Raw genomic sequence first — 141270 nt, 5'->3', positions numbered from 1 at the left:
GGAGAAAATAACGATGGTATCGGTGAAACCGGCGTGAGAGGCAGACACAGCCCCCCGCCTTCCCCCGCGAGTGTTCACAGCCCGGAGGAGCTGGGGCTGCTCGGCTTAAGCTGCAGGGCTGGACCGACTGCCTGGGACACCCCTGGGGCCCGGGGGGAGGGTGTTTGGAGAAGCCCCCGGCCCTCTCCCGGTCACCAGTTAGGAGGATGCCAGCACCAGCTGCGGGGTGACTCTGCAATGGCTCAGCACTGACTCCGCAGGCGGGATATGCCTGCAGAAGGGGAGGGGGAACACACGGAGAGGAGTGGCTGAATTCACGCCCAGAGGCAGCTTTCCTCTCTGTTCCCGAGGTGAGTCGGGCTCGCCAACTCCGTCCTGCCTCTGGGTAGCTCTCCTTCCAGCTCTGCGCTTGGGTGCCTCTTTCTGGAGCTCTGCCCATCTGCTCATCACTGCTCATCAGTGCTTCTCACCACACCTGTTGTCCTGCAGGGCCCAGCCCAGCCTACAGAACCCCTTTTCAGTTCCCACCACAGTAAGGGGCTCCCTGCCATGCCAAGACCGTGTCCCACCTGCACTTAGGGCAGGCCTCAACATGGGTCTCACAAGTCTGGAGCAAAGCAGGGGCTTTAGTAAGCCCCAGGTGGTGACCTGCATCATAGGCTGGGTAAAACAGCTTGGTGCAAGGGCTCTCCTGTCCCTGCCTGGGCTCAGAGCTCATCTCAGGTCTGCTCTGTCTTGCTCTCTTGCCTCTTCGTGACCCTGCTCTCCAACGGGAGATGGAAAACCCTCTTGGTAAACAACTGGTGAAGGTCAGGGGAAGGAAAGCCTGACACTACTTAATGAAAGACAGTTACAGACAATCTTTTGCTCAGTTGTCCGTGTCTGGGAGGCGTGGGGATCTCTGTGTTCAAGCTTTTTAATTTCCATTCTAATTTGCAAGTCATAAAGAGAGACAGTATGCCGTCCATGGTCTCGCATTTAATTTCTTGTCACCCTAATCATGCCAGTTTAACCCTCACTTGCTTGCCTACGTGTTTGTTATGCTCAGCCCCATCTCCTCTGTGCAACAGCCGCCCCAGGCACATTAGTAATGTCCTGCTTGCATGGTAGATTTGGGGTTCTAATACTATTCCAATGACTGCTGCCCAGATGCCACAGCCCATAGGAAGAGTGGAAAACAAAGAAAAAAAAAACCCAAAACAAAAAATCGCAAAGCCCAGAACTGCCTCCTTTTCAATGTTTGGTTGGGTGGTTTTTAAAGGGGTGAGGATTACTTTTGCCGTGCTCTGCCTGCCACTTTAGAGCCGCCTTTTCCCCTGGTGCGGGACACGCTCAAGGGGAGTTCCCGGCACGGCCGTGCAGTACAGGGGTGTGACACAAAGGCTGCTCCCCTTCCCGTGCTGCCGGCAGGGACGGGAAGCCCGCAGCGTCTCCCGGGGCTGGAGCGGGGTTCAGCACCCTGGAGAGCGGCCCCGCTCCGGCCCTGCGCGGCGGCCGCTCCCCCTGCGGGGGAGCAGAGGAGATGCGAGCACCCCTCCGCCTCAGCGAGGGACAGATGTCAAAGAGAAAAGAGGTTTTGACAGCAGCTGGGCGCTGTGGCTCAGTGTCCTGGCGGCTTTGGCAGAGGGATCGCGGGGGCTGCGAGGGCTTGGTGGTGAGGGAAGGTCCCGCAGAAGTGGAGCTCAGAGGATTGTTCTGCTCCGCCCCGGGACAGGTTTGTGTTACCTGCACCAACAGCGAGAGAAGCAAGGAAAATCACCTGTTCCTTCAACAAGGGAGCAGCCCCGCGCTGCCCAGCTCCAGGTGCACGGGCTAACTCGGCTTTGCTGCAGGGGTGTGAACTGGCATTGACCAAGTGTCCTCCTCTTCCTCCTCCTCACATTAGCAGAGTGACTCCGGATGGCCGGGAGACTCTCCCGTGGGGCTTTGAGAATCCTGGGGAGCAAATTGGAACTAGGGAAGGCTTCATGCAGCGGGGAGGGCAAAGAAAAAGAGAACAAACCAGCACTGACTTCTGGCCTTAATCAAAGAGCTCCCCATCTCCCCAGTAGGGTGCACAGAGGCATTCCCAGGGACAGTTTGCTTTGTGCCAAAGACTCTCTTTAAAAGCAAGCATCTACACAACCATATTTCCATCAAAGGTAAAATAGCATCACAACAAACATGAGAATATCCAAGGAGCTGCAGCAGAAGGATTCAGATTTGCTGGCCATGCATAGTCTGGAAGTGAAGCTTCCTCTTCTCCCTTATCCTCTCCTACACAATGAAGATTATATCCCAAGCAACAAAGTCAAAAAATGTGCTACAGAGAGCTCGGTCTGGCCTCACCTTGTATCTCTTCTCAGGTCACATTAGTGGAGCTTACTTACTGGAGAGATTGCTGATTTTATTTCCTACACCACATCAAGTCTTGAGTGCATTTTTCTAACAGCCCCAACCAAAGCCAAGCACCTTATTAATCCTTTAACCAAGCAGAGAGACTCAATTTCCCAAATAGAATTTTAAAATATATTTATTTGAAAAGAGAAAATTGTGTCTCTCAGCCGAAAAGAGGCTGGTTTGCCAGTGAGAGGCACAGAACAGGGCAGGTGATTTCATCAACCGAGTGGCTCCTCAGAGCAGATACCACTTGCTGCAACAGACAGGACCTTTTTGATTGAAAGACAGCCATTATTATGATATTATTTGAAAAATCTCTTCGCCAGGATTTTTCTCCTGGAAAGATGAGAAGCTTCAGCTTCTCCTTGTTTTGTTATTTTGGAATGTGATTTGGAAAATTGTTTATTTAGTATGAGAATTGTTTTTCATTAATAGCCAATCACAGCCAGCTGTGTCAGACTCTCTGAGTCAGTCACAGATTTTTATTATTTATTTTTGTCTAACTTTCTGATGTATTTTTTCTTTCTTTAGTATAATTTTAGTATATAATTTCATAATAAAATATAAAATATATCATATATAATGTATCATATGAAATCAGCCTTCTGAGAACATGAAGTCAAATTCTCATCTCCCACCTCGTCCTGAGGACCCAACAACACCACAGACAGTGGCAATCTTGAGAACTACACCGGAAGCATTGGATTCCCAAACCCAGGGAAAGATACATACCGGCGAGTATCCATCCGTCCATCCCTCTGTCCGTCCGTCCGTCCGTCCCCCCGCGGCCGCTGCGGGGCGCTCCCGGCAGGTGGCGCTGCCCCGCCAGGAACCGGCCGGGCTGCGCTGAGCGGGGCGCGGGCGCTCGGGGCTCCGGGACACGGCACGAGGGACACCGGGAATGCCGGCATGGCACTGCGGGAACGCAGCCGTCAGCTCTGAGCGTTACAAAAGGTCCTCACAAAAAGCTCATTTCACAGAATCACAGAACGGTTTGGGTTGGAAGCGGCCACCAGAGGCCATCTGGTCCAACCTCCCTGATCAGGCAGGGTTCCTCGGAGCAAGTTCGTCCACATTGTGTCCAGACAGCTTTTGAGTATTTCCAGTGAGGGGGATTCCACAACCTTTCTCAGAAGCCTGTTCCAATGCTCAGTCACTTGCACAGTAAGGAAGTTATTCCTCAAGTTCAGGTGGCAGTTCCTGCATTCCAGTTTCTGCCCACTGCACCTCATCCTATGGCTCAGCAGTACCAAGAAGAGCCTGGCTACATCCTCTTGGTACCCTCCCATTCAGATACTTACATACATCATTCCTTCTTGAAGCTAAACAAGCCCAGCTCCCTCAGCCTTTTCTCATAAGACAGATGCTCCAGTCCTTTTTATGTTGTCATTGCCCTCCACTGGATTCTCTCCAGGAACTCCATGGCTCCCCCGTACTGAGGAACCCAGAACTGGACACAGCAACATATTCTGTGCCACTGATCACAATCCTCTGAGACCTGCCATTTAGCCAGTTCTCAATCCACAATAAATAAACAGCAGATCATCAATAGTTCTTTCCCTCACCACCCCCCATCCTGCGTGAAGGTGCTTTGCAAAGGAAGTTTAAAAATCAAGTGGCTAGATTAATTAATTAATCAATTAATTGATTTATCTTCAGAAAAAAACCTTCTTTTTCTAGTTATTAATCTTTGGCACTGAATTTTTGGTCTTTTCTCTGTCCTAGGATAGAAAGGGTGAAGACCTGAATCACTGTCAGGGTGCCGACAGCCTGAGAAAGAAAAGGAGAATCGATGCAGTTTTCTGTGAAACAAGGCAGAAAGGGGTGTGAGAGAATCAGTCTTGCACATGGAAAACATTGCTGGAGAGCCTATGACACAAAAAGTGATGACAGGTTCTTGCAAAATATGACAGTTAAACTACAAATGGTTCCCTAAACTGGAAAAGCACTCCCTCTGTACCATTCTGACCCAGACATTTTCAGGCTACAAATACTCTACTGGCACATGAGGCTCCTATGGCCTTACCAATGTATCTCTGGGCCATCTGAGCCAGGAGTCAGCATAGTTGGGGGAAATGAAGAGCAGGACCAGCTACAGCCACTGGCAAAGCAAGAAGTTGTCTAGAGCAGCAGGCAACCAGACATGGCCAAATGACCATGAGCTCCAGTGCCTCTATTCCCTTTGCCAACGCTCCAGCAAACCAGGCCAGAAGGTAAGGACCCTGCTGTGGAAAAAGAGAAGACCTCTTTGGTCCTCATACAGGCACATTTCCACCACAACTGTAGGGACACCAAGCCAGAATGGCCTCCCCAGTATTTTTCTTTCCTATTGCAGAAGACACCTGGTCAATATCCTTATTTATAGGACAACGTGTCAAATTTTCGTTCTTTTTTCCTGCATAGCTGAGAAGCTTTCAGCCAGCTCTGCTAAACACATCAAGACAAAACAGTCCATCACATAACAGATGCAAATTGATCATTCAAACAAAGGAAAAGTTTGTTTCCAGTGGGGAAGGACAGAATTCAGACACATCTCCAAAAGACTAAAACAATAACTGGGAGAGGCCATCTCCCTGGTTCACTGATTCTGCTAACTAAACTATAACTGGGTCTAACCTGGAAAATCGAGTAAGAGATTTGAGCAACAAAGGTTACCTTCTCCTCTGATGATCCTTCTGGCAGGTGGGAGTGGAAGAAGAGGTTAGAGTGGAATGGGATTTGGGGAATGCAGTCAGAGGAGGAAGAGGCATGAAGATGAAAGGAGACAAGAAGGAAAAGAGAAAGAAACAGAAAGCAAGCAAAGATGAAGTGCAAAAAGTTAGCATTGCCACACAGAGGAAGATGCCTTACTGGGGGAGAGAGATAAATCTTTGTTGGAAAAGACCCCAAAATAAATGAATACCTAAGACACTTTCTTTTCTACCCCTTTGCTAACAGATTCATCCTAAATCCTATACCATGGCATCCATCCCCTTCTTGCCTTTCTTTCACCTCTCTTATCAAGCACAAGCTGAATGCAGCACAATAAACACATTGCCTGACTGTTTCCTAGGCCAGCACCTCCCCACACTAATCCTGCAGTGAGATGCCCATCCACCCACTGCCAGGCCACCATTTATCTGCTCCACAAACAGCAAGAGCTTTCAGCTGCTCTGGCAACACAGCAGCTCTCCTGGCCCCACAATAACCTATTATTTTCAGCTCTCTAATAGATCTTGCTCAATTTCCAGTACACAGTCAGGAACAACCCCAGTTTACACAAGGGTGCACATACTCTCCCAGACTGCCAACCATTCAGGAGTCATTCACACCTATCAGGATGGTCACAACAGTGAAGTCTTTAGTTATACTGCTTATTTACCTTGGCAAAGATGATGATAGTTTCCATTTTATCAACACCAGGGACCCAAAAGTCACGATTGAAAGCACTCAAATGAAAGATCTCAGGAATCCAGATTAGAGCCTACAGCACTGGGACTTCAATGGTTCCATCTTCTCTCCAGCTTATACAAATAGGGTGACACAACACGTGCTACCACCAAATGGCCCTTTGCTACTTCCTTTTTTTAACTAACAACCCACATATGAGTAGGAGAGGCACAGGAGTGGATGGTTTGCCATTACAATTAATTAGGTCAGCTCATAATCTGGGTTTTTTTTTCCTTAACTGCCTCAGTTATATGGCTGCTGGCACAGCTGAATGTGGCAAAGCAGCTACAGGGACACAGGGCTCACAGGTGTCTCCTCCTGTCTCTGAGTGAACTTCTGTCCCAGGACAGAGCAGCTGCTACCAGCAGCAAAGGGTATCTCTTGCACAATGCTCAGCCACGCTGAAAATCAGCTCTTAAAGGAAGATGGGCAGCAACTTATTATTATTATCATTACATTTAGAAAGTTTCTCAAGAGACATTATATAAAAAGCTGACTATAATATTTTTGCTCTTTCTGGAACTTGTGGTACATGGAAGATTATCTCAGTAGAAAGCCACCTGAAGCCAGATTAGTTCTCTCTTTCTGGCAAAAAAAATACACTTTTATGCAAACACTTTCTGGATTGTTCTATTGATCAATAAACAATAAGTAATGATACTAAATAACTTCATGGAGCCATGTCCCCAGACTGTGTGATAGAAACCCTGTTCACTGATCACTATTGCATCACTAAATAGCATCTAAAGTCACAGTTGTATGGCTCAGACTGACTCCAGCCCAGATGTGATCAGTATTGGACAGCCCATGAATACTGGAAATGCCTGTGCTCCTGGATGCTGACATCAGCTCCTGGAGGCTGAAAGATGCAGTATCTTCCATGTTGACTTTCTAGACCACTTAAAATTAAGTCTAAATACTAATTTGGGAGCTTAGTTTAGTCTTTGGGTCTGGAAAGGCAGAGGCTGGCCTCTCCTGGAATATTAGGTCCTTAATACACAGTCTGCACGAACATTAAAATCCAGTGCTTGTCTTCAAAGTAGTGTGGTCACTCTGTTTTTTTCTTTAAACCCTCATTACCAAATGGAATGCATAAGAAGAGCCAGGAAAAATATGTTTGTATTTACTAGGGAAAGAAAAATAGAGGGAAGACGTGAACAACATTATTATATGTGATGAATCTCCTGTTTATTTTAGAGAGTCTGGAAATTGCCTCATTTTTTCAATTGGACCACATGTCCTTGTTGAAGATGTGTTCCACCCTAAACCATAAATATTCCAAGGGCATCCTATTAGTAGTGTTATGAAAGAGAAGGAACTAGATTGTCCCAATGGAAAGCATTCACACTGCCTCCTGACATGCATTTGATGTAAGCAGGTCTTCGACACTCTGTCCATAGCAAAGGAGATTCTGTCCAGGACCCTTCCTACAAGCCCTGTGTCCTCCCTTTGGAGATGTCTGGGAAGATAAGCCTCTCACACATGCCATCTAAAACTGGTGTCATGTGACTATCCTCTTCTGGCCTTACAAACTTCGAGTCTATGAAAAAAATAAAACACTATTCTTTAATTTGACATGAGCACAAAACAGCCTTTTATGACTGTGCATCTGAATCTGGTTAGAGGGAGCCTGGGGTGCTTTGACCTTTAGTCTTGGCACTGTGCTACTCAGGTACAAAGCCAAAAGTGATCCCAAAGAAACCTGCACAGCTCTGCTGAGTCCACACCAAGCTGTGTGAATGTGGCACAGCAGAGTATGGCCTGATGAGGCAAGATTACATACAGGCTGCAGTGAGAGGGGAAGGATCAAACCTGTCTGACCTCCTCTCAATTCTAAATCACCTTTTGGATCTTATCCTTCTGTTGGGGAGATTAAAGGGAACATGATTCACAAAAGTCATCATACTCCTGAGGAAGCTGATCTTCAGGGAAGAAAATCCAGAAGGAAGCTCTAGAGATTGGAAAGAGAAAAGCTGTGGTGCACAGAGTCACTTATTCCTGCTACAAACCCACCTTTGCCTGGAGCTAGGTACTTATGAATTCTGTCCCCAGGCAACAGAGTCATCAAAGGAACCCCTTTTCCTATCTCTTGCTGCCAAAATTTACACTGCCCTTCTCAACAGCTCACCAAAAGTAATTTTTCCATGTGTCAATTGAGCTTCACAAGCCTTCTGACCTGGTAATAGATCAGCAAAACACAGACTGGGCAAGACAGAATTTGGGATTGGGAACCCCTGCTTTCACCTGAAATGACAAATCCACAGATGACTGTAGCAGTTTTAGCATCTTCTGTCTGTTTATTCTGTTCCATCAGTGTACACAAATAACTGGTGTTTTTCTGGGTTTAAGCCCATGTGAAAGAGAAAAGATTTGGCTTTCTGTTTGGATGTCATAATATTAATAGAGAACATCTTTAGAGCCTTATTACAATGCAATATTGCCGATTCCAAGTGTTAGGAAAATGAAAGAAAAAAAGAGAACATAATGAATCATTCATCCCCACCCTTCAACAAAAATCACGAGAGTAAAAATGGCTTTAATTCCATTTGTTTACCAGTTTCTGAGCATTTCTATGTCGTCAGATTACTATTTCAGACTCTTCTGCCACAATGGGAGCTAGGAACTGTCTTAAATAAAGATTCTCATTGTCTTTAAATCACACAAATCTTGAAGCTGCAGTCTTGGGGGAAAAACATCTAACAAAAATAAGCTAAGAAGGTAATAGGGATGAAAATATTGGAGCAATTAATGAACCATCAACACTGAGCAGGTTCATAAGGTTGGCTGTGCTGCAAAACCCAGAAAAGATGACATCTGCAAGAACAGATTTAAAATGCCTGAAGTGAAAAAAGGGCCAACATACTACATTTTGGGTATTAACCCAGATCAACTATGGACAATGTTCCTAGGGGAAAAAAAATTATCAGACAAAACCCACTCCCAAAAAAACCAGTTGGGGCTTTGTTTTTATGCCAGCTCTCCCAGTTCAGGTATCTTATGGAGTTAGGAAAAAAGCTATGGGCAGGAATAGGTCTGTGTAAGGCTCTCAAAATGTGGTAACTAAACATTATTATTAATTTATTTCATCTTGACACCAGAGCCAGCTCTACAGCTGTTTTATGATACTGTGAAGGTTAAACTACTATGGAACAAGTACTCCTGCATGTGGCTACTCTAAAAGTGTCACTGAATTATTTCTAATTTTAGTGCCTGTTGTTCTAAAAATTGCTTCCTGCTGCACTCCAAGAAGCAAGAAAAAAGGTGATTCACATAAACCCAGGCAGCTGAGGATACTAGATGGACATAACTGATGTTATGTTAGCAGAATAGCTACAGGGTTCATACTGGCCTAAGGCTGAGGAGGGACTCTCAGGGGGTTTAAGCTGTCATGGTTCCCAGTGTGTAAATAATCTCGTTACTGATTTAGTGATGCTGCCCCACTCTCTGGCAAACTAAGAGAGACAGGTACTTTTAGTGCAGAATGGGACTCCCTTAGTTCAGTCACCCAGTTTAAGATGATGAGTTGAATCACACCTGAGAATAGCCATTTGTCTGCACCAACCATGTAATTCGTTTGGGCAACTAGAAATTTTATTTACTTTTTTTTTTCAGGTATTATTCAAGTGTCCAATAATGGGTAAATTGGCAGAACACTACTCCAGATACAAATACAGCTACACCTCCACCTCAGGGGACTCAAGTATGTCACCAAAAAAGGAGGGGAAGAAAACAAGCTCAAACAGCTGATATTATACCTTGCCAATATGCTTGGCAGAAATTAGTGCTCTCAAAAGCCATTTCCTTTACTGGTATTCCCAAATACCATTAAAAAAAACCAAACCCGCAACTCCAAAAACCATTGTCTGTGAGCTGGATCTAAGACATAAAATGACACAAAGCCATGGAAGCTAAAGGGAGATGTCAATCACTGGTGTCTGTCAGTGAGATGATCACCAGCACTCACAACATCACAGAATTGTTTAGAATGGAAAAGACTTTGAGGCCATTAAGTCCAACTGTTAACCGAGCACCACCTCTCTCATCCTGGACTCCCACAAACACTGTAGCAACTGAAAAATTTTATTCTCAGAAATTGCTGGATACCATGAATAGCCTTTAAATGGGCATCATGTGAATTCTAAATCACAGGTTTTCAGTTTTTAGTTAAAGAAAAGAACCAAAACCAAACCAGTTAGCAAAGAATTCATGCCTTCATTGTTACAAAGCAGAGACTTTGTCACCCCATTTATCTTATGGGGATGCTATTACTGTTGATATGGGCAATTAACTGTATTTGGAAAATACATTTTTCAAAAATTATCTGCATTTTCCATCATCAGTTTTGAGCAAAATTACTCACAGGGAGAAATAATTTCAAGACCTGCACCTGAGTTGGGGTAAGCTGTTACAGCTAAACAGAAATAGAAGATCCTACACCAATTTGTACAAGCTGAAAGAATGGTCATTAATTCATGCCTAGAGGATTGGAAGCTTCCAGCAGTGAGTGAGTCTTTTGTGTCCCCCAGGTCAATAAAGCAAATGGTGAGATAAGGCCTAATAATTTTAGATACTTAAAAGTAGTAGATGTGTGGTCTCTCAGCATGAAAGTTATTGTGTGAACAACACTGCAAATACAATCCCAGAAGTTAAGCATAAAGCCCCCTACCCCCTGTGAATGCTTCCTACTGATATCTATATACACTCTTTATTTGGTATTAGTTTTTCATAGAACTTTTACTGTTATTTTTAAAGAGTTCTAGAAATGCAACTACCTTGTTCAGAGATGCAACTCTTCTTGTTCAAGAATGTAAGAACGATGCCCAAGTGTGGTGCCTAGGATGCCCTGATTACTGCATTACTCAATAGCTAGTAGCACCAGTATCTAGATTGCTTCTGTGCAGAAGGGCATTATTCAGTAGATTACCAAGGAAGGTGTGTTCCAGGTTGCTCTTTCTTAATTCAAATGCGCATTTGATTTGAATGTGTACTTTACTCGGTGTTGCTACCTGAATCTCTGACCAATCAGCATCCCACCCAATGTATTTGTGTGTGCACTGAAACTCCTGGATGCTGCCAAAGCATTAAGCAGCCTACAGAAAAGGGTGGGGAGGGAGGAATGTGCTTCTACTTCCTCTTCTTGGGTAGAGCAGACAGAAAGAAAGACATCCTTAGTCCAGAGGTTAGTCCAAAACCAGGTTTAATCCACCTAGCCTTCCAGTCTGGTCATACTACCTTTGCTAGTCATTTTAAAAGGGAGCAAAAAAATTAAATGTTATTATCCAAAGGCCAAGATTTCAGTGATAAGCAACTGAAATTTTGTCTGGGACTTTAATAGTAAGAGCTAAGAGCATGCTCTGCAACTGCGGGGCAACATTTTACTAAGTTTGGCAGAAAAGTCTCCTCCCTTCATTCCCTCAGGCTCCTGCTTAGCTTAGACAATATCACAAGGAAGGGCTGTTTGCCCAGAGGTTTTCATTGCGAATTTGTTGGGGATTTTTGTTTGTTTGTTTGTTCATCCACATGGCTTACTGCCAGCTTAAGAAAACTACAAGCCTGTCATCAGGAGTTCACCCAGTCTCAGAGAGGAAAAACAATGGTTAGAAGTCAACCTGATACCATACCTTTAAAATGTGACAGAATAAAACACACGTGGAAGAGACATTTCAGTAACGTTGTGACACTCCCCTGTTTCAGCAATGGACTACAGTGAAACATCAGTTTGTGTAAGCAGTCAGGAGAGGTTTGACATGGACAACCCAGTACAAGACATTAAAGATCTTGTCTTTGTGTAAGCACAACCTCCCCCACAGGTTTGCATGATTAACAATATCCTTTAAAAAACAAAACTCTTTCCTTATCAAACAGGTTTCTTCCAAACTTTTCCAGGGCACATTGCACTCAGACACAGGAAGAAAAAAACTTGAATCATGTTGAGCTGTACTAAGAAAAGCAAAGAGGATTCCCTCAAAAGAGGAAATTCTACTTTGTACAGCTAGTATTCCTGCTGAAGCCAGTGGACAACTTGGATAGAGCCAGCTGAGAGGATCAGACTTACAACTGCAGATAGGCAGGAAAGAAAAACCACTGGGTCAAATCCCAGCTAGGGTAAATCAGTGTAACTCCACGGAAGTTAGGAGGGCTGTGCCGATTTAAGCCAGCTGTGGATCTAACTCACAGTGTGTTTTGCAAGTCCATTTTCAACTCTTCAGGGCTCAGCTCTGTTTAAACATCCACAACACCCATTGAAATTAATGAGAACTGTGTGTGCAGAACACTAGTATTACTTTTTAACTATTTGGGAGGTGCTCAGACACTGTGATAATGAGCATCATATATTAGAACCCAGACAGAATGGTATTGAATCATCAGACCCTTAAGTGGGACAGGTCATTAATCTTTTCCTTGGGAGAGCATTTCAATTTTTGCCTTGGCAAATAAGGATTCATCATTAATAGATGTGGGGGTTCTACGTTTGCCAAGTCCCAGACAAAATGTGTTTTTCCATTTGCCTTGGGCTTGTGTAAGCTTGCCTAAGGAGGCCAGCCTTGCAGTTTGAGAAACACTGCTAGCAGCCACCATACCCTCATTCCCAGCTAAATTAAACCCTATTATGCTGTAATTAACCTTGCCTAACTTGTTCTGAGTTACAGCAGCAGGTAAAAATCATGCTTTTACTAGGCTGTACCCAAGAAGCATTTTTACGTATCAGACTTGCCTACTCTTCAAGTATTTCCAGCTACTCTTGGAAGTTCTTCTCCTGAAGATCACAGTCCAACTGCAGACATCAAAACTCTTCTTGACTTCAGAGAGGGCAGAATCCCCTGCAAATTTACTCGTGCACCTCATGTCCATGCCAGATGGCATGTTTTTGGAGGACATGGGAATTCCACAGAGGTGATGGCGAGAATATGTGTATACGAATCTTTAGGTTTAAAGGTTTAAAACATACACATAGGCAGGCCACTAAGTTTTCTTGGTCAAATTTAAAGCAGTAAAATTCCATTTTATGAATTAGTCTATTGCCCTTTTTATTTAACTGCAAGTTAAGAAAAATAAAAAGAAACATACTATTACATTGCTACTTTCAGTTTGATACTCGGGATACGGGTGAGAAGAATGAGCACGGGTAAGAAGAACCTCTCATTTACCAAGCTAAAGCGGCTGGCTGCTACACTTCTATAAGAAAAATCAATTGTTGGAAGAATTGCAGTTTTCAGACTTGTTTCCATCCTCTTTTAAAAAAATCAAAATTCTTCAGCTGTATTTTGAAAGATCCAGGATTTTCTCTGAGGTTGATTTGATTAAGTCCATAGACCTTCAAGCCAGGCCATCATTGCCACAGTTCTAAGAGCAGATACCCTCTGAAGTAATTCAACCAAGTTAGGACAGAAAGTCAAGTTAGGACAGAAAGTCCAGATGTCCTTTAGCTGCCTGCAGTAAGTGCACATACAGAAAATACAGTATAAAAGAGCACAAGAGAAAGGCTATGCTGCCCTAAGTAAAAAGGCACTCAAAGACAAAGAAGTGCTATCACTGAATACATCTTGCATATTATTACCAGTGGAAAGGTGGGAAGCCTCCGGAGAATGCAGCCTAGAGAGTCAATCTGATTATTTTTTTTAATCTGTGCATCTGAGTGTATGGTGCAGATAAAGGAGAGAACAGATGGTTATGCAGAAAGTGTATCAGCCTGCCTCTAGCACAGCCAGATGACAGCAGCTGCAGCAGCAGTATTTATCCTACCTGCTCCTTTTAAGTTATTAAACTCCTCAGTTCCCACAGGACACGCAATAATCTTTTTTTTTAAGCACTTGCCCTGTCTTTGCTCACTCCGCCATCCCCGGAGCGGGACCCGCGGCCGGCGGTGGGTGCTGGCTCCGGCCCTCCCTCTCCTCGCCGCCCGTCCCAGGGGCTGCGGGGCCGGGCCGGGCCGGGCCATTCCCGCCGGCTCCCGGCTCTGGCTCCGGCTCTGGCTCCGGCTCCTCCTCCCGGGGCCGGCCCGGCGGCTCCCCCGCTCCGGCTCGCTCCGCCGCGGGCGCTGCAGGTCTCCGCCGCTGCCGGCCGATGCCCGGGCCTCGCTGGTCAAGTGGTCCTAAACATTTCACAATTATGCTAGAGAACTGTTGAACTGTTAAGAACCACTGCACCAAGGAGGCTGAGGGTCCGCGGGGAGCGCAGCGGGGCGGGGGCGCGCTCCCCGCCCGCTCCTGCCCCGGGCTTGGCTCTTCCTTTCGCCGCGGCGGACCTGGGGACGAGACAGAACACACGGGACTGGCGGGCGGGCGGCGACAGCGCCCGGGGACAGCGCCCGGCCCGGCCCGGCCCCGCACGCCCGCCCCGCACTCCTCACTCAGCGCCGCCACTTACTGATGGCCACCGTCCCGCGAGCATCCCCGGCCTTGCGCTGGGGCTGGGAGAGCTTGACGGCAACACGCTCTCTTTACAGCGTGGAAAGAAAAAAAAAAAAAACAAACAAAAAAAAAAAAAAAAAAAAAAAAAAAAACAAACCAAACCAAACCAAAAAAAAAACCAAAAAACCAAAAAACAAAACAACCAACCAACCAAGAAACAAAAAAAGAAAAAAAAGTTTAAAAAGAACAAGCGAAACAAAACCAGCCGTTCTCCTGAGCGGCCGCAGCTCGGCGGCAGCCCGGGCCGGGCGCCCGCGGCCGCTCCCCGCCACCCATGTGCCGCGGCCGCCCCTCTGCCGCGCCTGGCCGTGCGGGGCCCTTTTATACCCGCGCGGTACCTCGCGGTGATGAGCCGTCCCCTGCGCGGCAGCCAGGAATGCTGCCCTCGCCCCTCACACGACCAGTTTTTCCAGGCTGCCTTCGCACTGACGGGGCGGTTTTGTTTCCAGCCATCATCTGGGGCGGCCGAACGTCAGCAGGTAGAGAAGGACAAACCTGTTCCGAGGCGGCGCGTTTCCTCCCTCCCTCTCTCCTCCCGCCGCCCTCCTGCCCTCCGCCCTGCCACCGGGGGAAACTGCTCGACAGGTTTCGCCGAAGCTGGAGGTGGCTCCGGGGGTGAGTAAGAGACTCCACCCTGCGCCCTCCCGACAGGCGCTGCCGCTGACGGGCCGCCTGCCCTCGCACCCTTGTCGGCCCCCCTCGCCTGGCTGGCAGCCCTGAAAAACAAAACAACAAAACAAAACAAAAAAGCCTTAAACCGGCACGTCACGTTCTCCGGGGGATTTCACCGCCGCAGTGTGAACGCCCGGCCTGGCCCGGGATCCGTGCTTGTGGCGTCGCGCCTGGCGAGCGTGGCTGCTTCCCGCCCGGCCGGCTCCCCACAGGCCTGAGCTCTGCTCTCCTGCCTGCCCTCCGCGGCATTCTGAGCCGGGATTCTCCTCTTTTCCCCCTGGCCAGTATTCTTGGAGATGGGAAGGAATTCTATAAAAGCCTTCAGACATCCCTGGGTGAGCTGGCAGCGTTGCCATCTGCTGCCCAGCTCTCCTGACGGGTAGCACAGGTACCCATTTCTAATCTGGAATGTTCATTGTCAGATTGACTGTCTTGAGTGTAGTTTGAGGGAGTTTTTAGTAAATGACGTGAGAAAACACCTGCTGGACATGAGTGACTGGGTTTGCCCTGTTTTCCCCCAGTATCCCCACAGCACTGCTGCTGTTTCTTCAGGTGCCTTGAGGAGCCACCACTGGGAAACACCAGACCTTTCCGGAGGTCACTTTCTGCTCCTGAATGTTCCTGACCTTGGTTTCAGAAAGGAAGGACTAAGAAGCCAGAACTGAAAAATACGGAAAAGGTTCTGATGTTCAGAGGTGCTGGACAGCCAACAGGGAAGGAGGACACCCTGAACTTTGACAGGCCAGCAGTGAAATCCAATTCACGAAGGTTTCGAGCCATGTTGTTGGGGTGAGCTGCAAGGCCCTCACGCCCTGTAACCTTAGGGTGGGGATTATGCTAACCCCACAGCTGGCTTCCCCATGGTGGCAGTGGGGATGCTGGTTGCTGGTGGTGCCAGGCTGCCTGCACTGCCTGACCACATGCTGCTCTCTCCAGCCAGCCCAGGAGACACCATTTCAAAAAGATGTGGATGGTAAACCTTGCTCTGCCAGTGACTCAGCCTCCGGCCTCAGCCAAGTTGCTTTACCACACCTTGAGAGGGAGATAATGCTTACCTACCTCATCTTATGAGGCTTCACTAATGTTTATATAGTGCTTTGAATGTTTAAAGAACTGAGCGCTGTTTATGCATTTTGGTGCTCCAGATCCTATGATCTTTGGCCCTTTAAAAATACATAGGAGACTCAAGTGGTCCCAGAGGAAATGCCCATACAGGAGGCATCCCAGAGCAGCAGAGCAGGGAGAAGGCCTTTGGCTGTGCACAGCTCATGTGAACGTTGTCCTGCACCAGAAGCTGGAGTGCTGGAACCAGAACAGGTTGCTCTAGAGCCTATGCAAACCTCATGCTGAGGAAGCTCCCTGGATCTAGGCTGGAGGCGTTTTAGTCTGCTTTGGTAAAGCCAGCTCCTGCTCTCCTGCTCTGTCCTCTCACACTCAAACCCAGAGCTTAATTTTGTGCCTTCTTCCAGATGGCCCAAGCCATAGGGGCTTTCTGGACCTTCTCTTTCTCCCAAAAGGATATTTGCTTGCCTTGGATAGAGAAGAGGGCACTATTTGTGTGTTCACTCAAAGGACACCTCTGTCCTTGGCATCCATGGACATCTGTGGAAGCAAGACTGCTCTTTACACCCTGTAAGAAGAGGCCTTTGTGCTATGACACAGTGTTCTAGGTCATCCACTCCTGCCAGTGATGTGTACAGCATGTGCAGCATGACTGCATGGGCTGTATTTTATATATAATCCTTCATGGACTGCACTGGCAACTCTCATCTCCCTCTGACAAACACAAGCTCACACCCACACCCACAGCTCCACAATACCACCCAACTAAATAATAACCTTACTGTCCATACTGGCTTGGTTCAAGAGTCCTTTCCAGCCAAACCAGTCAGAACCTGCTCCTGCACTGGTGAGATATATAATCCCCAGGGATCTCATTGCTGTTCTGGTCCTGGGTCACACACACATGGCAGATGGTCCCTAAAGGACTCTGAGCAATAAGGGGGGACCTGTCTGAGGCAGCCAGGCTTCTCTGAGATACCAGAACCTGTATGGTCTTCAGGCAGGATGAACCGTCTCCTGCTTTCAACTTCTTTTGAGTAAGTGTCAGTGGTTTTACAGCGAATGGGTAAATATACCTTTCATTTAATTATATAAGCATTTAGTAGGTTCTGTTTCTCACCCATATACCCTCAATTATGGAAGTAAGAAAGTTAACAGCCTGCTTCCTCCCTTCACTAGGTAGAGTCTCAGAGAACAGGCTGAAGGCTTTGGAAGGTAGAAGAGTAGAGGTGCCCAAAAGTGGAAATGGACAGGCAGCACTAGCCAAGGCATGAGCAATGTTGTGTTCTTCCTCTGTGAAAGGTGATTGAAGCATTAAAATAACGGAATCTGTTCTGAAATTAGATAGGGAGGAAATGAGGAGTATTAGAAGGAATAGTAATTAGTCCATTGTTTTTACTGATGGTTAAACTAAATATTGTTTATATCAGTGGGACCCAAATGAAAAGGACTGTGGTACCCCCCAGCATGGCCTCCCACACTGGGTGCTGAGAGCTCTCTGACTGCACCAACACTCCTGAAACCTGGAGGAGCAGCACACTGTAACGTGGAACATGATGGCTTGAGCCCCTTGGACAGAATTTTCTTGGATGGGGGAAGCAAATACCAGTCACCTTATGGTGTCAAAGAGAGAGGGCAGCACAAAAGGAGACATAATGCCAGGGGTGGTTGCAGGAGACAAAGAGCTGGTCTGGGAGGAAGTGAAGATGAAGGGCAAGCTTGTGGGAGGACATAAAAGGCTGTGATGTTTGCATCGCAGAATATGGAAGATCATGAATGCTTGGTAATGAGGGGAGGATTATATTTCAGGGAGGTTCTGCTTTGAAAAAATGGACTTATGAAAAATGACTGGAAGATGCTATTACATTATTACCAGTCAATATCCCCACACTTCTTTGGCAAAAGCTCCCAATACTTTCCTGCTAGTTCCTTATTCCACAGATAACATGATGGAAGGGCATAGGACAACCCAAAGTACTATTCCTTGTATGACATGCTTTATCTGACAAATCTGGACTTAAATCCTTCATTAAAACTAAGCATGGACATGGAGCTTGTCTCTGCTTATTGTTTCTACATTCCTTATTATTTCCCCACCAATTTCCTACTCTTACTCATTAATGCTTACCTAAAATTAGCCTGGAAGTTTCTTAAAGAAAGACCTGGAATCTGACATGTCCTGGAAAGTACTTTTAATATTTTTGGGTCTGGTACACAGGAAAAAAAAAAAAATCTCTGCAAGTAGATTTTATCCACCCTGGGAAATCAGCATTCCATATGTTCATAGCAAACAGTGATGGGGCAACTTCATGTTTACTTTAGTTGGTTTAAACTCATTTGTCAATACAGCAGCCCACTATGTGTCACATGTGAGCATAATAATAGCTTGATACTAACTTGATTTGCAGTAATAAACACCCTGAGAGATAGCCTAATGCTTCCTCATATAAATAGGAAGCCTTTTGAGATTACTGCCTAAATAACATCAAGTCATTTATAGATAAATGGATGAGGTGGGATATTTTTCCAACCAAGAACTTTTAGAAAGATTGTGGGTTTGCAATTCAGTGGGTAGATTAATAAAGAAGTTTTAGAAATTAAAGTATGGCTAGCAGCTTCTTCTCCAAGAATTCACATTTTATTGGAAATACCACTATTGTGTCCACAAAATTTTGATTAAATCCAAAGTTACCAATTGAGCAGGAGAGAGATTTGTATCTCAAATGCGTTACCTAAGCATGCATTTCAGTGTCCCTGTGCACTACAGAGGCTACATACCAATTTAATGTGTAATACTGCTTTTCACCATTTTCCTTGTTCTGACTTAACATTTTGTTAATTCCAGAAGCTAACTGTGTAAATTACATTATACAAATAAATGTAGTTTTTCCCTTTTTGGGAAAATTTTTCAAGTAGCACAATGGCAAGCAGCAGATTACAAATTTTCTGGTTTCTATTTCAAATTTTCAGTTTAACTGTTAAACACATCAGTTTTTTTAGTAATAAGTCTAGAATAAGGAGACCTTTGCACACTTCCAGGCTGGTTCTGTGGGTACGATTGCCTGTGCTTCAGCAGCTGCAAAAAGAAAAATCTGAGAAGAGCAGTGGCTGTGCTGCAGAGATGGTGTGTGAGCTATCAAGCAGATGTGTCCTGGGAGATCCATCCATCCCTGCATTGAGACCCTGATAGGAAGGAGAAGCTTCAACTCTGGCCCTAAAAAACATCAGGAAAAGCACATTGCAAACAACAAGGAGGTACTTCTGCAGCCCTGGTGTAGATTATACTTTGCCATGACTTTCCACTGTAAGTTCAGGAGTCCCAGCAGTGTGTTGAGATGAGAGCTGGAGATCACATAATCACAGAATAGTTAGGGTTGGAAGGGACATCTGGAGATCATCCAGTCCAACCCGCTGCCAAGGCAGGGTCACCTGGAGCAGGTGACAGAGGAACATATCCAGGTGGGTTTTGAATGTCTCCAGACAGGGAGACCTCTCCAGGCAGCTGTTCCAGTGCTCTGCCACCCTCAACATAAAGAAGTTCTTCCTCCCCATGTTGAGGTGAAACTTTTTGTGTTGTATTTTATGGCTTTTGCTCCTGTTGCTGGGTACCACAAAAGAGAGTCTGGCACCATCCTCTGACACTCACCTTTGAGACATTGGTATGGATTAATGAGATCCTTCTCTGAGTTTTCTCTAAACTAAACAGGCCCAGCTTCCTCAGTCTCCTCATGAAAGAGATGCTCCAGTCTTCTGCTGGGGCCTCTGATGGACCCTCTGCAGTAGCTCCTTGTCTGTCTTCTTCTGTGGAGTCCAGAACTGGACACAGAGATGTGCATGAGAAAGGAGTCCGCTGAGCCCTCTTTTGCAATCAGCTCTCCCTGCAGTATTTCAAACTTCAGGAAAGCATGGTCTCATGGTTACTTTTTTATCTCCTCACAATCAATTCTCCTTTCTCTCTCTCTCTCTCTCTCTCTCTTTCTCTCTCTCTCCCTCTTTTTAGCTGACTTTCATTAAATGCCAGGCACCTTTTACTCTACCATGAAGTTTCTGGCTAAACCCTGGAAGCTAACACTTGAAATCACTCACTTTTTCTGAATATTTCAGCCAAGCAATTCCTATTTAAGATTAGCTGCTATGCATTAGGTCTGCTTCAATAACTTCATAATTGATTGCAATGCTTAATTGTGATAGCCGTCAGAAACCTTGTAGCAACTTGATTTTTCATGTTCACCAACCAGCTGTTTTTTCAGAGTTGGCAGGATTACGTGTCCTGTCCCATAAAACCATGAGAAAGGAAGTAATTACTAATTATTTGACCCTCTATCAAGATTTCCTAGGCTTTTGCTGGTTCAGGCTATTGAACATGCAGAGTCAGAGTGTGACTTTGCACTGACGTAGCATGGTAATTTTTAGCAACATCTCATATTTCCGGTTTTCTGTCCTTGGAATATAGAACTTTCCAAACAACAGTGGTGAATGGTGACATAGTTGTGGGCAGAGAGCTTGGTCAAAGTGGTCCAAGTAAATAAACTGACTTATTTCACATCACACTCTTGTCAGACAGAGAGATAACAGGCCAATTGTCTGTGCCCTGAAGCCCTGGAGCTCTACAGGATTCAACAAAGATCTTTGCTGGGTGCCTCAAGGGTGCTGGAGTCCTGTCATCCCAATCTGACCCTTCAGTGGGAATAAGAAATTCACATGTGCCGCAGAAAGAATTGAATGCGTTGAAATCCCAGCTTTACTGGGCCCTGGTCACAAAGATCCATTCCAAAACATACCCAGGAAGGAAGCCACACCCTCTGGAAGATGCAAGTGTAATTATTCATGCACAGACAATCCTCATCAGAGAATGTCCCCAGCACAGCAGCTTCTTGCATGACAAGATTAATTGACAACTGTCTGTTCTAATTGTGATAACTTCATATCTCTCAGCAAATGATTGCCATTAAGATTCCTTTTTTCTCACCCTGAAATTCTTTTCTTTCTACTGAATTGCCAGGATTGTCATTTCCCTTCTATGCTAATAATTAATCATTTCATGTAGAAATAATCAGCTGGCATAAACAAACATAATTGTCATTCTCTTGCCCCTTTCTTAGCACCTTTTACTGCATGGAGTCCCATCTAATTTCACTTTTAAGCCCTTAAAACCAGGATTTGGGACTGTTGAACACCAAGCACAAGAGCCTAATGGGATCTGCAACAGTGGCACTAGAGGAGAAGCACATTAATTATGCACATAAACATGTAATAATGAGGCTTATCTGTGCTCAGAAGTGCCACTGAGGATACTTAGCAGGCAGCTTTGGCCAGGCAATGCCTCCCCTGGCCACCATTCTTCTGATCCCATGTGGAAGCTGAGGAGATGTGAAGGAATACTGTGGCTTGAGAGAGTGGTTATTTATTGCTGTGGTATTTACTGCTGCTGCAAGACAGGAATGATATCTCAGCCTTTTCCTGCCTCGTTGTGCAACGTGCCACGCATCAGGTCGCGCAACGCCGAGGCCTGGCAGGGCCTGCCTACGGAGGAGGCTGCGGAGCAGGGCTGCAGGATGTTGTTGGTTGGCACCTTCCCATGGCTTCCCTGTGATGTGCAGCATCCTGGAGTGGGAGGGAGGTGCTGGTGTGAAGCTCACAACGCCAGTGGGAGTGCGCAAGATATGCACGGGCTGAGCATGTCCTGACAGGAGAGCCCTGGCAGGGCAGGCTGAGGGGGAAAGGGGCACAGCCTCTGCCCTACCAGCCTGTGAGGAGCTGGCCCCCACTTGTTACAACCTCCTGGTGTATCAGTGGCAGATTTGGACATCAAGGACCAAATCTTTTGCCCCTGAGATTTAATCAACTCTTCCCAAGTGGAGCCACGTTAAGTAGTGCTGTTTAGTGTGGTTCACACTAGACATTTTGCTGCCATGGTTCAGGATTCTTGTCTCAGCTACACTTTCGAGACACAGGCTTCTGCCTCTTCCCATTCAGCTGATCACAGGTAAACAAATGTATGTATAATGAAGTCTCTAAAGTAATTTCCAGATAGACACTTTGCAAAATAATAAATCTGGTAGTACGAGATTTTATTCTGACTCATGGACTATCTAAGATGGCAACATTTGAGTCCCACAGATTCATTTGTATGGGACTTTACATATCTTATAAGCGTTCTACATTAGTAGCTTTTCCAAAAGAGCCACTTAAATTAAAGTGCTGCTAGAAACATGCAATCAAACACCACTGTGTCATAAAACATTGTTAAAGAATCATGGAAGACTAGTCTTACTAGTCTAGAAGATGATTATACTGCTGATAGAGTCCACTTGGAAGACACAAACATATCAGCTGTGTTTCTGATAATATATGCTGCACACATTTGATCAGTTCTTTATAAATTTCTTGTTTTCACTCACCATGCAATTACTTCAGGTTTATCTCAGTGATCTAACAAATTGCATTGCTGGGAACTAAAAGGATTTTTTTCTTAACTGCTGTAATAGGTCCTGTGGAGGGATGAGCATTGGTGCCTGGAGAAGGTGATTACCCCTGTGGATGCATTTGATCACTCTTTGGGTCCCTTAGTGCTTTGTGTAAGTGGAACTGGGCTCACTTTGTCTTCTATGCACCAGGGATGCATTTACCTCCCTACTTATCTCACTACTTGAACAAGCCTTAAAAATGGAGGAATCTTCCAGCTAGATCACAATCCTTTTGGAAGAATTCCAGTTGATCACACTGTTCAGAAGACTGCAAATAAAGGTCCTCTGATGCAAGGAGGGGTTTAATTTCAGATGAGGGACTTCATGATCACTCACTGCTGAACAGCAAAATCCTTGTATGAGGCAACTGAGACATGCTACAGTATAGTAATTCTAAGTTAAGATGTGCAAAACTGGAGATATTTAGCTTTTTAAGTAGAAGGAACAGATACTGAAGCCTTGTTGGACATGATTAATTCAGCGAGTACTGATCAGACACAGTCAGTCTGTCCAGGGGTCAGGCAGCCTTGTCAGATGTCAACAGTTTATTATGTCAACATTCAGTAGGAGAGCAAGCACACGCTGATTTTTCAAATAATTAACAGTGCCCTTCCGTGACAAAAGTTTTATAAGAGACTCTCCAAACAGAAACTTCATATTTTCAGCCATCAGTAGAAAAGAAAGTGATTGCATTCAGGAAAGAAAAGCTGTAGCTCAAATCAGACAGGAACTTGGACATGTTAGTTGTGCAAATCTCTGCTTTCTGCAGTGTTAAGAGAAGTGCTGACATAGGCCAAGTAGTCCCTATCCCTTGGCAGTATTAGCTGGATCATTAGGAAAAAGAAACAAAGTGGAAGCTGGGTGTTGTCTTTCAAGTGAGGAAAGCTGTAGAATTGATGTAATGTTTGACTTTTAGAGGAGGCATTCAGTGTCTTCTCCGTGGAGAGGAGCAGAGCTTCCAGCACCAGCATTCATTCCCAGAACATCACTGCAACTTAAAACATTTAACACTGGAAATAAATCCAACATTTGTGCAGCAGTTACAAGTGTCACCTTATTGATTGTGCCTTTATGCTGTTCTATGGTCCCTGCTGGAACTTTGTACAACAGGATGGTCCAGACCCTCAGGATCCTCTCTGACACTCACACAGGTGCAGGCTGGGAGCTTGTGCACTTTTCTGCTGTGGCATTTGACCCAGTGGTGATTCTGCAGGGCAAGGAAAACTACAGCCTGAACCCTTGCATTATTACACTGAGGCTGGAAAAGAATGGGAGCTACTGCCATTTCCTAGCAGAAACTAAAATGCCACTTTATATTCCATATCACAAGCTTTTCTGCACAAAAAACCCAAACAAACAAAAACCCACCAAAAAACAAAAAGAAAAATAAAAAGCCCAAACCAAAACCCAGAAGTAACTTTATCCAGCTTCCACCATGCCATTTCAATGTGCACTGTGTATAAAATACCAAGCACAGATCTGCAGCTGATCCTCACAGGCCAGATCTCCCAAACTGCAGCTGGATGTAGCTGTGGAAGGGTACATGCACATCATGGATGTCTGGAGCTGCTTGAGGAGTTATGAGATGTACCCACAGTTAGTGCTGGCAATGGAATGAGTGTGTTTGCAATACCCATAGCCCTGTATGGCTGCTTAATCTGCAACCCTTTACTGAGCAGAAGATTGCTGGATAAAAAGAAGAGTGCATGGGATCTTTTCAGGAATGATCTGAAGGAGAAAAATTAGGATGTTTAAAAAGACTAAGCTGCCTCTGGGATATCTAGCATACTTCAACTGATGAAAGACACTGTCAGCTGCTCATAGTAACTGAAACAAATAGGTCGAAACAAATAGGATCAATTTTATTCCTTACTAATATTTAGATTTTACTTTTGAGCAATAACTATGCAAAACTTAAGAGTTACTACACACAAATAGATTCATCATAAGACTGGGAGTTATCACAGAGAGTATAATTATGATTATTAAATCCAGCATGAAGCAAAGGGTGTAGTAGACGAACAAGACAACACAGGATCTCCAAAGTGTTACTGAAGTTCATCTCCAACATTGAGTCAAGAGCTGAAGTTTCTGGCCTTGGTTGGGTGATTCTTGCCACAGCACCCTGTACATTTAAGTTATGTCAAGTTTCTCTTAACACTTAGAGACTGTTAACAGTTCCTAATGAAATTCTGATATATATAAAAGAGATACAGTTCTTTCTCACATAAACATTAAATTTGCATTCATATGTCTGCCATTAAAACACACTGGTTTATTTATAAGGCAAATCACAAATTTTCTAGAAAGTTGCAGGAACACTCTTAGGTAAGATGATATATTAACAGGATATATATATTTCTGTAAAGATTTGTCAGAAAGTAGCTAATACTGCTTTATTCTTAATTTAAACATGACCCAAAAATTTCATTTTAGCTTTATGAGCTTCTAACTAAAAGTCTTCTTACTGGATCACATCTCAAAATGTTGTACTTAGTGTCTTTAACTGGCTTATATGCAGGACCAAAATGGTTGGCTATTTTCTTCCCTCTCCTTCAGTTTTACTGTTGAGACCTATTATTTCAGTAGTTCAGATCAGAATATAATTTTTTGTTCAAAAGAAAAAGTATTTTTTGTACTACAGATGGATATTTTAGAAATATGTTTTTATTTAGAACTTTTTCTGTAGATCAAATCAGCCTTTATTGAAAAGTATGAAGAAAATATTGATGCTTCTGTCCGTGCTGCAGTCAGTCATTTTGGTACAGAAATAAAGAATGGGTGCTGTTGTGAACAAATGATGGCATCTGAGAATAATTAAAAAATAGAAAATATTCTAATGCCAGGAAAGTCAGTTGTGGAGAAGTTTATCAGGGGATTTCCTGGTTCGGTGCATCAACACTTAGACTATTGAAGAGGCAAGATAATAGTTCTGAACACCATAGGAAGAAGACTCTGTGCATGATTTTACTCTGGATTGTAAAAATTTTCACAAACAATACTTTGCTACATACATCATCAACTTTATGTATTTACAAATAAGATAGCAAAAATATTACAAATTTGATGCCTGATTTTTGATGTTAGATCTCATTTATTTAATTCTGTATTCATTTTATTCAATCTAAAGCATGTTCATTGCTATGTAATATCAGTTATTTAATAATGAGGCAGCTTAGTTGTGATTTTTGTGACCACAGTGAAGATGTGCACTACTCTTCACATTAATCAAGTATTTTTACCATTTTGTTTTTAACTGGAGTGTATACAGCATTTTCTCAGACTGCATGCACAGCTCCCTTGTTTTGGTGTGATCTGACATGCTGTATACCTTGGGAATCTTTTAATGCCAGCAGGCTCAGCAAGTAGTCATTTCTCCATTATAAGAATAGCTGTGGGAAGGTTGAGTAGTATAAAAAGGAAAAAGAAAAAACTATCTGCACTTCAAAGATTCCCTTCAGATGCAGCAGATAGAAAATCCACACAGATTACTGCAGAAGCTGTAGGTGAAATTAAAAGTTGCCATCTCCAATATATGCATTTGCCTGAAGTATTCCCTGTTTACATATTCTAGGGCAGACACAGCTGTAAACATACATATCGCCTTCTTTATTTAGTCTGCAAGAGCTGGGACTTTAAATTTGGGGTCTGTTAACAGTGAGATCCCATTTACAGTCCAAAGAATTATGTGTCCAGCATGTAGCAATCTTGATTATATTCCGGTCAGGATGTGGGAAAGATGCTATTAGAAACAAAACAATCAATTCACTCAGGCAGTCCCACAAACATGCTTTATGGCATCTGCCTCCTACTCATTTCAAGTGAGGGTTTACAGTGACACATTGGTGAAGATTAGTACACAACTGCAGGCAGATGCCCATGACTGATTCAATTGTTTGCACTGACACTCACAATTGCTGTAATTGCAGCTGGAGTGATAAAAGTCATTGCAAAAAAACAGACAAAGTGAAATCAACATTGTTCCTCAGAGATTTTATTAGCTGAAACCCAGAAATGCACAATCCACTGTTTTTGCCTGGTATGAATTCACCACAGCATTTCCATTTGCTATGCCTGCAATACTGTCCTCAGTGGTTTAATGTAAGAACATTCAAAAGGCCTCTTTAAAATCCGAACTTGTAGCAGGAACAGCCACGCATTCCAGCCTCACTCACTTAAAAGAATTTATTTCCAGAAAAGTGATTAAAAAATAAAGGCAGCAAATGATTTTCAGACAATCAGTGCGTTCCTAAATAAAGAATCTTTAAAGCTGAGCTGTAGCTGTCCTGTATGCCCCAAGCAGCACCACCATTGTTTCTTTCCTCTCTTCCTCCCATAATGGCTTAACATCATTAATGCTTCAAGCTGGTATTCCTGATGAGGAGTGACCATCTTCTACAGCCCTGGAGAAAGAGGGAATGGATGTTTAGACCCAGGCAGTATCCAAAGCCTTCCTGAGAACAGATGCCCCTTGTAGCCTGCCAAGCCAGTTCTCATGCAGTGCTGAAGACTTCCTTCAGACCGCCTACACTGCTGGTGGTTCAGTCCAAAGGAATTATGAGATGATCCATGAGGAGTTGAGGATTTAACACATTCAATCCTCACTTGCAAAAGAAAAGTGATTTTTGCAGACCTATTTCAATGAAAATGGAAATCCCTTTGTAGCATAACTCACATTCTAAAGATATTTTAGCATTGCCATCCTGACTGCTGGAAAACTTCCATTTAAATGCTCAAGATTGTGATTGTATCTAATCCTCCTATATCAGGTAAAACCAAAGAAAATCCCAAAACTTTAATGGCAAAGCAAAAAGAAATCTGCCTGATTATGTCCTTCAATAATTTATACCAGTATAGAGAAAATAAAAAATTCCAGTTGCAGTCCCTTCTAACATCTCTCAAATGGGACACACAAGTGGTCAGATAACCACTGATGCAGCAAAACCTTTAACTACATTTTGTGCTAATTTTAATAAATAAAGGAGATCATCTCCTCCCAGTATTTAAATTTGGATTAGACTTGCCAATATATTGGAGATATCTAAATCAACAATGTATTGCATCAGAAAGCAGCTCTGAGAAATGAAAGGCGAGTGTTTTAAATGTTTCCAGTAACAGCACAGCACTGGAGAAGGTCAAATGCCCCAACAAGTTCCCTTTAGAGGGACTTGCCAGATCTGATGCTCTGAACACGAGGCACACGCACCCAGGGCCAGGGACACATGCTGTGGATGATGGCAGCACAGAAGGGATTCATGCCAGGCACCACCAGGCAGCTGCCCCCTGGCCTGAGGAAGAGGGAGGCTGTGGCACTGCCCTGTGCTGGGCCCAGAGCAGGAGCAGCCCTGGGCCCAGCTCTCTGTGACAGAGCTGTCTGCAGCCTCCTGTGGAGTACAGCTAACTCTGCTCTGTGACAAAGGTGAATTTCCCATATGGTTGATGATGTCACACCAGGAGATTGTCCAGTTTAGGGTGCTCCACTGAAAGCCAGGAGGAGAGGGCAGGTGGAGGTACTGCAGGTGGCACAGTGGCCCCTCCTGAATGCCTGTGGTGGCTGTGCAGCTGTCCTGGGGAAGGGAACACTCCTGTGCTGGGACACAGCACCCTGAGAGCCAGGCCTGGCCAACGTGCCCGATAAAAGGCATTTCCTCTCCAAAGCAGACAAGACAGAGGAGCTTTTTATTGCAACAGGCTGATGAAACATCACATTGTTGCTTTCAGTGGTTTTATTTTAGTAGCTTTTACATTCCCAGCCAAGTTCAGAACTACACTGTGGAATGCACAAAAAAGCATTTCCAGGTTCAGGCAGAAAGAATAATAAACATTAGCCCCACTCTACAAAGAAGGATTTAAGTAGTCAGAGTCACATCAGGAACCAAGACAGAGACAGCAGATGAACCCAGATGTCCCAGGGTGTACTAGGGCTTAAATACAAGATCCCTCTTCATGTTTGTGCTGATGATACATTTCAGTACTCCAGCACCTGAGAACAAAATCTTACCTTTGTTATTGCTTTTGTCTAAGGAAGTCAAGAACCTCCTTCTGTCCTGTAGCCTCTGCCTGTAAGTAGAAACATGAATAAATCCTGTCATCCTGTGCACCAGGACATGAAAATACTCACTTGTGGGAATTAAGACTACATTACCACCAAATCATTAAAATCCAATTTAAATTTTAATTCCTCCAACATAGATGAGAAAATTCTTGCTCCAACTATTTCCTACTTCACAATAGCGCCAGATTTGAGTTTGTAACAAATTCTAATCTGATTTATAGTCCAACATATATTTTTCCCAAATAAATATTATCCAAGAGCATGTGTTATTACTCAGCAAGCACACCAAGGGAGCACAGTTGTATGGACACTTACTACTTGTAGGGGATTCCTGCCATCATAACCAGTTTGCTCCAGGTCTGCACCAGCCAGGTACCAGGCATACAGCCCATCCAAATCACCTTTAGCTGTAAGGCTGGAAAAAGAATAATTAATAGTGGTTCTAAATCTTTCAGTTAATTTCAGTGAGCTCCTGGGTCCTGTCAATGAGCTCAGCAGGTGAAGGCTGAACCAGGCTCAACATAGTTGCCAGGGTAGAGAGGTAAGGAACAATATTACAACAGCTTTGAATAGCTGAGCAAGCAACACAGCTTGATGAATCAGTTCCTTAAATTATTAGGGCTGTGCTATAAGTACTTACAACAGGCTAGTTTCACATTGTGGGTGTGACTATGACCAAAGGGGAAAAAAAAGTCACGCAGTTTCATATTTCACAACACAATATTTATCTCATGAAATGAGTTGGGGAGAGGGCAATGGCTAAATCAAGATGCAGCTGAGTGAGAGCACAAGCAGATGTGCCAGCAATCCACAGGACTTATTTAAAACCCCTGAGAAACCCCCTTCACGAGTTTGCATAACTGTGCTTGCTATTGGTAGTTAGACATTAAGTTCATTTATGTGATATTATTTGGACAATAGCACAGCTATATTTGAGTTTCACAAAACAATTTGTAGAATTTAAACGGGCAGCAAATAGAAAAAAGAAAAAAAATATTTTCAAAGATTACCTCTGCGTGCCACATGTAACAAGCAATAGAAAGGATCAGAATGAAACCTATACAAATAAATTAGTTAAAGTTTTCAGAGGAATGCACACCAAGTTATTTCTTTGCACACCTGCTGGCAGTCGCATCCACAATACTTAAAGTTGATTTTTAACTCTCATTTTGGTAAAAGGGTTAAGAGCATATGCAAAATCATGTCAGTCTGTACCAAGCTTGAAGACAGGCTGAACTGAGGGGAAGGCTGGGAGTATGACCTTCAGTCTTTTCAGGATATCAGCATCTCGGAGGCTTCAGACCTAAGCTTGCCCATGAGCTTGCAGATTGTTTCAGCAGAACCCTGCTGATAATCATCAAGTGTGGTTGAATCTCATTAAAAGAGGGGAAGCCTCCCCAACATTATTAAGTTCAGAGTTTTCTGCCTTAACCAGAGCTTGCTGTGGTGACAAGCACTGTGCTGGCAGCAGGGATGGAGATGGTGATGAACTCCTGGGGGTGATGGCCAAGCCAGGCAGACCTGGTGAGGGATGGAGAAGGTTCAAGATGCAAGGGGCAGTCATGGAAGAAACCATGAAAGCAGGGCTGCAACCTTCACTTCCCTGCTAGGTTGAAATCCCTTCTGTTGTTGATTAAATCACTTAAGTACCTGAAAATATGTTTTCAGGGGAGTGGACACCTCTAATTGCAGCAGTCCCAGAGGCTGGGCATGAAAAGGGAAAGCAAATGGTCTCTGTGTTCCTCCATGCAAGCCCCAGATGACCCACAGCTGAGGCCTTTGGGGGACAGGGAAGTGGTAGTGGGGTACTAAGAGGTTTAACAGTGCTTCAGTCTGGCATCATGAAGGAAAGGATCAATAAATCATTAATGAAAACTGCCATCACAAAAGAAAAGGCCCCTCAGAAGCAATAAGGAAACAGAGGAAAGCAAAGGAGGTCCAACAGGAAGCTCAGTGGGAGGTTGGTAAGGAAACTGCAGGAAAGAGGTAGGCATTAGTAAAGAAAAAGTGTAAGCATTAGTAAAGCAAAGAAATTGCTTAGCAGCCACTTGTGGAACACATGAATTATCTTTATTTACAAAGCCTAGTCTCTTGCTGTTAACAGTGTAAGGTCACAGGTTAAAGGAAGAAACAAAAAGCCTACCTAGAGAGTTATGAGCATCACCAACACTGGACAGGACAGCACACTGTATTTGCCAAACAGAATCACATCATTCAGCCATGTGTGAAGTGGAAACCACTTTGGTCAAAGACTTTCAGAATTATTACCAACCCCCACACCCAGGGCACCTCAGCTACATCTCTGTAAGCAACAAACAAGGACAGCTGTGCTAACTCGAAAATTAACTGCCTATTAACAGCACCATTCAGAAAGAGCAATTTAACCCTCCCTGCAGAGGGCAAAACTGTGGTCTCCTTTTGTGACATTAGAGCAATCCAAACACACAGAAGTATCTTCAATTTTGCAGCAGCCATTTACTGATCAAGTGAGAACCTTATTCTATGGGGACTCTGACCAGAGAACAAAAGGTGATGTAGCTTGTGAGAAAATGTAGATACCAGTCTAATCACAAGATACCTACTATTTAGTAGATTGATCAGCATCATGAGCACCACAAAACATTTTTTCCAAATCTAGATTTCCATAGTCAAGCCATAGACATCTGGATTTCCTTTATAGACAGTAAGTGTTAAAATATATACAGAGGACTTCTCAATTTACACTACATGAACCCTGATTCTGTATTTATCTCACAGATATTTATGCCAGCAATTCCAACTACAAGTGCAACCTCCAAGCAGCAAGTCCATCACTGTTATATAATGAAATGGAACAAAGATATCTTCAATATACACTTCCCATGATGTTTAAAACCTGCTTTGTTGATAAAGAACTATCTACCACAGTTTACTAAACTCTGATACCTTTGACAGCTGATAATCCCAGGCATCCTGCCTATCAGTACTCTTGCATTCAGAAAAATGATTATGTATCCAGTTCACAGTTTCAGCAGGGCTTATGTAGCCATGATGATGACAGAGCTAAGATCAAGAACAGTGACAGTGCTGTCTGTGCCTACAATCACACCAACATCAAGCTGCAATTTAAGGGGTGCTCTGTTACTGCCAGGAGACCAGGAGCAAAGCTTGTCAGGGCTCAGAGGGTTTATAAGGACAAGGGCCAACACAGTTGTAGATTTGGGAATTAAAAAGTACAGTGAAATGACACCTTGGGGTTCCTTCCTGCCTCTTCATGAGCTAGGATTTCATCTTTTCCTGGGACACAAAGCTGTGCTTTATCAGCAATTTTCATTTATCCATGACTATATAAAGTAATCAGGACAGGCTTTCTTTTTTTCAGGTGTGTCAATACCCTGAGAGAAGAGAAAAAAAATTTTTCTTCTTCTTATTTTTTAAGATGAAGATCCAAAGGAAAAAAAAAACAAAGTCCAGCACAAGGCATGGATTGCTCTGTCCTGAACAGATTTGGGAGTGCTGTTCTTAGCTTGTGTCTCCACATCTCAGCTCAGACAGACTTCTTTGAAAGACAACAAGCAGTAGAAGCTTGGTCCTTATTCCTGCAGAGGGATATTTACCCTTCCTTCCCCAGCCTTACCCCCTCTTTATGTTCAATTGAAGAGGCATCTTATTCTGAAAGGTGGTGATTTTGAAAGGCTGTGTCTTTGTATATATCATAATATAACATATCATTTTATGAAATCTAAGAATATGAGAAAGCTGGTTTGGCTTTGTGCCCCTGTTTAATTTTGTGAAGTACAGACTTGAAGTACCTTAATTCTACACAAGCTTTTTTCCCTTTAAAAAATAAACACACATCAACTGTTTACCAACTCCAGAAGTCCAGAAGCTTTCAGAATAAGAGTGTCCCAATTTATCTCATCATGGTTTGGTTTTTCAGACAGATGACAATACTACTGCAATATGAGAAGATATTCTGACATTTTTAACAGATTACTAACACTGAGATTTCATTTCCAAACAAAGCCTTGAACCAGATACCAAACATCAACAAAGTGATTTTAAAATCAGACTAACACCTCTCACTTTAAAAAAGACACCAGCAAATGAAAGCATGAAAGATTAAATAACTATGTGCATCTCCACTTCCTACACAAGAGTTCCCACTGATACTCTCAACCCTCAGTTTTGGCTGGTACTCCTTTCCCTCTCAAACATCACCAGTGCCAAAGGAACACATTTATTTTCATTTTATCTCCATAACCTTTCAAGTGAACTATTCTATTCTATTCTATTCTATTCTATTCTATTCTATTCTATTCTATTCTATTCTATTCTAAAATCATGAGTCTAAACAGAAGGAGGCTGAGGAGACTATTCATGGTCTTTCACAACAGTCTGTTTGAGGATTGGTAGGAGCAGAGGGAAAACATGCTTATAGTTTAATTTAGAGAGAACTGCATGGGGGAAAAAGCTTAGTTATCTAAGTGCAAAAACACTGAGCTTATCAGAAAGCAAGCAGCTTTATCCTTCTAAACCCCAAGAACTTGACATATTGCCTTGGTGACCAACTCAGACTTGTAGAAATTGCAGCTTAAGGCACATTACAAGGTAGAAGAAACATGGGAAAATAGTTCAAATTAGACAGAAGGGAGATGTTATAAACAGCTGGTTCTATAAACAGCTGGCCATGTGGCCATGTTCAAGCTGTGCCATGAAGGTGCCAGTGCCTGCAAAGAGGGGCTTAAACAAGAGAGAGGACAGAGAAGTGAGCCAGAGCATGCTGGAAAAATGAGCCTATCACTAAGGTCATCTGAGGACACTGGAAATATCAGAGACAAACACCAGCACCTCAGATTTAGTAACTTACAGGCAGCTGAGTAACACTGTGGAAAAAGTCCATGTTAGAAATGAGTATGCCAGACCCTCTAAACAGCAGAGCAAATGAAGAGCTTCAGCTCTGCAGGAGCAGGGCATGAGCAGCCACTCTGCAGCACTGTCTGACCACTGCCTGGTTCTGCTACTGGTACAGGCCATACACATCCAGGTGCACAATGATCCCTAAAAAGCTGTAACAAACTGCATGAGAACCCCATTTTGTTATTTTGTGTGAAGAACTCTTTTCCTCTTCTTGGTTTGTATTTTTTTGTTTGTTTTGGACATATTACTGCCAGGTCAGCTAGCCAAACTGGTTCTGCACGTGCCACCAGAAAGAGGCCAGTTTATTTGCAGAGGAATGTCACTCCCTAAACCTTTTGGCAGAGGCAAACTGCCCAAACCAAGGGTTTAATTCTGTCCTGTTACTTGCAGTGCCCTGTGAATTGCATATTTTGACTCTATGGTAAAAGTCTTATTAGCCAGTCTCCTCTGAGCATGTTATGACAATGGAAACACTCCAGACAGTGTTCCTTAATTCCACAATTACTCCAAGGACAGAGTCCAGTCTCCACACAGAACACACATAAGCTTCACCTTGACCTTGTTTGGTGGACATTATTACAGCACTGACTGGTCCCTGCAAGTATCATGATTTCCTGCCAAGTCCTCATATAGAGGCCAGTGCTCAGGGGTTTTTTTTTTGTTTTTCAAAAGAAGAGAGAAGAGGAAATTAAGTAAAAATTACAAGTAATTTTTGAAAATACATGGAACCTTCTCACAATTTTCAGAGTAATTTGTAATTCAGGACCAGTACTTGAAAAAATGGAATCTAACAGCTATTTCTTTTTATAACACACACCCACATTGCTATATATTGAAAGTAACTGTATGGAAAGCCAGCTCTAAGAGAATTTTATCCTCTTAAAATTAATTATAGAGATGGTGAGCAGCAGTTCACAAGTTTTGGGGTTAAACCTATTTGTCTCTTTGATTTGGTTATTTTTAAGAACAATACTACCTACTAATTAGAATAGAAGCCATTCCAAAGTAAGTGAAAAGTGGACTTTAAGACAATAAAAATGGTGATAAAAATGATTTGTGCAGCTTTATTTTTAAAGAGAGGTGTTAGAAAATCCCACCTTGAACAGCTTTTTTCACCTTTCCTCCATAAGAGACTTTGGGGGGAAATGGGGTATTTATTTGCTTCCAGCTCACTCATCCCCACCATCCTCTCTCCTTTGGAACTCTCTTGAGTTATTGGTGCTTTGAAACAGAGTTGATTCTTAATTTCATCACTTCACTTGCTGCCTTATTATTCATCTATCACAGAAAGAACTCCCTCATGTGCCAGGGACCCAACTGTTTATTGAAAGTGCTCCATTTTTGAGTCTCCTCTGAAACGCCATCCCTCTCCACACTCATTTTAGGGCCACCTCAATTACCAGATCACATTTACCTGCAGAGTATTGTTCCAATGTCCTCCAAGTCATGGCTTGAAAGGTGTGCTCCTGTTTCTCGTAACAAGTTAATCACTGGTATGTGCCTTTATGAGGAATAGAAAAAAATGAGAAACTGAGTGACTTAACCTTGAAAGTGACATTTCCTCCCTGAATCCAACATTGTCATATACACACACAGTCAGGGCAAGTTCTCACATTCTCTATTCCACAATCACAGAATCAATGAATCTTTTCCAAGGTGACAGATGTAGTAGACAGAGCTTCCCCCCCTCTCAAAAACTCATTCACACACTAAGCTCAAGGAAGTGTTAAGTTCAGCTCTGAAAAGGAAAGGGATGCATACCCTTCTCTTCCAAGAGTTCTTAGTGTCTTAACCTTAGTGCTAGTTTAATTTAACAGTAGAAATATTAGTAATTGAAATACATGCAAATAGGCAGAATATTTATTACATAGCATCATTCCTGTATTTTAAAGAATACAGTGCCCATATATATCAGTCTTAAATAAAACATTGTGTCTTGCAGACAAGCAATGAATCTTTATGTTAATGGAGAAGCAAATCAGATTTTTAGGGCTTCAGAATGATGGTAAGTATTCTTATGAACCTCTGTAAAAAGCAGATCTTTTCCTAACTTCCTCCTCCCAATACCTTTATTATTGATTGCTACCTGGAGATTTTAGGAGGTCTTCCTTGTCCTTTCCTTTGAGATAAAGGGACAAATGGCACTGCCAGCCAACACCTACACCTTAGTCAGATGCTTAAGAAACTCTGTGGAAAGGCTCCTCTCTAAAGGTACTATTGTGGATCAAAAATAACATGACAAGTAAAATATCTGCAAAATACATTTTTCATAACTAACCTAGTGGAAGGTTTAGAACTAGGTTTGAAAAGGAGATGACAGAATGCTCCTGTGTTAAACAACTGATCTAGTTTACAAATCAAAACACAGTTTTTTTTCCTCCAGAAAGAGCATGATGACCCAGTAGATCAGGAATAGTTTCACAGTTCCTATTTTAAGTAAATTGCTATAATATAATACTTCAAAATAAAGAGGTAGGTTTATCATTTAATAGGAAATATATGAGTTTTTCCAACCAATAACCTGAAATATCATCTGTAGTAATTAAAAATTACAAAATGAGCTCACATGCACTTTCTGCTTAAGCACTTGGTGGCAGCCATGCGTCTTTCCATTTTTGAATTGGACTACTTTCTAATCCCTCTGCCTGTTTTTAGGAAACTCCATCTTCAATCAGAAGTTACTTTACAGTCATCCATATGAAGCCTATGTAAGCTTATATGTTCCATATAAGAGCTTTAGCTTCCAAACTAACCAAAGAACTGTACATGTGCTATAGGAATCATCTCACCTTTCCAAACACAGCTTATTGACCCTAGGAGACAGATTTTATTTTTTTGTAATTGTACTTTGTTCCAATTGATAGCCAAAAAAAAAATTCTTCCTTTGCTTCATAGCAAAGCATTGCTGGGACAGCACACACCTCAAGTTTGTTCAGTTATCTAAAATATTTTCTCAGGTGGGTCCCTGACGACATAGCTCGTCATCCACAAGCATCTCCTTGAGCCAGCAAACAATGGCATCCTCTCCTACTCCTCCATCCATGGTAAGGCGTGAATTCTACATGGATGAATATTTTAGTTTTTAGTCTTAATCCAAGCAGTAATTAGCTGAAATGAAATTTGACCTGAAATAGATTAAAGCAGAACATGTCTGTTCACTCAGGCTCTCATTGGGTACTGAACAGAACATGGGGAGTGTCTGTTTACTCTCCAAGGACTGCCCTGGAGTGTTCTTCATTTCCCACCTTATACAGGAAATCTCAGCATGAAATGAGCATTTTTTAAAACAAAAGCTTTGCTATGGGACAGCACTAAAAGATAAAAGGCTGCAAAGCATGTAATGTGTGGTATGTTCCCTCAATGTGCTCCACCTATGAGGTCTGTATCTCTAGATACCAGCAAAAAGACAGATTTTCTCTTCCTGTTGTAACTATTTACTCCTTACTGGTAGAAAGAATCTCTCCAGAAAGCCCTTACACACCCACAGCCATTCCTGCTCTGAGTGGGACTCTGTAAATACCTGGTACAGACAGATTTGGGATCATTTACCCCACTCATTTAATTTAAACAGTAGATTTAAACAAGGAAAAAATAAAAGTAGTTTGAAATAAATTAAGTTTGTAAGCATTGTAACTGATAGTGTTTACAATAAATGTTTAAATAAGTGTTTACCATAACGCATTTCTAAACAGAAGTACAATGTCCTGATGAATCATTCAAAGTCACATTTCTTGGAAAAACGGGAAGAAGTGCTGTGCACTACTGCTTGTTAAAGACAGGGCAAGGGAGAGGAGGACTAGGGACAAATAGTAATGCAAAGTTTAAAAGTGTCAGATTTAGAAGTGTGGCTGTGAAGTCCAAGAAAGCAAACAGACCACCTGTGACATTCCCACCACTCAGCATGGAAACTATGTGGGAGGCAAGGCCCTGCAGCGTGTTCCTGCCTGCACCCGAGCGCCATCGACATTCTGAACAAACCTCAGCCTCTCCTGAGCACCACTTCTGCTGCCTTGTACCCACCACTAGGGCACTGCTCATATCTCAAGAGGCTGGCTGTGAATTTTCTGACACTGTTATGTCTTAGGCACAGGAGAGGTATTTGTCTTTAGAAATTGTTTCCTTAAGTGCTGCTCTCCTGTGGCTTTACAAAAGCCTCACAAGGGTCACAGTTGAGCTGATCTGAAGTTCAGGTGATGTCATGAGCCATGAACTTCTTGGGAACAGATCAAATGCAATTCCTGTTCTGAGATGACAGCACAAAACCAAGAACAGAACTGCTGGACAGTCAAAGCTCAAGGTGCAGAGGGATGGCAACCTCCCCATGTCAGCCCTGGCTTGCACAGCTCCGTGCTCATTTTAGCCCCACCTGATAATGCTTAACAAAAACCAAATGCTTAACATTGTCACCTGTGAGCTGTTCGTGACCCTCCCTTTTCTTACTGTGTTCTGTCACCAAACCATGGCTCTTGGTCAGACACAGGCTGTAGGAACAACATTATTCTGCATATGTTACTTGAGACAGCTCTTTAGTAGTATCAGTTATACCTCCCTGTCTGAAGGAAAAAACAAAAAGGCAAAAGGTGTTTCTAGTGTCTCCTACCTGCTAGGTTCCATTGTTGATGACACTGGACATTAAAACTCAAGTGTATACTACTATGTTTAATATATTTGTAGCAGACCATCTGATTTCGTGCAGTCTTCAACATTCAGCACTATGAGCAAAGTTTGAGTTCCAGGTAAAGACATCCACACTCTTACCAGTTCTTGAGGGCTCTGGATTCACAGGAATCCAGGTTCTGTACAGTACCTGTCATCCCAGGCCCTCACCTGGCAGACACTTATTAAAAGTGAATTGACTTCAAAAGGGATGAATCATACATGTGAAATTAACACACATGTAAGAGTTTGCAGGACTGGGGCCTTAGGCTGCACACCTTCCACCAACTCTCGTTAAAGAAATGCAGGTGTAATGTATATCCAAACTTGACTGGCTTCATTCTTTTTCATGCTTGCTCCCCTAGCAACCAGAATGGTTATGGCAGGATCAGCTTAGTTTCACTTATTTGGTTTTCTGCACGGTATCAGTGGGAATTTTGTGCTCAAACACAGTAAGGACAGGCTGCAGTGTGCTTCTTGGAGTCAATGGTAGGTAGATTTTCTCTCTGCCTTAGATTTCCTGAATTAATGTAAATGTAACCTTTCAAAATATCAAGTATTTAAATTCATATTTACGTGGGAGGTAATTTTACTACCTCTAATCTGATGTTCTCACAGCACTATATGAGCAACTCCCCATTTTCAACCTTTTACCACTGCTCTACAAGTAAATGGAAGCACTTTTACTACTTAAAATATACACAATTTTTATTCAAGACATTTTCCTGCTGAGAGAGTTTCTGTTATTAAAAAAATATTATTCTATTGTTTTGAAAATTAATTATCCCTCGAGGGTGCTGTAAGAAATTAAAGGAATGCTACTTATTTTGATATGTCAAGCAACTGGCCTAGATTAACAGTGGTCTGTTTAGCCTCATGCATAAAGTGAGTGAGACTACAGGCAAATTGCAGAGTTACAAGTGGAAAAGCGGAAATGCAGTAGTTTATTTCTTATTTAGAAAGAAACAAAGAAAGAGTCACTTAAAGTCAAAAAATGTAAGAGACTATCATTGACATATATCAAGTCACTGGTCTATCAGCTGACAGTGCTATGTTAAGAAGCTTTTAAGAAGAGACATAACTCCTGGTCATCTTTACAAATTAATAAATGGAAGAGAGAAATCAGTCATCATTATACAGGTTTGCATGCTGGTTAAAAGGCAAGCCACTGAGAAATGTTACATAAAAGACTGGAAGAAAGCTATTTTTAAGATGAGTGGATACTGTATTGCAGTTAAATGCCAATTAAACACATATAAATTCTCAGAAAATGGGATTAAGCTGATGCAATGTTCAGTAAAATTGAGAAAGTTACAATATTAAACAGTTTAAAGCAGTGACTACTCATTATCATCAGTTTCCCCCCCCCTTCCCTCTCTGCCACTTTCTATCAGGATAATCTCTTCCCTTTCAGCTTGCAAGTGTTTAATAAATAGAATTTAAATACTTCTGTAGCAGAAATCTTTTTAGTGGGTATCTAATTACACACATATACAGCTGTCTGCTCTTTAGCATTCTCCTTTATATGCTTACCAGTGTGAAATGCAGTGTGAGCACACAGCAGATCATAAATACACATTTATGAGATTAGTTCTAAGTCAACTCTTCCTCTCATTCCAACAGTAGAAACAAAAAGAGAAACTGAAAACAGTTATGGTGCAGTTTCCTTTTACAATTCCCTGCATCAAAATGGGTGTGCAGTTTTAAAGAGCTTAAGAGTCATAGTAGGAGTCTAATATAGGAGTGGCAATTCTAAGGAATCCAAACAACAAGCTCATGTGAAATTCCTCAGGCGGTAGATGGGTGCGGTAAAAAAAGTAGGTGCCTGATTTGCAGGAACATCTAATAGTATCTAATGCTTTAGCATTTTCTCACATTGGACCAGAGCCACCTCTATTCAACTCCAAGGTTATTTGTTTGATTTGCTGTTGGGCTTGTTTTTGCTTTAAGACTGCAGAGCTTATATATTCATGAGGAAAAGCAGCAGGCACAAAGCAGTTTGGGACCATGCAGGAGGAATGGCAATAGCACAGCGCGGCCACGCCGCACTCCAGCTCACAGCCAGAGAGCTGCTGAGCTTCTGCAGCTGCTCTTGGAAACAGAGGAAGCCTTCAAGTTATTCCTGCAGCCCATGGTAATCCAGGACTGTCAGACCTCCCAGGGAGCTAAGTGCAGCTTGACAGACCAGGTGAACCTGTCAACATTAGAAAGCTGTAGGAATATCTGGCGACATTCACCCAGAAAGACCATGAAAATTCAATCCATCTGAGCTCTTTTACAGAAAAATTGACTCTTCTCCTGCCATGATACAGACTGAATGTGAGATAAGGAGCTGAAAGTGGATCAAAGACAAGGAGAGATTATGGTGTGCAGCTTCTAACATGCTGGAAGACCAATGGCTCTATGAATCCCCAGGCAATACAAACTAAATCTTAGAAAATTAACTTCTGATTACTGATAACTTTTATATTCTGTGATATGGCCATTCCTTAGGACTATACTACATGGAAGAGACCAGTAAAGAGCAAGTCCATGACTACCATTCAAGAACTGCTGACATTCGTAACAGCAGGAAGAGGAAATCCACAAAGCAGGCAGAGCCATGCAACCATCCCATATAATTATGAGTGGGTGGAAGGGGAAAATCAAAAAACCAGTCATCCAGCAAGAGACTCAGGAAAGCACTGGTGGAAGGAGAAGATTAAAACATGTCAACCTACCGGTATATTTTGTGCCAACTGAAACAGTCTGGTCTTGATGAGAAAGGGAAGGGCAGAAAGAGAACAGACAGCCCATGGTTCTGCACTCTCACTTCTGACAATCAAAAGGAGTGATCAGTTTGGCTCTGTTTTATAAGGAAGCTTCACAATAAAGAGTGGAGCCCTGAAATTACGGACAAAGTCTTGGCAGGAGGACAGCAATAATTACCTTATGCTAAAATTCTGCATGCATACCAAGTTGTTTGCTTTCATTCCACGTTATTTAAAATATCTTTTCATTTAGGCTAGTCACATCCTTTGAAATAAGCTGATATGTGTTATTTTAACTGCTGTCATTTACACATGACTGCTGAGACCAGACAAGACCAGAACACAGGGTGGATGGAGTTGAAATCAAAAATGGCAGAAGGTTTATAAACCTTATATGGAGCAGCACATGAATTGTTACCTGAACTTGATGGCGTTCATCAGTGGGGTAGATCCATATCTGTCTCTGGCATAAACAGTTGCACCAGACATCAACAAATACTCAACTAAGGGCAGGTGCCCTTCAGAGGCTGCAATGTGGAGGGGAGTTCGGCCGTCGTAGTCTCCACAGCTCAGGTTTCCACCCTACAAAGGGACACATCCTTCACATGCCAAAAAGATAATGGCTGCACATCAAGCTGTTGCAAACGTCATACAGTAGCATGTATACATCACATTTTAATTCTGCCACCAAATTGTTAAGCCTTGTCAAACATAAAGTTTATCTTGCAGCATTGTTTTAGTGCCAATAAAGATATTTATTCCACCTCCTGCATGTTTTCCACTGAAATATATTCTTTATTACAGCACACCATACAGCAGTTTTGTGCCTGTAGACTGCTAATTGTTCTTGTCTTAGTTAATTCCTACTTTCAAGATATATTTATCATTTCTTGAGGCCCATTACCAAAATCTAAATAGTAGGGCAAACCAAGGCAAAGAGGGGGAAAAAAGAAAAGAGATGACAGGGAAATGCCTGTTTTTTCTTTGGGTATAACCCAAGTCAGAGCTCCAGGGAGAGACAGAAATTTTGAATTAGCACTGCACTGTGTTTTGCTTAAATATAATCTTCAAGTTTGTTTTTTATTCCTGACAGATTTCCATCCAAAAGGTGGATACTATGAATATGCATAGAGAAAGTTAAGTGAAAAGAAAGCAGCACAAATCATTTTAAAATGTTCCAAAGTTAGCAGATAAGAACTTGCATTTTAATCTACCTGTATTTTCACAGTTCAAAAGAAAATGTAAACAGCTGAGAACCAGAGAGGGACAAGAACATACCAGTTCTGAAAGGCAAAGACCAAGAAGTCTAAAAAACCATTTGTAACTGTCATAGCACCTTGACTCTACAACTTAGGTTGTCACTTTCCATGAGTATGGCTTCCTATCATCAATTACAGTTTTATTTTAAAATTAATGTTTTGTACACGCTGTTCATTCTACATTACCATTTCTGCTATGGCTCTTAGTGCATCTATGTCACCCAGTTTAGCTGCAGCACAAGCCAAAGGTGGAATTAATGCATCTCGTACGGCTTCTAACTCCTGCGAAACAAATAAAATTAAACATGTAATAGCAGCCTCGCGTCTAATGCGATCGACACCCAAGTCATAAAAACACTGCCCTTGCTTTCATGTAAAGTTTCCAAATTAGTTATTCGTATATTTAGGAATGGTAGCATTTAGTTCTTGGAAGGAAAGAAGTCTTGTGTTTATCTTACATTTTGTCAGTTGCACATCCATAAGATTTATACTCCTCTCTGGCAGCACTACAAGTACCTGATATCTTTATAAACCATTTAAGGTGCACAAACTAATTGCCATCTCTGTACTGCCATAGCTACACATCAGTACAGTAGGAGAAACAGTGCTGGGGGAGTTGGAAAAGACCATGTCCTCAAGACTGGATCAATTTTATTAATGTTATTCCTCAGATATTTGTGTAGCCTGTACTTTCAAACCTACACTGACAAGCCTCCTAGGCCCCCTGAATATTCTCCCTTTTCTCATGCTTACTAAAGAAGAACTAAGGAATACATTCAGTATTCATTAGTTATTAAAAATCCCATCCTCCCTGAACCTAAGTCAAGAGAAAAGTGAGTATTTGTATAACCAATACTTTATTATCTAATTTATATTTATATTATATTTTCTAATTCGGCAGGACTACACACCACAAATTACACTTGTGTAATGCTTCCTTAGTATCAGCTTTCTATGACTGCATCTACAATTAAGCTGTTTTACCCATTATTATTTGGATTGCTCCAAACTGTCAATACATTTGACCACAAAAATATAAAGCAATTCTTCATATCACTGATACCCTGAATTAGAGCATCTGTCTGAGGCTTGTTATTGCAACCAGCCAGCCAAGAAAGTAATCCCAAGAGGGGGCTACAAAGGAGAGGGGGAAAACATTAATATGTTTTTAATTAAAAACATTTTAGTTATAGAATTGTCATTGTGTCCTTTCTCCCTAACTCCATATTCCAATTTTCTTTCAGCTTTGCTGTTCATCTTTAATCCAGGCTTATTTAACTCAGTTTACAGCTTTACATGATACTAATTCTAAAATATTTAAGTATATACCTCCTTGCTGCTGATACTTAGAGATTTGGCAATCACTTGAATAAACTTGCTATCTCTCAAAGAGATCTTGGCTCCTGTGGGTACAACAGTCATTTCTCCTCTTAGATTCTCACTCAGCATCTGAAAAGCAAGCAATCAAGCCCTTTGTTAGCAGAGGAAAAAAATGGTGGTAGTCTAATAAAAAAAACCTTATAATCAAGTTAGAAAACTGTTTGGAGGAATTATGGAAACTAATTGAATGCAGACAAAAGATTAAAGAAATAGTTACTGTCCCATGCAGACTGCACGTTTAAAAAGACAAAGGAGGGAGAGAGACAGGCAAACAAAACTTTCTTCCAAAGCAAAGAAAACCAAAATAAGCACATAACAAAACACCCCAAATTTTAGAATATGTGGAAAAAAGTTCCCTAGTGGGGTAGGCTGCAGCCTGCTTAAAAACACAAAGATAATGAGTAATGAGCAGAGTGAGGCTTAAGACCAGAATATTCTGAAATGCTGCTGCCTCCTGCCAGCATTCACAAACCTCAGGACTCCTACACAGACTGTGTACATAGAGCTCAAAACAAAGCCCAGTGCTGCCTGTAGACAGTCATGTATTTCCATGGGTTTCCAAACAGCTCCATTAGCCCTGATTTTGTTACAATTTGGACATAGATCCAGCTTTGAATGCAGAAAATCTACAGTAGTAGCAGTCATTCAGTATCCAAACAGCCATGTAACAATTTGTAGGATGGGTGCCTCCAATATAACTGGGAAAAAAACCCAAATCAAAATGTAAAAAGGTCAGCCAATTCATGTGTAGAGAGTACTTGAATAGGGCAATAAAGAAATGAAAATACTCTAAATGACAGACTCTGGGAAACTTGGAGAACACAGATAGAAGCCAGTCATCAAGAAAAAGCAACTAGTTTCCTCAATTCTGACCATTTTACACACTGGCACTCTTTCAGGAAAGGTTGCTGATGCAGCTATAAAGCACATAGTTATTTCAATTAGAATTTTAAAAAGCAGGATTGTGAAAGTTTGCAAGAAACAGATGTGATGTTGGCAGGAGGAATGCCCCAGGTTTACTTATGTCTAGGCATGCCTTTTATTAAAAAAAAAAAACCCTCCAAGAGCTGACAACACCATAGCTGTCTGCTGGAAGAGTCCCATATACATGTAACTCAGAGGATACCAACTGCTTTGGCACACTTTTACAATTTGACAGGTTGAGATCATTGCTTTACACAGGTAACCTTAGCAATTGGCACCTGTGCTAAATGCACCCAGTACAAAACCCTGTGTGCTTATTCAGTCCTACCAGCTCTTCAGACATTTGTATGTGTCTGGGGGCACATTCCTTGCTCTTCATGTTGAAAAAGAATCCCAAAATAACCACGCCAGCTTCAGGAGAGCTTCTGTCTCTTGGGAGACTATTGTTTGGTGATATGTTTAGCTGAAGATATTGCCACAGACAACATATTTCCAGGCTTTCTTCTTCTCCTGGTCTCTATAACTCATTCCTGCCCAGGCAATGCAGCATGTTGTTGTTCCCTTGGTTGTGCCAGTGCAATTGTTTGTGGGTCTGCACAATGATTCAAATGAGGAAACCAATCCTGCATAACTCAAAGAAATTGCAAAAGTTTTTCTGTTTTTCATACCATATAAAGGAGGTCCAGCACACCACCACACAAAAACTGTGTAGCACAATCCAAAGGGCAGCACATGATAATGCAGAATTATCTTGTGACATGGTACCTAAAACAGTTTATCATCAAATCCTCACCTGAGTAAGTCAGCTATCTCATTTCAGCAAACTGGATCTTGAATTAAGTTTTAACTCACACACCCAGGCAAGACTGGGAAGGTTTCTCCTGTCCCAGTTCAAATAATCTGCTGTGCAAGAAGATTAAAGTGAACATTTAAAGAAACCAAGCTAGTGTCTGTGTGTTCCAGGGTCCATGAGTGTGCCAAAGGGGTCTCAGTGAAGAGCTGGGGTTTCTGAAGTGCAAATGTGTAGGAACACAGTTTGTGGTAACTGGGAGTGCGGCTGGGCCAAGCCTCATCCCCAGTGGGCACAGCTGTGAGCAGCAGGTGAGCAGCACTGACAGCAATTAGCCATGGAGTGCCCAGGGGCACTGACCAGCCACAAAGGGAGCACAGGGCACACAGGTGCACTGCATGAACCATGAGGGGGATAAAAGGTTGGGCTAAAAAACCCTAAGAAGGGTGGCTGCTTTAAGCATTCTGAAGTTGTATGGTGATACTTTGAGTGTTATGGCCCTCTCAGCTCCATCACAAATGCACAAACACATCCACTACCCTGCACCTCACAGCACTGTGTCACCTGCCAGGCATGCCCTTGCACAGAGCATGTTCTGGGCATCCTCACCAAATACACACACAGGTCCTCCTCCCATTTCTCAGATTTAGCAAACAACTGCAAGCTCAGAGACTGAAACTGTGTCTAAGCACAGCAAGTGGTACTTTCAGCCACTGCACTTAGCATCACAGGTATCCAAATATGTTTGTCTCAAGTGCTGCTACTGGTTGGAAGATGTGGAGCATGAAATAATGATCAGGTTTGTTATGGTTTTAATAAAAATAAAGCACCATCATGAGATACACATGTGCCTGCAGTGTTAAGTCTGGAGAGTGACTCATCATGATGTCATCTCCCAAAGTGTCAGGATTAAGATTTCACTACATACAAGCACAGATATTCATGCATTCCTGCAGAATACTGCTCCCTTATCTAATTCATAGCTATATGCTCCTTGTATTAAGGGAACACAATAAACAGCTATTTAACCTGCAGGGAAAAAAGCCTGATTAAGCAACCAATGAACAGTAAGAACATTTTTAAAGGGACTCTGATTTTAAAAAGAGTTACAATTGGTTCTAGAATACTCCTCTACTTTTTATGTATTATAAAGTGTATCTCCTCTTAGAGAAATAAAATCTAATACTGTTATGAGTAATGCTGTAAAGGAAGAGGCTGTAGGCAATATTTATTTTCAGAATAAGCCTTGTGTGAATGAGTCTGGGATGAAATCTTCACCACACTAAGATCAGTGGCAAGATCTTTGCTGACTTCAGTAGGGTTGGGATTCTGTCTCTCATAAGAACTTCCACATAGAGTTTTCAGTACAAAGTGTCCAAGCTAGACTACTAACATTTAAAGATGGCATTTTTATGACTCAGTTATGGTCTTCACCTGACTTATGCAGAAAATTCTTTTCTCTCCCTATCTTCATACATTTGTTTGCTTAATACTACTTTCCATAAGAAAAAAAACCAAAAACATGGGCTCTTCACATTACAGTTCTGGAACCAACTGCTTTTAAATGCAAGAGAAGCTCAAGGTATGAAGCTAAGCAGAATTTAGCACAGTAGATGTGAAACTTAAAATCTTTCAAGGTCACACTGAAATATTTACCTGCCTCTTCTCCTCCCAGCTAAGGTTTCCCTTGCTGAGCGTGTATGAGAGTTTAGTTAGGGCTGCCTCTGGTGTCATATCACCTCCAGGAATTACTCCAGCATCAGCGAGAGTCTGAATAAAAGGGAACAATGATTCTAATTAGCATAGCATTCAGAAATACCTGCACATGCAGAAAAGGTGTTTGGAAGATGAGTAGCTACACAGAATGCAGTGTGCAGCCAAGCCTCCACTCTCTTGCTCCTCCTACTGCCACTGTAATTTTTGTACTTTTAGTTATCAAATACCAAGCAAATTCTAGAGAAACCTGAATAAAGATGACTTTTACTTTAAATTCCTTTTCCTGCAATAGCACTGAAGAATTCCACCAAATGCTTGCCACGGTCGCTTACCATGCTAAAAGGGAAAGGTTACAGGTCCATATCAGCTATCTGCAGAGTTGTCAGATTCCCTTTATTGAAAAGCTGCAGTTACTCTGTTTTAACCCAGTGGCATTTTGAACACTGCCAAGTAGGCTGTTCTCACACAGACATATTTACCATTCTTTTATGGGGCATTACTTTGGATGAATTCCAGCACTACAGCATGCTCACAGCAGGAGTGCTTTCAGATTCTTGCAGGCTGTGCTAGCAGTCTATGATTTAGAAGATACAACTAAAATATGTAATTTACACAGTTCTGACAAGACAACTGAAAAAGATGACCTTTTGACTTATCTTTCTGGTAGTTAAAAAATAAAATGTCTGAACAAAAGCAAAAAGAAGAAGGATCTTTGCTATGATCAGCAAGCCTTGTAAGTGTACAAGACAGCAAAGACAAAGGAGATTTCAGATCTCTTGTCATTAAACTGTACCTGGGCAAATCACAGATCACCTTCTTTGCCATAATGTCATGCCTCACAGTAAAGCATCTTGAACTAGGTTCTTTGCACTGCATTTTCCCTTTAAATACCTTGTATACAAGCTTCAGCTTCAAAACTTGTTGTGGCTTAACTAATATTTTCAGCAAGATACAGAGCCTAATTAGCTCATTAACCACCTCCGGGAGACCCAGAGTAACATTTTTTTAAAGTCCCATGGGAAACCATATACAGAGAAGGTGAGAAATACTTTCTGTCCTGCAGAGCTAGCCAAAGAACAGTTAGGGCTTTTTCAGTGGGTTTGTGAAAGAGGAGGAGGAAGGGATTTCCCAGCTTCCTTCCTATACCTAAAGTCCCCTCAGTTACAAGTTTCTACTGTATAGATGGATCAGAGGCCAGACATTCAGTTAATTAAAACAAACACTTCAAGGGAAGCCAGGGACTCAGCTGACCTACCTGACTAGCTCAAATGAGTAAAAACTGGCCCAGCCATGTGCAAAGACCTTTGAAATATTTCATTTAAAGAAAAATCAAAGTAAAATTAACATTACAGCAACTTTACAGCATTCACTCATGATACTTCCTCCACCGAGCAGTTCCTGATGAAAAGGAGAAGGCATTGAAAGAACAAGTGTGAAGTAATTTTGTAGGACTTGCCTTGGTCATTGTTCTTCTCACAAGATGCCAAGAAAACAGGGCAGCCTCCAGCAACTGATGCTGAAGCAACATAGAACAAACTCCATACAAAAAATGGAAGCCAGAAGGGAACACATTTCTACACAGTCTTAAAGTGGTTCAATAATACATGTACAGAATCTTCTAATTCAGTATATCAACAGTCTGGATCAGAGTGCAAAAAACCATTTTAAGTGTCTACTTGGAGAATCTTTTAACCAAAGCATAGGAAAGGGGTTTTCCTTCTTCTTTCCATAAATTTTAGCAGTTCATTTCAAGCAGAAGAGCACATAAAACCTGGGGTTCATTTTCATGTTGTTTTTCAAATATAAATTTGGTGTCTTTTATTGACTTGACTGCTTTTTCTCTTCTGAGTGAGCTGTTCTATATAATCTGCATATTCCTACAGTATTTGCTACAAAGCATGAGATCTTTGCAAAATCCACTAATTCTCAAAACATCTCCATAAAGTTATGCAAAAGTTTTACCAACATCCAAATAATTGCCCATATCAGAAAATAGCAAGTTTGGATACTAAGGAGGTATAAAGAAAGTCTTACAATATCCATTTGTATTGGATACTCGAAACAGTCCTTCTGCAGATACTATCTAAAGCTGTGTCAAAACCAAAGCTAAAAGAGGCAGGTTTCAGCACCAGACCAGGGTATTTAGGTTTGCCATGCAGTCAAAAGAGAGGCTGGCTCTGCCAGACTAGTGGTTGCTCCCAACAAAACCAGGTGTCCAAGGCAGAGGGATGAGTCACCCTCTGGTAGTGCTTCTTGGCTCTTTAATATCTGGTCCTTTTCTAAAGGCCAGTTAAACCAGCTTCCCTCACACTAATACATGCAGCACATATTCTTACACAGCTTTGTGCTCTTATTAGTCCCAGTGATGTTGTGTTTTAGTACACAACTTGTGGTAGAAACACACTACAAAATTCCCTGAATATTAACAGTATGTACACAAAACCTACTTTAAGCCAACCCCTGTGGGTGAAACGAAACTGATTTCCATTCTTCAATACAGACAATTCCTTAGATACTGTTCTCCAATCTCACCCTGAATTCAGTTGTACTTTCAGTCAAATAAAGAACTGGGATTTGGAATATTGCTTGCATCTACAGGCTTTCTTCATGCTTCTACATTGTAGCTAAGCAACTGTTATCCTATCAAATACTACTCTATTTGATCATCTGACCCCTAAGCTAGCTTTTAGCTCAATGGAATCCCTCTGAGAGAGATACTACAGATCTAATGCAAAGTATCCTGGAGTGCTGCACATGACAGGAGTGAGCAATCACTAATTTGGGATTTGAGCTGCCTGTTTTGACTATTCAGACCAGGAGTAACAGGATATTGTTTGTAGATATGTGTTTAAATGCTTCCAGCTTAAGATTTTTCAGACATAGTTATTTTATGAGCAACAACTTTACAGTTAGAAAACCTGGTTTTATACGCTGTAACTAGTGGAAGTTTAAAGCAAGTGTCAGTGGGATGTTTGTTTTCCACAGGAGTGGGGAATGAAGTGGTTGCACCACCCTCACCTGCCCTGTAGCATAGACTGTTTTAACAGCCCCACGCAAGCACTGCGTGCAGTTCAGAATCACCACTTTGCGCTCAGCTGCTCTCCTCAGTTCTTCCAGCAGATCTTCTCTCTTGTCTGGGGCATTGCCACTGCCATAAGTTTCGAGTACTATGCCCTCAATGGGAGGCTGAAGAAATGCTCTTACCTGGTTATAAACAAGACAGGGAACAGAGACAAAAGGGATGTTAGGTCATCCTTAACATTTTCACGTATGGCACAGCATTTTTAAGAGTGGTCTGTTCCTGCTATAGTCTTACAGGCTCTCATGCCTTACAGTCTTCTTACACCCTTCTGTGCTTCCTTTTGCAATAACTGAGACTGTGCAATAAGCTTTTTAAAAATGAGACTTTTCCTCTCTGGCTTCCTTTAAAATTTCTGGAGGGTTAGATTTTAAAATAAACTGGTTTGTACAGTCATTAGCTGATGTGAAAAAAGATGCTATTGATCAAGTGCCATTAACAGGCTGTACTGTTGCACCACTGTTTGGTGCAACAAAAAGGTACAGTTACACTTATGAAATAAATGTTAAATTATTAACTGAGATTAGAACTCCACACCCCTGCCCAGATTTTTTTGCTTTAGCAAAGAGTTTAGTTAACCAATGTCTGCCTAAGAGACAGAGTGTTTCACCTTTCAGGAAAGAACATTCTAACAAAGCATGAAGTTTTTTAACCCCAAACCAAATTGATTTAACTCAGAGCCACTTATATATTCTGGGCCAGTTGACACTGAAGTAGATATTGTGCCTTGCTGTAAGAGAATGCTGTCAGAGGATGCCTAGCAAAGTCCTCTTCCTAGAAAGATGTATTTTCAACCACCTAGATATTTCCTTGCTGATCACATATGCTAAATGCAACACACTGTAAACCCCCATGAGGCTAACTATGCAGTTGGTGTTTTATTGCAAATATACCACCCCTCTGTCTTTCCATCTGCTCATATTCACCTAGAAAGAATACTGATATAATTGGGGAGTGCTGCTTAAACTACTGGATTCAATTTAAGAAGGCAAGAGCCACAAAAGACCTGTCAATTTAATGGAACTAATATTAGACAAAAACTTAAAGACTAATTTACCTAAAATCACAGCCTGCAAAATAATTTCTAAAGGCAAAAAAATTGCACTTCTCATTTTCAGCAGCAAAATCCCACTTTTCATTTTCAGCTCTGTATGAATGCTGAGGGTCATGTGAACCATCAGTGTGAGTCAAAATGAACCTTTAAAAAAAAAAGAGTTGTAGAAATAATCACACTCCACCCACCATATTGTCTATTCTTTGACAAGATATCTATTAATAGGCCTCAATATGCACCAGGATAATATTTTCCTAGTCACTGTGGCTTGCACCTCTCTAGAAAACCACACTTGACCTATTTATGAGTCCTGATAAGAAATTAATTTTAAGTTCCAGAGCCCAGGCAGTTTATGCAAAAGATATTTGAAAAGCTTTTATCATTTATGGCATATGGAAATAGGCTTGAATGCCCTGATATTTCAAAAAATGCTTATCAGAAGAAGACATATGCTTTCCCTTCCCTCCAAACCCCAACCACTGCTCCAAACAATGCAAATTTCCTACAAATATTTGAACATCACTTCAGCCATTTCCAAAGTGAAGTGGGGACACTTACAGCAGCAGCTGTGATTCCTGGGAAGATCCTCAGAAGTCCAACATTCCTGTTCATATTGGTGTGAACTCGGAATTTCTTTTTGGTATTGGCTCTCCAAACCGTTTCCCAGTTTACTGTTAAGAGAAGTGGCCTTTTTAATTTAATATTAAGACATCATATTAAGTACACTTGTAGTACTTGATTCTTACAACTCTGTTTTTAAAATTGTTCTTAGGCAGGGAATTCATGAAAGACAACACACTTTTTAAAGAGGAAATGAAGGCTCTTTTAAGACAGAAGAATTAGCAGCTGGTCTGGCATAGGTGAGATATTTACTTGTCATACACTGACCTGAACTTCACTGTTATGTAGTTGGCCTGATACAAGCCTGGATTCATGTCTGAAAAATAGACCTTGATCTTCTCAGATGTAAGAGATGACAAATGCAGTTACTGTTGCTGCTGATCACCTCCAGAGTTTATTAGGTAGTTATTAATGATTAAATAAAATAGCAAGGATTCAATTAACTCTGATTATACATTTAGAGCCAGAAGCCAGCTGTTTAACTAATAGTTTGTTTGTGTTGCATTATTAGAAGCCAAGTCATGCATTATTGATTTCAAAATTTTACTACTTCAGTGTAGGAGTGCAGCATTGGTAACGCTGACGGCTCCTACAAGGCAGTGGAAGAGCTTTAACAAACAGCAGCCAACAGCTCAGAGGATTGTGCCTCCATGAAGATAGATCATGCTGTAAAGCTGCCTGCTTTCCCTTCATGAGCTAAGCTTTTGAGATTTTGGAGAAACTCCCAAGCAGCAAGACAGATAAAAGATCTGCGTGCATAATGCCGACTTGCTCTCAGCCATGCAGAGAGTTACTCACACCAATTACGGTTGCAATTTCTTGCAATCAGCAGACAGCCACTTCCAAAAAAAATATAAAAACCAAGAATAAATTAAAAGCCTCAATTCAGCCCTGCTTTATTGCCACACTACCACTAAAAACTACATAATCCATTAAGTCAGGACAAAAAATAGCATTCTCCTATAAGACTCTATGAAATTTCCTTCCCTGTCAGCAACTAGAGTCTCTTCTTTCTAAAAACTGCCATAAGCCATTAACCAGGTCACAAGCAGTTGGCCTGGCATTTCTTTATCCATCCAGTCACACTTCAGCACATGGATTCCTACTGCCCTGGGAGTGGGAGAACAGAAATATAAACCATTTCTGCAGCTTCTTTCTGATAAGCTGTCCAGCATGATTCTGAAACCACCTGGCTGGACTTAGTAGCTATCCAAGTAGCTCTCAAAGGCTTCCAAGAGCTTTCCAGAGCCATTTAGAGACCTGCAGGAGGAACCCAGGGAAGTGCAGAGCCTGTGCATTTGTTCTGCATGAGGTTCATGGGCCTGGCTAACCACATTCAACATGAGCACTGTAAAGAAGCAGCACTGTTTAGCAATAAATCCATTCCTTAAGCCTTCTAAAAATAGGTTAATTCTTTAAAAGCAGCCTCCTCTATAAGAAGGGGTGGCAATAAAATTGTATCACAGCTTGCTTTTCTTTTATCCTCCATAAGGTAGGAGTCCCTGCCAAAACTTCACAAATGAATTCTACTACGTTTGGCAACTGTGAGCATCCCTGATGCCTGCAACCAACTTGAAGAATGAACTGAGGAAACCTGCCTTGGCATGGAGCACTAACACACTGCCAAAAACAGAAGACCAAGGAAAGAGATCAGAGGACAGGTTCAGAAGTCAGACCTACACCAGGCCTATACCTGTACTCTTGGAGTACACTCTACCAAATAACATCTCCAAGATAAATTTAATGCATGCAGACATAGTATAGTGATGTAATTCCAAATTATATTAAAAAGAAGATAAAGATTGCCCTTCCCCTGAGTTAACATTCACTTGGTCATGAACCTCATCAGCCTACATAACGTGTTTGGTGCTGCAGACTCCACAGATGTCAGTTTTCCATTTGCCAAACAAATCTAAAAGGCAGAAAAGGCAGATGTGATGCAAGAGCCAAAGACAAACAAATATACATAGAAGACCGATTTCATCTCAGATTTACTCAGAACTGCTGTAAGTGAGGCAGGACACCATGCAGGGGAAAAAAGAAATTAGAACACACCCTTTGCATCCTCCATCTCAAAGCTTACATCCCCAAAAAGGAACAGTATTTATGTCACATAGGTAAGTTCGAGCATCTTCATTGTACTGAATAAACCAGCTGTCTTGCTGTGTCATGTCACACAGCAATCTTCTTCTTTTGTTAAGTCAAAGAGCCCATGAACATAAGAATAACTAACAGTTCTTAAGTAAGAAATTCATATACAAGGAAGTGAAGTGCAAAAAGCTGCATCTCTTGGTGTTCACACCTCTTTTTTATCTTATGGGTAAGAGTGATTAATTAGGGATACTCAGTTTTGGCACAGCACAGAAAACAGTAACCTGCTCTGACTTGGGTGGCCTGTGCTTGTGAAGAGTTTAACAGATACAGCACAATGCATCATGTAAATTGGGATTCAAAAGTGAGGAACAAAGACAAGCTAGCTACTGGTGTGGCACAGCAGAAAGAACGTTCCTAAAGCAGTATACATGAAATAAAGAAGTAATGGCTATTTACAGACTATATTCATAATGGCTTGGGATAGATTGCTCTATTCAAGGAGACTGCATTCAAGATATTAAAGCCTTCTGTTTACTCTTCCAAATCAAACCATCACATAAACAATAGTCTGATATTTCCAATCTCTCCCTCCATACCAAACACTACAGCCTCTTATCCTGGGGTGACTTTATGATGGTTGTATCATACTGCCAAATTACTGCCAAAAAATTACATCCTTATCTTATGCAGTGTTATTCACACACATACACAAAATATGGTGATTGGGTTAGTGCAAAAAAAACTCCCAACCTGACTTTAAAAAAAAAGTAACTCTACACAGATCAGAAAGCAGAAAATCCCCCTGCTGTTAACACAGTGCAGGTTTCAACTTATAACAGGAGAGCAGCAACTCAGAGTGACACCTCCCTTAGGAGTGGTGACTGAATTCCGAGTTATGAAATCAAACAAGAAATACAGCTTTTCTTGATTGCAGAGCTGCAGACAAACAGCAGTGCTCTCTTCTCATCTCTCTCTGCAGGGCTATGGGTGAGCCCTACCATTATATAAACTGCCCCAGAGTTCACTGTGATTCACAGCAGCAGCAGCTGAGGAGTGGGGAGCACAGGCCAACCCATGGCTGCAAACTCCTGCAGGAGGCAAATGAGCACAGACCCCCTTTCTTGGCAGTTTGTTATAAAACAGTCAACATGCATCTTTGGGAATTAATATTTCAACTGACTGGTGTCATTGCAACAACCAAGATGCCTCCTTAGAAGGGAGCAGGGATGGGGACCAAAAGCACTCCAGTGGAGAGAGCTGGTATATGCCTTCATACATAAATGACCTAGGCTCTCTATATAAATTACCAACTAAGATGCACACTGTGCCAGTGACTAACAGCTTCTCTCTAATGAGATTTGTGGGTAGATGAGCCCAAAAGGGCCTTCTAACTGTTTGCTGCTGTGCCACATCTGCTCACACAAGCTCTGTCCCCTGCACAGGTTGTCTTTCATCATGTGGTCCCACACACATGCACCACTCCAGAAGTTACATGCATGTGGGATGAAATAATTCCAGCCACAGTAACAAAGCAAGTTTCATGTGTGCTTCATTAGAACAATCAAGAATAAAGCAATCAATTACAAAATATGCTGAGAATCTTTACAGATCTCAAGAGAAATAGTCTTCCTTGTCTCTTCTGTTTTCAAAATATGGGAGAAATCAGGTAATGTATTTTATCTGATAAGCTTTGAAATTTTAGAAATATTTCTAATTATTTTCATACTGTCCATTTTATACAGAGATTTCTGATTCTGTTGCAAAAGTATTTCCCATCAGCACTGGGTTTCTTACTCAGGAGTGGGCTAGAATTTTTTCATTTCTTACAGGATTTTCCTGTGCTAAGTTGAAAAGCCTAAGGAAGTTGATACACTTGCTCATCTAGAACTGGGTAACCACTCCTATGCAGTGCTAACAAAGCTAAGGATCTGGCTGAGAACACAGCCAGTTACAGGATCAGAAATCCACTGGGAGCCTCATCTAAAAAGGGAACAGGATAAGAAATGGATATCATAAATGAAGCAGAGAACTGGAAGGGTAAGGGAGGGAAGAGCACTAAGCTTCTCCCTCTCCCCTCTAGCTCTGAGGTAGACTGTTAACTTTATATGCTTTGCTGAGCCACGAACAGAATGTCTTATTCCTGTGCACCAACCCATGATCCCACTGTGCTCCCACTTCCTCCATCCTGCCATCTCTCCCCTTCTGCTTCCCTGGAATTTTCATTCCCAGCTTTGTTAGAACCAGGGAGCCTGAGGAACAGTTTCTGCACATGGCCTACTCCTCCTGGCATCCTCAGGCTGCTCTCTATAGTGCTGAATCAGCCAGAGCCAGCCCTGTCTACAGGAGGATTAAGACATATTACATACAGTCATTTGGAAAAAAAAAAAGTTAAAATATGCTAGATTTGTTTGGTTTATTTTTAAAAGCCCAAGTGGTTCCTTGTCTCTATGAAAGCTTCATACAAGGACTGTACAAGACAGAGATGTTTCAAACAATTACTTTGGACAAAATAAAGCAGCACCAGTAGATTGCCCTTACTATAAACTATGTTCTTTCAAAATGAAACAATCCTTCAATAGTGACACCGTCATCTTGGATAAATGATGCTACTCTAACTGGGTAATCAACTGAGGCAAATAAAAATAGAGCCTATCACACCATCAGTTTTTAAATCAGAAATCCCCACTGATCCCAATGAGGCATTTACTGAAAAGATAACAGGTCCCAATATGGGCCAAGGGAAGTGCTTAATAACGTTCTCATTTTTCTACTCTAGATAAGAAATCACAAAACAATTCATTCAAATCCAAGAGACGAATAGCATGCAATTTGCAGCTTGATTTCATTATTGATCAGTCAGTAAACGGAATTTATTCATACCCTGTTTGATGCAGTTCATAAAAACCCAAGGAAGAAGATTCTCCCCAATTTACTGCAACAATCAACTGACAGCACTTCTGCTGATTTCAGAGACATCTGACACAGCACAACAGTGGCAGACTCTCTGCCTGGAGATGTCTCACAGGCAACTACAGTATTTCACAGGCTTCCTCACTTTGTATCTGGCTGTGGCAAACTTTGATCCTGAAACGTTGTTAAGTGACTCCCAGTCATTAGGTGGAAGAGAGAAGTTTATTTTTCCAGGTTGCAGAGTGCCTTTCTCTGGAAGTAGAATCCATTCAGAATGGCACACTGCATGGCACAGGGCTGGGTCCCCTACTGCCACTAATGGCACTTGGCTGAAGAATTCAGGAACTGTTCCCATTTTTTTTCTAATAATGGAGACTGTCACCAAGTCTACTCCTCTTTAATATCTATTCCATACAAAAGCAGCTCACATGTTTTTTAATGTTTTCTGGCAGGTCCTCATTTGGCTAGATTCCAAATGTGTCTCTCTTCTCCAAAGAAAGGGTGTCATTTATCCAAGAACATTTAAAAACTTTGTAAATGGGTACTGAAACACTCAGGTAGCTTTTCCCCTTCTTAAGAAACAGACACATAAAAATTACAGGGAGCCTGAGTAAGTTTGGGGAAAAAAACACTTTTTAGGTCTGCTGCTGTCAGTGTTTGCAGTTCAGGCAGGTCCTAAATATCCAGTAAAACATCTTGCACAATGACATGCAACAGAGAATCTCTAGAAGCTGGAAGTACTCTGCAATGACTTTTTTCCCTGATTTCAGAGCACAGCATGGTCATTAATGAGATGAAACTCTTTGTTCTTTCAGTCCAAACTCCCTCATTTTATCTTTGGAGCCAGCTTTTTTCTGACACAGGGGCAAACTTCCCTCTGGTTAATCTGGATCTTTAGTCAAAGTCAGCCTAGCTCACATCTATATTCAACAGATAAATGCAGTTGAGTCACAAAGTCTCAGCCTTACTAATATTTAAACAGATTCAGAGCAGATGAAGTGAAGTCAAGCTAGAGGACTTTCAAAGATATTTGACTTTAAAAACGATGTTTCAACTACATAAGCACAGGTTCTTTTCAGCTACAGTTCTATTGCATGCAGCATAAATTACATGGCTTAAGAGATGATGTTGCTTACTTGTAATATCAACCTCAGCATTTGCAAGTGGAGGCAGGTTAGGTGAGGAAAAGGCATTGAAACTCCCAGCATCCACCTTAGTCACCCTATTTCCCCTGTACAGTTTATTATAAAAATACAGGCACACCTGCAAGACAAGTAAAGAAACAGGTCTATGAATAAGCCAGTAATTAAAAGATGCAGTAGATAAATACTGTAGTCCGTCCTTTATAAAGTGTTTTCTAAATCTTTAAAGCAACTCAGAGGCTAGTAGATGTTTACAAGTCTAACCCTTTCAAAAAGTGTTGGCACTTCTGTCACACATTGGTTTAAGAATTTAAGAACAAAATTAAGTTCAAGTTAAGAGCTAACTAGTTTCATAATCCTCTCAGGAGGCTTACTCTAGGAGACAGCAAATTTGCCTGAGTCCACTTCAGAGATGGAGGAAAGAAATAGTGTGAGCTTTTTAATAAATTCATCAGTTATGTATAAATTCAGTGTCCAAAACATAACAAAAGGCCTGGTGAAAATGAGGATAACTTCCAAGAGTTACCACGCATTATGTTCCTTCTCAAGTCTATTAAAGTTTGTCAATTTGAAGGAAAAGAGATACCTCAAAGCTGTTATCAGTTATGAAGATCTTGGCCAGTCAGCTGTTGCTGTTGTCTTACAAGAACTGGCTTTGAAAGCATGGCAGAAGTAAAATAAGGTGTAACCTGACCCATTTTCTCTCTGAGTTTTGAGCAGCACAGCACACACAGCAGGGTACTGAGACTATGGAGGTGCCTCCATGTTCACCAGGTGTATCACTCTCAACACTTCAATCTTCAGGAACACAGCTAGAAGACACTCCTACCAGTTCTATAGTGACTGGAGAAGTTCAAAGTAACATTCAGTTAAAAAACAGACTTACAGGTACATTTCAGACTTGAGAGTCTTTCTGGATTGCGTATGGGCAAATGGAATATGACCAATGTGAGACCAGCACGTGCTTTGCCATGCAAGCACTGTTACCTCAGTTGAAATCCATTCATCTTCCTGATTAAGTGCAATTCCTTACTGCCTACCAGATATTTAGTGAGTGTTTGTGTCCTGGCTAGAGGGAGAAATGCAGCTTCTTAGATGGTCTTCCCAGCAAACAGACCTCAGGAATCACGAACTGCCCAGCCATCAGTAGTGCCCCCAGAAGATTGTCTCGGCCGTCATTCTGCAGCTCATAAATGGGCACCTGAAGAGCAGAGACTGGAATTACACCCTGGCCCTTATGTAAAGCCTACACAGCAGAAAAAATGAGTCCAGCTTATGCAATACAAATACATGAATAATTTATGTAACAATGATTTATGACAAAAAAAGTTTTCCTTCGTCGCCCAAACTATTTTAGACTGCAGCAGATGGCGAGACTTCTCTCTCTACTTAACAGAATTTAAGTGTAATGTAATTTAAGTGCTTAAAAACTAATACAGAGATTTTTCTAATGTGATTAAGAATATTAACACTGGTTCAAAAAAAATATAAAAACTAGTAAGTAGGCATAGTTAAAAAGTAACTGAGCATAGGAGAAGTGATGATAGAGAGAAAAAGCAACACCCCCAGAACATACAGAACTGTCACTACGGGCTTCACAACAGCTCTCTTGCACCATCTTTCCTCATAGCATAGTAAAACTGAGCCAGCAGGTTATTACTGACAGAAAAGGGCAAGATTAAAAACAGAAATTTAGTCTGCTGAGTGATGATCTCCATGCCTTTTCAGACTGCCTCTTTATTAAAAGAGAGTGCTTCTTTCAGCAATTATTAAAAAAGAAAATCACATGCTCCCTTGCTGGATCATATGCCAGATACATCTCCAAGCAATAAAACCAAAAAGAAAGCAAAACCTTGAGTGATGTATCACGACTAGGCTGCTCCACGTCAAGACAGCAAGTGGGAGCCTACTTCTTCCTAGACTTTTGTATTTTGACTTCAAATAGACCACATGTGAAAGGGAAGTTATGAGATTGGGGAGGGGAAATTTACAATGTGATGTTTCATCTTTCCTTTGTGATTAGAGCAGTATTTTACACTCAAGCAAGCTATTCTAGTAAGACAACCCCTCCCCCTCAGACAATATGCAAAGGGCTGATCTCCAACTAAGAGAATGAAAATTAATAAATGTAGTCTTTAGAGAAAAGGAAACAGACCATATTAGATGCTTTGTGGAACAGAAATGATCAAAAATGCATCTAATGATTTAAGTTTATTTTTTTTAATTATAAAGAATGCAACAATGAGTGTTGTAAGTTGAGATAACAACTGATGAAGTAAAAAATACTAAGCTTCAGGGCTTTTAAAGAAGAGAAGACAGCTGACAACCAGTGGCCACCTGAGGCTGGAAAAATGCTTCTCATATAAACCGATTAGTACACAATGGCCAATGACAGCCTCTTATGTTTTTCTCTGAAGCATCTGGCCCCAGCCATAATGAACTCCTGGTCTGATTTGGTACAGAGTTGTGAAGTCATTAATGATAAAATTATGGGGCAGATCCTCAGCTGGTGAGCAATCATTTCTCACTCATTTCTGTCAGCACTGTGACCATCCACCCTGGCCAGGGGCATGGCCTGCACTGCTAAGCTGTACAGTGATAATCAGGATACAGCCAAGTTCTGCGTATAAAAACAAAAAATGAGGATTCCTGCTTCAAGTTCAAATTAATTCCATTACCTGAGATCCTGTCAGAACAATAGTTTTGCCCAGGTTCTCACACATGAAGGACAGGGCTGAAGCTGTGTACGCCATGGTATCAGTACCGTGCAGGATCACAAAACCATCGTACTTCTCGTAGTGCTCCTGCAGGTGGAGAGACAGTTTTCAAAATGTTAAAGAAATGCCCTGGCACCAGCAGCTGAGGTACACAGGGCATGACTTTCATTGATTCAGGCAACAGCACAATGCCTTAGAGGGTACTGCACACACAACTTCTCCCAAACTTACCCTGTTTCCAGTTTAAATACAGTTAAGGGTTAATCGGACACTGAGCACTAGAGTCAGTAATTCTGATTATGGAACAGTCAAAGAGATTCTTCTGTGTATACATATTAATGCAGCGTTTTTAAACCAGAAGACTCCTAATTAAGAAAAGCTTAGCAATGGCTTTAAACAGGAATGTTAACATATGCAAATTAGGCGTATAGTCTGATGTCTTGTTGCCGCTTTTACTTTAGGGATTACACCATTTACAGGAACAGATTAGGCAAACCGGGGCTATCATAATATAGGGGAAAAACCAGTCCATTTAATCCATGGCAGACAGGCAACCGCCAGTGTCAGAGTGCCCTCTTCTGATGGAAAGCCATCCTTTCCACAGCAGAACCTGGGGGAGAGGCTTCTTATTCATTAATGGAGACATTCACCTGCTGGTTTTTGAGAATGCCCTTACACTATCAGGCACATGCACTATCAAAATGAATTTTATAAAAATTTTAATCTACATACAATTCCACACAAGAGGTGGGATTTTTTTGTAATGCAAAGCCATGAATCACACTCCTCATCCTGTGAGAATAGTTATCTGCTGGCTTTTGGAAGAGAAAGGATTGGTTCAGCTACTTGAAGAATGGTGGACATAACAAACACTGCAGGGAGAGACACTGATGTCTCTGATGTAACTTGGTAACATGTAAAGGATTACACAGAACTCTAAGCAGATATATGAAGTGCCAGCATGGAGAGGAAAATAGGAGTTTAAACAAGATTTTTCTTAAATTACACTCCTCATGTTACACTAGGCACACACACTTGGCACCTCCTGATAATAAGGTCATCTCCAAACTAATTTGTAGGTTCCTACTTGTCCTTTTGCTATTTCTTCACTGATACTCATGCCTGACTACCTGTTGCTACCTAGTGGAAGTTTCAGGGGGTTTCTGCTTATCTCTAACAAAAGAGCCAACACAACTGCCAGTGCTGCAAGGTCTTTCTGCAGGCCAAACTACAATGTGATGCAAAAACCGTGCTGCAGCCATTCACCAAGGCAGCAACAAGGTAAGGAGGCTGCAAGAATGGCCAAGAAATAGCCACCTGTCCTCTCTAGATCAGTACACTCACAAGTACCTTCAGTCCTATGAACCTTATCAGATGCAAAAGAACATAGTTTAGTTTAAGGTTCATAATAGAAAAGATCAGGTTGCCAATTAAGGAGATATCCCACAGAAACATCTTGGAATGTTTTAGTCTGGAAAATCATCATGTTAGAGCTGTGGCAGGCAAGTGTCCAAGATGAACACAAAGTGGCAGTGTCTGTACACAACCTGGACAGTTGAAAAGGGTCCCTTTTTTTTGGCCTTCTCAGCAATTTTCATTTGGATTACACAAACTGGGCATACAGAGAACCTGGGTACAAGGAAAAAACCCACTTTTTTGTAATAAAAACTAATATGCCAGTAAGGGGAAAAAGGTAAATGCTCTCCTGTTCAGCATGGGATTGCTGCCTTCTCTTGGCCCTGGGCTTTTCCCAACTGCACCCCTGCTTCATCCTAGAGATTTTCCATGAACACACCAGATCCATCTCTTCTGTGCCTGGCAAGTTGTATTTGATAGCACAAGCAACCTCCCAAGTTTGCTGATGCTGAACCTTCAGCAGCATTGCCTGCATTATTGAACTGTTCATGCATTGCTAAGCGTGGTGGAAGAAGGGAATTTACACTATAAAGCTCACTATCACAGACTGGGAGAGCAGTATCTTCCTAGCCCCACAGTTATTTATTTCTGTCAGCTATGTATGAATTCCTGGTGTGAAGCATTTGAAGTGTTTTGCAGTTTTGCTTTTTTTAAAAGCACACAGCTAAGTTCAGACAAGGGACAGGAGCACAGAAATGCTGATTTTTATTTTTTTTTTAATTCTAGAGAAGGATGTAATCAGTTTATCTATTTGTGCAGAAATATCTAGGGCTTTAAACATTTTCCACTGTGGAAAACCTAACCATGGTAGCAATTTTTCCTACTGGTTGCAAAGCTAAAGCTAGTCCAGTCCATGTGTGCCCAGAGTAAGAATTGCATAAAGACCTTCAATTATTTTCTATGTCAATAACCAACTATTAAGCTATTTGAACACTCAAATGATGTGTAACTAAGCAACCTTCAACTAAGTTACCCACACTTAAGGATTTTATTCAACATTTTTGGACAGTGAATTTAAGTCAATGTTTTAGGACACATCAACCTACATATTACATGCCTTATTCAATCACAGCTGCAAATTTATTTTATTGTATGGAATTATGGCATGGCTCATCCTTGGAAGAACGACATAACTTTAAGGAGTTGACAACCTTTTCAAATGAAACAAAAATTCTGCAAACTTTGCAAGCACAGTACTTCTTACTTTGCAAGTCACTAATTAAGGTACTTTACATTTAAAGAAACAAATACATATGTAAAATGCTACTGAATTGTTTTATCTTCCTAAGTATACTAGATATACTGCTGGTTTTGTTTAAGTGAAAAATGAATTTATATCCCAAACCTCAAGTTTCTTTGCAATTTTGGCCCAGTCATCTGGTGTCATGTTGGAAGAATCAAGCAGTGGTGAGAGCTCAAGGATTGTGTAAAAAATTCTCTTGTTTTGCTTGGAGAGACTATGAAGAAAGAGAATTGAAAAAAAAAAATCTTAGTGTTAATATCAACTTATCACTTTCTGATTTTTTCTTTAAATCAGTAGTTTTCACACTTTTCCTTCCCATCCCCCATATCTAGGTGAAAAATCTGGAAATTAAATTCCAAGTTTAAAAGTTCATGGCTTGATGTAGTTTAAAGCATAAATGCCTAAATTTAATCTAATAATAAATACAACCTGGGAGGCAGACATGGGTGGTTTCTGGGCTGTGAGTGCACATTTCTGGGTCATGTCCAGCCTCTCATCCACCAGCACTTCCAAGTCCTTCTGGGCAGGGCTGCTCTCCATCTGTTCATCCCAGCCTGGATGGTTACCAGGGCTCCCCTGACCCAGGTGCAGCACCAGCACTTGGTCTTGTTAAACCTCATGAGATTCACATGGGCCCAGTTCTTGAGCTTGCCCAGGTCCCTCTGGATGGAATCCCACTCTTCAGGTGTGTCAACAGCACCACTCAGCTTGGTGTCATCTGCAAGTTTGCTGAGGCTGCCCTCAATCCCTCCATCCCTGTCATGAATGGAGATATTAAATAACACTGGTCCCAATACAGACCCCTGAGAAATACCACTTGTCCCTGATGTCCATCATGACTCTGAGCCATTGACCACCACCTTCTGCCTGTAACCATCCAATCAATTCCTCATCCACTGAACAGCCCACCCATCAAACCCATCTCTCTACAATTTAGAGAAAAGGATCTTGTAGGGGACAACATCAAAAGTTTGACAGGAAGTCCCAGTAAGCTGTGCTAGCTGAAATCACCTTCCTGTCCTCCATGTTCCTTAGCAGAGCTTCTAGAAAGATCTGTTTCATGACTTTCCCTTCCCCTCCCAGAGGGGAGGTTGACAGATCAGTGGGTCCCATGATCTTCTTTTCTGTCCTTTTCTGAAGTTGGGTGCAGTATTTCCCTTTTTCGAGTCACCTGAGACTTCTAATAAAATCTGTAGACTCATTCCCCCTATGAAGCCTCTAAGACTGCTGCATACAGCAGAGAGAGCATTTAAACAATGTGTTTAAACTGACATCCTGTACCTATGAAGTCAGACTTCACATGAAAAACTTCCTTGCTGGATATCACATTTACACGTGCTAAGAGTAACTATGGAAGTCAGCTGAAAATCTGTGACAAGAAAGCTCTCCTGAAAATGTGCTGTTTGAATAAAACATGACATTCTGATACCAGAAACCAGCCCTGTCTTCAGCTTCTGATGCCTCTCTCTAAAAAACGATCATGTCATTCCTCTTATACTGACGTTACACACCGATATACAAAGTTCACAAAAATTTCTCCCCTCAGGAAGTCACAATATTTCTCAACCACCTAGTTAAAATATCACTTGGCTAGCACAAAAGACAAGATGGCAAACTGCCACAACTAACCTCCAGAAACAGCACTCAGCAGTGCCAGAAAAACAAGACGAGTTTAGTTTTTAAACCTCAGGGTTTTTTATGTGAATGATTGTTTTAAGCTTTTCTGGTTTTCAGGGAAAGATGTGCCAAGAGAAGTATATTCAGGACTCATACAGGTATATTAGTCTAGCTTTGTTATGTTTCTAATCCCTTAAGTATTTAAAAGTTATTCAAGCACCATGTCATAATAGAGCTCAGTTTTTCCTTATGTAAGCATCATATTTAACACAAACTGTATATTCATATAAATACTACTGCACCCAGGTGTCCATTAGTTTTTTCCTTTACTCCTTTTCCTGCTATCTGCCTTTTAAGGGGTTACTTTTAAAAGTTTTATAGAGACCTCAATACAAAGTAGAAAAAAATTCATAAACCTTTAATTTTCTTTGAATATCCTGGTTTTCTCCACAAAGATTAATGAGTATCCATTTTTACTCATATAGAAAACCAGCTATGGTCCCATTTATTTTTGAACAACATCATTGTTTGTGCAAAGTTGCCATGTTTACAGGGGTACAGTCATTCATCACAGCTAGGGAATATTTCATATTATCATACTGCCCTCTAAATAAAACCTATAAGCTTATTAACCACTGCCCAACAGTTAAGAAGCAGTGCAGATTAATTATAAGCCCATTGCTTATTATCATAATGTTGCATAAATTTGGGAAAAACAATCAGCTTTTAGGGCTTTTAAAAACAGAAGGCCTGCAGAACTAAAGCATGAGGCCTATTCACAGATGCATTAATTACATTTTTCAGACATATGCTGAAGATGATTCACATGGAGCTGTATATCGTTTTCATAGTTTATGTAGAATATTTGTATGTTTGCACAGCAGCAAATTAATATTAAAAAAAAAAATCCAGGAATAGATTGCCCAGAATGGTTACTTGTTGCCTACTGTAAGTTATTTCTCAAGCAGTTCTAAGGAACTTCATTGCAAATATAGCCCAAACACATATTTTTATCACACAAACATGGTGGACTTTTTTCTTTTAAAATAATATAAGCATTTCTGCTAATCTCATTACAGATTCTTCATGTCAAATGCCTAGAGATGTAATTACCTGAAAAAGAAGCAGGTATTTGCTAACCCCTCTGTACTCACGGGAGCACCAGTGTGTTCTCTGGGAATCCATGGCAGTTGTTCAGCTTTGTTTCCCGGGCGTACGCCTCGTCGTGCAGCATCGGCATCGTTTTCAAACTGCTTACTAATTTATTGGCCTCAGGAGCAAGCCCTTATAAACAAAGAATGAAGGAAGTGAATAAAAGAGCAGGGATAGAAGGAAGTGAGTGGCATGGTAAGGAGGGAAGAAGACAAGTTACACAGCAGTTTGCCCATCCTTCCAAATTAAACAGTCTATTGCCAGTTTAAAACCATGAAAAATGAACATAACTAATAAATATTCATGCAGCTATTCTTTTCTTGACTTGAAGTAGATAAATCCTTTATTTAAGAGAAATAATGTTTCAAATCTCCTCCACATCAAACATTTGTGCTTTGACCTATTTTTCATTGTTTCTTGTCTGCAAATACTTATTAGAAGCAGGGGCAGGAAGCCAATTTTTGCAACTGTAGCAAAAAGCTACCATTCTCTTTCACATCTGCCATAGCTATTACTTAGTAATAGTAGTAAAAGACTTAAAAAGCACCCAGTTGTGATATATACTAGGTACTTTCCCCTAGCAGGTTTAGGACTGAACATCTGAACTGACAGAAGGTTAAAAAGTGCCTAAACCTCTGCATAGAAAACGTTGAAAGCGTGGATGCATCTCCAACTCTGCTCTCCCTCTCCCTGCCCATGATAGGCACTGTCTGTGGCAGGGACCCTAAAACAGCTGCTGTTTAAACTAACCTAAGAACTTGTTTGGTGTTTGGTGGACCTGCAGGTGTCCTGGTTGCAAACAGATATTTCAAAGGGAATCTGCATGTTGTTCTCTGTTAGCCAGAAAGGCACCTAATGTTGTGATGTTACAGTCCTCAGCATCACAGAACTGAGTTCACCCGTGAAGCCAGCCTGCAACTCATCTCCCAGTACCCTGTTTCAGGAATCACAGCAACAGTCCTGGCATCCAGAATCAGAAGCCACCCTGGTTTTCTGAAGTCTGACTTCTTGAGACAGTTTTCTTACAAGGAACTTCCAACAGAGGTACTTCCTTCTGGACTTCAAGATTTTGTCAAGTTCAGTTTAATCTCAGTTTTATATCACCAGTTTATATGGAAAACAAACCATTAAACCTCATTATTCTACTTCTGTTAGTTCTAGTTATTTCTATTTGAATTCTCTCCTATTTCCTAGTTCTGATTATTTAAACATGATTCTCATCCAAGTTAGCACCTCTAATTATTTTTGGTTCACCTTCAAACAGCATGGTTTATTTCAAATACTCAAAACCCAGAAAATATTTTCAATAGTATTTCTAGCTTTTTCCATTTACTTTCCAAGCTGATGGAAAAATCCTTAAGAACTCCCTGATCTCCCTCCTGGCTTGCCTTAAATTAAGAAGGGGGCCTCTTCATAGCCAACTTCCTCACAGGACAGCAACAGCATTTGAGTGGATTTCTTTGGATTTCTGCCAGAATACTTTGTTTTACAAAATATACTTAAAACACTTTCAAGCCTTGGATGTTTCATTCATTCAGCTATAATCCCTGCTTTTCCTATTAAGGATGTTCCTAGCTTAGTCACAAATGGCCACTTCTGCAGTGCCTGGGCATTGAGTCATTTTGGCTCGGAAATGCAGCCCCGTTTCAAGTGCTTCCTGGGTGTTTTCTGATTATTCTTCTGTTTGTCCAGTGTTCATCTTGCTCTGAATATTGACAGTGGATTAGACTGTTTATTTTTTGTATTTGCCACAGGAACTGGAGAGCTGATGTACGTTAATGTTCTTTAATCCCTTCTCTATAAACAGCAGTTCCTCATCTCTTAATCACAAATCTGTCAGGATTTTTCTGTAATTGCTTGCACTGAATGTAAACGTTTTTAAGGCATTCTGCAGATGTATCCAAAATGACCCACTTACAACCCAGACAGCCCCTCACATGCACCCACATCTAGCAGTGATTTCTGCTTTACAGCTTCAAGAAGCAAACACGGGGGAACTCAAGTGCAATGGTTTTAAGAACACTTCTACTTTACTACACATGGAAAACAGCTTTTGTGAGCCAAGCTTGTTGACAAAGTATTTGAAACAACTTCACCCCTGCAGAGAAGAGGCAGGCTGTGTGACTTGTCCAAATAGCTTTCATCACCTTCTGTCGTGTCCCTTGTCAGCTGGCCAGCCCTGGCATCACAGAGCAGGTGGACAAAGGCAGAATGGCAAACAGGCACCTGTGGCCAAGGAGTACAATCATGGTTTTGTCTCACCTACAGTCCAGGACGCTGCTTTTCACTCTGGTGCTATAGATAGCACAGTTATAGCTACCTGCCAAACAAGATATCCTGCAACCTGTGCTGCTGCAGAGAACAGGGAGCAAAAATATTAATTGCAGCAGTTATGTTACTTGGAGCTTTCACAAGTGAGGTACAAAGATTTCAAACAGGAAAAGGTTTGGACTACAGCAGCCAGTCTTTTAGCAATCTAGAATGTCTAAAAAAGACAAATAACTAAGCTACCTAAATAGACTATTCCAAGATAAGTAATCTTTTAAAGGGTATTTAACTTAGCTCTACTTGGATTTTTGGATTTTGGTTTTTTTTTTTTCCTTATTACAGGTAAAAGCTAGGAAAGAGACCTAGCCCACATGCCCAAGGAAAAGATCTTCCTGAAGGCAACTTGATGGAAAGATCACTATCACAGTAACCTCACTCTGGAGTGCAGTAAGGTTCTCTTTCTGAAATGAGCTACTGATAAGCCAAAAGAAACTAATGTAGGAGGAAATAAGTAGGAGTAAGAAACTTTTAAAATGCACTGAAGTGGCTTGAGAATAAAAACATGAATGAGAGAGTCTGTACCTGAGTCTGGTTGTCATCCAAGTCACATAAACTGAAACAGACTATTCATCCTCTGAAAATGACTCCTGCCCAGGTAATGTAGGTGTGCAGAAATTCCAACAGGAATTTCCAAGACATGCTGGAGTTGCCAGATGAGCTACTTCTCTTCACCATGCTTGAAGTAAAACACTTGTAGCTCTAGGAAGGGTTGTAAACAGGCACTTTCCATCCACTGATAAATAAAAGAAATGAGCATCTATTGTATCTTCCCTTGAAGCATGCTGCCTTTCCCATGCCCTTTCATTAGCTTCTGTCTGAACACTAAAGACTGCCAAATATTCTGAAAGAGGTATTCTGGCTGCTCTGCAGCTAGATGTGGGTATGAAAAGCAGGTCAAAACCCCCCCACAGGATGCAGCAAGTCAGCATCATTGGATCACAACTGTTAGATTGTTTGCACATGCTGTAATGATTGACACTTGTTAAGCAAAAGGAAAAAAAACAAGATGAGAAGAGGTTATAAAGTTCATTCATAAAAGAACGAGACACGTGATTATAATTTATTCACTTAAAAGAGGCATTTAGAAAGCTGAGGAAATAAAAGTAGGAAATTGTTTTAGTATAAACAATGCAAACTGAGAAAGGCAAGTCAGCACATGGCTTTGAAATATGGACTTTTTTTTTACAACTTTGACAGATTAGAAACAAAGATGACAGCCATAAAAAAAACAAAGAACACCTTATAGCATCTTTACTACAATAATAAGGATCAGCCAATCACCATCTCCTGAGAAGAAAGGACATGTATTTGAAAAAAATCAAGTCTAGGAAGCTCCAAGGTGAAGCCCCAAGTGTTTCAATCCTACAATAAGAAGCAAAGAGGGTATTTCAGACAGGAGCACAAAACTCTGTCGTAGGGATCACAAGTACCCGTGCTTTTGAATCTAGAGACACACACGCTGCGGAAGCCCTGGGATGCTCCACTGCCTTCCAAGTAAACAAGGAAAGAAATTAAAGAGATTTTCACCAAAATTGGACTGTTTCCCTCTCACTCCCACTCCTTATGTTACTTTGTTTCCCTTTAATCCAACGCTGGCATGCACACAGCCCTACAGCAAGTCAGACCAGACTGAAATCCATTTTTTCCCCAGACACACTAATGGGTTGATGTTTCTCTTATCCCTTGGGGTCTGTGTCTACTGAGTGATGATCAAGGGGTGCTCAGGTGCCACTCCAACCAGCTGCTGGACTGGGGGCCTGTGGAGGTGTCAGCTGAGTTTGAGCACCTATCTGCTGACATTTAGGGGCACCTAAAAACACACAGCATATACCTGTAGGTACCTAAGAAGCCTTCAGATAAAATGCAGGTGTTATACTGACACATCTCAGTGTTCAGTTTTGGATGTAAACATTTTCCAGCTGCAGGGAGAGAGTTTGGCATATCTAGTTTGGCATATCTATCAAGCCTCCCCCTCCCTCGGTAAGGTAAGGCAAGGCAGAACTCTTCAGTGATTTCATGAAAGAAGCCAAGAGCTGGTGGGAGAGCAGCAGAAACCCGTCCCAAGACTGGCACTGCATCCGATCTCGCCCATCCTGACACCTGGCAGCTGCCACACTCGCATCCGCTGCGCCTGCCAGGTCACCACTGGAAAATCCTCGTCACGGCCGCCAGCTCCAGCGGCCCACGCTCTTCCCAGCAGGAATGCCAGGCACACGCTCTCTGGGCGGCCGGTGACAGTGGCTCATTTAGGGCTAAAAACAGCCTGCACGATTAGTGCGACGAAGTCGGTTTCATTTTCAGCGCGCAAGGTAGAGCAGAAAGGACTCACGCTGCAGGAAACACGTTGTCCTCTGCCAAAAGCCGCTGCCGCTCGCTGTGACGCTCACAAGGATGCCCATCAGCTGAGCTACCGGGTGATCCAGCTGATGGGGAGCCGCTCACAGCAGCGATGCTGCACCGCAAACCGCGCCGGCTGCCCGCGGTCGCGCCGTGCCGAGGCAGCCCCGGCCGCATCCCCACCGCCAGCCCCGCTCCCCACGGCCGGCCCGGCCGCATCCCCACGGCCGGCCCGACACCCCCGCCGCCGGCCCTCACCCTTGACGTCCTGCACCATGCCGATGGTGCCGCCCGTGTTGATGACCAGCACCCTCGCCTCGGCCTTGGCGGAGGGGGCCGGGGGGCAGCCGGGGCGCTCCTGGGGCCGGGGCCCGGCCAGGGCTCTGAGGAGGGAGCGCGGCTGTCCCGCCGCCACCTCCATCCCGCGTCGCAGGATCCGCTACCTCCCGGCCGCCCGGACAACGGGGAGTTTTAGAGGGCGGGAGGGCGGGGGCGGGGCCGCCCTTCCCGCTGCCCCGGGGGCGGGCAGAGCCGCCGTGCCGGCCCGCCCGAGCGCGGGGAGCGGCCGTGAGGGGCAGCGGCCGTGAGAAGCAGCCCCGGCACCGCCCCCTGCACTTTGCGCTGCGGGCAGCGCCGGCCCGGGCGGATGGCAAAGCCCTTCATGCTTGAAGGAGAAGCCAAGAGCAGCCGCGCGTTCTGGGCCCGGGGAGGAGAGAGGGGACACAGGGCTCAGGGTCAGCCCGGCCAGAGCACCTGCGTCGCCCTCTTTTTCCTCATTTCCTCTTTTTCCTTCATGGGGAAGAAGGTGGGAACTGCTCCTGCTTACCTGGCCTCAGAGGCGACTCCTGCTCACCCAGCGTCTCCCAAAACAGCACCCCTGCCCCCTCCATACCAGCGTTTTAATCTGCACCCTCAGCTTCCACCCAGATGGATTCCTTTGAGGATCGGGTAGGAGATCAGCTGTGAGGAGGCTGAAGTTGTTTTCAAGGAAATCTGGTAAATCTTTAGCTCTGACGTCATAAGATTTGTTATTACTGTTGTTATAACTGTAAAACAAAATCAGCAAAGCAAGTGGCTAAAACGCAGTGAGCCAGTTACTGGGGGCAGTAGCTGCTGGGAAGCTGCATGAGCTGAGAAGTAGCTGCTGCACAAGTACCTGAGGCTAAACGTGTCACTCAAGTGCCTGAGTTACTCAGTACGTCAAAGGAAGAACATACTTCCTGTAGCAACGTGGTAGAGTTGTTTTGGCTCCTGGTCATATGAACGTCGTTTGTACTCTGCACTGCACCTTCTAAATGAAATGAAGGTAAAAATAGGGATTGTGGGATAGTACGAGCAATTTCTTCTACTTCCAATTCCTATGACTCCAAAAGGAATAAATTTTATGTTCTCCTCCCACGTTGTCAATATCTCTCTTGGTCTGAGGGGCCCAAACCGTGGCACAGAATTCCAGATGTGGTCCTACAAGTGAAGAGTAGAGGGCAGTGATCATTCCCCTGTTGTTTGCTGGCTCTAATTGTCCTGCTAGTGCAGCCCAGCCTTCGCTTTCATCACTGCAAGGACCCTTTGCTGCCTCATATATGACTTGTCCATAGGACCCCCAAACCCTTTTTGCACAGCTGCTACTTACATTTTTTACCTGTACTGTAGGCTATTGAACAAAACCCAACAGTGTCTGAAAGCAGAAACAAACAGTGTAGTAACTCCAGCTGCTGGAATACACTGTGTGTATTCACACATCCACAACGAAATTTTCTAAGTGAACAAACAAAGATTTGGATCTGCTGCAGGGAAACACTTTTTTCAAAAGAATGAAAAAATTACATCTAATTCCTGTTACGTATCAAAGAAACACATTCCACTTCCTTCATCCATTTCTGGCACAGATCTCAAAGCATCTTCATTCATTGTACTCTTTTCCCTGTGCTACTCAGAGGAAAAAAAGGAATCAAGATCACATGAAAAGAATATGATGAAGAGTTTTAAACTCTACAGAAAGGTCATTTTAGGTTCTGTGGGACTCCCTCCAGAAAGAACTGAAGTTCCATTTGAGTAGGATTACTATAGTTGTTCAGAAATTTAACACTTTCTTTCATAGAATAATCATCTTTTGAAAATGTTTCTGGCAAAAAAAAAAAGTTATTTTCCTTTTTTTTTAACATTACACACTGTTGATTTATTTTGGTTTTTTCAATAAAAAATATTTTTTCATTCAAAAAATCAAAACTGTATGCTATTAACTGCATACACCTGATAATAATTTTGTATATTAGTATACACAATTCTGAATGGCATCCTTGGATTAGAAAAGTGATCCCAAGTAAATTGCACAATGATGTCCAGAAATTACTCATTGCACAAACAGAAGGGTGAAGGACAAAAGACCAAGTGGTACCACTTCCAGAGAAACCAGTAACAGAATTCATGGGAATAACACCTGAATAAGAGATATTGACAATAGAAAAAGAAACCCAATGGAGATGCTCAGAGAACTGCAACACATGCACATCCCTGGAATGATGCAACAGGCACCAGACTGCCTGAGGGCAGAGAACTCAAGCTTAGAATTCATTTCCAGGGAAGAACTGATTGCAGCATTTCTAATAGCTCAACAACAGACCCAGGCTGTGCATCTCACAACATAAGCTTGGAAGCAACAAAAGTACCTCTGAAAACGTAACTGGCAAAGCTATGTCCCAATAAGTGATTTCCTTGCAAGCAGAGAAGAATGATGGCCTTGGATGACTTAATGCACATGAATTCTGGGCTTGCAGCAATTTTAAAGCAGGGAGTTTTGGAACCCAAATGGCAAAGTGGCATTTAACATTCTGTACCTCACAGCATCCTGTACATGAGAAGGAACATTGATGGCACTTGTTGGAAAGAGTTTCTGCCCTCACAGCCTCTTAAAGTCTCCAACAGCTGGATAGCAGCCCTACAGTCTGTCAGCATGACCTTTCTGATGTATTAACTGGTGTTCATGAAGGCAATGGACTCTCCATATCTGCTGAATGAGCTAGGGCCTCCTTTAAAGAATTCAGTGTCAATTTCTAGACCAGTGGAAACAGCAGCAAGACAGGAAAGAGCAAGCCAGAAAAAATCTGTTCCCTCTTTGCCTGCTGCAGGTAGAATAATTCTGCTTTAAGCAAGATAAATCATGCACATACATCAAGATGGAAGGGAATATCATCTACCTGGGAAGGCATCTGGGAGCTGGAATGGTTTTTGGTTGTGCTGTGGGTAGATGGTGGCAGAAGATAATGTTTGAATACAGAGGAGTGTTGAAGACCAGGAAAATGATGAAAAACAAAGAAAAGCTGCAAGAAAGTATCACTTTGTTCCTGATCTGGGGCTTGAAGGAGGTGAAGGGGGAAGGAAGGTCAGGATTGGGCAGAGACTGGGCAACAGAAATTAAACTGCTGAGGGTCTCAGGAGAGGGAGACTCTTCCAAAGCAGGTGATGCTTGGAGTACCCAGACTCCTTTGGAGCTTCAGCCTCTGTCTCTCCTTCTTTTCTAAGTGTCAGCAACCTACACCCAGTGTCTGTGAGCTGCACCAGCTGATACCCCCTGGGCACAGAGGTTACCAAAAGATGAGGGGAATGTCACCCCCGATTCCTCAACTGATTCTTGGCAGTGCTGCAGAGCACTTGCTCTGTTCTTCCAGGAGAATCACATTGTCTGGATGAACAGCAAAAGGGAAAAGGATATAACACAGTGGGGAATTTCACCATTCCTTCCCCAAAGAGGATGTGTGTAGGGATTAGGGTGCTTTGAATGAACCCAGCTGAGTCCTGCTGAGCCTGTGGCCACTTGCACTGTGGCAGCTGTGCTCTCTGCAGGGAGTGCAAGTGGGGAAATCAAGGTGAGAGTGCATGTCAGTGTGAAGTGATCCATTTCCAGAAAAAACAGGACTGTCCTTCTTCAGCTGGGTGGAGTTTTAGGAGGTACAGATGAGTGCATGTAGATCCTGCTTTGACCTTTCCTAGCAGTGTTGCGTTGCTGTTGGCATCTATTCCAAAAGCTTGCCCATAGATTTTACAAGAGCTTTTTTGTTTACAGTGCAAAGAGAGAATTGAATTACCAGGAAAAGGAAGGCCAGAGATGGAACTTGAGTCATGAAGGGATGGTGACTTGATGGGCCACAACGAGTGCAGTCCCAAGAGACTCTGCCTTGCTTGACCCGTGGTCAGGTGTCCCAGGCTCATTTACAGTGACCACCTCCTGCTGCTGAACTCTGACCTGCCCAGAGTGAGAACTGGCTGAGACAAAGGGCTTTTAAAGAGTCCAACAGATGATGGCCTGAGGGAACAGAATTCTCTTGGAGAAACTACAGCAAAGCTGCAGCTTGCTAACCAGAGGTGAGACCCTCTTCTCTGAACCTAGGATTTGTGGAGTTTGTTTCATCTTGAGAAAGGAAAACACCGTTGTGTGTGACAGCTGTCTCAAAATCAAGTCCAACACGCAGTCTTCCTGCAGGCCTCCTGGAAGCTCTGGTGAACCTTTATTTATGTTGTTTCACAACAGCTGAGGTGACTGCCTAGCTAGATCATCCATCAAAAATAACGAACCTATTAAGAAACCTCCGTATATTTTTGACTCATTTTTGAGGATGACCTTCTCTGTTCTCAACAACTGTCCCTTCCAACAAGGAAGAGATCAAGCAGAGGTAGGAGGCCTGCATGGATGAATAATTAACTCCAGGTAAGAATTAAGCGCATAAAGTGTTCAAGAGGTGGAAGAAGGGACAGGTGTCCCAGAAGGAATTTAGAGGTACTGTCAGAATATGCAGGTGTGTTGTTATGAAAGGCAAGGCTCACCTGAAATTGAATTTACAGAGGGATATGAAGCTTCAACAAGAAAGGTTTCTAAGGTAACTAGGCAGCCAAAGCGTGACTAGGGAAAAGGTGGGGCCAAGGCAGGACACTTGGTGACAAAGGACACGGGAAAGCTGACAATGCCACCTTTGTCTCAGTCTTCACTGGTTGTTTTTGCCTTTAGGAACCCCAGGCGCTTGAGGTCATTGTAAAATGCAGGGCAAGGAAGACCTCCTGTCACTGGAAAAGGATCAGGTTAGGGAATATTTAAATAAACCAGACCCTGACAAATCCCTGGAACCTGATGGGTGGCACTTTCAAGAGCTGAGGGAACTGGTTGATGGAGTTTGAGGACACTTGATAACCTTTGAAAGGTCATGCCAATGAAGGGGAAAGTTCTCGAGGAGAGGAAGAAAGCAAATGTCACTTCTGACCTCAAGAATGGGAAGAAGAGGAGATGGAAAACTCAAGGCTGGTCAGCCTCATCTGAGTCCCTGGAACTGGTGGAGCAAATAGATCTGGAAGCTACTGCCAGACATATGAAGGTCAAACAGGCAGTCAGGAGCAGCCACCACATAATTATCACACTTGATCAACCTGGCAGCCTTCTCTGACTATGCAACTGGCTCAGTGGTGAGGAGAGAGCAGTGTTAATATCTAATCAAGATATTAGGTCTTTGGACTGGAAAAATAACCAAGCAACATTCTACTTTATATACTCAACTAAATCACTAATTTGTATTTTTTTTTTTGGCAGTCACACATCAATTAATATAGCTGAGAGGAAAGATTAATCTTTTTTACCGAATTCAGTTACCTAGAAGACAGACATCTAGTTGCAAAAAATTAGTTCAGTAATTAGTGGTTAATACTAATATAGTAACAATCAGAGTTTCCAGAAAGTCATGGTGCACATCCAGCATTCACAATTGTTCACCATGAGCTAAAAAGCTACTTAGGTTTTCATTTGATTTTAGGTGTTTTTTTAGTTCTTCTGGTTTGATCTGCTAACAGAGAATACCCAGGTCAGAGTTCATGCTGTGCTACAAATTCTCAGCCTGCAGCCCCACAAGTCAGAGATTACAGTGAAAAGGACACAAGGATGGGAAGCAGATGCTGTTAAACTTTTACACTGGGCTGCACAAGTTTAACTCCCCTTTCTTTGAGGGGTGGATGGGACCAAAACTTTTCTGCCCAGCCTCAAGGGCCCACTGAGATGGCAATGGCATGGACTTATTTCTGTGCTAAAAGGCAGTGAATCCACTGGAATTGCATTTCTGACCTAGGTGTCAAGCCTTATAGAAACAGTCAGTTGCTGAAACACCAGTGCAAATGCTGAGACAAATCCTAACAGGACATTAAATGGTAGCAGAATTAGGAGATGCACACTTCACAAGGGAGGCTGGCAACTCCTTCTTTTCTTCAGGCTTCAGATTGTTAATCCTTGCCATTTTCTGTTCTGTTCTGCCAGAAAACTGAGGGTTGGGCTCTGTGCAGCCCTGGTGACCATTCTGGAACAGGGAAATCACATCTCAAAGCTGGCTGTGCTGGCTGGGGAGGCACTGGGAAGGCCTTGTGACCACATGACCAAAAAATGATCCCATCTCAGCCTTGGAATCGGAGCTCTAGAGAAACCACCCATGACAACAAAACATGCCACTGAGATGACACAGAACGTGCCACTCCAGAACAGGTAAGCCAAGAGCAGCAGTGAAGTGACTCAGCAAGGAGAAATTTCCTGTTACCTCTCCTTCACCTCTGGGCTGTGAGCTGGCAACAGATCCTGCAGCTGGTGCTCGGGAGCACAGCCTGGCACCAGGCTGTAGGCACTGGCAAGGGCAGGCTGAGAATGGCCTTAGGCAAAGTAAGAGAAGTGATCTGGCATCAAGAGGGGAAACACCACTGGAGGAAGGCATGAGCACTGAAGTGCAGCATGAGCCTCAGGCCACACAGAGACTGCAGGCAAGATAAACCTGGAATGCTGTTTAAGGCTTTAGGAAATGGAACAAAACTTATAAAACCCATCCTGACACTCAAGTAGGAAACAGCAACAAGTGCCAGGAGTTTGAGTTAATAAAGCATGTGCTGTGATCACCCTCAGGGAGGACACGAGACTGTGGTATGACCCACACAGCAGCTTATCAGCAGGAAGTGAGGGTGGTGGACAGAAACCTGCACACTGATGAGGTCAAAACAGTCCACCTGCAGTACTTCTGCCCCAAGAGGAAGTTCTGGATGTGTGAAACTAGTAATAGATTTTGAACAGCAGGTCAAAAATGTCGTAAGAGTTTTCCTAGCAGTCTGATGGCCAAGCTGCACTAGCAAACCTGCACCTGAGGTGGTTTGGAGAAGACACTGCTCTCCACAGGAGAAAGTTTCCATCCACTGAGGTCTACATCACTGGTCCAATTCTGCTGACTCCACCTGGATGATTTTTGGGATTGTCTTTTATGCAACACCACTCCCCCAAAACAATAAGAATGCTGTAGCCTCTGGCCTCTTTCCTTGGTTTTGCAGCCTGCTTAGCTCACTCCTCACTCATCAACTCCACAAACCTGGCTGCTGTGCCCTTGGGCACAGTGATCTCACCTTGCTGATGTTCTTCCTCCCTGCTCTGGGGAAATCTCACCCAAGAACAGACTGGGAGGCAGTGTTCCTTTTCTTCTATTCATAGCTGTCTTAGTCACACTTTTTATTTTTCCCTGTGTAGTGTTCATTATGCTGGTTCATGAGTTTCTTAGCTCATCAATTGTGCACGCTGTTCAAACTCAGTCAAAATACCAACCTAAATAACTCAGTGTACTGGCTGAGCTTAAGTTACAATAACAATTATTAGAACAATATGACAGCCAAGCTGTTAAGAACTGGGAGTAAGCAGGGAGCCAGGAAGTTGCTTTGCTGGTCTAAGATCTCCTTGCTTGTTTAGCAAGTAGTTTTTCAACCATCTTGTATCTCACAAATTCCGTGAAACAGAAGGGGTGCACTGTCAAATGTGGCTTCTTTATATATCCAAGAGAATAAGAGCCTTCCTATGAACTGCAATAAAAGCAGAAATGCTAATTTCAAGTTCTCTCCTACCTCACATCAATTTTTTCTGACACTAAATGATAGGAAACCACATGGCAGCCACCTTTGTAGTTTAGTCCTAGACAAATTTCCCTCAGCCTCTAACATTCTTTGAATATCTATGAGAAAACCAAACAAGTCAAAGGTCATTTTTCTGTAAATGCCTGCTAGTGCCAAAAACTTCTCCAGCCCAAAGGTTCCCTTTTATTCCAATCCTATAAACCACTAATCCACAAAAAACTAAAATACACAATATATCTCCTTTTAATCTCCAGCACTAAATAAAGAACAAGAGAACTGAAGAACATGTCTAGTATCTCGAATACTTTGCTACTCTGGCCAAGTCTTCTACTATCACATCACACTACACGCATCAAACAGTAATGCATATGATGGGACTGCACAGATAATCCTTCTTGAGTTTAGAGAAACTGTAAAGAAAAAATTATATAATAAAAATACTTTATTGCAAACTATAGACACTTAGCTGCATCTTGGTGCAGATAATGTGGCCCTAAATCATTATGTCCCTATGTTTCAAAAAATCTTGTGGTAGCTCTTTCATTTACTTCAGACAAAAACTAGTTCAGATTATATTAAAACTAGTTATTGAAATGATCCTGACCTGGGAAAGCTTTTACCAAAAGAGAGCCAACTCAAGTTGACTGTAGGTCAATACTTAGCATGAGATAAATACAGGAACTGTGTGAAACTGCCCTAGAAGAGCTAAATTAAATGTAACTATTTACAGTTGTCAAACAATCACATGAGACTATATTGTTATAGCAGAGAAACAGAGGAAAAAAATTAAGAACTGTCTCAGTTCAAATAAATTGAAAAAGAGTAACTTGAAAACTGGCTGCAGTAAAATTAAGACAAACATTTGCATTTTAATATGAAGATATAAGAATAAAATCAGGGAATGTTTTCACACACATAAGCACAGAGGAAGGATACAAGAAAGAAGTCCTCTCCCTTCTGATTCCACTCTGGGGTATGGTGCTTTACAACACTGTTGCTGTACACCCATCTCTAGATGGATTGTTCTGCTGCTGTTCCTGTCCTTCAGCTGAAAGCACCTATTTGAAATGTGAAGCACTCCAGAAGCAGTTACATACCCTCTGGAAGCTCCTAAGGTACCAAGGACTGTGCTTCCCTTCCTCATCCTGCAGCACTGACACCCTATGGAGCATCACTACAAATGTATTAGCTTCAGAAACTACTCTCATTTTAGGAACTGCCATCAGCAGCAAGCACTTTGCATTTTTTCCCCAGCATATTTTCTACCTCCTTCTCTCCTTTATAAATAAAATTCAAGCAATATCTATTCCTCAGGGAACATGTAAAATAATCAGATGTAAAGTGTACCTGTTCAATTCCCATCTTACCTGGCAGGTGGGCAGGAGGAGGGTTTGCACAACTGCTGTCAAGACGAAGTGAAAGTAGTTCAAGACAGAGCTAACATCTTCAACAGGAGAGGAACTCCCTGCAGCTATGTCCTGTGATCTCTTGAAATATGTGCTGTGGAAGATACTGTCTGCATCAAGAATTTTAATGAAATCTTATCTACTTTCCTGTCTTTTAAATGTGGCCTTTCTGCCCTTATTAAAGATAGATGGAGAAAATCACAGGTACATATGTATGCTCTGTGCTGGTCCTGATTAGGCACTCCAAATTTTTGCTATTAACAGATCAAAAAGAGAAGAGGGAGCTTTGTAAATGCTGAAATGCTGCCAACAGCTGTACCCTTCCTTCTTCAAGCACACAGAGAAAGGTACCCCTGGGTGCTGTATGCTGTGTTTAGGAAGACAACAAAATGAGAGAAGTGAAATACTTGAACTCCTCCATGGTTCTCCACATGGCATGAAGAACAAATACAGGAGGGGCAAAGAAAACCATCACTCTGGTGTGTTTGTGGAGCACCTGGGGCTCATCCCTCTGACTGGCCCAGAGAGGAGACAAGTTCATAAGCATGATATGAAAAAGTCATGAACTCGTCTCACCATGAGTGAAGAAGTTTTGATTGCAGTTTTTCAGAGCAAAAAGCAGTCTCTGCACTTTATGGAGCACAGAAGGAAATTACTGCCAGCATTTCAACCACACACTTCACCTCCCTCCTTCCCCTGAACCGAGTGGCAGCCCCACTTCTCTCTTTCCCCAGGGTGCCTCCCTGTGAGGGAGGGAATTGCTGGGCTGAAGGAGTGAAGGCCATGACCCCTCAGGACAGCTCATGGTGTGTGCAGCTCACTCCAGGCCAGCTCACCTCAGCCCACTGCCCTCTCACCAGTCTGATGGCAGAAGCAGCAGTGAGCAGCAGCACCCCTCCCTGAGCAGCAGCACCCAAGCTCAGCCCTCTGGGGCTTTGCCCTGAGAGAAACATCCACAAGCTCATCCACGTGCCAAGAAACATCTGCCAGGACTTCCCCATCACTCACAGCCATGATAAGGGGGTGACTCCCCTCTCCTGAAGGGGGGATCACTAGGAAGGTCCTGCCCTTGTCCTGCAGCTCTTTCAGCAGAGGGAACAGCCACCTCTGTTTCCCCAGGGCATTTAAGTCACGGATCTGGGAGATTAGACTGACACTCCTGGTGCTTGAGTGAAAGCTAAATATAGGAGCATCAGACAGGGATGACAAATACACCTACCCATGCAGCTCAGTGACTAAAAAAAGAGCAATTTATCTTCTACATATTCACCAGATCAGCTCATAGCTTGCCTCTTCCCTCAACACTCCTTTAGAAGATTAATATATATCTCAGACATACCATCTTTGCCTCAGGTTTCTTTAATCTATTTACCTCTTTGGAGTTTCATCTCCTTTTTTCAAGGCTCTTTTACAGAAAGGAACTCCAATCAAACTATACACTGATGGTGGGTTGTTATTTTCTGTTCAGTTGTATCCCTTTCTATGAGGTAGACAAACCCTGCTTTGTGGTACTTTGGTCATTGAAAAACATGCCAACAACTTTGCAAGGCCAGTGTAACTCCTGCACAGTCTGTGCTAACACCTGTATCCTGCTTTAAACCATGATCCATAATTTATCCTTATTCATGTGGCTGTTTTTCTAACATGTAGACTGGCATTGAATTTAACCTCTTGAGACTGCACTCACTGGGGCCTGTGAAGTCATCATCCCATTACTGAAATTCCATCGCTGGCCTTCCTTTTCCTGGTAATTCAATTCTCTCTTTGCACTGTAAAATCCATGGTACAAGTTTTCAGAATAGGTAGTTCAACAACAGCACAACACTGCTAGGAAAGGTCAAAGCTTCTACAGGATCTACATGCACTCATCTGTACCTCCTAAAACTCCACCCAGCTGAAGAAGGACAGTCCTGTTTTTTCTGGAAATGGATCACTTCACACTGACATGCACTCTCACCTTGATTTCCCCACTTGCACTCCCTGCAGAGAGCACAGCTGCCACAGTGCAAGTGGCCACAGGCTCAGCAGGACTCAGCTGGGTTCATTCAAAGCACCCTAATCCCTACACACACCCTTTGGGGGAAGGAATGGTGAAATTCCCAACTGTGTTATATCCTTTTCCCTTTTGCTGTTCATCCAGACAACGTGATTCTCCTGGAAGAACAAAGAAACTGCTCTGCAGCGCTGCCAAGAATCAGTTGAGGAACCACAAGTGACTTCTCTGTAAAAGGATTCATTAACAATATTTTCCACCTATACACCTGTCATAAGGAAACTCTTTAGCAAGGATAAAAATAGACATTCTTTCCGTATATTTTTCTGAGTTTCTGGAATTCAGTAAGACAGGGAGTTCAAGTTCCTCAATTTAAACAGTTATTAAAGGATCTGCCTTCCCTGGATTTCCAGTTAATTTTTCTCTTTGTCTAAATATTTTATATCACCAGAGCCCATGGCAGTAAATTCTAAAATTAATTACATGGAAAGCCAAAAAATCTCCTTTTGATTTAAAACTGCTATCAGGTACCATTGCAGCTGTGGGGGGAATTGTGAGTAATAATCAAAGCACATTGTTTCAGATACTAGAAGCACCTGTCAGTACAGTTTGTCACTTTATCATTATTATTGGAGGAATTTAAGAGCATTAATCTGATAATTTCTAGATTTAATTATTTCCACCTTAAGCTCAATGAAGAAATACAGTAAATTATGGTAACTGAAGTCTCATTCTGCTCAGTGTTGGTGAGCACCTGGAGATCCAGCAAATCTTGATAAGCAGTCATGGCCTTTTTGCTTATGGAAGTAGCCCCCAAAAGCCACAAAGCTGAGTGGGATCAGGTTCACAGCCACAAAGATGCTGCTACTTTACAATACTTTTTTCTCCAGTATGACATACTATTACCCTTTGAGAGGGAATCCTGAAGCTACTTACCTTAAACTTGTTCAAGTGACTTTGCAATGCTGCTGAAGCCTAAATCAAACTATAAAATACAGCAGCTCCTTTTTAAATGTTAGTACTGTATATATCCATCTGCAAACAAACATCATCACCCAGCAAGGCTGACTTGAAGGATGCTGAGCTTCCTTCAGGGCTGTTCTGTCCTGTATCACAGCAGCCCCCACCTGGTGGCAGCACAGTCACACACACAGACCCACACATGGGAGAAACAGCGTTCAAAAATTCAAAAAATAATATGCCTGTTGCTTATGGGGAATGAATTCCTTTCTTTTTCTCATGCCTTTGTGTGTTGCCAAGTTTCCTTTTCCTACAGAAAGTCCCATCGTTAATAGACAAAAGCAAGATTTGAAATCCTGCCTGATCCACTTGCCCCTGAAGGTTTTTAACAGGAATACTTAATTGATGTACAACACTTGGCTGAGAAACACTCTTGTCTAAGCCACTTGAGATGCAATTTTTCTGTTAGACCTCTCTCACTAACTAATCTAATTCCCAAGGATCACTAAAATGGGTCTAAGAAAGTAATGCTCTAATAAACCACTGAAATTGCCTTTTAGACAGTCATCCCTCTGTTTAATTATAACTTAAAGTAATTTCTTACTCGAAGCATCCCCTTTTTTTCCAAAAATCTGTCACTTCTTTATGGTGACCACAGATTCTCTGTCCTTCAGAGGATGACTGGATATTACATGACCTTCAAATCACTGAGTGAACAGTGAAAATGAATACTCTTCCATATATTGTTTCTGTATTGACGTATTTTGTGAATGCAATCACATACCTTTAATAACTAAATTTAGCTTTTACTAAGCATGAACACAAAGAAAGAGACAAAAACACTTTATTTAATTTCTGCATTTTATTCTGAAACCACTAACCTCATTTTTAGGGCAAAAGATCTCCCAGGTAAAAGTAAGTTGAAAGGATGAAACAAAGTGCCATGAATCAGTAATTCAAAAGCATTCTTCTGCCATACAGGAAGATAAATCATGTTATGTTTTGCTGTACAAAAAAAATTAACAAAAAAATAGTATCCAGTATATGAAGATAAAGTTTGGATCAGAACATAATTTAGATAATCGGTTTCTTCTGTCTTCTATTTCTTGGTTAAGGAAAACCCCAACTCCCTTTGTTGCATATTTTTTTAAGAACTAATAAAAAAGAAAACAGGAAAATGCAACTTGCAATTACAGGCAAAAAACAAAAGTAATGCCCCTAATTTATGAGTTTTTAGACAGAAAATGAACAACTAAGCCTAGATTTGCTTCATCTTTCGTGTACCTTGTGATAAACCTGTTCAGAAGTACTATTAAAATGAAAATTGCATCCTGATTTACATCAGTTTCTTTTATGATTGAACTTGTCTGCTCTAGGCTAGCAAACCTCAGCTTTTTCAGAAACACAGGAACATTTTCCAAACTGTATTTCAATACACTTGTACTCATCTTAAGGAACAGTCTTGCAAAACATGCATACAAGACAGAACTAATTTTTAGACTAATAATACCTTATCCTCTGAAAGACTTCTAAAAATACTTAACCATTCAACAAAACAAGCTTGTGGAGCTGATAAACAAGATTTCCTCTTCCATGCTGCTTTTCAGAGTCGTCAATAATACACTGAGAATCCACCTAGCCAAAAGAAGCAAGATCAAAGTCAGAATGCATTCTTAATGTTTTCCTATATAACACAGCTAAGAAAATGTCTTAAAGAATTCTGAGTTTTAAATCATACTGGAATTTCAATTACATGCCACACACTGCAACAAAAGAGACAGGGCTACAAAATCTCATGGTTTGCCATTATTTTACAACAGTATTCCAAAGCATTACAGGCAGTATTTTATGATCTAAGATATCCTGGGATTCTTCAGAGGCAATGGAGAATATCCTGATTCAAGGCCTACACATTAGCTTGCTATGAAAGACAAACACGAGCAGAAGTGAGTACATTATCTTCCTAAATCCAAGGATAACTGGATTTGAAATATGAAAACAGAAACACTTTGACCTAAGGCAGTATATCACAACACACTCTAAAAAAATGCCTTTTAGAAGTAAGTGCCCTTGGTTTGTTCTCTTGTCCCTCTTTTGAAGGGTGACCCAGACCCCTCCTTTATGGGCTGCAGGGTGGGAGAGGCACAGGGAGGGTGTGTGTAGCACTTTTACTCCTGCACTCACTAATTCCTCACCCCCTTTTTAATTAAGAAACTCTACTTGCTCTTCAGGAAATCCAGTGGCCTGCAGAGGCCCTTACAGAAAGAAAGGTAAGATTTCTAATGGAGTAGGAAGCTGGGAGAGTTCTCTCATGAAACCCTCCTGGGTCTTGAGAAAACTGCCCTCCTGCCTGACCCCACCACATTTGTTCTAAAACAAGCCACATTTCTGTCTGCCTAGAAAGGAAAAGCCACCTCAAACCACAGCAACTCAAAGCAAAACTAAAATGTACTGCATTCAGGAAAATGTAGCTACAGCTGCTTAATAGAAAGAATAGAGAATTTTAACTTCCAACAAATGTGAAGGTACCGTTACAATCTCTCTCACCTTAAAACCATGGAGAGTTCTGTTTAAAAATACTAAATGTTTATATAAACAAAATTTAAAAAGCAAGCCACCCAACAACTAAACAAACTCTACAAAAACAGGGTATCAACAGCCATAAGTGATTACATAAATAAAAGTTTTTATGTTTTAATTTAACCCTACAATGCTTTTGGTATTTTCTAATTTAATAACCACAGAAGTTCTCCCTCTCAACACTCTTAACTAACTGTACTGGAGTACTCAGATGCCCCAAAAAATCAACCAACCAACAAAAAAACCCCACAAAAGCAAAACACCAAAAATAAAACAAAAACCAAATAAATGAAAAAACCAAGCCAAAAGAAAAAATCAAAAAAGAAAACCCCACCCCCACAACAACTTTACAATTTATACCTTACCTGATTCCATTCATATGGCTTCTCATACCAGATAGGGTTAATTATGTCTCGAGGCTTTGATTTGCAGATTAAACTGAAATTACATAAATACAGCCTTGAGAAATACACTTGTATTTGGTTAATTACCAAGACAAAGGATTTTTTTAATATGAGATACAACCAGGTATTTACAAGGTGTCTGTGCTAAAGGGAATTTTAAATTTCCCTCTTAATCTAGTCTGATTTTTCACTTCTCTGTACTTTGCCCATCCAGTGGACTAAGTCAAAATAAAAATTTTCACAGGGATGTATCACATATCAGAATGTATCTTCTTCTAAGGAAGATTATGAGATTCTTTTTTTACAAAGCACTAGAATTTGCAACTGTAATTTATTCCTTACATTTTATGTATGCTTACTCACTAGAATGTATAATACAGCTATTTTAGGGTATTTTGTTTTGCATGACAACTCAATTACTATAGATTGTCTGTCTGCTCCAGTTATTTCCTCAAGCTGTGCAAAGTACAACAGTAGTAGACATTAATTAATTCTGTCTAGATGTGTTTTTCAAAAACTGATTTTAGTCTTAAGTAGTGGTGACATGTTGTAAATACAATTAGCTTTTGAAAAATGGAAAACAGTTATGAAAGATTGTTTGAGCTAAATTTTTACCTATGTAATTGAATTAATAAATGGTTTTTTTCCAAAACACAGAAAGTACAATTGGAAAAAAAAATCAAAACCAAGAAGGATTTTACGCAAGGGAAAAGAAGAAATCATTACAATAATCAGACTGTTTATTGCTTCAAATAAAAACACACAAGAATAATGTAAAATAAAAATTTAAATTAAAGTATCTGTGGGATGGTTGGAAGACAATCAATAAACGTACAAAAATTCCAGGAGAGAAAAGGCTACCACAGAAAGGTAGAAAATCCTGAGGACAAAAAGCCTGGGGCTGACGAGTGACCGAGTCAGGCAGTCGGCGCTGACTGAGCTGGGAACACATCAGTGCCCAGGACCTGTGCCAAGGTCTGACCCTTCCCCTCCCAGCTGGCTGCAGATGTCTGAACAATCAGCCCAGAATAGGTGCCCAAACTGCAGCATGTATTCACATGTCTGAACAAACAGCAGTGACACTTTAGTGCCTTCAATTCAGCATGTAAGGGTTGATGTCCCAGCGTGAGCTGTTACTGTCACAGTCACCTCCAGACAGAGGCTGTGGCTTTGCCTCTTTCTGCCTATCCACATTCCTTGATTTCTCCATTGCTTGTGCTCTTTTGATTTCATTTCTAGTGCCTCAAAAGGTAAGGCTGACTTGTTAATTTACTATGGAATGCACCCAAATTTTATTTGGAGTTTTGGAAATAGAAGTAAGGGTGTCTGCTTTTAACTTTAGGCAATTTAGTAATTTTTTTTCCACAGATAAGAGAGCAAGTACTTTCAAAACCAAGGAACACCTGAAAAATCAGCATGAACAGCTGCTCTGATAATCATTCTGATAACCCTGGGTAAGAACAGGGTTCTGATCTTTATCAGCACAATGAACTGCCTAACTCTGACATCATGCAGTTACTTGAGCAAAGCTCTATTGGCAAAATAAAAAGGTCTAATTTCTTACAGATGAAGCTGGTAAAAGTTATGTTATGGCCTCTGGACCAGAGCTCTTTTTAAGACAGTTTAGTAGAGAGCTAGGACAGGATGAGAAAATTCTCCTGATGATATAGACACAGCATTAAAATTCTGCTGAGTGTACAAACAAGGGAAGATTTTTCACACTATGCTCAGCAGCAACAGACAGAAGAAGCTGTTCTGGGATATTTCACTGCATTCCTTCTCCCAAAGTATAAGCTGAAAAATTTTCCAGGCTGGCTACACTGAATCACAATGGTCTTTTCAGAACCTGCTTCACTTCCAAGAAGAAGGGAGGCTTGCAGGGAAAAAAGGCAGGTGGCCTTACTTCAGCTCCTAAATTTGCCTGAGACTTCCAATGCACTTATGCAACACCTATTCTGCACAAGTCTGCTGAGGGACGAAAGGCAGCACACATGATTCAAATTTAATGTACAGGAAGAAAGAATTCTTAATCTTTCTGCACTGTTATGCCATAAGACTCCATTAGCTTTGTCCTGGGTGCAAAAAGAAGGATACATAGGAGGTGGTATCCTGTAGAACAGGTTTTACAGTCTAGGTTTTACGACTCTTAAGTGATTTGGCTTCCCTGAAGAACCAGTGCTTCCACAAGAAGTCTAAGGTTGTTTAGTATACTGCTTTATAAATAAACAAAATAAATGAAATGCATCATTAAATGAGAGCATATATTATTTTTCCAAAGCCTAACCTGAGCTATGCTTCAAGCAATCACTCATTTTTGCTGAGACTGTGAAACACAAGATCTTATTTCTACAAAGTGATTACCATAGAAGCTTCTGGCGAATATCCTCCTGCAGCTGTGCCACTTGCTCCTGTCCAGAATGCAATGCTTGCTCACAGAGCAGCTTATTCATGGCTGTCCTCAGACTGTTTATCTGTAAAACACCAGTTACAGAATATACAGCACTTTAAGCCAGCACAAGATCTGTATCACATTACACTGACATGAAGGTGGTCATGGCATCCACATCCCTGAACTTCAATTGTAATAGTATTTCCAGAAGTAAAAACATCTGAAGTTTCAGAAATGCTTTTTTCTGCAGCTGCCCCTCTGGTGGTCAGCGATGTTAATATTTCAGCCACCTGGTACCACAATTTTTAAGGTTATTCAGATATGCCATAAGACATACAGGCTACCACCTGCCTGGACTTTTTCCAAAGCAGAATTCCTTCTGTGAAAGTTTCAAGCATTTTCTCTCTCTGTCCACAATTTTTCACAAACACAGCAGCTTGGTGTTACCACTCTGGCTAAAGCATCATGAATACAGCCAGCACACCCAAATCAGTGATTTCAGAAAATAACACCTCACAGATGTGTGCACCAGCATGTCCACTGTGTCCTTGGAGAGCCCTCAGGAACCACCCCAAGGACTTGCTTCACACACAGACCTAACCAGGGCATGTCCCTCACTGTCCCAGGCATGTGTCACACACAGCCACTGTCCTGCACTGCACAGGTTATGCACATACTTCCCTCTGACAGACCTCACTCTCTGAGCTGCAGAAGGCAGTAATGAGGAATTTGTTTGGCTGATCTGCTCTGAGATGCATCTCAACACAGATGACTTATCAGAGCTCTAAAATCAAACTGAAGCCTGCAAAGTAGCAGTGCTCTGCTTGTCAATAAAAGCCACGACAATCCTAAGAAGAAAACTAGTAAGCATTGACTTCCACTTAGTGCAAAATTGATGATTGTATTTTGAAAAGTGTGTAACATTCTAGAGTATCTTATTAGTTCTGAGTGTAGGGAGGGGGCAACTGCTTCTCCTGATAAAAATCTAAGATTATAAAAAGGGAGCACATTGAAAAATCCAGACAAACAAAACTGAAGAAAAACCCAACAAACAAACAAAACTACAAAAAACCCAAACCCCACAGTCCAAACAAGCTTTTTTATTAACACTAAGAGAAACAACCTCATATGCACTGACTTCTACTGAATTCCAACTATAGTGAAAATTCTTACTCAAGTTTTACCTCTTTTATGTCTTCCAGTCCAAAATGCACATCAAATGTCACCTCCATATCATTTGCTGGAAACAGTGGAGCCCCAGATGTCTGACTCCAACCCAAACCACACAAAACACCAGTAAAATGCTTCCCACTTTTATCAACTCTACATGAAAAAGAAAGAAAACAGTCTCACCAAGAGATGAAGAAATGAAACTCTTATGAAGACAGCCTTAAATGAATTTGTCTAAGCCATGCAAAGGAAGACTTGAGTTTGAAAGAAGCTAATACAATTGAGAGGCATTCACACTCAGTCATACTGGTTTTTAAAATATACAGTGATGATACAAAACTGAAGCTCTGGTTATAAAAACATATCCTCATAAAACTTACCAAAAAATCATACATAAGCAAAATAAAGGAAAGCAAGCTTCACTCTTTTGAAATGAAAGTCTGCAGATACCAAAAATTCAAGAAAACACAACAGTGATGCCAGTGACAGAGCTCAGCTTTTACAAAAAATTATTCAAGTTCCTCTCCTCACGTTGATTTAACATTGCCAGTTTAGCATTCCATCTTCCAGGCTTCCAGCACAACTGGCAGGAGCTATGTAAGGAGTAATGCCTTTTCATGGGAGGAGACTCTGCAGCACCAATTCCTAAGTACATGAACAAGTTATTTTACCTACATATTTTACTAAAACTCATAAAAAACCACTAGGAAGAGAATACATAAAATGCTAAAAGCAAATAAATAATACCTGTCAAAATTTTGTGAGGATCCTAAAGAAAATAATAGAAGAACCACCACTTTGAAATGCACAAATACCTGAGTTCTATTGCAGGAGCAAACAGCATACTGAGGAGTGCAAGCAAGCCATGAATAGGAGGCATCAAAGATGTTTCCCCTAAAATCACAGACCCTGGCACCAAAAGAAAAAAAAAATTCAAATAACTCTAAGGAGCATTTAATAAAAATGAAACCTCAAAAAGATGTAACACAGAAGTACAGTGAGATATTTACTCATGGAGCTACTCATATAAAACCAGCAGTCTAGAGAAACCATCCAAATGTTTTTATTAGGCATTACCAGCTGCAGTTACTGATATATCAGTGGCCACCAAGAGCTGCTGAAAGGGATCTTCTGCACCATCATGGACAACAATGGAGTTTATGCTCTCCTTATGTATGAAAACATTTCTGGGGAAGAAATATTTTCAACAATAAAAATCATAGAACTCATAAAAACATGTAAATGAAAGAACATTTTAAATTCACAACAAAAACTCAGAATAGCTGCTTACTGATAGCAGATTTAAATGACAGTTAATAAATAATCTCTCTATGAGACAATAATACACTTTAAAACTACTGTAAGATTTTAAATAGCAATAGCATGTGTATTAATGCAATTTAAGCTTGACTCCTTCAGTTTTTTCAATGAATATAAATTCAGAAAAAATCTGTAGGAGTAACTAGGTGGTTTTTGCCTAGTTTATTTATTGAAAATAAAAGGTAAGAACATGACTATACTTCCCAATAAAAGTCTTCTCATACCTGAATTGGGATATTTTGGTCAGACTGTAGCATTTCAACTGGTAAGGACTGAATGGACCAAAAACTGTTACCTTCAAAAAAAGGGAGAGAGAGACATTCTAGTTGGCCAGCACCTGGATCTCTTCAAATCTAAATGCTTTATAAATTAAAGCCAAACACATTTCAGCATGTACTGAGCAACACTGAGCTGCTAAACTGGTAATCCAACACTTCCATTTCACTCATCTAAAGCAAACTTTGCTTGCTGAGGCACTTAACTAAAATTATTTATTTTCACAGGTGCTGCAGACTCATGACTTCCCTCTTGCTTAAAAACACAAGTTCAGACTTCATAGATCACTGAAGAAAATCAGGTAATTTTATTTACATGATGAGGTCTTTAATCTTGAAAATACCTCACTTTATGAAGTGGGCAGTTAAGCAGGATTACTCCTGGGGATAAATGGAGCATGATTAGGTGCTTGAAAGCCTGAAATTTTGTCACATCTGAAATGGAAAAATAATCAGAATGTAGATGAGGCCTAACTTGTAATCACAATGCAGAACAGGACACACATCTTCCTGTTTTATAGTCCAACTTAGTAGTGACTAGATAGCTCAAGACACATTTCTGAGTTTGGTACTGGCATAGGAAAAGCATCATTACCATCAGTCACTGGAGTGTTCACTGATGCACCTATCCCAGCTGCTTACCTATCACCAGCTGATGAAGAATCAAACACTGTGTACAGTAAAAACAATGTTTAGATTTTCTGAAAAACGGACAGAGTTGTAAACTTGCTCTTTTGCTATGTAATGAAAACCACCATGCAGGGAAACATTGCATTCAGCTGTTCAGTTTTATCTCTGTTCTGCCTGAGTTCAAAGTGCTGCTTTATTAGAAAAGCAGGATTACTTAGGTCTCAGGCTGTACTTCAAAACTTTGTTCAAAGCTGCAGCAGACCAGCCTGAAACAGTGGTCACACTATGGCTTTCTACCAACAGAAAGCAGAATGAATGACATGCCCTATGAAATGTATCAAATAGAGCTTTGGTTTTTGTGGTACTTTCAGTCCTCATCTCCATTCTAACAATGTGAGAAGCAGGGTCATGTGATGACAGGCCAAAATCACCACTCAGGTTACCTTATGGGTGGGTGCATCAGATTTCTTCTCAGAAAAGCAGTTCAACAATCTTTCAATGAGATGCTTTTCTTCCTGTCTTGCAGATACGGGCATTTGCTCTTCTTCCTTTGCTCCATCCAAAAATAATTCCTTGAGCAAATCATGGCTTTGCTACAAAATATTGGAAGTGTTAAAAGCCTTGAACAATTATTTCTTCAAAAATTTTACAAGGAGGTCCTACACAAAGAAATACATACATACAAAGACAAAAAAAATGTTCTGATGACCTTTCAGATTATATAAAACACCAAAATGAAGAGAGTTAAAACTATGAAGCAGTTACAGTTTTGCAGAGTTTCAAGTCAGACTGGAGCAGTTCAACTGGGGAAATCATTTCCCAGGAAACCTATTTTGCAGAAGGGGTCTCAAAGTAGCAATGCTTTTGGCCCAATATGCATTATGCACACATACAAAAATACACTGCCCTATTCAAGTATTAACCTTGTCAAGCTGCAGCTCAGCTTCTCAGGACAGCCAGAAGTGAAACAAATCAGAGCAAGCCAGGCAGCAGCAGCAGCAGCTCAGTCAGGACATACCTGTGACTCGTGTGACTCCTGAGCCAGCTCAGCGTGGCGCTCCTCGATGAGCACATCCCGAATGTTCACCAGGCCCCAGCGGCCCGAGTGCCGGAACACGTCCACGTGCAGGACGCCGTGCACCAGGGAATAAACCTCCACCAGCAGGGTGCAGCCACTCACCAGAGAGACAAATCTCTGGCTGGCACTGCAGCTCCACGGCTCCCCACACACCAGGGATCTGGCAGAGGGACACATCTTGCAGATCTTGAACTCTAAAGCCTAGAGCAGAAACATGGGAAGCAGCCTGACTAGAGAACCAGCAAGGAAATATTTCACTCTCTCAGCAACTTAAGTTAACTCCTACAACTGCTGTAAAGCTACTGGCATAATTCCTGCTCCATCAATGCCTACACTGACAGCTCATATCTCTTCAATATAGTACAGAGTTGCTAAGGAAGCAGAGCAAACAGTGCATAAAGGACAATTTGGTAGTAATTCACTATTCACAATGAAATCTTAGGAGAACAGAGATGTCTTCTCTGGAAAAAACTTTAGTCTACAACTGTTTTCAACTAAGGTAACAGAAAACTTGGTAAGATCACTACAGCTCCTCTGTCCCTGGCAGGGAAGAGTCATTAAGCTCCCATGTCCACAATCACTACCTGTAATTATGTCTTTGAATGAATTTACAGCAGAAACCCTGTGGTTTTTTCTAGCTAGTCATTAGAAGATCAGGCCTGAAGCAGAAATACATTTCCATTTAGTATGTGTGCAGAAAATACAAAAAAGGATGCTTCTTGCCAAAGTTAATTTTTTTACATCAGCTACCAAAGAAAACCAAACAAAATTAGCCCTGTGAAGATCTAATCTTATTTCTGCTGGTCCATTTATCATTTTCACCACTAAATGCTTCTTAAAATATCACACAATTGTTTCTACTAGCTTAAAAATATCTGAGTGAGCACTGAAAAATTGAATTACAATTAAAGTATAGTTACTTTATTTGTAAATATAGCTCAAGAGAATTATTTCTCTGAAAAATTAGCTATAAAATCCCTCTAATTTGTGTCAAAAGATCACTAGATCTATAACACCCATATGTAATCAAGAGAATTCTGTCTGAAAAGATCCCAGGAAAACCAGCAGTTCAGAGAACAGCAAAGCAGCATGAAGAAAACCCACAGCTTTACAAAATTAGAATTTCTCTACAATTAAACACAAGATAGTTCAATTACACACAAGAATTTCTGCTCTGTAAATAAACACACCTCTGGAATTTTATTAGTGAAGGTGATTTGAAGGTACCTCCATCAGCAAAATATGTGTTATTTAAATATTATTCTGAAAAGCATCCTGACTTGAAGTTCACTCTTGTTTGCCAAGCCAGACACAAAAATATCCAGCAAGCCACAGCCAACAGCATCACCCCTACCTGGAAAGGAAGCCCTTGAAGACACCTTGGAATCTCTTTCAGTTTATTTAAAGGCACTTCTGATCTATTGCCATAATCCACAAAAAAAACCTGGAAGAAGAATCAAGAGTATCTGCAAAGATTCCACAATGTTTAAAGCGCTACATTTAGTAGCAAGAAAAGTCACAACTTGAGTTTAAAAATTACAGTGCAACACAAATGTTATCAAGTCACATGGAAGCAAATTCAAAATCTAGAAAGCATGCAAATGAAGTCATGTCAAAAAGAATAGGTCAAATTCTATCACATCTATTATTGGATCCCTTGGCATAAATATCTGCTTGTAATGCAAATAATCCACTAAATCTAGAAAAGGCAAGGTTCTCTGAAAGACTCCAAATGCTCTCCCCACATTCAGATCTGTGTAACCTTACTCCTTCAGTGAGAGATACTACCAACAACTGCTTTTAGCTAAGCAAATGTGAACATGCATTCAGTGACTGTTTATAAATTCAAATGAGAAAGTGATGAGATTGGCACTACTATTCACTCATTTTTCATTACTTTAAATCATGACAATATTCAGTATTAACTCTATAGTGGTGACACCCAGACAGGTTAAGAAATAAAAATAATTCGAAAGGCCAATCTTAAAAAAAATTTAAAATCTGTCCTAAAACTGCTGAAAAATATTGGCCTGAAAAATCAATACCAGTCTTGGACTGTGGCACTAATTTCCATTACTTGTATCAGCACAAAGAGCCAAAATATTCAGATTAATTTGTTGATGATACAGAACTCAGCAGCATAAACACCATTCCAAAAAAAAGCCACGTTTTCAGATTCACTGGAGGTTTTTTAGTCCTTATTTTACTTCATTCTGCAAGAGCTTCTCAACTTAATACTAAAAATTCCTATGTTCTGAAAAAGAAACAAATTCACGTATTCTGGCCAGAGTGATTTGCAGAAAAAAATAAATAAAATACAGGCAGCAAAGCTCCAAGATTGTTAACCCAATTACATGCTACCAACTCAATATGACACAGCACATCACCTCAGCAAGATCCCCATGAATATACAGAACATGAGCTCTGTAGTATCCTCTCTTTCCCAGATAAGTGAATGGTGCCAGACAAAGCACATCTACACATGGAGGCACTGCTAAATCCATCAGGTTCTGATAATCAATTTCAGCACTTAGAGCTCGGAGCACAGCTGTGTTTTTTTCATCTGTCCTGTAACCCCAGAAGTGTCCAACTTCTACCACCTGCAAGTATAAAAATTAGACAATAACAGATTTCATATTATTCTTCCTATATATAAATACAAACCCTGTCTCAGCAAAATACTGAAAAACACTCCTACTCCTGACACAACAGTTCACACACACTGCAACAATGTAGTAAAGAATTTCTGTCTCATAATTTAGGTTTTTTTGAAAATGTTTATTTCCTGTGCTACTGCCACACACTTTTCATCTAAACAGATTCTGAGATAAGCATTACTAAAATACAGGGACAGGTTTCATTTTCCTAAACCAAGTTAACATACAGAAAATACAAGATTGACTAAGGTGCAGAGATTTGGTGCATCTTTTTTGATTAGTTACAGAATACCAGTCAGCTAAGTGTGCCAGCCCATCAGCAGTGTCATTGCTCCGATGAGCCATACCTTAGGGAACTGGTGAGCATATACACCTATTTAAATCTTATTAAATAAAGCAAGTCATCTTTTGAAATGTCTATTCAGACTTTATACTGAATGCTTGTGATAAAAAACAATCTTTATTTACAATCATTGAAGCTCACATATTAAAACAGAAGTAGCAGAGACAGCCAAGAGATTGCAATCGGTCTGATCAAATTTATTAACATTTTTCATCCAAGAGATTTAGCTGACTAAAAGGAGGAAAAAATTCTTTTCTCCAATTGCAAAACATGCCACTAGTAACAAGAGCTGTTTTAATACTTTATCATTTCCCCTAGCACAGTGGTTTGAACGTTTTTTTAAATTTCTATTTCAGCAGCATACATACTGCTATTACTCTAGCAATACTAATGAAGATGATTAGCAAAACTAATGAAAATGATAGCTAACACAAAATTTAAAAATCTCAGCTTCAGATTTCAGAAATATTTGTATATACATAGAATTTTCCCCTAATACACTTCTATGCATGATTTTTTTTTCTGAATGAGCATATCCTACCATTAATTAATCTCATTTCTCAAATGTACATTTTCTGAAGAAAACTGGCTTAATAACCAAGTAAATGGCCCTAATATATCCTGATTTTCATTTTTATAGTTTACAGAAGTATTTTACCTCTTCCTGTAATCCTCTTTACATTTATGTCTACTTCCAACTAATATATACTGCCAGCAAATCCCACAAATTTTGTGAAGTGCAAACATGTGAGTACTGTTTAACAAAGAACTACTAAAAATAAGACCAAGAATACTCCCCACACCTCTTACAGACACCTCTGCACTAAAAACATTATCAGTACCCAATTTTTTAACATAAGCTTGTGAGATATTAATCTCTGCTGAGCTATCTAGGTACGAATTATTAGATATGACCTACTTATATATAACATTCCTACCTCTGTTACCCTGATGGACAGAAAACGACTTGGGATCATCTTTGACATTTGTAAATCACCAAAAAAGATTTTCACAGGCTCCACTGTCTGCTTCTGACAATCCACATTTACTCTAAAATGGAATGAAGATGCTAAATACTTCACTCACAAGGGAAAAACTCAAGAGGATGAATTCTTTTGCTTTCATCTGCTTCCCAAGGTATCCCCCAGGGCACATTTAGGTACTTAATGACTTTTATTTAGAAATAAATTAATTCAATTAGAATGGAAAATGGCTACAAAGAACCAAATTACTGCAGAGTAACTTTTCAACTGCAATATAACCAATCACAGAAAGATACATACAAGGGCACAACTCTGCCATCACTTTATTAGAAATTGAAAAAAATTAGGGTTAAGTAGTGAGGCTTTTTGTGATGGCATTTTCTTCTATGCCTATTTTTTAAAAACACAGTATACAAAACTACAAACATAACTTCAGCAAATTTTATATATATATGAAAAATAAAATATTCCTTTTACTTGACAAAAGATAAGAACTTTTAAGTCTTTCATCCTAGGACTCTTCAGTTCCTCAAGAGCCAATTTTTACCAAGATTTTAAGTGCTATTTTGGGCAGAGTGAAGTTGCTAAAGTATTTTAATAAAAGCTAAGTACAATCAACTGGAAGTAAGAGACTCACCTGTACTTTAACCTTCTCAGTTCACTCCTGCCTTCCTATTCTAGATTTCTTATTTTAAAATTCTGAAATTGCTGCAGACTAATCAGGAGCTAGGCAGAATGCCATTTTATCACGTTACTTGTATGACCTGAAGCTCAGAAGCACAGCATAGAATAACACTGCAGCAAACATGCCAGATTTTCTGAGCAAAAGCAGGTGTGGACCAAAGAGACTCAATACATTGCATTTCTCAGCATTATTTCCTATTATGTTGTAACACCTCATGCCCTTATGTTCTCCTACTTTTGTTAAGCTCTGTCTCTCTCCTTTTCTTTTTTGTCCCTAAATGCTACTCCTTATTTACTTTGGTTATTGCAATCCCCACACTGTCTCTGTCAGAAACAGAAATAACTGTGTACATCCCTATTTTCATATGTCAAAGGAAAATGGACTAGAACTTTGGGGGTGGGGGGAAAGATGACTGCATAGTTGAATTCTCTTTATCTATAAAGAAATATTTAAAACAATCACCTTATTTCTAGCCCTGCAAAAACATTCTGCTTAGACAAAGTTTACATCTGTTTCTTGAACCTAACATTTTTTGCCTTGGTGACACTTCCAAGGAAATTCCCACCAAATGCAGAAAACCTCATTTTGCTGCAAAGAAACACATTTTATATATGCAATACAATTACCTTAGAAATTCCAAACCTACAGCTCCTGCATCTTGCACTTGTCTTCTGATATCCTCTGGATGATGAACACACAGCTCAAAAGGAATCTTCAGCTGTGACATCTTGACTGCCAGGTACACTTCAGGGAGAACCTTAAAAACCTCCTTTGGATTACGGGAGAACTCCACAAAAGCCCTGTTTACAAAAAAAAAAAAAGAAAAAGAAAATAAATTTTTTCTCCCTGTCTTTATCTTACCAGGTGAGCAAACAGTAAAAGGTAGGTTCCTCACAGGCTCTGCCTACTGCTTTTATGTACCTTAAAACTTTAATCATCATGATGGTGATAAGAAAACTTTGTAATATTATCACCAGCACATGCTAAATTTAATGCAAACAGGATGTGAAAATATATGTGAGTAAGGAAGGCATTAAAGGTTGGAAAAGGAGTAAGAAGGGTTACATGAATTCAACTTTAGGCAGTCACAGGCTGAAATTAGTCAGATTATCAGCTCAAAAAAGCCATCAGACTGTACAAATGAGCTAAATTCAGCATAACAGACAGAAATAAATACAGACAGATGAGTTGCAATTAAGGTCCACTGTCAGAGAACAGAAGAGACAAACCAGAAGGCTCTACCTCAGCTAGCTTATCTAATGTTACTTCAATCAATGTACATCAGACTTCAAAACCACCTTTTTAGCTCTAACTGAAACATTAAAAGTAAGTTACTGATTCCAAAGAGAGAAGAAATTAACTAAATTTGTCAGGACATCACTGCAAATAAAACTGATTACTGGATTTGTAACCGAGAACATAAGGCAGGATATTTTATTTTACTCACCTTGACCCATTGTAGGAAATAGATTTTACCTGCCCACACTGTCTAAGCAGTGACTGCAACTGTTTATGGTATATATATCCATAGGGAGGAATGTTCTTCAGCTGTAAAGAAAAACATGTTAAATTTGGATACCCTCAATTGCTTTAATGCATTTTCAAGTTCACCTAGATAGTTAGCTTTCTCCTTTACCTGAGCTGCAAAGAATATGTACAACCTGAACTCCAACAAACTCCAATATTACAGTATATTCCAGATACTCCAATACTCCAGATACTACAGTACATTCAAGAATTCCAAAAGACAATAAAAAGCACTGTTTTGCTGCTTAATAATGCCCTACTACTTCAAACCAGTAGATAAACTATAAATGAAGCAAATTAATTCGTAATTATATATATTAATCTGATACTTGTTACAAAAAGCTGTCTAGTGTCTCTTGATTTTGCTTGTAACAGAAAAGACTGGAATGCTATGATTCTTTTTCCACCACAGGGAACTCTATCCTGTACAGTATGCACAGCCTGGGAAGCTGAAGGACCTACAGCTCCTGCATATCCTGGCAGTCCTATCTCATACTGAATGACTGAGCTGTGCTGGGACAGCTTGCACAAGTGGAAAGCTCTCTCTATGGATATAAACCTCTTAGGGATGGCAAAGAGCAATCTCCTCATCTTCCTTTTGTAGAGGTGTAACTCCTGTGTAAGGTTTCACAACTATTAACATCCAACTACAGTCACATGTCCATTTCACTAACTTTTTCTTAATAGTATTTAATGACATCTTGATTTAATACAGAATCATGAACTTCTAAGTAGCAAGTTCAAACTTTGAGACTTTGAACTATTTTTTCAGAGCTTATGCAACTGTCTACTCTTTTCTTTGGCTCTTACAACTTGAGACAGGAAAAAACAGATTATTTTTTCACCATGTTCCTATGCCTTGAAGTTACAGCACTAAGATCAGCTGCTGGTCAAAACCATGGTCTAGGTTAGACTGCAGAAACTGCCTCAAGGGAAGATAATTTAGAGAGACCAGAGAGTGGGAGGTTTAATTGTCTTTTATATCTTCAGCACACCATTAGGAGCAGTATATGGCTGTAAGAAACTCTCCAGGTGAGAGCTTGAGGAACTTGCAGCATTTGTGCCCAAGATGATCATTTACACTGATGAAGACACAGCAGCTACTTCTTCCAAGGTAACAAGCAGCTGATGTAAGAGCACATCAAGAATTAAATACATTAAAAGTAAGCAGCTATTTAAATCTACCAATTTAATATTAATCAATGCTGCTGTGGCAAGACTAGTCTTTATTCCATAAGACTGAGTCTATTGTGATATTTTGCTTCAATATCCTTCAATAATATAGAGCACAAAAAAAATCCCTTATCAACAAGATTTTCTGACTCTCTCCTTTTCATCTATGGTCTCTTGTGACAGTAAAGCCTATTCTCTGAGGCTTGTTGTTAGATTTGGTTTCTTTAAGCACAGGTCATGGCTGTTTTACAGTGTAATACCTACTTCAGATACACCAAACATGTTCCTAGTTTAGACTGCACAATTTTGCAAAATCAACACAGCCATTTTAAATTTGCACATATGCAATCAGCTGAAAAGCAATTTTAGAAGATAACAAAACCCAGTGTAACACCTCAGTAACCTTAAAGCACATATGCTATGCACTAACAAGCAGGAGATTACAAAAGAAGTAACACTGAAGTTGCAACACTACATTAACTTAAGTACTCAGTAAAAAGTACCCTTGATAGTTCTGTTCTATTTTTCCAGATTCTTTTTAGTTTGATGGAAGTTGTTTGCCTGTGCAAGACTAGCAATCAAATGCACAGAGGCAGTTCTCAGGAATTCTTTGAAAATTGCCCACCTACACAATGTTTATTGTATCGAAAGAAAGGAAGGTGGGACAGACCAAGCAAGGATCAGAGTGGGTAATTATTTCTCTCCTTGCCCAAGTCAGAACAGAACTTGAAAATAGCACCCAAACACTTCATATTTCTGTTACTTGATTCTTAATTTAGTCATTCATCTTAACATACCATTACAGTGGTTTTTGGATCCTTGCCAGCAAGGTCTTTCATGGCAATTTCTCCATTACATTTTCCAAAAGTACAGTAGTTTGGATAGAAAGCACCAGCTATTACCACCTGAAAGCAAGAAAATACTTTGTGATACACAGCAGATTGTATTCAGTTTCTTGAAATGAGATACACTGGCAACATACAGAGACACCAATAGATCTTAATATTTTTTCCTGTCTCTGTTCAGGAATTACCAGAACTGGAGACTAAACACAAATTCACACAAATTCTTAAAAATATATTTTTGTGCAAAGAGTTCAATTTCTAGAACAATTCTGCAACATTAATGCTTTTGTATGCAGACTTGCTCTATTCTATTGGTTGAAAACTGCAATTGTAAGTTCTGATTTCAAGAGCCTAAATTTAAATAAATTCACACAAAATAGCTACAGCTAAATTGTTCAGTTTTCAGGCTGTATCTTAAAATGTTCAACAATTCAGCTCCAAGAAGCTCACTGCTTACACCAAGTTAAACCAACTGCCACTGAAATGATGAATAGGTCTGTGAAAATAAAAACACTGCTAATCAGTCCAAATAAGACAAGTAATTTAATTCAAAATTCAACAAAGTTAAAATAGCTAGACACAGAATTCCCTACACCCCCCTCCCACTAACTAACCAAGCAGTGTTCAAATAAAACACCTCAGAAAAGGGATAATATAATTTTCCATTAACTAACATTAGCTGTCCTTCTGCATTGCCAATACACTGCCAAAAAAGTTGCTTTTTTCTACCCAAAATTGCTACATTTACATAGAATTTTGGAAAACTAGTGTAATGCTAGTTCATCAATATTATGAACTGAAAATCATGAAAACTGATATGAAGATTCAACTGCAATTTTTGTAACTAGCATCTCTTTATGACAGTAAAGCATTACCTGCAAGATGAAGCGTTGTTTGCACACATATTCCTGGTCCATAGGAGATGGCTGAGCTTTAACATGCATGTTAAATGCACTCACTCTCTTTTTCAAGTTGTGAAATAACTCTGCCACCTGAAATTTGATCTCTAGGTTACATTTACAATGGATCAAACCCAGCCACAAACTGAAATAAAATCTGTTGGTAAAGTCTGAAATAAGTGAGCAAACTCCCTTCCCTTTTCAGGTGACTGGTAAGCATTTCACCAATATACTGCTCAGCACCTTTATGTTGGAAAGTAATTCCAGTACTGTGACTCAAGCAGTCTTCCCAAAATCTCCTCATAAAGAACAACTCTGTATTCACAAGGCCTATCATGCATACATGATACAGAACAAAATTAGGAAAAGAACTAAATTAACCTTTTACAAGATGATTTCTCTAATTCAATCATTTTAGGTTTGTAACTTAGGAGGTAAAAATCTTGCTAACAACCTGGAATTCTGCACCCAACTGCAGCAGTGACCATGCTGCATCCTTGGTTTAGCAGACAACTCTGATTACTGTGAGAGAGATCAAACTTATGCCCTCCAGCAGAACATATTTCAGCTTTTTCAATCTTCAAGCATTTCCAAGAAACTCCCACAAGCAACCACTGGTCCTCCACCCACACAGAGTGAATGCCTTCACTCTCCCAAACCATTCTGGAGCAGATGTACAAAGCCCTGTCCACACAGATTTTTTGTAGCTACACTTTCCTTTCAGCTCCTGGCAGTTCTAGCACACCACCAGAACAACCACTGCCAGAAAGGAACCCCTGGGACTGACTCAGTTCTGCAAACTCACTTCCACACAAGGGATTATGAAATTAGGATCTTTAGGTGCAGCAAATAAAAGCCCCCAGATCTTACTTGTCACGCACAACCTCCTCCAGCACTATCTGAAACTGAGAGGCTGCCATGTGAGACTGATCATTCCACTGTCCAGTTTTACAAAATTTGCTTTTCTCTCCTTTTTTTTTTTGTTGTTGTTATAAAGTCATTAAACTATTGCCATTTCTTATCCAGATGGCTGCTCACTATCAAATTCTACTTTTATTTCCTGTGCTTTTTGAACACAGGCCCCTCATTGCTCATGCCAAATGTATGAACTGGTGAAATAACGGCCAAGGCCATTCTGCTGATCAATTATTCAGGAATCTTATTTATTTTCCCCTCAATATATCCCATTAAGCTTGAAGCCCACAGTGATGCTGAGTTTTCATTAATTGCTGTAGCAATGTTAGCAACAAAGCCCCACAGACTCTCAAGTCCAGGCCTCACTACATAACTGCATTTGCTTAGAGTCTTCCCAACCAAAAAAACAGAAGTTATTTAACAACAGACAGCAGTCACACCAGAACCAGTGATCTGAGAAACCTATAAAGTTAGTAAATAATACTGCAGGTTTCTTAAAAATATTAAAAATATGTTAAAAAGTTAGTAATTTAACCACTCTGTTTATCCTAACAAAATTCCTTTCAACTAAATTCATAGTTCATTTTAAGAAAATATACATCTATATATATTGATAGATATCTAACACAGTAGGTTTACACAAAATTTTAACATTTACAGCTGATGAGGAATGTTAAGTCCTTCTGCTTATAAAAACTACTACCTATTTAATCTTACCTCTTTGATCTTGTTTATATGAACACAATTAGATCGACCCCACTCAAGCTCTTCCTGAAAAAGAAAGTTAGAACTTTTTTCTTCTACTGCTAGTAAACTTTATCTCACATTCTTCTGTGTGGACACAAATAATAGTTGCATATAGCAAAAGAAGAATTCAACCACATTTCACAGCTTTGCATTCATACTAAGTGTTATGACAAGCATGAAAATGTAAGACAGTTATGTGTTTGACTAAAACCATATTTTGTTTATCACCAATGCAGCTGTGGGTCATCTAACCTTCCCATTATCAACCCACAAGTCCAACTGCTCTGTGCTGCTGCTACTAAAAAAATCTACTTTAACATTCACACCTAGAGAATCACAGGAATGCTACTGCTGGGGAAAACCTCCAAGATCCTCAAGCCCAACCCTTAACCCAGCACTGTGTGTCCAGAACTAAGCCATGTCCCCAAGTGCCACACCCACAAGGCATTTGAAGAAATCCATGGACAGTGACTCCACCACTTCCCTGGCAATCTGCTGCATGTTTTCAGTGAAAAAAAATTTTCCTAATTCCCATCTAAACCTCTCCTGCTACAACTTGAGGCCATTTTCTCTGCTTCTCTCACTTTGGACAAGGGGCCAACCCCCAACTCAACATAACAGGCAGTTGTAGAGCAATAAAGTTTTATTGCTCTACAATATTGCCTCTACTGCCACTTTTCAGGCAGTTGTAGAGCAATAAAGTCCCCCCTGAGCCCCCCTTCTCCAGACTAAAAACTCCCAGTTCCCTCAACAGCTCGTCACCCTGGAGGTTTGTGCTCCAGACCCTTCACAGCCCCACTGCCCTTCTCTGGACATGCTCCAGCACCTCAGTGTCCTCCAGTATTTTCTGCACAGGACTCAAGGGGTGTCCTCACCAGTGCCAAGTACAGGGGGGGGAAAAAAAAATCATTGCCCTGGTCCTGCTGGCCACATGACTGCTGATACAAGCCAGGATGCCACTGGATTTCCTGACAATCTGGAAACACTTAAAAAAACTCAGAACTTCTTTCTCTGTATGCACTTCTTTATCAGACATCCTGGCTACTTGTAACTCAGTCTATGTTATGCACTGGTGATCATAAAATATACTAAACTCTGAAAGAACAAGGGCAATAAAAAAGGTTTTATCTCGTACACACAAAAGAAGGACTGGAGGCAGTTACTGGGGGCATGCCACTGGTTTTTGTGACTGATGCACTTAAACATCTTCCATCTTTCAGGGGTTTCTGAGGGCACAGAATCTGTGTATGTAAAAAAATAGAGATACTTATGCACAATAAAAGTATTTCTTTCAACTACAGCTCAATTTCCCTTTTTAGGTTGGATTTCAAACCCTCTGGCCACTGTTGATTCATCTGTGGAAGGAGCTAACATAGGGGATTGTCTTCAAGTAACTCTGCACTGGATTCAAATGCTCTTTTCTCTCAAAGCCTAGCCTATTTATGTATGAAAAGTCATAATTATTATAAATAAACATTGCTAGCAAAACCTTCTTCCTTTTCATATTTACTATGAAAAAAAATACTCCAGCACTTAAGTCACCAACCTTGAACAAAGAAGAAAAAGTTTAAACTAACCTTGGGATTTCTCAGCTTCCCTTTTTCTTTACAGGCCTGCCATGCCTAAGGAAAAAATGGTGTAGTATTCAGATACAAAATGTAATGCTTTACTAGTAATTATTACAAATATTAACATGACATTTAAAACTATAAACTTTTTTTTTATATATCAACACTGAAGGTAGTTTTTTAACAACAAGCTGTCCACCTGGTTTTATGAGAGGAAATGGATGGAGTGTTAAAGCACATACAACCACAAATTATTAGAACAACTGTATGCTGTAATTTGACACTGTAAAAAAGCAGATTACTTTCAAAACCATTTCTTTTTCTCCTTGCTTTGGGACAAAAGCAGTGAAATGACTGATTCAGGTAAGTTCTGATGCAAATGCCTCCCAGAAAACAGGGCTGGAAGAAAAATTAAAATACCGAGTACATTAATGAAAATTACTTCATTATTAGGCAGCTTATGAGAGATGCCTTCAGAATCCATTTCTAGTTTGACAGCAAGTCACCTCAGAATACAATAATCCAGTTTACTGGGGACACTGAACACATGCAGGGTTGAACAGCCAGACTGCATTTCCCTACCCTGACAGAAAAGAAGGAATCTAATCTGAACCAAGGAGTTTGGAAACAAACTTTCCTGAACTTACCTGTTCTTTTCTGATACTCAGCCATTCAAAACAAAGCTTTCACATCACTCACACAAAGAGATATTTCACTGGAAGCTCTGTCTGAATGTTCCTGTTTATTCTCCAGGACAACATACTGTTTTATAGAAACAGCATCTTCAGATGAACAGGTCATAACTACCAGGTGACACAAGGGAAATATGTAACAGGATATAGGGAATTCAGAAAACATTATTTTTGAGCCTCAGGATTAGTGGATACATGTGCCATACAAGCTCCTGTGTGCTTCAAAAAATTCTAACAGCAGAGTCGAAAAAAACCAAGTCAGTCTTGACCAAAGGGCAACATGCTCAAAATAAGAAGAATAAATGAATAAATTAAATCAGCAGCTGAAGATTTTGGACTCTCCAGAAGATTACAAAACACACCAGAGCATGCATTATAAAAAATGTTGGAATTTGAATAGCAACTTCTTCGAGCAGAAGCCTTTGCTGTGATGTACAAGCTCTGCCTCTACTGGAGGAACTGACCCCTGTCCATGGTACTTAGCCACCAAACAGCCAAGAATACAAAAAAATAACATTTGCACAAAATCATCCCAAACCCAAAGCTAAGAAATTTGGAGAAAGGTCACTAAACTCATTCTGTACTAGAATTTACCAGTCGAAACTCTCCTTAGTTAAAAACAATCTACAGACATCACCACATCTCTGGCATTTCATTTTTGGTTATTAGAGTAGAGACAATTGAAACTTTACACAATTGGACCAAGACTGCAAAAAACATCAATATGTAGCTATCAGTAATGTGAAGTTTTTAACAACTGCTAAGTAAAAATCCTGCACTGATGCTACAAAAGTGAGAACCTTCATGCCAGTCTATCAGATTTCACTGTAATCTAAACTGGAACAAAAGACTTACCCTAAATGCATTCAGAATTGCAATACAGTCACTCCTACTATTCCCAGCAAAAAACATTTTTTTCCTGTCAATATGAACAAAACACTATTAGCAACAATATGTTTTTCAAATATTGCATGCATTACACAGCTAACACTCTCCATGTCTTTAATAAACATGATCAATACATTTTTTGTAATTACTTGTTCTTATTCATGTCTCCTCGCTGAAGGAGATGAGCAGGATAATAAGAAGTAATTGTCCTTGATATTTAAAGAACTATTTTAATAGACACTGCCACATGAAAAAGGCAAAGCTGAAGAACCAGGCCTTGTGCTCAGCAGATGGTGAGTTAGGCTCTGTGATTTATGTTCCCAAATAAATAGATTCCAGTGTCAGCTACTTGGAAAAGCTTCTTTTTGCACTGTTTGGCATTTTAACAGAAAATCAGACACATGAGATGGAAAATTATATTAAGCAATCAACTCTGCCCTCTGCTCTCAAATGCAGTTAGAAACTTATGAAACATCTGGGGCACTACCTGTATGCATCAACATGCTTTTTGAAAGGTACTGCAAAAAAATTCCGCGAAGACAGTGCTGCAGCTACAACAAAAAACAAATCAAAATTAAAACCTGCAACTTATCTGGTTCTAGAGAAATGTCTCACATGTTTTCTTTTGGTTACCTATAATAAGGCATTCCTCTAAGCAACCAAAGACATGCCCAAGGACTATCAATTTTCCAAGATGCAGGTCCAGAGGCAACTGCGTCAATACCGTTCCTAAGAAAGTCAGCTCACCATCATGCAGATCTTCTTCTGTTTGCAGAGAGGTTGTAAGTGCTCCAAGCTAGAGAAATTAAAATGTATTCACTTCTAAAAGCTGACTAAATACACAGAAGACAATTTTTAAAGCCTGGCACTTTTGAAACCAAAGCTGCTACATATACTGGATATAAAGGCAAGCTACAAACGATGCAAGTATTTATTTCTTATGCACTTTAGAAAAGAAAAAAGTTTAATGTGATGAAGATTCTCCCTTATTTTTTTAATTGAAAATCAAAATCACTATCCTTATACAGGTGAGAAGGATATCTTTAGGCTGACCTCTATAAATCATGTATTTTAAGAGTCTGATTTTTTACTTATTCATAAACAATGTCACAATACCTACAATAGTATAGCACAAAACAATACTTAGAAAGGTTTTTTTTGGTCTGTTTCTCTGTTCTTTCTCACCACAGATGCTAGTCCTCAAAGAGTATCATTACTCCTGATGAAAATACAATCGTGCTTTAAAGATGTAACCACAGGAATTCTGCTAAAAAGGATGGAAACCTAACAACAGACCAAGGCGTGAGAGACTCTCTGGACACAGTTTATATCTGAGGCTCCAGTTAAGAATGCTACTACCTTAAACACAAAGAAAACCATTTCTGCAGTACATTCCTATTACCTTGATTTTAACAACATTAAAAGGAAGCCTACCTCCTTCAGCTGAAGTATTGTACGTTCAATGTCACCTACACTGGGTGGAGAGAGAGCTGTTGCCAGCAAGGCTTTTGGTTTCCCCATATCAAGCTTCTTTAATTTTAAGACTGTAGATCCTAATGGACAATGCTGAAGGGAAGACAAGATTATTGTTACTCTCTCCTTATGGGAAGTGTGACAAAGTGTTTTATATGAAAAAGTAAGTTTACAATTTAGCAAAATCTGCAGTTAATTGTGTACAACAAGGCTTGGTTTTCTTTTGAGTGGATTATTTATTTCTAATCCACATCAATTTTACTGCTATAATTTATCTCCTTCTATAAGAAAACTATGTGGAACGATCTTTGTCAAATAGTTATCAAGTTGAATTCTAGTCATTCCTATTAGTTATTAGTAACTATTCCAATCATCTTCAGAGAAAGTAAAGAAAAGTTTCTCTGCTGTGACTACGTGAATTAAAGAAAACCTAATCCTCAACCCAAAAGCCTTACCAGCATCTCAGGTTCTGACTTCTCTGGAATACAGTCTGCCCAGAAGTCCTTGGGTATGAGCCTGTAACAGTAGCCTTTGGAAACACGTCCAGCACGACCTTCACATACAAGAACAAATCACCAATTTGTAAATTGCACAAGTTTTTTCCAAACCCATCCATCTACAAACCCTCTGGGCAGCTAAGCAGCACACGACAGCTGATGCTGCAGGCTGAGCAGTGTTCTGCTCTCTTGCAGCAGACAGGCCCAGAGGACACAGGAGGGTAGGACAAAACATTTTGCTTTTATAGGAGCAGTAACTAACAAAAGAATTACATAACTATTTCATTCAAATACTCTTTCACCTTACTACCCTCAAATCAACAGCCATTTTTCTCAGTTGAACAGGCATTTCCTATTTGACTCTATAGCTAGAAAATCATCTTCAATATAAACAACTTGTAAGCTACAATGATAAACAGCAAAATATCTTTATGATCTACTATTTACAGAAAATACAATGACTCAGAAGTCTATCTTCACAAATCCAAACACCATTCACTTGAACCAACTAAATGGTACTCCTCTCTGTGGGACACTCCACTAGTGTCCCACAGAAGGGGACACATTTTTCAAGCCACATTTTTAAGATGCATGCACAAGCCCAAGCCTTCTACACAGAATGCTACTTCTCCTGGTTGTTGTGACCTTTGCTGACCTGGAACCAAATGGAAATAAAATCTGTATATTGGGGTTCAGAGGTTCACAGAGAGGCCTTGAAAGGGTGTGGCTATTGTTGTGGCTTCAGTAAGAAGCTGCTGGCAACCTCCCCCATATCTGACAGTGCAAGGGTGTGAGCAACAAGCAGCAGCAGAGAGAATGTGAGATGAACCGACCTCAATCCCCAGTTTCCATCTCTGGGTACCACTAGGGCAGAGAAGGCAGAGAAACTGGCCTGAGTCCAAGACTGGGAAGGACTGGAGGAAAGCTGTTTAAGATTTGGCTTTATTTCTCATTACCCAAGACTGATTTGTTTGGTAATAAAATGAAAATAATTTCCCCAGGCTGAGTCTGTTTTGCCTGTGATGGTAATTGCTAAGTGATCTCCCTGTCTTCATCTCAAATCCTGAGCCTTCTGGCATCATTTTTCTTCTTGTCCAGTTGAGGAGATGGGAGTGATAGAGCAGCTTTGGTGGGCATCTGGCACCCAGCTGTAATCGTAAAGACCTCATAATACTTAAAAATTACAGTATTTTTAGATCTGAAGATATCACTGCTATTAATTTATTTAGTATTCTTTTTGACTGAAACTAAAAAGATTTTGATATTTAAGAGGACTGTCTTAATAGAAGAGACAATATGGAATATTATTTATCCTTGTGCTATGAACATTGGTGCAACCTAGAAACACTGCTGTGGTTATTTCAAGTCATTAATAATGACATATACACATGAAAGTTCCTTTTACTGCTGCAGCTCACAAGCAGTCCATAAATACATAGCAGTACATATCCCCCCTATTCAGAAATGATCTGTGATAGAAAAATTGCTATTAAAGAATCCATGGTCTATGAATTTTAATACTTTTCAGTAAGATACAAAACACTCCTCTGCAAATATACTTTAGGAAAAAAAAATCATTCACACAGAGTTGTTTAATCCTATTTTTATGCCCTGACATGTTAAATACTTATCAAGTATTAATGGCCAAAATAATCTGTTCTTTTTACTCTTAATACAAAAAAAAGCAACAAAGAATTGTTCATGAAGGTCAGCTTCTAAAATTCCTTTGTATTATCTACTGTCATCTTACCTTTTCTTTGATTGCAGTTTGTCTTAGATGCCCAGCAAAGCCTCAAATTTTGGTAATTAGTTTCCTTATCGCAAAACAAAATTTTCGTCAAGCAGAAATCTATCACTGCAAGTAAGAAAAAAAATCCTCATGGCAGTAGGAAGAAATACACCAGAATAATTTGTATTACCAGAAAAGTCTGAATAACTTGAGTAGCAATAAAAAGAACATCAGGTTTATAAACAATCAGACCCAAGATATTCTGAATACGAAACAAATTGGTAACAGATCTTACTATAAAAATAATAAGTCACTGTAGATGACAATCATTAAAAAGCAATCATTTCTGCATTTAGAAACTCCATATGAAAATTTGCTTAAACTGATGCAAGTATTTCAAAACATAGTCAGAATGTGATTAAAAATCTTAACTTGTGACATGAGGTCTGGCTCTGCTTGTTGCTGCATTTAAAATAACCCCTTAGTGAAGACTTAAGCCAACCTCCCAGCTCTATTTATTCATATATTGAGATTTCTCTGTGGTGAAAGAAATAATTCAACATGCCAACAGCACTGCTTTGAACAGTGACATATCCTGGAGACCAAACCTAGCACAATTATGGCAAACATTACAAACACAGTGTATACACAATTACAGGATTTAGAAAACTTACCATACTTAACATCAGGAACTGTTACAGAGCTCTCAGCTACATTGGTAGCTAGAATAACCTGAGTTTTGAAACAAAAAATGAGCAAGGAATGGATAAACAAAAAATTAATTGCATTAATGTTTCTACATGAAAAATCCAAGTTGCTATGAAGAAATATAAATGTAATGGCAACACAGCATTTCTGCTCTGCACAGTAAAAAAAGCAAGACCATGCAAGGACAACACAAAACCCCTTGTATTTTCTTGTTCTGAGCTCAAAAAAGCACAATAACGTAGTGGGGCATTGGGACAGCGTAGAGGAAGAATGGAAATAGTTCCTTGTGCCTTTGCCATAAGGAAAGATCACACTATTGGCAGCAATAATCTCTCAGTAACAGCAGATGGAGAAAACCAAGGCAGCAGTGACAACGTGGGGCACAAAGTGTGACACTCCCCCATACTGGGGCACTGCTTTGCTATCCAGTGCCACCAGCAGCACTCCCCTGTTGTGCAGGTGCAGGAATCAACATGCACAAACCATTCTGAAGGATAAAAACAGCAGCAGGCAATGGTTTAAGGGTAACTTCCTCAAGTTAATGCATCTCTCTTGAGGTCTGCACAACAGTTAAAAAACCAGCTTGGTAAGAAAGGCCATCAGTTTACACACTGAAAAACTGAAGCGCTTTGTCCTTATAAAAAGGTTTGAGTTAGAAGATCTAATATTACTTAAAGACATTATTATTTGCTATTACTACTCTAGCAAAAGGTTTCAAATACTTTTAAAAAAGTAATGATTTAAAAATATTTACTTTTCTGTAGCCAGGAACCGTAGCTGAAAATACTTTACTTTGCTCCTCCAATGTTGCACATGCATGAAGTGGGTACACTTGCCACCTAAAAAAATATATTCATGAAATATTTACTGATGCAAGAATACTAAAGTTGATCACACTTCTGTGCTAAACCCTATTATGCACTTAAATCTCATACAGCTGAAAGACTCATATTCAGGTTTAACTGAATTGAAACAAATGTGGTCTAACTTACCTTTGATATTTATCTGAGAGGCATGAGTGCATGTATCTTATTTCACCTAAACCTAAGGAAAAAGTAATCATGAATTAAATTTTTCATTTAGTCATCAGGAACAATTAAAAAACATCTACCTCAACTATTAACTGCCTGCCATTATTACCTCTTTTTTACCATACAATAAAATGGTAGAAGAATTAAACAGCAAATATAATAATAAATCTCTGAAAACCAGTGAGTCAATTTTTGAATAACCATTTGGCATGAATTTTACACTTAATAAAGATAGAAAGGCCATTTGACAACATTCCATTATTAGTCCTTGTTTCAGTTTCTTACAACTGACAACACATGCTGAATATCTGTCTGGTTCAGGCTAAAAAGGGTTATTTCAGCCAAAACAAGTTCTTTCAAAGAGCAGGGCATAGGTAAAAAAAAAAACCACAAACCTATTTCTGTCTTAGCCATCTCACCTTTGGCCATTCCAGTGCCCATTTTCTGGGGCATGCATTTCACATCTCCAGGAGAAATCTTATGACTAAGGGATTTTTTTTCTATTTCCCTGAATACCTCCACAGATAAACCTTTCTGAGAAGCTTAGTTTACTTCTTATTGAGACTTCAATTCCAAATGCCCCATTTTCAAAAACCTGTCCCACAGTGGACTTCCATAGAGATTGTTTTTAAAATTAAAAACAACTAAAAGAAGTTTGATTCATGTTTGGCAGAGCAGACTCTGCATCATCACTGTAAACAGTAATTATTAATCAGTCTAGTAATTTCTGACTAGACACAGCAGGCACTATCTGCTGACCAGTTTCACAAGGAACAAGAGCTGATTGACCATGACACCTACAGAACACAAGGATCCCACCAGGAGACAAAGGTCTCAGAATGAAATGGGAACCAGTAACACAAACCTGTTTGGCAAACATACAAGGAAAGTAAGGAGAAGTGCAGAAGAAAATATGCAGAGAAAATGAGATCAACACCAGTAGAACAGATAAAATTAGATCATTTGGAACATATTCATGCATGTATGTTAAAATTACAGTTTAACATGGTACTTTGTATCACCTGTTACCTACAGAGAGCTCTGGAACCAAAGAAGAGTGAGTACTGAAGAATACTTACCTACAAAGAATCAGACTTGGTAGCATTACCAAAAAAAATTAAGCAATGAACAAGACAGGCAATTACAAGGGAGAACATGGCATCCTACTTGAGACAGCTGCAGCTCCTTTTGGAATCAGATTCTGCCCCATCATTGAGTTCCATGAAGACAGTGGGCAAAAATCACTTAACAGCATCCTCAGCACAGCACTGCTCTTTCTGTCTGCTGCTGCACACTCAACTTCACAAGTCAGTGGGAGTGTTATTTTTAAGGTTCAAAATGCTATGCAATCATTAGCACTCACAAAAAACCAAAGCATCTCAAATCAGCATCCTAAATGTGGATGTTAAATGTGTAAAAATAACCCAGAGCTCTGCCTCAGCTGCTGTGCTTCAAACTGAGGGCTTGCCTCCCCTTTTCTCCAGTTCTGTATAAAACATTTGTGAGGGAAAATTTCAAGGGGTGTTTGCTAATCTTGTGTTCAGGATCAGTCTTGAGTATCCAGTTTAAAACCAGACAAGGTCAAACACTGAACAAATAAAACAGAAACCTGAGTGCACCAGCTTATTACTGCATGGGTTTTCACAAATTTACCAAATGTATTTAAACAAAATAAAAAACAAAAAGCCCAAAACAAATACACAAAAAAAACCACACCAAAAACCAACCAAACAAAACAAACCAACTCAAGGTGAAAGATAAAGATGCAAAGGAGTAATTCCAGACTGAAATGAAGCCTCAGAGGGACTGAGAAAGCCTGAAAACACACCAGACAAACACTAATATCAAGAGGCCAGAGGCAACAGATATGGTCTCCCAACCTTATTAATCACAAACTGGAATGGGCATCACACTGACACAATGAAGAAGTTCCTTCTACACATTAATTTTATAGTGAAGGTAATTCCAAGAAGGCAGCTCTAATGCCTTTTAGCTAGTGGCGAACACTCTCCAAGGAAAGCTGCTCTGCAAGTGCAGTTTATCTTTCAGCTGGTGAGCTGGACCTCCAGCCCCAGCCCTGGCATGCCTATTCCTAAGCTCAACACAGCAGGGAGATGACATTCATGAACATTTTACACGTTTAAAATGTAAATTAGAAAGTCCTGGTAGGGACAGACTTCACTGTGTCCAAGGGACAGCTGCCCTGGACTTCAATGTGACTCTCCAATGAACACAACCAAATCTTTTCCAAGTTTTCAATTAACAAATGTTCAGCTCATGAAGTAAAAGAACACTTGAAACCTCCAGGTAACAGATTTATGATGTTCAGGAAAACTACTCTGCAGGCCAGTTACACTGCCTCTAAAATCCAGCCAGTGAGTTTAACTAAGAATGGCAGTCAAAACCAAAGCCTACAATAATTTCTGTGCCAGACAACTTAGGTTTTATTCTTCACAGAAGACTACATGCATAGCCAGTTTTCTGATCAATAATCTCTGTCATCATGTGTACTTTTGAGCATGCCAATCACACCAAGCAATGTACAAGGAAAGAAAAACGGGAATTTGAGCTTTTACAACAATTTAAGTGATGACCACACTATATGCAGATAAGGAAACACCTCTAAAAGAATCCTAGGAGCTTCATACAATAATTAATAATTGCACTAAAAAATTTAGTAACTGCACTTCTGTAGTTTAACTGCAGAATTAAATTTTATTATTTTTAAAATACATAACACCTTAATTTTTGACTCACAGCTTTTCCAATTATTGCCACAATTAAACCAGTTTTCAAGAAAAAAATGCCCAAAGAGACCTCATTTAAGTATGTGTTTAATAAATCCCTGGAAGAAGTGCCAGCAGAAAGCTCATTAGATGAAAAATAACAAAAAAGAAAGTTATTAAGACATATACTTGCCTGGTAAAAACACGAGCACACTGCCACGTTCCAATGTACCACTGAAATTCTCCTTCTCCCTAACAAGAAAACACAGCTTCATTGGTTTTCAAGTCTGAATCTACCTCATTACCCCAAGTTATTTTATTCTGGAAGAACAAGCAGAAGTGCACACTTTTTGTAACATGCATTATTTAAACTTCCTGAAGAAATTTCAACCATTATTTGCAACTATGCTTTCTGAAAAATGCAAGATATAAACACTAGAACCAGAGCAATACATTTAGTGTTTTTCTTCAAAACTATGACAAGACAGAAACTTTCTCAATCCACAATGAAAATAATCAGAATTAGGTTACTTAACACACAGTGATAGACGAAAATGGTAGAAGTAACTTTATTACATTTTCAGATGTAATATTACATCTTCAGATACTAAACATCAATTTACAAAACACAGAGCAGCAAAATCCATTATTTACTTATTTCACATGACACTAAGGCATTTAAACAGCCAGTGAAAATTAATACCTAGTTTTTATCCTTATCCTATTATTTCCCATGAAATAATGTATGTTTTATGTTACACTATAAAATAGTATCATTTATATTTATATAATTCTTGATCTAAGTACTCCTCAGCTCTGGTCTACAGTAAAGAATATATTTTCCATATGACATGGCTGCCCTGTATAGTCACTCATGCTCCAGGGCATGAAGTGCACTTTAGGAACACTGGGTACAAATCAAACAAATATGTAAAATAAGGGCAGAGAGGCAAGTAAAAATTAACTTTCCACTAATAACTATGGACTCTGCTGTTGCTTATTTAGCTTCTCATTTCCCCAAGAGCCACTGATTCCAGATCTTGAACTGCATCTTACCCATTGCTCCTCTTTTCCAGCTCATCAAATGACTGAATCAGAGCCACTGCCACTTGATACATTTTCTGTTCTATCACTGGCTGCCCAAGGCTCTGACGATGAAACTGTTTGGAGAAACAGGCAATGAGGTTAACACAGTATAACTGGCTACAAGACTGTAGCTCACACATGTCTTTCAATTTCTCAAGTGCTTGCAATTCAAACTGATCCAGTACAGAAGAAGTAACTTCATCTGATGCACTCATTACCTTCTAAACAGACTTTTTCTTCAAGCACCCTACAATTTTAATGCTGAAGAAATACTTCTGATATTTACCTACTTGGTAAATAAGCTTGCTAGCTTGGTGCTAGCAGCACCAGCCCACCCTCCATTCATTTGCAGAACATGCTCCTTATCCTGAAGTGTCAAGCACATGGGAACTGATCAGAACTCATGGGAACAGGATGACAGGGAGGACTTTGTGTAGGGAAGGCAGAGTGCTTCTCACAGCTGCTATTACACAGAGCTCTCTACCTCCCTGCACATAAACCGTGTTCCTCTTTCTCCTTTAAATTGTTTTTGCATTTAACTGGGTTTTGTGGTTTTGGTCACACCCTGTCAAAGAATTACTGTTCTGTTGTACTCAACAGAACCATGGTGATTTTGTCTACACTGTTTTCCAGCATTCTGTAAAAACTCAAGGCTTTAGTATTTAAGAACACAAACCATCAAGTCTTCAGAGCAAAGACAGTAACTTAATCACTTTTCAGTTTTATGCTTAATGAACTAGACCTGCTATGAAAGAGGTCTACAGCATTACATGTTTTTCTCTTGCAGGGAAAATGGCTTTTGCTCACCTTTCATTCTCAGAGTTTCTCCTCACTCTAGTGCAAACTCCTTACTGAACCAAGTCTTTCAGAGAGCTAAAATCACAGATCACTTAACTATCTAAACTATTAAAATGAAATTAGTAATTTTTCTACCAGTTTCCCATTGTGAAGGAGCTCATAACAACCACAAAAGCACAGCTCCTAGCACCAATCTGGAAACACTGATTTACATCAGCATTTGCTACTGCAACTTCAGTCCTCAGCTCTGATTAACCCAGGAGAAACCTTAAAAATACTTGACTGTTTTGTTCAAAGTGATGTTTGCCCTAATATATGTGAAAAATCTAAACAAGTTCTTGTCTGGGCTGCTCCAACATAAAATTTTTTGGTTTATATTATCTCTACTTAAATAACTGCCAAATTTGTCTTTTCAATTTTGCTACTGAGTGTATCTTTAGTATTCTCTAACAGGACAAGGCTTCAACATCACTCCTAATAAAAGGTAACAATGTGACAAACAGCAAATCCAAACCCCAGTCAGACCTGACTGAAATAATACAAGATACTCAGAACAGCTTTTGACAGCAGCTCACTACCTTCCACCAGCACTCTGACTCTAGTTCCATGGACATGAAGGAGTTTTTACCTTTGCAAGCCAAAAATAGGTTGCATTTTAGCTTCATTTCTTAAATTTGCATTTCATATCTCTACCACTCTCCAGAACAAAAGGCAAATATTTACACATCCAGCTTTAAAATTGCTTATAGATAGAGCCTTCATGCATTTTTCATGAACCTGTGTTTCAATGATTCCTTGGGGCTTAGAGGTCGCTGGTATGACAAAGTCATTTTTCTGTTAAGCATCCAGAACAACCTGTTTACCAAGCTCATTACACCACAAGAAAAATAAACTAGTTTTTTGTAAGCCCATGCTCACAAATTAAGCAGCACACCTATAAATGACCCAGTATCTGAGCAAGGGTAAGCCAGTGCTACACTGAAAAATGTTTCTCCCTTATTTTTATTCTTTCTTACAAATGAAGTAATTCAAGTAGAAAGCTTTATCTTTGATTCAGCTAGATGTCTGTCTAGCCACAGCAGAGGGCTGACTGCAAACGTCCATACAGAAGAAAAAATAATGACTGGCATTTTTGTTCATCTTCCAAATCACAACAGCATCAATGAACTGACAAATTACTCAAGTCAAAACTAGCCCTAAAAATTTTCTTTTCAAGCAGAGTTTTAAAACATTATCACATGCAGAAATGAGTGATGTATTAAAACCAAGATCTCTGCAGGATTCATGGAAGAATTCTACATCTCTACAGCAACATCCAATAATTTTAATATTTTTGAGAAGAAATGAAGACTCACACCTCACAGCCAAGAGACAATTACAGACAACTAAATTGATTTTGACTGAGATGCTTTAAGAAATGATTGAACATTTATGTAATGTAGTTTTACAGTTACTACTTTTAAATCAAAAGTAAACTTAGAAAAATTCTGTTTATCTAAAGAGCTATGACTGCATTTACTGTTAACTGCTGCGTTCCTTTATGTAGATTTTACAGGCTTTTATAGGTGAAAATAAAACATCAAGAATTAAAGCCTGAAGCCTGTACCTCAGGCAGGTATCTAACTGATTTAGATTTTAGCATGATTAAAGATGTGCCTCAGCCTCCATATGGCAGCATTAACTCATTAACTGTCTTCATACTCACATTCCACTTTCCATTTTATTAGGATGTTACACAAACCAACTTAGACTTTCCACATTTCAATTTTTTAATTGTAACTAGTATTCAGAGAAAATCTTCACCCACAGCACCATAAGGAACTAGATCCAGACCAAGAATCAGTGCTTTAGAATTCAATTTCATCCTTTTTTAATATAGATATTTAAAAGAAAAAGAAAATCAAGAGCACTTATGTGCTTCTATTGTTGCCCTGAGTCACAAGAAACATCTTGGACAAACGTATTCTCCTCATCTTGCTGAGAAACAGAATGGCTATAGATAGGACAACACAAGATAAAGAATCAGATTAAAACTTTAAATAAAAAACACAGAAAAAATAAAAGTATAAAAAGGGCTAAGCACTGAAAGCAGTTCCTTTGTTCGTGATCTCTGAGGTGAAAGGTGTGCAAGTTGACATTCAGCTCCAAGTGCAGCTATGACAAATCAAATTTGACTGAAGGAAACTTCTTACTCCAATTTCCTGGTTATCTTTTTGTTGTCATCATCAAAAATCTTTTACAAAGCCCCATGTATTACATAATCTCCTCCCTATTATCTGACTGTGATACTAATGTATAAATGCTGATGGGTCAACTGCTATAAGCAGCTGAGTTTCTTTCTTTGCATCAGAACTCCAATGGCTGACAGCCTTTTATTTTACCTTGCCTGTGTTAAAGCATAACCAATGCCAATATGTACACATATTGCTTATGTGTACAGCATAAGCAATTATTTTCTTCTGGGCTTCCTATTTTATTTCACTATTTTATTTTCTGTATAACTGATGGATGAAAGCTAAATAATAATTGTATGTTCCCCCCACTGGTTATTTTTAAGTGCATGCCCCATGTCCTTCATTGTAGTAACATTCTAATAGTGTTTTGCATTATCAAAACTGACCAATAATTACACCCGCGTCCCAGTTATTTTTAGACTGGATATCATAATACAGCCTGAGTGCATTTGTTGTAGTCTGCTTTAACCTGTTTATTTTGCCTTGAACCATAATATTGAAAGAGCTCACTCAAGTGAATTCCTACACAGCTGTTTTTCAAATGTAAAACAAACTCCTATTATAAAACCACAGAAAACAGATCACACATTTACATTAATTCCTTCATTATCTGATGTCTACAGAGATACCTGCTATAATGTCAGAAACTCTAAAAACAAAATATACAAAATACATTCTGTGCAGCTTATAAGCTAGATTGATAAAGCAAAGATATCTTCAGCCAGCACCTACTCTCCTGAGGCATCAGAGAAGCAGTTCTCCAGCACAGCCCTCCACGGATCTGAGAGGTATCAGTTATTTTAACATGTTTTCATTACTCAAAATTACACATCTGCCATGGTGGCTTACATGGTTACAACAGAAATACGCTGAAAACTACTGCATAACCTCTCTGGCACTATTAAAAAAAAGAAAAGAACCAGGACAGAAAAATAGGAGAGCCTCAGCAGATAGAGAAACCAACTTAATAACATCAAAGTTCTAATCAAAAATTATTGTTTTCTCTTCATTTCATAGCACTTTCTGCCTTTAATACATAACAACAACATGAACCAACCCAGGAAATATTCCCTGAATTTTTCAGCTATATTCAAAGAGATCTGTAAATCTATTTATGTTACTTTCCACACACTCTTTTACACTGTTCATTTTGAATGCAACTATCAAACAAAATACCTCATCTTACTGAAATATTTCTGTTTCATGAAAGAAACCAGTCTACTCATAAGAAGACTCCTGTTTTATCATCATCTATTAATTCTTACCTAGAATTGCAATATAAAAGTGGCTATATGTCATTTTACTACACAGTTTTCAACTGACTATTCCAATTTCTATTATGTCAAAAGAAATGAAATTATATTTACAATACCTGTAAATCAAAAACGTCCTTCAAATCATCAAGATAATATTCTTCAACTGCAAAAGGTCTGCCTTCCACCTTAAACACACAGACTGGATTCAAACCATTATGAACTGGAAGTGCAAAGTAATCAGCTAATTCTTTAGAGTTGATGGAAGCAGACATCAATATTATCTGTTAAAAAATTACAGCAGAAAATTAAATGCAAAATTAATGTAAAGCATTAATTTTAACACAAATTGTCGTTACATGGGACTCTCCATTTCCTCCTCATGTTAAATGATCTAATTCTGGTTACTACAGATATGTAACCTAAGGATATTTAAGACAATCAAACTAAGATACCCTAATCAGCACCTGGAAGAGAATGGCTCAGGCTAGAATGCCTAGGGCAGACAACATGGTGAAAATTCAAACAGAACAATACAGTACTCTTGATAAAGATCTCACCACCACCCAAACCAGAAATGCTGTAAAACACAAAAGCATCCCCCCTACAAAACGACAGGAAAGCAAACTAATGAAGAGGGCATTGTACCACTGTGCTCAGGCACAAGGAACATGTGGAAAGGGCAGGGTAAACCAGGAAGTTTTCCAACATGATCATGAAACGAGAAATTTGAAAGGACATAGTTTTGCAAATATATGAAATCTGCCCCACTACAGCATGGACTGCCTCATGGCTCAACAGACAGTGACTCACCTATGCCAGGGCAATAGGCAAAATGTAACCTTCTCTGAAGGCTATCCAAACAAAATCCCATCTACATCTGCAGTTAGAGGCAAGGAATATCAAACTACCCCTTCTTCTAGGCAATCTTTGTAATCTGGACTCTAATCTGTGTGGAATCCTTCCAAAGTGGAAAGGAGTGACAGACTCTTTACAGAGTGCCTGAAGGGTCACATAACTGAACCAAGAGTTTGATGCAGGCCTGAAGCAAGAATTCAACAATCACGAATCACCAACGCGGCAGATGAACACATCACGAGAGATGGTAATCGAAGAAGACAGCTCAAGATCAAGCAGTCCAAAACCACTTGTGCAACACAGATATGTCCAAAGACCCACTAGACAATACCAAGAACTGTTCTTAGTCACTATGGAAACTGCACTGTTTGGTTTGAGCCAATACAGCCACTCTTTGTCTCAGGTTTTCTTTCAAAAGCCTATCCCAGCAAGATCAGCCTCAGAACAATCCAGCTTCTGCTCTGTGATCTAAAAATAATAATCTGCAGCAGCCACCTGCCAGAAAATCCAGCATAATTTGAACTGGTTAGTTCAGCAGGTAGATTTTGTCCTCAGTACACCAGAATCACTCAACTAACTCCTGTTAGTTGATGCAATGTTGAATTACCTGCTGCTTCTGAGGTCTGCAACTTCCAAACCAGGAAACTAACACCTCACATACATTTCATACTACCCTGAGTTAAAAATATTTTATTTCCTCTCTTAAATAGGGCTCCTTGCACCCTTTTGTTTCATGAATTCAGGGAGGATGGGAAGAGAACCTTACGTTTTCTAAATGAATTTGCCACATCAAAGCTCCCTTCCTTTACAGTTTTTCAGAAGGGGCTGAAGAGGAATGAAGTAGAAGACAATGGGCTTAAGTATATAAATTCAAAATGAATAGCCCATTCCACTCTGCTCAAGGCCAGCAAGTGAGATCAAGAGTTATCCTGTCTTCAACATTAAAAAAAAAAATCAAAGGGACAGCCCTCCACTCTCTCAAATATAGGTCTCTCAGATTTGTACAATATTAAAAAACTGTCACCTGCAGAAACAACTGCAGAGAATGCTATAAAGGGGATAAAATTTTTCAGTGACAATTTCAAGAGACTGAAATGGAACTATAGAGAAAAATGAAAAATTTTTGTCAGGCACCTCTTAAAGAAAAATGTTGTCTAACAGAAAAGATGACAGGGCCTGTAGGGATTCCTGCCATTGAAACCAAGCCAATAATCAGAATAAAGGGCAAACTTCTCACAAACTCAGTTTGATCAAATTATTGCTCTTCTCAGTAGGCAGAGCCAAGTGCTAAAAACAGCTGAATAGTTTCACATAACTGTCTCTAAATCTAAAGACAAGAATTTTCTCTAAAATCAAAATCAGCATGAAAAGGGATAAAAAGTGAAAGATGTGAAGTGCACAGCCATGTCCTATGCCAAATGAAAGGGCACTTTCAGTGACAGCATGTTTGGAAGACCTAAAGATCAAGTTTGAATCAATGTGATGGACTGCACAAAAGAACACATCATTCCTTCCAATGGCAACAGAACCAGCCAACCTAGACTTTATGTTGAACAGGAAAAAAAATCACATTAAACCATTACCTTGAAGCACTTAAGAGACATGCAGTCTCACAAAGTATCTGTAGAGTTCCAAAGAGCTGCACAGCAAGATACTGAGTTAGCTTAACTCCATCACTTTTACTTAATTTCTAACATTTCAAGAGTTCATTACTTTGAGACCCCAAAGACTAAATATGTCATGCTAAATGTCTGTGAACTCTGCTTTAGTACAAAGCAGAATTGTCCAACACGCTGAGAAAAACCTCTGCCAAATTTTACTACCAGTTCTGCCCAGAAATTACAGCACAGCATTTCTGGTCTTTTGCTATTTCTTCAGATATGCTGTCCCACTTAAACAAAAAGGCTCAGTATTTCCAGGAGTTAATGCTACCATTTTAACCAAGAATAAGCACTGCCCTCAATACCCAATATGTAATTCTAGTCAAATATCCTTTGTGCATTTCTTACCCTTAAGCAGGCTTTAGAAACTAATGCATTTTAACATGAGGGGAAAAAAAAAAACAAGTCTCTCAGAACACATTACAGCAGCCAGGAAAAGAATGCCCCTTAGCTTGCTTACTTATGAGAAGTGGCAAACTAAAAAATATTTTGGTAAAAAGTAATAACATGGTAATTCGTGGTAAATTCTTTAAAACAGTGCCTTCATAGATAAAAGACATGCAAAAATTTTCTGGCAAGAAAAAAAGCAGAATTCAGTTTGAACCCACCTTCACAGACTGTGAATTTGTAGACAACAGTTTACGGGTCACCAAGAGCAAGAAATCAATTTCTTCTGTACGCTCGTGCACCTGGAAGACATTACCCACAATTTAATTTTCATTAATTCATCCTCTTCTTTTTGACAATCTCTTACTTTCCTACTTTATTTTATGCTTTATTTTTGTAACTTGGAATAATAATACATTTTCATAGAAGAAAGCACCACACACCTTTTGAGCCTAGGCATGCTAACAACATTTTAAAATCCCAACAAGAGTCTTCAGATGACTACAGAACCCTCTGTGAAAATCATGTCACTCTAAAGCTAAAAAAAATCTAGAATAATGACTAGAAAATCAATCTGGAGCTCTAACCACTGGTTGTACTAGAGCTGACAGTAACAGATGAAGTCTATGATACTGATGCTGGGTAAATCAATTGTACTGTTAAGATCCCAAATGATCCAGGGACTGTTTTGGTTTGTCTGAAAATGAAGCAAATCAAATAGATGTGCCTCATTCCCAATGGCTTCCAGCTATGATCCAATACACAGCTTTCTTCTAAAACATTCATTTACACCCAATTCTTTATATATCCTAGCATCCGAGCCTTCTGCCTTGCTCCTTACAGTAAATACTTCTTCCCAACATTATCCATGATGAACATATCCCTTTCTTGAATTACAGTTTAAATATTTCAAGGTGCAGCAGCTTTTTTTAGAGTTCAGCCTTCACAAGTCAACATTCATATCCTGGAAACTAATTACTATATTCTAATATAACGTAAACAGGAGACATTAAATGCTGTCCTGTTACAAAAACTAATTTAGCCAAAGTAGTTTTCAGGCTGACAGTAAGGTCTCGCTGTGAGAAGTCAAGATTTTTGGTCCTAGTTTGTTTAAGTATGGTCCTAAATGTCTGCAGTACACTGAGAAGGACGAGACCTGCAATTAAAAATGTTGTGGAGAACATTCAGTTGTCAAAAACAGTGACTGTGGACTCAAGATCACAATCTCTGTAGTAGGTGTGGAAGAAAAGGTGGCATATGAGCAACAGGAGGGACCAGAACCCTGGCTGGGGAAGAAAAAAACAGACACAGTCTTGACAGATGGATGCTGCTGAAAGAAGTGGTACAAGCCAATAACATCAGTTCAAACTACAGCACCTAAGAAAACAAAGATTGAAAAACCTCTGCATAAACCCATTCTGCTGTGTAAGGGGCCAGAAAACTTTATTCATTCATTTTCATATGTAATGAATAAATCTTAAAACTAAAGGAACAGTAACACTTCATGTGTGCACCTTCTGTGGTTCAGCTTTTGAATCTACATTTAACCTAAATTTCCTTACTAAAGGAAATGTTATGGTTTCCAACACTCTGGTAATACACTGGAGGGCTCAAATCTTATCCATGAAGGCCACTGATACAATTCCTCAGGCTTTGGGGGTTTTTTGCTCTTTTTCTGTTTGAATGAAGCATTAAGTTCTCCTTATACAAAAATGTAACTACTTGCTCAATCTTTTCCAGGTTTCCTGTGTACCATCTCAAATGCAGTCATGACAGCCTTGTTACTGTAATAGTCTAATGGTACACTAACTACTGTCTCCCTGATCCTCAAATATCCAAGAATTAAAGTAGTCTCAGCTACAATGGCAGTCACAGGATAAAAATTTTAAATGGCACTTATTAAAAAAGACAAGCTAAAACAAAACACACAAAAAAAAACCAACAAAAAACAAAAAAACAACAAACAAAAAAAAAGCACCCAAAACCAACAAAACCAACCAAACCAACTAAAAACCCCCCAGAAAAAAAACAAAAACCCCAAACACCTTAATCCTCTTCTTTATCCCTACATCCCAAGATGCTGTACATCCTACATGAGATTTACATTCATGGTTTGTGACAGCACAATTTCACATCTGACTATGACTAAAAGTCAAATATTGCTCTCCACATAAAAGAAGCAGAAACATATGTAAAAATATACGAATTACAAGTGTATTTTCTTTAGCTTCTTAGTGAAGTGACAGCAACAATAATGAATCCTCATGAGTGAACTGTACCCACAACCAGGAGACAGAACTTCCACAGAGAGATTTTTCAGGACATCCCTGAAGAATAAAGACATTTTAATTTACAAGTAGGTAAAAAGTAGCTGCCTCCTCCTGACAGCCCTAGCTGGACAGGTTCTTGAATTCCACAACACCAATTTCAAAAAACATTTCAAGGCACCTATATAAAAAATTAAGGACTCCCAAAAACCCTCCCCACACCCTCAATTCCAAACTTGGTGCTCAAAGGAACTCTAACAAGCCTATTTCAGCAAGTGTTACATTAGACAACTTATATAAAATATCTTTAAAAGTACATGTCTGCATTTCTCTTTTCTTGTGTGGTAAGAGACAAAAGAGGTTTTATTATTATGAAAATTAAACTTAGATCCAGAAACTTACTTCATCAATGAAAATGTGTGTGAACTGAGTGAGGCTCCTGGCAGAAACAATTTTCTGAAGAAGAACTCCCGTTGTCATATACAGCAACCTCGTCTCCTTTGTCGAAACGTTCTCTAAACTTAACTAACAACAGTAAGAAAAATACATAGTAGCTGGAAACTTATTTATTGTAGTTAGTGTAGAAGCATGCACATGAAAGAACTCCAAAATCAAACACAGTGTAAAGCCATCAAAATTATTTACTCCAACTTGCACAAGTCTCCATAAACAAGTGTTCTTAGCAGAACCAATTAAATGGTTTTTCTTTGGGAGAAATTTAAAAAAAAAATTAAACTCTGAAGTTTTATGAATGAAATTCCTTGCTGGGAACTTTAGACTGAGAATTCTTCAAAGACTTCTAAAGGTATACACATACACCATCCTTTCCACTGATATAAAGAGCAAGAAAAAGATTTTGCCAAAATGTGGTTTGCTTACAGGACAGGAAAGGAAAGAGGTTTAAGTTATCACCAAGACCAGGCAACTTACTCCTGAGAGAAAGGTTCTACAACCCAATATGAAACAGATTTTGATTTCTAACATACTTGTGTATCTTTAGCTATCTCAGGTGTAACCTGCCCAGGCAGGCAGAGCTGTGAGCACCACGTGCAGCTTTACATCAGCCCAGAGCAGACACATGTGCACTCCATCATTTCCCTCTGTTTCTGCTCAGCTCACACAGCTGCTGGTGAGACAAGCACAGCACATCCACATACACTGTCCTGAAGACAGTTTGGAAGCACAGTATCATCTTAAGTCTTTGAGACTCAATAGCCTGATGAATCAATTTAATAACAAATTAATTCAAAGTACCAAAAATCACAAAGGCTTTACATATAAATTACTTTGAGAAAAACAACATACATAACTGTCTTGGTTTTTGCTGGGATAGAGGTCATTTCTTAGCAGCTAGCAGAGTGCTGTGTTTTTGGGATTTACTATGAGAATAATGTTGATAACACTGGTGTTTTGGTTACAGCTGTCACGTTTATGATGTGGCACAGAACAAAACAGATATGGGATAAGAGATGAAGCAGAAGCCTGACATGTAAGAGTTCATGTTATGAACAGCTCTATCACTCTCAGTTAAAAATCAAACTCGTCCAGACCTGAAAACTGTACAAAATTAGATTTAGGGGTAACAAAGAACACCTAACACACACAGCATATTAGGAAGCAATCTGAAGCTGCAGACCTCTGAAGAAAAAGAAACCTCTAAATGCACGCTAGCAAGCATACACATATTACCCTAAGTGCAAGAAAGAAAGAAACAAGAAAGAGAAGGAAGCAGAGAAGAGCCCAGCAAATATTGGTCTGAGCAAAGGACTCCAAAAGCAGAGAATTCTCCATGAACTGTCCCACTGTCAACAGCAGTGTGAACCCACTGGCTGAGGAAGCAGAGCAGCTCATGCAGAGACAGCTGTGGCCAACCCAACAATGCAACCACCATCACAGCAGCTTAGTGTGGGTACTGACAAGGAGCTGATCAGAACACCAGGACCTGTGTCAAAACAGGAGTGTGGCATTAAGTTTAAACAGAGGGACAGAACTGGGCTTGAAGCTGAGTTGAACAAAGCAAAAGGAAGAGACAGATTTAAGAGGAAAAACTAGATTGAGTTTTTTGCATGTTAAAAAAGAACAACAGATTGTTTACAGAAAAACCTGGTCATATTTGCATTAAATGCTGACAGAGCTGACAAGTAAATGTAGTAAAGTCAAACAGATAGTATATATTACTTAAGGAGCTGAAAGGAAAAATGACATTACATAGTTGTCCTGCAACAATTTCAGTGATTAATAATGTAGACATGTCTGACGCAGACATATTATTTTCTGTTGGAGTCCCACCAGGATTTACAGTTGTTCAAAAGTACAAGTGGATTTAATTACAAACATTTAGCAGGAGACAGATAAAAAAACAGCAACTCCACTTTAAAAGCAGATTCTCTAAATTTCTTCAGTATGCTAGATATGCTTAAAAGTAATCAAGGAATGATATACAGTACTTTTTAATGCATTTTTAAATACAATTTGGATTTCCTCATACCTGGTATCCTACAACTCCACCAAGTGTCCACGATCTTTCCTTGCTAATCCACCTGGCAAGGCTGCTGGCGCTGATTTTCCGAGGCTGGGTAACAGCAATGTTGCAGGGCATAGACTGGGTCATGCAATAATCCAAAATATACTGGGGAATCTGGGTGCTCTTTCCACTGCCAGTCGCTCCTTCCACAACCACAACCGAATTGTTTTGTATGAGAGACACTATCTGAAACAATTTTTCAAGAAAACTCGTAAGTATATGAGTTTTAAAAGATATAAAGAACTCAAACATATAAACAAATAAAAGAACTCAAACCAGGTTTCAAACAGATTTGAAATATCAACAGCTTCCAAGCCACAAAGCAAGTTTCTTTAGAACACTGTGCCATCTTTTCTATCAGAGATAACTGGAATGCTACAGTGCATTAGAAGATGACAGAAAAGAATACGGGCACACACCCATGTACATATTTTACATGAATACCTATGAAGTGTAACAGCAACATTTCTTCCTCTAAGGAATTTGATGCAGTGGTTTTGTAAAAAACACAGAAGTTTTGTACAGTGTTTAAAACAGGAACGGAAATTACCTTGCAAAAAACAACAGAAACAAACCAACAAAAAAAAACACTCAAAAGCCACAACAAAACACTATCACTATTTTCAGCTTTATTCCATGAGAGAAAGTAAACTGACATTACCTTTTCCCTGTGTTTGGCTGTAGGCATATCCAAATATTTACACTTACTTACTGGTACAGAAATTGAATCACTTGATTCACACTGAGACAATGAAGTACCTAGGCACAAAAATAAACAAGAGTAACATTTCAATAGAGAAAGGAAAAGACTAGCAGGACATTATGATGACAGTATTTGGAAACCTAACTTCTCTAAAATGGGAAGCACATACTTAAAGTACTAATAGAAAAAATAGTTTTTTAGTATTAGTAGATTGAAGAGATTTTCTGTGTTTATGCAATTGCTGTTTTACTGGAAGCAACTCTGAAAAACATGGCTTCTATGTTTAAACCACCATCAGTGGAAAGGATGTATACAACTCTATGTTTGTCTCTTAATTTAAAAAACTGGATTCTTGCAGTTTGCATTAGAATTCTATCTGTATACCTAAGAATTTTTTACAATACTGAAAAAACTATGGCTTATTCAGGTACCCATGTTGTTTCCCTTAAAGTCTATTGGATTCACAGTACAAAATAACCAGTAATTTGATATGAATACCATTATATTTCTAGCACTTGGCCATTAAAATCTGCTAAGCACTATAATGACCTCTCAGTGTGATACTACACTGCAGTCTCTTGGCAGTAGTCCCCGTTAGCACTGGGTAATACAGAACAAAAATCTTTCAGTGCCAGCCTAAGTTTCTGCTCAGAGGTCTGCACTCAGTTTGACCATGCAGAACAAAAGAAAAGGTCTGGAGGTGTAGAAGGGGAAAACCTGGACAAGACTGTGGTAAACAACAATTTTGCAAGTTACAATTAAACGAATAGTTAAAATACTCAAAGCATAATGAAATCAAAAATAGGAATGCTTCCCATTTGAAATGGGTTTCACCAGGTATTACAGTGAAATGGATACTTACATACAGGTAATAAAACCCTATACTTCTTTTTTATGGCATTTTTTCTCTAAGAAATAAGAGCAGTGAGACGGACTTCTATTATTCTTTCTACAAAGGCAATAATTACTTTAAAATAAAGGCTACAGGCTAAATACTTGACTGCAGTTAGAGCTCTCTTTCTTTGGAAAAGTAACACTCTCACACAGCAGTGAAGCAGAAGCAGGCAGAACAGCATCTTAGCTCGGTGCCATACCTCAATGTGCTCCCAAATTGTCTCAAAGTGTCAAGGAATACAAATGAAGTTATTCTAACACTAAAAAAACAGCCCCAAAACTGGACAGCTCACTATGACAGTTTCATAACATACTAAAAACCAGAGTTCTCCTAAAGCCACATTCTGCAACAGGAAAAATTCTTTTACCCTGGAGTCTGTAATGCAACAGTGAAAGGTGATCACTGCTCAAGGATCTACTTAGCACCACTAAACACAAACAAAACTAGAACTTGATAGCAGCCTCCCTCTGAAATACTAACTGTCCTCTTTAAAATACTTTTGGTCAAGGTTCTAAATATATTCCCCAGAAAAATGTGTATATATAGCATTCTGCCAGAGCAGCACTGCACAAAGGCTGCCTGGCTTCCCTCTGGCACAAACATGTCACAACTGAGACATCCATAGCTCTGTGTGATTTGACCAATGCTGGAAGAAACCTCAAGCTGCCAGGGAACAGATCCCAGTAGCAGCAGATTCCTGCTAAAGCAACATCACCTTTCCACTTCTGTCAGGTTTTCAAAGAAACAACTGCAATTTTGAAAAGTTAAAATGTTAAAAGAAGAAAGCAATTTTTAATAGTGCTTATAAATAAGGAGTGAGGCACAAAAAATTCAAAAGGTAGGATTCATATAATAATTCTCTGTAATGCAATACAAACCACAGTGTATTAGTAAGAAATCATTAACCTAAAATTCAATTAATAATTTTATTTTAAAAACACAAAGAACAAACCAGAAGCAAAGAAACAGCCACCAGTATTCACGTACCTGCTGAAAAACCATTTAATTAATTTTGTATGTATCCTTTTTTTCACTGATAAATCATAAGTTTTTTTAATATTGCTTTTTATATAACATTTCTAGGACAGCAACATCTTACTCTCTCCTAAGCATCTTACTCTCTCCTACTCTCTTTTAAGCTGTCGAAAAAAAAATGATACCAGAAGTAAATGGTGATCCAGTGTTGGCCACAATCACCACACAGAATTTAAGAACTGACAGCCATCTAAGCATTTAGCAGATGCTGCAAGTACTGAACACTGTATGGTTTGTTTCTTCTCTCTTCAAGACATCCCTCAAAGAGAAAGAAACATTAGTTTGCTTGGGGAGCTAATACTACAATAGCTGTGAGACTTGTGTCTGCAGAGACAGAACAATTCAGGGCCTCAGCAAACTGGCAGCTTGAGACAAACACTGACATGACCCAAGCAGCAATGAAAATGCCCCACCCTAACAAAGTGAGGATAAACTCCATCTGAAATCTCTTATAATCCATAGTAAAAAAACAAAACGAAATTGAGATGGGGAACCTGAACAGCTGTCTTAAAAGACCTTAACAATTTCATCTTTATTTTTTAAACGTGAAAGCTGTTCTGAACCATGCAGACCGGCTGCAGAAGAGAATATTTCAATGTACACCCTAATGAAGGTTATTCTACTGATTTAAATAACCATTCAGCTGGGGACTCTATACTATACAGTGTAATTGCCTTTAAATGTTTTAGCTTGCTTGAAGTTTTCCTTTTTAATTTTTCATATCTTGTAAGTAATAAATCCTCCAATGATAACTAGTCTTCAGAAAAGCTGGTCATTCCTGCCAATACAGATGAATCTAAAAATTCAGCTACAGGTCTACAGAATTATTAGCAAGGGAGGCATAAAGTTTTGATTTTTCAATAGCTTTTACTTTCTGAAAAACATTATTGGGACCGGGACAACTGACCCAACCAGTGCACACCTGTGTCAGGCATCGCGCTCTAACCTGCACCTTGGATTCTGACATAGAATGCAGGATGCTTCTAACCTGAAAACAGTAAACTGAGGAAGCAGGCAACTGCCACCCATGCTGGTTTAGGGCAAACAAAATATTTCAGTGTATTAAGAAGCATTAATTCCAGTCCAGAATAATTCATTTCTCTATTCAGAATTGGTGCAAAAAAAGAAACCGAAAACTCGGTTATGGGAAAGATTAATTTCCCTGCTCACTTCCCTTTCAATTATTATGAAAGCCCTGTAGAGACAATGACTAAAACAGTCCAGTGCCTATGCAAAGAGCAATTTTTCACTATCTCAGTATTACAGCCCATACAGCAGATGTACTCCCTCTGGTACCTGTTTCCTGAACTGAATTTGAAGAGATCCTTTAACATAAGATTAGATTTTTATATTGACCAGTTCTGGGAGAAGAGTTTGTACAGGTGTATCTTGCTATCTGCCACTAAGCCACTAAAATGAGATGCTTAAAATAAAATATACTTGAAAGTACTGGTTAGATTAATCAAATGAGATGCTAATTAAATCACTGATGATTCTTCTGCTGAGCCACAAAGTGATGACAGTTTGCAAGGAAGCTCATAGGAAAGGAAAGCCACAGGTAACAACTGGCTCCTACACTGAGCCAAAAAGCAAAAGGACTTCCAGAAACATGGTGCTACCTCAATCAAATACCAAGTACACAAAGGTGCTGCTGACTGATCCTTGATAAGCTTAATACAGAGAATTCCTAAGAAAATACTTGTCTGGTGAGACTTCCTTACTGCAACCCTCTTCAACTTACACGGATCTTATATACAAAAGGTTTTGGGGTGAGGATCTGTGCTATGAATCATTTTCCTGGCATGCATCTGTTCTGAATTTAAAATATATAAAGGTACCAAAAAAATTCAGTTTCTTATACATCAGAAAGAGTGTTTAAATTTATTCTTCTCTGAAAGAAATTACTTCAGGTGGGAACTGGAAGACCTCCAAAAGATATCCATTTATAGGCATGAAAATCATGAAGACAGAGGAAAAAAAAAATCTGCCATCCACAAAGCTTCATGAAAATAAGGTTTTTAGAAGCTTTCTGAAGTTCAAAGCTCTAGTATATACAGTTCAGAATTCCTAAATTTGGTAAAAAAAAATTTCTACATGATGAATAAAGGGGTAAGTGTCCCATACACCCAGCTCTGGCAGGTTTCCCTCTGCACAACACCCCATGACCTCACTGAATCCAAAGTGTGTGAAACTGGAAGAGCCAGTACCAAATGCCAAACAAACCTGGTGGGACAGGGAAGAACTGCTAATGCTCTGCTCGTTTTGGGTAACAGTAATGACAAAGAATTTTCTTCTGCTTTTATTTAATCACTTCAACTTCCTTTGCACAGCAGTATCATTTCTACCATGCTCTGCAGAAGCCAGAACTCTAAATGCAGTTCCCTGATGATCTGTTTCCCCAACAGAGAAGCAGATCAGGCATTTCTGTTTGTCATCTCAGCATGAAAGCATATGCTCTTTCAAAGAAATTGGAAAGCACAAGATTTAAACTCGATAAATAACAAGGCACAAGCCGTACAAACACAAGCAGTTTCAGTAACTGCAAGATTTAAAAAAGGCTATCAATTTGCACAAAAAATATTGCCTACAGTCAGAACAGCAACTCAGAGAAAGAAGCTACAAAAGGGGTACCAATTCAGAGCCTTCAGAAAAAATCAGTTTCTCATTTCCATGTTGTGAAGGTTATTTCTTGACTACATTTGTATTCAACACACCTCAACTCACAGGTCCTGGTCTAGATAAAGTCCTTTATCATTTATGACAGTTCCCATGTTCTTGAGGAAAACAAACTTTCATATCAATACAGCTGATAGTTACAAATACATCTGAAAGCTCTTAAAATCTGAATGACAAGCATACTACATTAAAGCAGTCTCAAATGTGGAACAACATACACATTTATAAGCTATAAAATTAACAGTACAATTCTTATACTCACTTACTGAGCTTTTTCATTCTACTGTCCTAACACAGTATTTCTGAGTCTGCCTGTAAGTCAAAGTTAAGGGCAGTAGAAGCAGGATTTTCTGAAGCTTTTATGTTATTCTACATCTAGGTGAGATTTGGCAGTTCAGCCTCAGACTGCCTTAGGAATGTTCCAGTCCTGTCACTATCCAGTTTGCTTGGAGTCTGCCATGGGATCACACACTGCTGGCAGCACAGCACTGATGAGAGCAGGCAGCCATCAACACTGCACAGAACAGCTCCTGAAGCAACTGAGACTCCAGACAATGAGACAGACAAAGAACAGAACAGGGGGAAGGAAAGGGGGGCAAGAAACTGAGGAAAATATCTAATGCATTAACAATTAGAGATTATGTAATAGGTCAATACTTTAGTAATGTTTATGGTTGTTTGCCAACTAGATGCTGTTTCAGTAAGTTACAACAGGAAGGCAAGAGTAAATACTAGAAGGTGAAATTTCAAAGACAAATATTTTAGGGTAGACCAAGAGAAAATAGGTATTTATAAAATAAAGCACCAGGATGACTACACAGAAATATTTCCTGAACAGCCTAAGTTATAATCCTGTTTCTTTTACAGAAAGAACACTGCTAGCATCAGTCCCACTCAGTCAGGCAGGCCACCAGTGCTGCTAAAGTTGCTAGTCCAGTTTATACAAGATTCTGATTTAGTAGGCAAAAGACACTGAATAAGCTATGGTATGTCCTTGCATCAACCAATACCACTGCATTATTAAAGAAATCTACAGAACTTAATCTTACTCAACTTGTTGCTGTCTCTCCTTTGCTAGTAAAGCAGATGAAGAACTAGGGAAATGGCATTCCTGAATGACAACACTGGAAGCTCCTTCCAGTCTCTTTATTGTCCCATTTCCACCTTTTAATACTTCCTCTCCCACAAACTTTATGCAACATCAAGGGAACAAGAGAGTATTTTGTGGTTAGGACAGAAAACAAGGTGTACTGCACATGGTGAGCTGGCCATGAGCCCCTACTGCATCTCAGCTGATGACAAATCCCACAAGTGGCTTCATCAGCCTGAGTTCCAGAGGCCAGAGAATTTGCAGAGGCACTGAAAGACAGTAATTTCTAGAAAATTTCTCTATTATCATATTTTGGTATGCCAGCAAAGGTATACAGAAAGTATTAGGAGAACGACAGAGAGAACAGATAAAACATAAATGTCCTTTTCTCAGGAAATCAGCTACATTAACAAACCTGGAAATTAGGAGGCACAGTAAGAGTTTGAAGCTGAGCTGCCCTGACAAGTGAGTCAGCCTCACAGTGCTTTTACCAGAGCTCCTAGGAAAGAAGTGCAATTGAAATTCTCTCCAAAGGCAGCTCAAAGCAACAATCAAGTACACAGAGAAATATGAATAGAAAATGGGAAAACAGAACAAAGGCATGAATCTAATGAGTGGTATCTTGTCCTTGCAGATTCATTTTACTCCTATATCTACATTTATCAGTACAACAAGCCAGATGTATGAACACTTACCTGTGCAACAGCATTATACATTGTAATTTCCAGAAAATAAGTTGACTTTTTAATATCATGCTTTACCTATAACAAACTAATGCACATAAATCAATAAAGAAACAAGTACATTCAATTTAGAGAGGGAGATAGGATAAAGACAACAGGGGAAAAAAGGACAGGTATATCTGAGTTTATAATAGGAATGAAATAATTTTTTTTCTTTTTTTTACCTGGTTTATAGACAAGCTGATAATTTCCAGCTACATTCAGCTCTTGTTCCTCTGCTTGTCTGCATTTTTTAGCATATTCAGTTCCAATGTTCTCTGAGATAGGCAATCTGAAGAGGAAAGAAATAATAAATCAATAATTGCTTCCTAATATAAGTCTTTGGGATCTCTGGAAATAACACCATTATATAGGAAGTTCTCTATGTTATGCAGGAACTACCTCAATGAACAAACTTCAGAAAAAAAATTAGTCTATGCATTTAGATCCTAGCCTGAGGAAAATGCCACATTGCATCTTTCTGTTTAGACCCAAAAAGACTGAACTCCCAAAAAACCATCCTGTAAGGCTTCAATACCTAGGAATTTCTCTTCTAATGAAAGACTACAATTTCTTCTGAACAAAAATGAAATAGCTCTGTTTCTTCAATTATTGACATGTACAATTGGGAAAATACATGTAATTCTTGCACGATTCGCTGGAGACAGGTGAAGTGGACAGGAGGAAACACAAACATCTCACTGCTTTTAAGAAAAAAATTTTGACAGTAAGCCAAGAAATGATGGTGGTCAGCAAAAAAATTTAACATTCATTGAATAATCACTAAATTTGATGGAAATCTGTTACACACAAGAAACGTTAATCATGATATAAAGGTAATGAAGTGAGATTTTCAGAAGTGTCTTCTACATAAACAATGTGAAGAAATTCACATGAAATTCAGTAGAGAATAAAGCAACATGTAAACAATGACTGCATGGTTATTAAAATCACAGGTGAACTTAAACATAGAAAAGCTTTGAAAACATCAAAAGTGATTTTTTTTAAATAAAATAGAAACTACAGCACATTAACTTCAACTCTGGGCCCTGTGCAAGCCTTACCTATGCAGCAATTCATGAAGGCACAGCAAATCTAAGTTTTATGAAATGGTAGTGTTGTGGAAGTGTTTATTTCTTGACCCAAAAAATAGGCAATGCTGACCCCAGAAACAGTGACACTGAAAACTACATTTCATATGGCACACAGCCCTCAACAGAGGGAAATTCCCAAGATTTTGGTGCCACAGAGCACTCACCTTCTCTGCCAAGGCAAACTCTGCCAGCTTGGCTCTGCTACAGACAATTCACTCAGCCCAGTTCAGAACAGAACACCAAGTATTTATCACCTAGTGCTGCCAACAAACTAGGAGACAGCTTCTGATCCAATTTTAACAATATTTTAGGCATAGAGCGACAGCAATTTCCCCCAGACCTCAGTATTTCTTAATGCAAGGTTCAGCAGGACTGCACCCCTCTGCAAAATGGCTACATGAGCAACAGCTGCCGACAGCCAACTTCATCACTCAAACCCTTCTAAAACACTCCTCAAAAGGTCTGAATCTGTGAAAATATGTAGAAATATTCATACACAGGATGTCTGGCTGTTTGCAATGTAGGTTATTCCACTGAGTGTATTTTAAGCACAAATAAAACCCAAAAATTCAATGATGCTAACAAAGTCAAGCATTCGGTAGCTGAAAATACCATAATGAAGCTTGGCTGCACACTCTCACTTGGGCAGCATTGTATGCACATACTACACAGATTTTTAGTCATATACCAAATTATTTTTTCACTTCCATAAACCTGCAGCCTCACTGAATACACTGGACACACATATTCTCAAAACAAAACCAGGTTATGCAGCAAATGCAACTTGTCCTTAGGTTCTCCATGAGGAGAAAACCCATGCAGGGCAAGCAGGCAGGGCTGTCACAGAGGAGCAGGTACTGCTTGACTGTCAGAGCCTGGAGCAACAGCAAGCAAATCACCAACAGAAAACTCCCACTGAGGGGCTAAGGCTGGGAGAGGCAGGACTGTGCTCCTTGCTTGCAGTTAAACCTTGCAGATACATCAGCATCTAAGCAGGAGCTTAAATCACTTAAGGAACAGATAAGGAACAGTAATAACTACATAAATATACAAATAAACTTATTAATTATATCTCTTGGAACTTTAAGTCTTAAGCATTTCAAAACAGCCTCTCAGAAATGTTTATGTATGTATACATGTGTGTGAGCTTTCAACCTTTGCCTGTACAGCTTGAGGAAAATGAGGATAGAGTGACCTCAGTCATTTGCAAGAAAAGATGAATTTTTTTTGTTTGTTTGGACAGCTGAATATTTTATTTCAAGAATTAGGTTTTCTGTCTTCAGAAAACAGCATGCAGTAAATGAACCTCAGGCTACACAATGAATAAACAAGATCTTTAATAGCCAGTCATTAGGAATAAACATTGTGCACTTGACGTACCAAATCAGGCTCCAGTCTTGAGGAAAATCATATGCAACTGGAAAATTACATATGGGAATATGAAATGAACAAATAAGCTTCTCTATACCATTTATTGATGCTTTAATTATGTACTTCTCTGCATTAATAAAATTTAAAGCTTACAGAATAATGGGGGGTTTCAAGTAAAATGGAAAAAAATTACTATAAAGCCCCCTGGAGCTCTCCTAAATTACCAGAATGATACAGTCCTTCCAAGTAATAATTAACACACCATTAGTGGGAGGTATCATCCTATATACCTGGATAAACAGAAAGAAATTTCCCTTAGGTGGAAATCTAATCATTTTCAGCAAAATTTGCTGACAGCAAAAGAATAACAAGATTCAGAAATTCAGATCCATTCCAGGCTAGAAACCAGCAATGCAAATGAAGGGAATTTTCTGGATTCTGCTTATGAATCACCTGTCTGTCCCATACACCAGTTATTTCTTCCCCATTTCTATTCCTCCTGACAGTCAAAACCCACCTTCAGTACATGTTATATTTTCCTGCCATGTTATAATATATATTCCTCAGGATTTCCAGAGTCCAGCCTTTTCAACTGCACATCCAAACCAGTCAAAACTCCACCAAATTAAGAAGCAGTAAAAAGCATTTTTGTGACTAACACAATCACTGAAATTTGAAGTCATCAACTGAAGGAAACGTAGGAGATTTTAAATATTCTGGGTTTTCTTCCCTGCCCCTCATTTTAAAGAGTAGGTGATCTTATTCATATCAAGGGCATATTTCATCTTCAAAAGCAGCCAGAATTCTATGGCAGAACCAGCAAATATGTGACATTCTGTTCACGCCAAGTGGAAGAAGGCAGACAGAAGTATAAAGCATTGAGAACACAATCCATCACTGACTTCACTCAACAAGTAACTCCTGCTACATCCTCAGACCTACCCAAGTAGGTGTGTACATTTCCAAACCTACCTATTTTCAGAAACACTCTCACAAGTAGCAGATAGGACTTGGAGCCTGCAAGCAGTGGCCAGCAGGATCCCTTCCATCAAGACAAAGAGGTACATGCCTCTTCTTGGAAAAGAATTAACACTGTCTTATGAGGTAGCAGGATTCTTTCTTCATTCTGTATTATGTGGTTTAACTACTGTAACATTCTTCTGAAATATGAGTGGTCTTGGTACACAAGCCCAGTCATGCTAATTTTGAGCAACTGATTGAAACAAGGTATTTTTAAAGACAAAATTAAATACAGCTGCCACTTCAGGGGAATTAAGAGAAGGGAAACAGTTTAACACCAAAAATTTTTGACACTTTCAATTGTAAATGCTTTCAAATACACTGAGGGTGCCTTTCTTTACACAAATTGAGTTAGAGAAAGCTCTTTCTTCAAGTTATAGAATGACCTCTAATAAACCAACAAGGCATCATAACAAAGTATATTGAGTAAATATTTGTATTTGAGCACTTGAAATAATAACCAAAGAATTTTGGCATACACTTAGCTGCCAAAAATAGAATCAATTGCCCAATCTCAGCTGTGGCAGCTAATTTGTTTGGCCTTTTCCAATGACATAACTGTAATGCCAATGCCTACACTGAACATAGTTAACACTTCTAGAAGAAATGCTTGAAAAAAGCTTTATTAAACTAACAGACACGTGCAGTCTTATTCCCTGAAAAAAAAATTTAAGTTGCTTATGCAGCATACCTGACTGTATGAAGAAAATATCCAAGCATGCAATGAAATTCCAAGGGTTAAGATGCTTACTTATCTAACTTTTAAAAAACATTCTATTAATTTTGAGGTAGAAGCTTCTACTCAAGGCCATGTAACTTCTAGAACATGTCCATCTCAGGGACAAAAATCAAACATCAAATTCTCCTGGGACAGAGTTTTCAAAAATTCTTATAGATGTACTTTCTGCTTATTTACGTTCTGTCTCATTTAACACAAAAAATCCTGTGCACATGGGACTAGAAGTTGAACATAAAGCTAGTGTCACCCATTTCACAGATCACAAGAGAATGACTGCCCCAAGTCATGGCTTCTGTCACGCACACAAACTATTCACTTATTTACAGATCTTTGGGGAGGGTGGAAATCACTTGAAAAAAACACTTAGCCTCATAACATACAGAGCAATATTTTGCTGTACAATTTTAGTAAGAGATATACAGTAGACTGTTTCAAAGCTTCTCTTCTGAAACTAAAGTAATGTGACACTTTACATAACTGAACATTTGCCATGACAGTAAATAACCTTCCACTGGGTTTACTGAAGGACATACTAAAAATTACTTTTCTTCCAAATGGAAGCTGGCTTTCTATACAAAAGATTGGTTCTACCTGCAGAAATACACTAACTTCAATTAAATCATGTACTGTCATTCAAAATCTACATTTCATCTGCGAAAACAGACTATTAATAGAATTCAGAATAAAAGTAACATATTAAAAACTAAAATACAGATTTCACAAACTCGTTACTTGTTATTTCAAGAGTCTAAGAATCAGTTAGGTGCATGCTTTTTTCCCAGTAAGTGAGCTGTTCTGAAATGAAACTTGCTAGATTTAGTGATAAAATCTTCATATTTAAGCATTTTAAAAGGCTTGCACTGCTCTTCCTCAGGTGTAATTCAGATTGCCTGTTTTAAAACCTTAACTAGCTGGGCAGGGGGGGAAGAGAGAGGGAGAGCATTAAAAGAACTTTGTAAAATCCTGAAAAACTCAAATGCTAATATTTGGATTTGGATAGACTATGGAAACTCAATAACTCAGAAATATTTCACATATGTCAAACTAATAGCTCTGCCCCTTATCAACAGTTAAAATCAAGAAACATAAAAAGCATAAATGCCAGGATAAAACAGCCCAAATCCTCCAATTTACTGTCTTCTACCCTAGGATTTTATGTCAGTGGGCTGGGCTTCAAAGAACTGGACTCTTCTAGGAGATGAGCTGCTGATGAGCTTCCCTTCCTGCATTTGGTTACCAACTTGGTAAAATCCAGATTAAACAAATCTCTGAGAAAAATAATATGCAAGTAAGAGACTGCTCTGAATTTAGAAGAATGCTCTTGAAGATTAGTATTAAGAGCAGGACTGCCTCAATTTCAAATTGATGCCTGTAACTCCCCTGCCTGTCAGTGATGTGTCATCAGCACCAGAGACATTAATGCTACAGACAGTCCAAGTGGAAGAAATCAGCTTCAAACATTTCCTGGTTTTATTCATCTCAGCACCAGGATGCAATGATAGCTTACAGAAACTTCTGTCAGCTAACACTGCTGAAAGAAAATTATTCTGTTGTTCACTGTCACAGCAAGAGGCCAAATAAGGAGTCTTATCAAGAGGCCTCTTCAGTAGGCTCATAGCAAATGTTGCTCATAACTGTTAAAAAAAACAAAAGGAGTAGTCAAATGCTGTCTCAAGTGGTCAGAAGAGGTAGACTCACCATCTGTCTGCTGCCCAAAACAGCCAGAGTGAGTTGTTCTGTCAAATCAAAAGAAAAATACACTAGAAAGTTGATTAAACCCATAAAGTAGCACTGCATTATAAATTAAAGGAAACCATCCAACCTGCTAGCTGTGGATAAATTATTTTTGAAATCTCCTCTGCCCAGATGATGGGAGCATTGTAAACCTTCCTTTGTAACTGTTCTGGACTTGGTTGGGATGGGGTTTTCTTCATAGCAGCACTATGATGCTGTTCTGGAATTGTGACCAAATCAGTACTTCTGGAAATTAATGTTTTAGTTACTCCAGAAGAGCATTTGCACAGCATCCAGGACCTTTCTGTTTCTCACACTACATCCTCCCCTGCTCCCCATAAATAGGCTGGTGGGTGCACAAGAGTTTGGGA

At 40.1% G+C, this 141270-nt stretch overlaps 2 protein-coding genes across 2 annotated transcripts; both read right to left on the bottom strand.

Annotated features, from left to right (window-relative positions):
- Positions 1–26398: 26398 nt before the first annotated feature.
- Positions 26399–71016, bottom strand: ASPG (asparaginase). The gene is made up of 16 exons (XM_036384551.2): positions 70818–71016; positions 65897–66026; positions 63228–63339; positions 60428–60553; positions 58867–58950; positions 57744–57870; positions 51541–51653; positions 49868–50053; positions 46790–46903; positions 43369–43488; positions 42226–42321; positions 41199–41362; positions 34789–34875; positions 28791–28890; positions 28422–28480; positions 26399–26823 (listed from the first exon to the last, which is right to left on the bottom strand). Exons 1-15 carry the CDS (start codon positions 70978–70980, stop codon positions 28427–28429), a joined length of 1776 nt encoding a protein of 591 aa, XP_036240444.1. The 5' UTR covers positions 70981–71016; the 3' UTR covers positions 26399–26823; positions 28422–28426.
- Positions 71017–83663: 12647 nt separating this feature from the next.
- On the bottom strand, positions 83664–138473 carry TDRD9 (tudor domain containing 9). Its single transcript, XM_036384278.1, has 37 exons — positions 138379–138473; positions 135127–135233; positions 128482–128579; positions 127785–128006; positions 125699–125821; positions 123251–123331; positions 120243–120407; positions 115809–115912; positions 114946–115004; positions 111988–112039; positions 111750–111834; positions 110962–111019; positions 110309–110413; positions 108517–108614; positions 108023–108154; positions 107222–107384; positions 107076–107139; positions 106556–106619; positions 105018–105062; positions 103411–103464; positions 101755–101871; positions 100832–100939; positions 98782–98882; positions 97961–98134; positions 96605–96716; positions 95054–95266; positions 94021–94110; positions 92607–92867; positions 92032–92181; positions 90908–90978; positions 90441–90550; positions 90179–90272; positions 89378–89516; positions 88166–88275; positions 85766–85838; positions 84365–84455; positions 83664–83974 (listed from the first exon to the last, which is right to left on the bottom strand). Exons 1-37 carry the CDS (start codon positions 138471–138473, stop codon positions 83931–83933), a joined length of 4032 nt encoding a protein of 1343 aa, XP_036240171.1. The 3' UTR covers positions 83664–83930.
- Positions 138474–141270: the final 2797 nt, after the last annotated feature.

This window comes from Molothrus ater, chromosome 6, assembly GCF_012460135.2.
Source record: "Molothrus ater isolate BHLD 08-10-18 breed brown headed cowbird chromosome 6, BPBGC_Mater_1.1, whole genome shotgun sequence".
NCBI lineage: Eukaryota > Metazoa > Chordata > Aves > Passeriformes > Icteridae > Molothrus > Molothrus ater.
This window is presented reverse-complemented; position numbering and strand designations above follow the sequence as displayed.

Excerpts from the sequence above, each read along its gene's own strand:
- ASPG (XM_036384551.2), bottom strand. The coding sequence starts at position 70,980 with ATGGAGGTGGCGGCGGGACAGCCGCGCTCCCTCCTCAGAGCCCTGGCC. Across the intron at positions 66,027-70,817 it reads CATGGTGCAGGACGTCAAGG|GGCTTGCTCCTGAGGCCAAT; the intron begins GTGAGGGCCGGC and ends TTTGTTTATAAG. Across the intron at positions 60,554-63,227 it reads AAATTGCAAAGAAACTTGAG|GAGCACTACGAGAAGTACGA; the intron begins GTTTGGGATATA and ends CTCCACCTGCAG.
- TDRD9 (XM_036384278.1), bottom strand. The coding sequence starts at position 138,473 with ATGTACCTCTTTGTCTTGATGGAAGGGATCCTGCTGGCCACTGCTTGC. Across the intron at positions 111,020-111,749 it reads CGGTTCCTGGCTACAGAAAA|GTTATTCTAGCTACCAATGT; the intron begins GTAAATATTTTT and ends TTCAAAACTCAG. Across the intron at positions 98,883-100,831 it reads ATCCAAAAACCACTGTAATG|CTGAAGAACATTCCTCCCTA; the intron begins GTATGTTAAGAT and ends TTTTCTTTACAG.